The sequence below is a fragment of the Phacochoerus africanus genome, chromosome 14, assembly GCF_016906955.1.
Source record: "Phacochoerus africanus isolate WHEZ1 chromosome 14, ROS_Pafr_v1, whole genome shotgun sequence".
NCBI classification, from domain to species: domain Eukaryota; kingdom Metazoa; phylum Chordata; class Mammalia; order Artiodactyla; family Suidae; genus Phacochoerus; species Phacochoerus africanus.
The window spans coordinates 1,392,364-1,526,963 of record NC_062557.1 but is presented as its reverse complement, the minus strand read 5'-3'; the positions used below and the strand labels follow the sequence as shown (position 1 = coordinate 1,526,963).

Sequence of the window (134,600 nt, the reverse complement as noted above, 5' to 3'; positions counted from 1 at the left end):
ACAGGGAGGTTCCCAGGCTAGGGGTCCAATCGGAGCTACGGTCGCCCGCCTACACCACAGCCACAGCCACGCGGGATCCAGGCTGAGTCTTCGACCCACGTGACAGCTCACGGCAGTGGCGGATCCTTAACCCACTGAGTCGGGCCAGGGATTGAACCCGTGTCCTCATGGATACTGAGCTACAGTGGGAACTCCCAGAAGATGTTTTGAGGAAACAAGAAAATATCAACATGACGCCACTTCTGGGCGCACAAGGAGATGGCTGGGCTCAAGGCAAATGCCTGTTATCTGACCTTCGGGTCAAGGGTTCGTGAGGGCCCTCAAATGTAAATATTTCATGACCTGTGACGCATCTGTGTGGCCAAAGCCACCAAATCACACACTTCAGACAGGCACCGTTTAGGAGTTCCCGCTGTGGTGCAACAGGACTGACAGCGCCCCTGCAGCACCAAGACTTGGGTTTGATTCCCCGACCCAGCACAGTGGGTTGGGGATCTGGCGTTGCCACAGCTGTGGTGTGGGTCACAACTGCGGCTTGGATCTGATCCTTGGCTTGGGAACTCCATATGCCTCGGAGCGGCCACAAAAGAAAAAAAAAAAAAAGCAGTTTAGTCTATTTCTGCTGCACCTGCGGCACATGGAGGTTCCCAGGCTCGGGGTCCAATCGGAGCTACAGCCGCCGGCCTACACCACAGCCACAGCCACGCCAGATCCGAGCCACGTCTTCAACCTACACCATAGCTCGTGGCAATGCTGGATCCTTAACCCACGGAGCAAGGCCGGGATCGAACCCGAAACCTCATGATTCCCAGTCGGATTCGTTTCCGCTGCGCCACGCCAGGAACTCCCAGTTTAGCCTGTTTCTATTATACCTTAGTAAGGTTGAAAACAAGAGGCAGGACGTAAAGCTGTTTATAAATCCTAATCACAACCATGTCCCAAAAAACCCCAACCTGGAAGAAACGACCTCAAAAACGCGGACGGTGGTTGTGGCGGGTGGGAGAATCCTGCGCGGGTCATGCCTTCCCGTTGTCTGCGGTTTCCCTCTTCCTACAGTTAAGTGTGCCCTCCGTCTAGAACCAGACGTGTACATTCTATTTAATTATCACCCACACCTAATCCTGGGACTCCCATCTCTTTTTTTTTTTTTTTGTCTTTTTGCCATTTTCTTGGGCCGCTCCTGCAGCATATGGAGGTTCCCAGGCTCGGGGTCGAATCGGAGCTGTAGCCGCCAGCCTCCACCACAGCCACAGCAATGCGGGATCCTTAACCCACTGAGCGAGGCCAGGGATCGAACTCGCAACCTCATGGTTCCCAGTCGGATTCGTTCACCACGGAGCCACGACGGGAACTTCGGGACTCCCAAAGACCCCCATGGCTTCACTGTGCACAGAATAGAGCCCAGACCCGGCCCTGGCGTCCCCGGTTCTGGCCTCCCTCTCTGCCGCCCCCCCCACCCCAACTCAAACCCTCTCCCCACCTCCAGCCCTGCCCAGGCCACTGGGCTCCATCCCACAGCCCGGGCCCTGCCCCACCTCCTCGGGGTCTGTGGCTTCCAGCGGGTTCCTCGATAGGCCTGAAGCCATCTTCTAAAAGCACCACCCACGAGCGCCCTCCCAGCCTGCCCCCTGCCCCCTGCCCTCCTGCCACCTGCTGGCCCTTCTCCCACCGTGCCTTTCTCCTCACTGTCCCCTCAGCCTGGCCAGGTCCCAAGGTCCCCAGGGATGAGACACAGGGCGCTCAGGAAGCGCTTCCAAGCAGCTCTCCAGCCTGAGTGTGGCATACAGCCTGGCCAATGTGCCCGACACCCCTGAACCCTACACCTAAAGTGGTTACTTTCATGCTGTGAGATTTTCTCCTCAATTTTTGTTTTATTTATTTAGTTTAAGGGCCGCACCCGTGGCACATGGAGGTTCCCAGGCTGAGAGTCACATCGGAGCTACGGCTGCCTGTCTACAGCACAGCCACAGCAACGCAGGATCCGAGCCCTGCCTGCGACCTACACCACAGCTCACGGCGAGGCCGGGTCCTTAACCCACTGAGCAAGGCCAGGGATCGAACCCGCAACCTCATGGCTCCCAGTCGGATTCGTTCACCACTGCGCCACGACGGGAACTCCCCACCTCAATTTTTAAAACATGAAGTGAGGGCGGGGGTCGAGACTGAGTCGGGTGTGCCAACGCTGCCTGGCCCCCACGGGTGGCCACCCCCAGTGTCCCCCTGGCTGGCTTGCTGCTTTCCCCCCCAGAGCCCCTTTTCTGCACCAGATGCATAGCCTGGCTCCTCACCCACCCCCTCGGGGAGCTGCCCACACCCCTGGGACAGAGGCCCCGTCCACAACAGCCAGGACGCCCACATCACAGCCGGACACCGCAGGGAGCTCACTCCTCCACCGGCATCCCCGCCAGGGGCCGTGGGCCCTGGACACCACCCCAGCCACCATCACACAGGAGAGCCAGGCCGGTCCCGACGGGGGCCCAGCCACGCCCGGCCTGGCACTGGAAACTCACTGGACATCGGAGGTGGAGAGGGTTCCATCCCTGCTACTCAGGACAACACACAGGCCGGGACCCTGTGCACTCAGCACCCGTGCCCACCAGCCACCAGAGCCACCCCCATCCTGGCCCCTGACTCGTCTCCCTGCCCCTGCAGGAAGGAGGCCTCGGATCCCCGGATGGGGTCATCTGCTCCCACTACAGCTGAGCCCGCAGTCCTGGGTGTCCAGCCCCCACCCGTCTGCCCCACCTAGGAAGGCTCCGAGCCCAGCGGGCCCTCAGGAGCTGCTCCTGGGCTTCATACGAGCCCACGCGCCACGGACCACAGAGGACACTGAACCCCCCTGCAGCCCCACTGGCCAGCGGCTCCACTGAGACCCCCAGGTACCCCGGCCCCCCTGCCCGGTGCCCGCAGAGCCCACGGGGGCTCAGACTTGAGCTCATCAGCAGGCCTGGGGCGGGGCCGTGGCTGGGCATCTGAGGACAGACATCCTGGCACCAGTGCTGCTGCCCCCGAGCTCGCCCAGTGATGCAAACGGGATCTTGAGCAGGAAGGAGCTGTGTGAGCCTGGAGAGGGCGCCTCTGAGCGACACGGCCAGCAGGCAGGGGAGGGTCCACGTGCCCAGGCCGCCAGGGGCCCGTCGTCTGTCCCTGACACCCCACCTTCCGGCCCCCCGCTGAAGCAAGCAGCCGTCCGAGGGCAGGTCCAGAGCTGAGGGGCCCGTGGGCATTTTCTTGGCAGAGGTGTGCCCAAGGGCCCAGGCTGAGAGGAAAGGAACCCTCCTGCGGGGGTGGCAGCCCTCTGGCCAGCGGAGGAGGGGAAGCCTCCCAGACGGAGGGAGGCCCCGCGCATCTGTCTGCTCACTCGTCCCCAGATGCAAGGACCCCTGGCGACTGAAATCTGGCCTCGCTGCTCAGATGCTGTCCCCCCACCTCCCCTGGGAGGGCGAAGGTCACATCTGTGGGACGCCCCACCCCACGAGCTGGCCCTGCGTGGGGCAGTCACGGATGGCCCCCAGTCTCTGCTGACCCCCCACCAGGCTCGCCTCTGGCCCTGACCACAGCCAAGCAGGAAACCGAGGCCCACCCTCCCCCCCAGAAAGCGGCTCTGGGAAGGGGTGCAGCCAGACCCCAGCTCCGCAGCTGCCCAGGCTCCACCCCCCGCGGGTGAGAGGGGCCCAAGGGGCATCTGGGTTCCAAAGCTCCCCCGCCCCCCGAAGACTGGAGGTCCCAACACACAGAGACAGGTGCGGCGCCACCTGCCGCGCGGAGAGCGTGGGGTGGGTGGGGCCAGCAGGGCATCGGGACAGCACACCCCAAGGACTGAGGGGCTGGAAGGGGAAGGGGGCTGCCTCCTCCGTGGGAGAGAAGTTCAAGTGCCCGACGCTCGGGGGCTGCAGCCATTCTGCGCCCTTAAGTGTCAACCCGAGGTGACAGACCAGACCAGGCGGAGTGTCCGCCAGGCGTTCGAACAAGCAGCCGGGAGGCACCAGCCCCACGGCCCCCGGAACATCAGGAACGGCAGGTCATCCAGAGCCGAAGAGGGCAGCCCACAGGCAGACGGGGGCCGGGGCCCGGACACCCCCTGACCCCCGCTAAGGGCAGGGAGGGAGGACACTCCCCCCACCACATCCTCACACGGGCTGCCCCCTCCCGCACACGCACCCCTCCTCCCTCCACACCTGCACTCAGACCCCTGCACCCGCACTCACACACGCAGACACAACCACACTCTCGCCGCACCCACTCACGTGCCCCTCTCTCACCAGGAGACGTGCTGTCTGTCACATGCGCCCCGAAGCCCACGCTGGCAGTTTGGGGCATGGACCCCCAGCCCAGTCCCCCTCGTCCCAGGGCCAGCGCTGGATGTAAACACACCCGCCGTGCAGCACAGCAATAAAAGGAAGTGCCATGGGGGAGTTCCCGTCGTGGCGCAGTGGAACCGAATCTGACTCGCATCCATGAGGACACCGGTTCGATCCCTGGCCTCGCTCAGTGGGTTATGGATCCGGTGTTGCCGCGAGCTGTGATGTAGGCCGGCAGCTGCAGCTCCGACTCGACCCCCAGCCTGGGAACTTCCCCATGCCACAGTGCGGCCCTAAAAAGACCAAAAAAGGAAAGGAAGTGCCACAGCCTCGTCACCAACAAGTGACGTTCCCTCCACTGGCAGGTGACAAAGCCGGCCTGGTCACCACCACCACCAGTGGCTCCTTGACTCTCTCCTGAGCACCCCGGGACCCACCCCCATGGCAGCCCTGGTGCAGGGCAGGGTGGGTACCCAAGTTGTCCTCAGCCCCGACTCCAGCACCAGCTGCTAAGGTGGGAGGGTGGCTCAAGCCCAGAACTTCCTGCCACTGTGGCCTCCCCATGTCTGCCTGGACCCCACTGGGGGGAGAGCCGGGAGGTGAGGTGAGCTGGGCAGCGGGGCAGCAGGGCAGGCCTGGGCCGGGAACAGCTTCTGCCGTGGGCAGGCATGTGTAAGCCCTGGCCCTGCCCATCCCAAGCAGGCCCCACCCGGGGGCTCCTCCAGGGCTGGGTGGCCCCAAGAGGGCGTGGGGCCGGCCCTGTGGGTCATCCATCCCCAGGGGCCAGAAGCTGCCCCTTGGGGCTGCCTGCCTTATGCCAAAAGGATCCCAGGCGGCCTCCTGGGAGCAGTGAGAGGCCCTACCCCCCCGCGTGCTGGCGAGTGCTTGCCAACTGGCTCTGGAAAAAGCAAAGGAGGGGTTTCCACGTGGAGCCTTTCCCGGCTCCGGGGGGCAACGTCTCCCACCGCATCCACCTCCAGCTACCAGCCCGACACCACCGAGCATGAGGGCAGGAAAGACTCACCCCAGCGGCGCCCGCACACCCTGAACAGTGAGCCCCAAGCACGCCTCTGACCAAGGGTGGCCCCTGCTAACACGTTCCACTGCTCCAGAACGAATGGGTGTCACGCGCGGCAGGCCAGGGCCTGGCGCCCAGGGACGACCCCAGAAGACGGCTCCAAGCGGCCAACCAGCCCCAGACAGGTACCCGCCGTCCCAGGCCCATCAGGCTGCCCCGCGGCGCTCCCAGGACGGCTACAGGGAGCCGGGTAGGATGCTGAGTGCTGGGCAGGGGCCGCGGCCTCCACGAAAGCAGCCCCAACCCAGGCCCATTCGCGGCGTGCCCACAGCGGAAACCCAACAGCCTTGCAGACAGAGGTAGGGGACCTCTGCAGACGGGACGCAGACCAGGGCTGCCGGCGGGGGGGCTTTCGCAGAGTGGTCGGAAGTGTTCTGGAATAGACTGGCGATGCTTCCGCGCGGGCGCTAAAGCCACTGATTGTGCCCGAAAGTGGACGGGTCATGTGGCCCATGAATCACATCTCAATAGAGCCGTTAGGACGAGTGGGAGAGGTGGTGTCCCAACGCCTGGGGCAGAAGGTCGGGCCGTCGAGCCCACGGGGCGAGGTGGAACGTGTCAGCAGGAGCCACCTCGGACGCAGGCGAGACCAGCCTGACGCGAGTCCTGCGTGTGTGCAGAGCCCCGTGTGTGTGCAGAGCCCCGTAAAAGCGCGACTCCTTCTTCCCAGGGAGGCGTGAGTCCAGGGCGGGCCTCACAGCCCGCGGACCCCAGGCAGCTCCACACAGACGGGAGCCAGTCACCGCATCCTTCTACACGTGCCTGCCCCCCTGGCGCCCTCCCAGCCGGACCCAAGGCTGGACACGCAGCCCCAGGGGGACCAGCGGCAGATCTGCGGGGCCCAGGGCAAGATGGAAGCGTGAGGCCCTGGTCAAAGCATTAAGAACCTTAAGTCGGTGGGACCCTCCTCGAGCCCACGCCCTCCCCAGGAGGACCCCCATGTCACCAGCACCACCCTGCTGTCCATCCCCCGGGCACCTCGGCATGGGGGTGACCTTAGGCTGCGGACAGACAGGCTGTGTGCGAAGACCATCTGGTCAGGGCTGCCTGATGCCACGTGCCCAGGCCAGTGGGTGGGTGGGAGCTGCAGTGACCTCCCTCAGGGGGCACGGGAAGACACCAGGGCCCCACCTCCCCTGCCAGGACTGAGCGAGGCCAGGCCCGGCCACATGCCACCAGCTGCCTCACCTCACACCCCCCAGGCTGACAGACAGGTGAGTCCCAGGTTGCCCCAGCCCACTGGAGGCATGGGGCCCGCCCATCCTGTGCCCCGCATCCCCTGGCAGAGCCAGAGCAGGGGCCTCACCAGGGAAAGACCCTGGCCACCCACCCCCAGCCCCAGGGCTGGCAGAGGGAGCCCCCGTCCTCCCAGAAATCCCCGCATACCCAGCTCTGAGTGCCGTTCCCGCGTGGCCCCGACTGCGGGTCCAACCCCAGAGTCACGCTTAGCAGACCTCTGACCCTGGGGCACCCAAGCCTGGCAGAGGAAGGCAGGGGCCCGGCGTGGACACCTCCCTCCTGTGTCGGCCCAGACAGGCCGCCCGGGAGCTGGCTCCTGCCCGGCATCGGCTGCCCTCATTTCCTCGGCCTGCTTCCTCTGCGGAGGCGGGAGGCCGCGGGCCTCGGGCCTGCTGGTGCAGGTTCCTCCGCGGGCGCCGGGGAGCGAGGCCCGGGAGCCTCCATCACTGCGTCCAGTGCGCTCGCGTGTCCCCAGGTGTCTGCACATGTGCTGCTCGCTCTCCTCCGGGCGCACCTCTGGGGGGGCAGGGGTGCCCGTTTGCACAGCAGAGATGGGAGGCTCTTGTGAGGGCAGAGGCAGGCTCGGCCCCAGACAAGTCCCCTGCGGGGCTCGGAGCCACCCTGCAGGAGCGTCCTGAGGCTGCCACAGACTGGGGGCTTAACGCGCGGGGGTGTCCGACGTCCTGGGGGGCCTCGCTCCCTCCGGTCCACGGCCCTTCTTGCCTCTCCCAGCTTTGAGAGGCCCCAGGCCCTCCTCAGCTTGTGGCCCCATTACCCCAGCTCGGACCCCATCATCACGTCCACGGGAACCCCTCCTCTCTCCCGGATCTCCCTGCTCCCCCGAGGACCTTAGCCATGGAATTAGGCGGCCCTAAGCCACGATGACCTCATCTGATCTCAGCGCCAAACACCTGCCTCCGGACAAGGTCCCATCCTGAGGCTCCAGGCAGGCACCTGTCTGGGGGATGCGACTCCACCCGGGAGCCCTGGAGCTGGGGAGGGGGCGCGGGGGTGCCCGTCTCCCGATGGAGAATGGGCGGACAAGCTCAGGGCAGTGACTGCGGGTGGATGGGCCAGGAGCAGCCCACCCTTGGGAAAAGGTGGCCGGGTGACAGTGGGGCAGGCTTTCAGGGCCAGCTTCCAGAAGGGACGGCTCCAGGCTCCCCAGGTCTCAGGGCACCATGACTCCATGACTCAGCCCCCCCACTGAAATGAGGTCGGGGCGAGGCCGAAGGTCACACGGAGGTGGGGGACGCCAGCCAGGAGATCACAGCACCTACGGCCCAGCCCAGGCTGCTGTGCGCGTCGTTACACACCGGTGAGGGCGTCTGTGAGCATGCGTGCTTGTGTGTGTTCACGTGTGTGGGAGCCTGTGTGCGTGTGTGTGTAAAGGTGTGTGTGGGAGAAACAGCTCATCTGAGAGAAGGGCACAGCCTAACTTCCTGGAGAATGTGCCAGAATGCAAAGAAATCGGCCAGGACGGGCAGTGACCTTCCTCCTGCCTGAGCTGGCCCGTGCCCTCCAGACCCACCAGCAGCCCAGCAGCTTCCCCCGGGGCTAATCTCCCTTGGGCTAAGGCTGGGGAGGGGACACTGGGCAGAAGGCTGGCTCTTGAGCCCCTGGAGCCTGAGCCAGTCTGGGAGGGCCTGGTCCAAGAGCTTGGGGAGCATCTGTCTTCAGCCAGGCCCTGTGGGCAGCAGAGCAAGCGGGGCGGGCACCACTGCCAGGGCACATCCATCAGCCAGGGTGCGGGACCCCAGGGCCACACGAGCCCATTCCTGGGTCCCTCCAGCCCTCAGGTGCCTGAATGCACCCGTCCACGCAGCCCAGACCATGCCCAGCCAGACGCCCTCCTGTGCTCTGTCCCTACCACAACCTGCGACCTTCCACCCACGGTCCTGGTGTGCCCAGCCCCGAGCCAGTGCCAGTGCGCCCACTCACAGCCGGGGCCAGACACAGGGCCAGGACGTGCCTGAGAGGCTGGGGCCCTGGTGGGGGCCGCCTTGTCTCCCACAAGCCTACCCAGCTTCCAGGTCCCTCCAGCTGGTCCGCAGTGACCCCACCCCCGAGTCAGCCTCAACGGCACTGCCTGGGGACCAGCTGCAGCCAGCGCTCCAGTAACCTGCCTGTGACCCTCAGGGTGGGCCCACAGTGATTCCCACCTACAGACCGAGAAACCGAGTCCCAGAGAGGGTCACGGGACTGAGGGGGGGCTGGCCCACTCTGCCCCAGGCGTCCTCACCAGCTCCCTGCCCCTGGGCTCTGACTGAGGCCTGCGCCTGTTGGCACCGGCTGAGGTCCTGGGCCACAGCCGGCCGCCCGAAGCTGGAGAGGGTGAGAAATAAGAGCGGCCCCCAGCCTCAGAGCACTGCCCTTGAGGCCACACCTCCCCACTCCCCTGCCCAGCCAGCTGCTCCTGATTCCCACGTGGCATGTGCACTGTCCCCCACCCACCACCGTCACTCCTCAGTTACTGGCTTCCATGCCCGGCCCCCCGTCTCTCGTCACTCCAGAGCAAAGTTTCACCTACAAAGGGCTGAGTCTCAGAGAGGCTGAGTGACTGGCCCAAGGCCACCCAGCGCTGAGGTCACAGGGCCGTGACTGCCCAGAAATCCCCCACGGTCTCCCCCATCCCAGGGAAGAGCTGGAGCGGCCCTTCCAAATGCCGGCAGACATCAGCCGTGGCGCCTACAGCGCACACTCAGGCCTGGCCCTTGCCAGGGGCCTGCCCTGCCCGTATCTGATGGGTGGTGGGTGACCCAGGCAGCCAGCACTGGGTTGAAACGAGGCCCCCCGGCTGCAACCACGCCCAGAGCAGGCCCGTCTGTCCGCCTGTCGGTGCTGAATGACCACAGAAACGAACTCCCAGTGAGCCAAGAACACAAGCGCATCCTCCTCTGAGTTTGGGGGACCCCAAGCGGGGTCCCTCCCAGACAGACGCCAACCTCAAAAAGAACCGCCTCTCCCCATTTGGGGAGGTAGGAGTCACTACCCCATTTTACGGATGAGAAAACTGAGGATCTGGGAGGCAAGGTTGGACAAGGGGTCTCCAAGGGGTGGGAGCCGGGCTCGGGAGGCTGTGCATTTAGCAGGAGGGCAGAGGACCCCAACGCTCCTCCGCCACCGCAATGCCCACGCGGGGGCCGACAGCCCAACCGGCCCAGGAGGGCCGCTCCCACACGGGGCACACCTCTCCCCTTCACTCCGCCCGCAAAGGGGAGACCCCCCCGCCCTGCCCCACCCCCTCCCTCGATGTCTTCCGCCCTCATGAGTCCTTAAACGGACGCGTTATAATCACACGGATCACAGCTGTTTACCAAACGCTGGCAAGAGGCGCAGATCCCAGCTGCTCCTCTGAGACAGGGCAAGGGTCTCGGTCGGGCAGGGGCACAGGGGGGGTGTGAGGGTACATGAACCCACACAGCATGACTCTGGGCCGCACGGCGAGTGCAGGGGGGAGGGCATGGGGGAGGGCGTCCCCGGTCCCTGGGTCTGTCCTGGCACACACTCCATCACGCCAGCAGTGCCAAGGCTGGACCCTGGCCCCCCAGCAGCCATGAGGCCTGGAAAACCAGCCCAAAGCTACATGGACACCCAGCGCTAAAGATTACCCAGGCCTGGGACTGCTCAGCAGGGAACCTTCACCCACTCCACCTGCAACCACCACCCTCAGGGCCCAGTCAGGGTTGTCACTGCCAGATTCCGGGCCGTCCACTGGTGACACCATGTTCTCCAAGCCCTGGGAGTCGCCTTGGGAAGTCATTTCTGAATGAGTGACACCCATACCCCAAGCCCAGCAGACACACCTGCTGTCAGCTCCCCTCCCCCAGGAGCAAATGCCTTCAGATGGGGCTGTGCCCGGGGGGGACCTGTGCATCACTGCACGAGCCGTGCCCTGCTCCAGGGAGGGGACCCAGGAGAGCCCGTCACGTGCTCGCTCGGCTTTGTTGTGGCTGCACTGCCCTGTGCCAGAGCCCAGTGACATGTGGGTGGGACTCTGGGAACTCTGGGCCCTACGGTGGCTCCAGCAGGGGTGTCTCTCCCATTCAGGCCCAGGAGGGGGCGGTAGGGGGCTGGTGAAGGCAGAGGGAGGAAAGCCTACCACCTCCAGGGGACAGATGCAGGCTCCAGCTGCCCCAGGCCCCTCCTGCCCACCCCGCTGCCCACTACTGCGAGGAGATCAGGCAGCCTTGGGAAGCAGGCTGCCAGGGCCACCAGCTTGGCAGGGTAAGAGGCCTGCCCCCAGGTCCCCTGCAGCCAGCTTGACAGCGCCACCTTGGCATCCCCTGCCGTCCAGGGGGGGCCTGGGAACCCACCGAGACCTATCCCTTCTGAGTCTCTGCCCAGTAGGCTCTGTCTGTGGACCGACCACTGCTCCCACCACCCCAAGCAGGAGGCTGGGTGGCCTGGCAGGGCTCCCCAGAGCCAGCTCCCAGCCTGGGAAGGAGCCTCCCAGGCTAAGACAGTGGCCCAGCAAGGGGCCATGGTGGCCTGGGCCTGGGGCGGGGGACACTCCCACACCTCCCTGGGGCCCTTAGTCTTGGCCACCTCCTCCCTGGGGCCAGCGCAGGTCCTCCTGCTCCAGTTACCTGAGCCAGAAGCTTCCACAGAGGCACCGGCAGCGCCTCCACTGCCCACCCCCACTGCTGGAGGCCTCAGGGTGCAGGTGCCAGCCCCAAGGCCTGCCCACCTCCACGGATCTGGGCCTCTAGGGGGTCCTGCTGGAAAGCCGTTCCTTCTGCGGCTCCGTTCAGAGGGGGGAAAGGGTTAATTTTCATGCAAAATGGGAAAGCGGCGCCTGGGGAAGCATCGTGTCCGCAGTCGGGCAGGTTAGGGGCAGCCGCAGCGGGCAGAGGGCTGGCAAGGGGCGCGGCCAGGGGACTCACCCGGGTCGAAGTGCGAGCTGAAGGCGAAGCTGGGGTTGAAGAAGGACGACGACATGGCCAGGGCCAGCAGCGCGGCTTGGCATCCCCGGCAGGCGCTGCGCTCAGGACGCCCGCGGCCCCGGCCCGCGCCGCGCCATCACCCGAGCGGCCGCCGCAGGTGCGAACGCGCCTTGGCCGCCGCGCCCGCCGAGCGCCCACAGCTGCAGCCGCGGGGCCGGCGGGGTGCGGGTGCGGGTGCGGGTGCGGGCGGCGGCGACGGGCGAGGCGCCTCCCCCGGCCGGCCGCGGCGCCGCGGGGCTCCCGGGCTGGTGCAGTCCGAAAACACCGGCGGGAGCGCGCGCGGGGGGGGGGGTGCTCTCTGCCCAGCTTGGGGGGGGGGCACGGAGACGCGCGGAGGGGGGACCCGCAGGCTGGGGCGACTCGGAGACGTGGGGGGCACGAAGGCAAAGGGGGACACAGACGCAGCAGGATGGGAGATCCAGAGACGCGGGGGTGGCAGGGAAGGGGGGCACGGAGACTGGGGGGGGGCGCTGGGAGGCGGAAGGTGCTGGGAGACGCAGGGAGGGGGATACTGAGGCGCGGGTGGGGGCAAAGGGACGCAGGACAGGGGAGCAGAGGGCTGGGAGCACGGAGGATGGGGGAGGGGAGCTCGGAGGCGAAAGGTGCACGGGGCGGGGGCACGGAGACTTGGCGAAGGGGCACCTGGAGGCGCGGGGGTGGGCAGAGAGGCGTGGGGGGAGGAGCGGGAAGGCGGGGGCACGGGCGGCGCGCGCGGGGTGGGCACGGTGGCACGCAGGAGCAATACGAAAGCGCGGGCGGGGTGGCCGGGAAGCTCGGGCCCCGGCGCACTGGGGTCGGGCCCGGCACGCGGCCTGCACACGCCGGCTTCCAAGGCAGCTTGGGTCCAGCCCCGCGCCCTCTGGGCGGCGCCGGCGCAGCCTGGGGTGGGGGGGGTGCTATTTTTGCACAAACCGCCCGCGCCTGTGCCACGCTGCGACAACCGTGGAGAAGGAGCGGCCGCCCCCGCCCGGGAGGGAACAGCGCTGGGCGTTTAGGGCGGGCGCGGCGGCGCCGGGCACCGAGGGACCGTCCCCTCCCCGCCGGCCGTGCGCCCTGCCGCGCCATCTTGCACGGACACGGCGGCTGCAGGAGGGCAGGAGGGCAGGCATCGGCCAGGGTGCTGGGGTCCGGGGACCCGCCCCTTCGCACCCCCTGGGAGCCGAGAGAGCGCCACCGTGTAGCCGGGATTTGAGTTTTATGTAACTTGGGTCGCTCACTCTACATGCATCCATTCATTCTCCAGCCAGATGAGCAAAGCGGCTGCGCTGACCCAGCTGGAGGGCAGAGGGTTGTGGAGGCAGAAGGAGAGGCGGGAAAGACTTAGGGGAGAGCAAGGGTCACCTGCAGAGGGCGAGAGATCCCGTGCGGCCCAGCGGGTTAAGAATCCCACTGCAGCGTCTTGGGTCGCTCCGGAGGTTTGGTTAGATCCCCAGCCCTGCGCGGTGGATGAAAAGATCCCGCCTTGCGGCAGCTGCCCTATAGGACACAGCTGTGGCTCGGATGCAGTCCTTGGCTGGGGAACTTCCCCATGCCCTGGATGCGGCCATAAACTTAAAAAAGAAAAAGAAATGTAGAGGGGTGGGCAGAGACAGAAAGTCTGGTGAGGCCCCGGGGGGGGTGCCAGGACACAGCTTTCTTTTTTTGTTGTTTTTCTTTGTTTGTTTTTTGCTTTTTAGGGCCTCACCTGCGGCATATGGAGGTTCCCAGGCTAGGGGTTGAATCAGAGCCGCAGCTGCCGGCCTACACCACAGCCACAGCAACGCCAGATCCAAACCACATCTGTGACCTACGCCACAGCCACAGCAACGCCGGATCCTTAACCCACTGAGCGAGTCCAGGGATCGAACCCCCAACCTCATGGTTCCTAGTCGGATTTGTTTCTGCTGCGCCACAATGGGTACCCCGTGGACACATCTTTCTTTCTTTTTTCTTTTCTTTTTTTTCCTTTTCTAGTGTGGCTCCCGCGGCATATGGAGGTTCCCAGGCTAGGGGTCGAATCGGAGCCGTAGCCACCAGCCTATGCCAGAGCCACAGCAACGCGGGATCCGAGCCGAATCTGCAACCTACACCACAGCTCACGGCAACGCCAGATCCTCAACCCACTGAGCGAGGCCAGGGATCGAACCTGCAACCTCATGGTTCCCAGTCGGATTCGTTAACCACTGCGCCACGACGGGAACTCCGTGGACACACCTTTCTTAATCTAGGGTCACCCTCTGTGTAGAAAGTCCCCCAAGGGCAAAGGAAGGGGCCTCTTCCCTGTCAGACCTTCGAGGTCCCCTGCTGTGGGCAGCCCCAACCACCTCAGGCCTGTGCAGGAGCAGGCGGCATCCAGAACCTTCCTACTGGCTCTGATGGTGTGGCCTCTAAGCAGCTTTGCCCCACGGGCTACACTGTTGGAGGTGGGAGCGAGGGGGGCGTGGCCAGCAGAGGGCCTGGCCTGTGGGAGGGGCTTGGATTCCGGAGCCTAGGGGGCAGCGGCAGACACCAGCCGCAAGCGTGGCACCAGCATGAGGGGGCTGGATCCACAGTGGAGTCTCTCCTCCCCAGGGAGGAGGAGAGCCCAGCCTTGCTGCCCCCATACCGCGGGGCCTGCCCACCAAGAAGGTGTCCAGACACCTGGACAGCGATGCAGCGGGGGACCTCCCTGGGGACAAGGGGGCGGAAATGACCAGTGGCCCAGAGTTGTCCCCGTCCAGACTCTGCGCCACTGTGGCTGGCCTCAGGGATCAAGATCAGAAGGCCCAGGGGGAAGACCTTTGTGACACGAGTTTGCCTAGGGACACACAGGTGTGTGCACACACTAGCACCCAGCAGGCCAGGCCTCGGGCACATTAGGGTGGCAGCTCTTACCCACGGTCCAGGTAGGGCAGGAGAAGCCCACCCAGGCCTCCACATCCAGCACTGTCACTCCACGTGACCTTGGTGATGCCATCCCTGTGCCCTGGAGTGGAGCGCTGCTGTCCCCACAGGGTGACCCTTGAACTGGAGGTGCCCGAGCCCCTCACGCATCCGTTCCTCTGGCCAGCGCTTCCCAGCTCTCACGGCCGTGGGGCGGGGGGGCAGTGGGGGGCAGGAGGGCCGGCGCTGGGGTCGAGGGGGCAGGTCTGTCCAAGACCTCCAGGCCAACCAAATGGACCAGACAGAGTGCTGGGCCCTGGGAAGGGCAGAGCTGAGAGGCTCCGTGTCTGGGACCCTCGCCTCAGCCTCAGGACCCACGCACGCACACACACACACACACACACCCCTTCTGCAAAAAGACAGGGAAGGTAGAAAGCTGAGCCGGGCAAAGCCTCAACCACGTGACTTGTCCGCGCCTGGGCTGTGTGCAGGGGTGAAGGTAGGCACGGGGGACCAGTGGGCAGCCTGCCCCATGCTTCCTGGGGGGGGGGGGCTGCTGCCCATCCCAGACTAGCAAGAGGCCCCAAGAGATATGCCCCCTGCAGGGCAGCCTGGGGGCAGGCAGGATGCCCAGAGCCCTCCACAGGCCATGCTGGGGCCAGGCCTGATGGTGGTGGGGGCTGGGGCACCCCACCTCGAGTGACCACTGCCCCGGGTGCGCCTCTGCCCTCAGAGGCCAGGCCCGCGGGGCTGCCGCTCCGCTGCTTCTCTGCTGTGACCGGGAGCACGCCCCCGGGTGATGGAGCCCGAGGCCGCGGGCAGGAGCCTCCAGCGGCCGGAGAGGTCCAGGAGAGTCGAGCCGGAGCAGTAGGGGTGGGCACCTCCCCTAGAAGCAGCTGACCCCGGAGGGGGCCGGGCCTAGAGGGAGAGGGTGGGGGCCAGACCAGGGCTCATGTGAGGTGAGGGAGGCACCACGGGGCACCAGACACAGAGCAGTGACACCTGCCGACACGACAGTGGGTCCACAAAGTGGGCTGTGAAGCACTGACTCGCCCCGCAGGGTGGGTGACCTCGGGACCAGCGCTTGGAGAGGAGCGGAAGGGCGAGCCCGAGGGTGTCACTTACCAGGACGCAGACTGTTCAAATCCACGGGCGCAGAAGGTAGCTTGGCCGCTGTCAGAGGCCCGGAGGAGGGCAAAGGGGACACAGAGCCTCTTTAGGGGATGACGAAAATGTTCTGGAATTTTATAGAGGTGACGGTTGCCCAACCCCGTGAAGAGACTGTGCACACGCCAAAGTGAGCTCCGCAGCCTATGGGCTGCATCTGAATGAAGCTGTCCAGGAGCTCCCTCGCGGTGCACTGGGGTTAAGGATCCGCCTTTGTCACTGCTGCGGCTCTGGTTACTGCTGTGGCCAGGGTTTGACCCCTGGCCCAGGAATTTCCACAAGCCTCAGGCAAGACCAAAAAACCAAAACCCAAACCAAAAAAACCCCCGGTCGGGGTTCCCGTCCTGGCGCAGTGGAAACAAATCGGACTGGGAACCACGAAGTTGTGGGTTCCATCCCTGGCCTCACTCAGTGGGTTGAGGATCCGGCGTTGCCGTGAGCTGTGGTGTAGGTCGCAGACGAGGCTCGGATCCCGCGTTGCTGTGGCTCTGGCGGAGGCTGGTGGCTACGGCTCCAATTCGACCCCTAGCTCAGGAACCTCCATATGCTGCAGGTGTGGCCCTAAAAAAGAAAAGAACAGGAGAAACAAAGACAAAAAAACCCAACCCTGTTGAATAATAACTTTGGTGATCAAAGTAACTATTTTAATGCCATGTCCTAAAGAATCAAAACTAATGAGCAAAATGCGTGATCAGCAACAGATGATTTTGAATCAAGGCAGGAGCAGAAACTGTGCTGAGCCCCCCAGAGCCTGAGGCCGTGGGAGCTCAGGGCTGCTCACCCCTTAAATCCCCAGCCCCAGGGGACCCCTGGCCCACCTGGAGGGCGCAGCCCCTGGGAACCCCTCCAGGAACTTCCAGGCCCCCAGGGAGTGAGGCGGGAAGCCGGGGGCGTGAGAGTGTCCTGGGGCGGCCGTGACAAATGACCGCAAAAACGGGGCTTCAAGCAGAAACAGGTTCTCCCCAGTCTGGAGCCGGACGTCCCAGCTGAAAGCCAGGGGGCCAGGCTCCTCCAAAGGTCAGAGGAGCCCCTTCCTACCCCCTCTGGCTCCTGGAGGCCCAGGTGCTTCTTGGCCCCTGGCGGCATCACTCAGCCTCTGCCTCTGTCCCTCCGTCTCCTGTGGCCTTTCTCTTGTCTCTGCGTCCCTCTTATAAGGAACCAGTCACTGGTTAGGGCCTGTCCCGATCTGGGGGGGCCTGGTCTTCAGGGCCACGTCGGTGACGATGCTGTTCCCATCAAGGTACCGGGACCAAGACCTTTTGTGGTAAAGGACACAGGGGCAGGGCCAGGGCGACGGCCAGCTCCTAGAGTCCCTCCTCTGAGAAGAACCCGCCTCAGCAGGTCTGCCCGAAAGGCCGCCCTGGATTCGGCCCACAGACCCAGTGTTGGGGACCCCAGAGCCCTGGCCCCAGGGACACCCCGCCTGCCGGGGCCTCACCCCCAGCGGCTTCCCCTGCCCACCTCTTCCTGCTGCAGAGGGGATGGTCCCGGCCTGGGGGGAAGGGGAACAGGCGCCCCTTGTGATCGCTTTACCCCCCCCACGGGGGGTGTGGGAGGGGGCCGTCGCCAAGGGGAAAGGCGGGCCCCACCCGCACTTGCCCAGAGACAGCCCCCCACCCCAGAGGAACCTATCTCCCGCAAGCCGCCCGCGTGGCTGTGCTCTGCGAGGTGGGGGTGGGTGGGAGGGGTCCCGGCCTTTGCCCAGGGACCTGGGGAGGCAGGTGCGGCTGCGCTGGTACCTGGCCCCCTGGAGATGCCGCCTGGTCCAGTCAGGGGGACACACCAGCGTCTGAGGAGGCTGCGGCTTGAGGAGCTTGGTCCTCGTAAAACGGCTCCCTGGCAAAGGAGGCTGGCTCCTCTTCTGTGTTCAGGACGCGCGTGGGGCAGGGCTGGCTTCCAGCAGGAGGGGCCGAGAGCAGCCCCCGTGCCCCCCGCCGAAGCTGTTCCAGGCGGGCCGGGGAGGGGAGGCAGTGCCTGTCCCACCCAGGGCCCGGGAGACCCAAGGGGCAGCGCCTGCCGGGCCTGGGCACAGGGCTGTGAGCTGATCCCCCTGGCTCCGTGAGGCCTCCTCAGCCCAGAGCAGGGCCGGTAAGCCGGGTCAGGGCTTCAGGAGAGGAGGGGCAGCCGGACAGAAACGAAGCGGGAGGGGCTGCCCGGGGGACTGGCCATCTGTCAGCTCCGGGCAGGTGCCAGCCCAGGGACCCGCCCACCCGCTCCTCATCGTCGTCTCACGTCCTGGGCAGGGTGGGCACGGACAGCGCCTTCCGGAAGACGGCGGCAGCACCCCACCGGAGGCCGGGCGGAGGGGGTGCTCAGATAACGTAAGAGAAACCATTTTCCGTGAACAATTCAGCAGCGCTTGGTGCATTCACCATGGAGCGCAACCATCACCTTTATCTGGTTCCAGAACGCTCTAAAGGCAAACCCCGCGCCCACTGGGAACCGCCCATTGCCCCCAGCCCCCACCGATCTGCTTTCTGTCTCCACGGACTGGACTCGGCTGGACACTTTCTGCAAATGGCATCACAGACCCTGCGGTCGGCTGGGATCGGCTCTTTTCACGCCGCGTGGGGCTGTCAGGGCTCATCTGCGCTGTAGCGACCTGGCGCCTCCTTCCTTTCAGGCGGATTGCATCCGCTGGGCGGACAGACCCGGGGGCCGACGTCCGTGCTGCCCGCTGGGGCCCGTGGGGCACCTGGCGGGAGGCTTTAGGGTAACCCTCTCGGAGGAGAACGTGGCAGGACCGGGGACCCCCCCCCCCGTCCCCCCACTCGGGTCTCCCACAACATCTCTCGTGACAAAAGCACAGCTCCGGGTCCAGCAGCAGGTGGCTAGCCAAGGAAGTTACTAGAACAACCTCGGCTCATGGGCCTCACACCGAGCTGTTTAACGTCACAGCCATGCAGGGTCTCAGCAACATGTGACAAGACTTCTCGCAGGGAAAGCAGATGTCCGAGCCACATGAGCGTCACAGGAAGTGACAGGGGCAGAAACCCCGGGGGACGGCGCTGGTGGAGGGCTGGGAAGGGCCGAACCTCTGCGCATGAAACACGGAGGCTTGGAAAGCGAATGGCCGGTGGCGGGGCCGCGGCCGGGAGAGGCTCTCGGAGATGTGTCCCTCTCTGGTCCCCACTGTCACCCTGGTGACTGCCTCGTGAGGGCCCTACCCAGGGAGAGAGGCCAGCCCTGCCCAGGGTCCCTGCCCCCCGACCCGCAGGAGCCACCCTGCCTGACAGAGGCCTCCCTCTCCTCCCCTCGCCCTGAAGACCCGTCCCCAGGTGGCTCCCGCCCCCCCCCCCCCGGCAGCGGCCCAGGGACAGAGGCCAGCTGCCCAGCCTGGCTGCTCACCCAAGGAGACCCAATCGTCCAGAGTCTTCCGTTGCCGCCTCGGACACACGCGCCGTCTCGGGTTGGGGGACGGCCACCCCACCTCAGCCCCGTGAAGTCAGCAGGCAGGGTGGGACCTCCTGTGACAGAGAGAAGGTCCCCACTCACTCCCCAATGCCATCACACTCCCAACCCCACCCCCCGGGCCCAGGCGGCCCGGCGCTGCTGCTGGTCGCTCTGCCCGGCCCGGTGTGGACACGCCAAGAGCCATCGAGCCGCTGGGGATGGCCAGTGCCAGGCTGGAGTGGCCAGGAGGGACAGGGGCACAGGGCACAGCTGCAGCCCCAAGCTGTAAACAGGCTGAGCGGCTGCAGGTATAAAAGCTGGAGCCCTGGCAGGCTCTCAGTGCCCCCAGCCTGGCTGCCTCCCCAGAGCCCTCGAGGGGAGCCAAGAGGTGAGCCCCGCTAGGGAGGGTGGTGTGGGTGCCCAACTGGGCTGGAGCAGCCAGAGCTGCGTGGTCGGAGTTTGGGGCCCCGTCTTCCAGGGGATGAGGGGAGGCCCTGGGTGCGGGGGACCCCTGGGAGGTCTGGGGGAGGCAGAAAAGGAGCAAAGGAGAGGGGCCCCCCCCCGGCGGCTGGTCTGCACATGGGCACGTGGGCATGAGGGGCCTGCGTGGCCCTCAGCACAGCTGTGAGCTGGGGTCGGAGAGGGACTGAGACCCACTCCTGACCCCAGGACTCCCGGAGCGGAGGGGGGGCGCAGGGTGGGAGGGCCTGGCAGAACAGAAGCCCCAGGGCCCTCAGATCCCCGAACCTGACAGGCGCGCCCAGCCAGGTCTGGCCCCGCTGCCGACGGGCCCCCTCCCCATGGCCTCGTTGCCCCTTCCCACCTCCCTCCAGCCACGAAGCCTCTGAATTGAAGACCCTCCGGCAGGTGCTAGAAGCAGACCACAGCCCCCAGGAGGGCCGCGCGGGCAGTCCAGAGTGGTCTGGGGTCCAGGAAGTTCCCAGCACTACTGAGGATATGCGGGGGGGTTCTCACCAGCTCTGGCTGTGGAGGCCAGTAAGGTAGGAGGGGCGAGGGCCTTTTCAGGGGGAAGGACCGAGGGGACAGGGCCCTCCCAGGCGCTGGGAACACCCGAGGGCGCTGGGCCGGGGGTTCTGTGCGGTGCCTTGCAGCCCCTTCCCCACCAGCCTCCCCGGTTCCCGCCCTGGCCGGCACCCCAGGCCCTGGATCAGGTGTTATAAATACAGCCACCGTGGCGGCGGGAGGCTAGGACCCTGACTCCCCGCTGTCTCCTCTGGTCTCCGGCTCCCCTTCCTTGGTTGGGGTTGGGGGGACCTCCAAGAGCAGCAGAGTGGGAGAAGAACAGCCCAGCCCACGCCGCCCGCAGCGCTCTGCAGTCAGCACGTCAACCCCAGGCTGGGCCAGAACCTCCTCCACAAAAGGGGTGACGCCGGCCCCCGCAGGGCCCCGTGTGGCAGGCGAGGCCTCCCTTCCCTCCAGAGCAGCGCCTGAGACTCCAGGTGGGGAGGTGAACCAGGGTCTCAGCTCCGGACGCGGGGTTGGGGGTGGTCTGCGCTCTGGGCCTCTGAGGCCTTTGGTCCCAGCAGACCCCCCCACCCCACCGCCCGGGCTGGCTGCAGGAGCCGCCTTCACAGCGACACCAGGAGGACCCAGCTCCAGGCCCACACAGGCTCCAAGGACCCTTCCCCACCTTCTCCTTCCGTCTGGGCTCCTTGCATAAGCCTTCCGGGACAGGGGGACAGGGGGCAGGCGTGCCCCCCCTTCCCCCGGCAGATCCATCCCCTCCACACACCCCACCCCCACAGGCTGGAGTTGCACCTTTGACCCGAGGCGTCTCTCCTGGGAGGAAAGCAGGGGCTTCCTCCAGCCGCTGCCAGGCCGCCTGGCGCCCTGTAGGCCAATGGGCTGCCTCTCCTGGCGGCGGGAGCAGGTTCCAGAAGGCTCTGCCGCCACGTGAACTTCGGAGAGGGCCAAGGAGCCTTTGAAATAGCTGCTCTGCCACCAGCCCCAGAACCCAACCTGCCCTGGGGACGGCAACCCGAGAGCTCCGGGGTCACAAGGGGCTGCCCTGGGGCACAGGACAGCCCGGCCCTGCCCTGGCCCCTCGGCCTGCGCCCCGACCTCATCTACCCAGCAGAAATTTACTCTTTCAGGGCCTGTCTCTGCTGGGAAGTGGGTAGCCCCTCAAGGTGGAAGAGACGGGGCTCGGACGCCTCTTGGGATCTGGCGCTGCGCGGCGTCCAGGCAGGGTGCCATCTTCCGCCCAGCATCCCGCCGATGGCTCCCCGTGCCCGCAGGGCCAGGATGGACGACAATTTCTCCTCCCAGGTGAAGGAGATGGCGTTGGCCGTGGGCGCGTCCCTGTCGGACGAGGACACAGACCTGCTGCCCGCCGATGCGAGGCACCACGGTACCGCCAGGCCGCCCACTGTGGACGAGACCCGTGCACGCACGAGCCCCCCGGGCTGGGGAAGGGCACGGGGCCCGGCAGCCCCCCGCCCCGGGACAGGAGTCTCCCTCTGGGCCCAGGCCCCGCCGGCCAGGCTGCCCGGCCCGAGCACGGAGGCCTGGGTGACACGGCCGGTCCCCCCCAGGCTCCCTCCACTGTGTCAAGTTCTTGGAGTACATGCAGCAGTGCCGGGCCTCGGGGCAGCTGGAGAGCGTCATCCGGAAGGCGTTCCAGACGCTGGACAAGGACAAGAGCGGCTTCATCGAGTGGCGCGAGATCAAGTAACGGCAGCAGCCGGGGAGGGGGGTCCTGGGTTCTGGGCATCCTCACCGGCCTCCAACGGGCCAGGCCGGAAAGGGGGCCGCGCCCGGCTCCGTTTCCCCAACTGTCACGTGGGGAGCAAGCACCTCGTAAGCGGTCGGGTGCCGGCCAGGTGCTCCCCCAGCTCTGATCCGAGCCCACCCCTGGCCCCAGGTACGCCCTGTCTGCCATCCCCAGTGCCGGGTCCATTGCCCCCCTGACGGACGAGGAGGCTGAGGCCGTCACCCAGGTGGCCGACACGGACGGGGACGGGAGAATCGACTTCGAAGGTGGGGCAGCCCTGATGCGAGGGGCCGGGGGGCCCCTCCGGACCTTCCTGCCCCTCCCTGTCCCTCGTCCTCAGGCAGTTTGCACCCCGGCCAGCGCCTGTCTCGGGGTGGGGCTGACCAGGCTCCCCACAGCCAGGCGTGGACCCCCTCCCCCTAAACTCACAGCCCCCTCTGGGTGCCATCATCCCACCCCCCCATGAGGAGGCGGAGCCTTGGGGATGCTGAGCGGGGTGGGGTGTTTCACTGGACCTAGGGAGCTGCTGGAGGTTTCTGAGCAGAGGAGGCGCCCAAGCCAGCTTTGGGGGAGCACATTAGATGGGGGGGTTCCAAAACGGGGCCAGAGGGAGGTTTGAGGCAGGGACCAGGGCCTGAGGAGCTGCAGAGAGGGCCCAGGAAGGAAGGAGTTGGGGTGGGCGGAGAGATGCGATCCCGGGGAACGGGTGTGAGTTGAGCAGGGGGCAGGGGCAGGGCAGGCGTTGCCCAGGAGGGGTTGCCCTGCGTTTGCAGGGTGGTAGCCCCTCCCTGAGGCTCCCCATGGCTGCCTGATCACCATCCTGCTGCCCAGCCACCCCAGCTGCTGACCCCAAGCCTGGAGGGTGGCCCTAGGAACAGGAGAGCAGGGCTCAGAGCCCCAGACCAACTGGCCTGCTGACACCCCTGCCAGCTGGGGGCCGTCCTCACCCTCCACTTCCTGCCTGCAAATACCAGGAAAGCTTGCCTTGCAGGTGGACTCAAGACTTCCCACGGGGGCAGCTGGGCCAGGGAGGCCATTTAGGACGCAGCCTCTCAGCGCCTCAGTTTCCCCACTGGAGGTGGGGCGATCACAGGAGAACCAGCTCTGAGACTCTGAGGGGAGCCCCTGGGGGTTCATCATGAGACCCACAGTAGGCACAGGCGCAGGCACAGGACAGTTCGAGCAGCCAAGCTCTGGTGTTTCCTGCCGCCCTGCCTGCACCGCTCAGGAGGGCGGAATGCAGGGCCCCCGGTACTGTGGGGTCTCCCATTGTAAGGGAGGCTCCCCTGCAAGGCTGCGGGCCAAAGGCCAGGGGGGTTACTTACTAGAAATCTGTCTCCTGCTCTAGAATTTTCCGAATTGATCAAAAAGGAGAAAATTCCAAAGAAGAAGTAGCACCACGCCCAGCCCCAGCCAATGAGCGTCCCCCAAGGGGCGCCACGGGATACGCGCATGCCGCGCATGCCGCGTGGAGAAGGCCATGGGGTGGACGCAGCTTGTGCCAGGAAAATGGAAGAAAAACAGCATTAAATGACCCGCAGCCCAAGTGTCTGTCAGGGGTGTGCCGCCTCAGCCGGGATGCGGGCAGGATCGTGGGTCTCTGGGGGACAGCTGGGGGGCAGGGCGACATGGGGGCGGTGGGGGGGGGAATGGGAGGGGGGGCGCTGGGTACATCCAGCCTCTACCCCTCCCGTTCCTCCCTCACTGGGGGCCCCCTCGGAGGGCAGTCCCCCTCCAGTCCTGCCCCTCCCAGCCCGGAGCTCTCTGGGCCCAGACCAGCCCCCTCCCCAGCCTCCCGTGGGTTCTGCCCCAAGCTCCTTGCCAGGCCGGGTCTGAGGCTCCTCGCCAGGCTGGGTCCAAGGCCACCGGAGTCCAGGGCAGCTGTGCAAGCACAGCACAGGGTCAGCTGTGGCTCCCGGATGCCGCCCGGTGGGGAGTGGCCTGGTTGGGCCCTGCGCCCTGCACTCCTCTCTCTCTCTCTGAAGCCCCTCCCCTTCTTCCCAGGCTCTTCCTGCGGATGCCCTCCCACCCCACCTGGCCCGCAGCCTCGGCTCCACCCACACTGGCCCACCTGGTGGGCTCCCTGCACACAGTTTCAGCACCTGCTCCCAGCCAGACCTCTCTCCCCCACTCCAGAACCCTAAACCCCAGGCCCTGTTTCACGGGACAGTCTTCCCCCTCCGACCACCCATCCCTAAGAGCGGCGTTGTTCCTGCTGCTCTGGTGGGAGCCCTGTGCTTACCATTAGGGGGTGTGGGTGTGCTCCCCCCTCGGGACTCGTTGCCGGCTGAGCACTGGCCCCATCCCCGCTCATGCGCCCACGTGGGCAGGAAGGTTCCCTCCTGCAGCTGCCCTGGGACTGCAGGCCCCAGGGGAGGGAGGGCCAAAGGTGGACGGATCACCCCAGGGTGAAGGCAGCACCCCCAGGAGCCCTGCCCTGGGCCGTGGCAGGAGTTGGGAGTGAACTGCTATAGCGTCTGCTTGTAGCAGCAGCTGAGGGGAGCCCAGCTCGCAGGTCCCCTCGGCCCCTCCCTTTCACAGCCACCTGCAAGGTAGTGCATCCAGGGCCCACTTCCCTCGCGGTCCAGGCCACCACCAGCCCTTGCCTCGTGACTGCCTCGGTTCCCAGACAGGCCTCCCTGCCTGTACCTCCAACAGTGGGCTCTCGGCAGAGCAGCCAGAGAAAGAGGCCCTTTTAAAACAGAGGTCAGAGGGAGTTCCCACGGTGGCCTGGGGGTTAAGAACCTGACTAGTATCCACAAGCGTGCGGGTTCAATCCCTGGTCTCGCTCAGTGGGTTAAGGATCTGGCGCTGCCCCAGCGTTGCCGCAAGCTGAGGCAGATGCGGCTTGGATCCCGCGTTGCTGTGGCTGTGGTGCGGTCTGGTGGCTGCAGCTCGGATTCAACCCCTACATCGGGAACCTCCATAGGCTGCAGGTATGGCCCTAAAAAAGAAAAACGAAATAAACCAAATTTTAAAATAATAGTAAAATAAAATAGAAGGCAGACCCGTCACCTCACTTGGAAGTTTCCAGAAGCTCCGCTCTTGTGCAAAGTCGAGACAAGGCCTTGGGGCGGCCACACGCTCTCTGACCTCAGACCCTGGAGCTACAGTCGCCTCCCTACTGCTCCCCAGCGGGGAGCCCCCTGCCCCAGGGCCTTTGCACGGCTGTCCCCGGGCCTGGTAAGCTGTCTACCCGCATGACTGACTCCCTCATCCATTCTGTTTTCCTCAATGTTACATCCCAAGAGCCCAACCCTTGCCCTGTGCCCCATCCCGCTCTGCCTTGCCCAGCAGTCGGCGTTCTTCTTGGGCTCCCTCTTCTCCAGAGCACACGCCGACACTATTTATTATGTCTGTATGAGTGAGCAAACACCAAGCTTCTGAGGTCCTGGAAAGGAAAGCGCCAGGGTGAGCCTGAAGTTGGCACAGGGCCTATGCTAGGGTTTGCCACTGGGTGGCAAGAGGCTGAGCGACTGAGAGGCCACCTGGCAGGCTCCTGGGTGTTTGGTACCTGCCAGAGAGGCGGGTCTTTTCTTGTGGGTCCTACGGGCTGAGAGTGTGGACAGGAGTCCAGAGACCAGAGCCCGGCCTTAGCCAGCCCAGCTCCTGCCCCAACTGCCGCCGCCAGAGTAAAAGCAATCCCGCTGGACGGGGAGCCAAATTCAGTTCAGTGCAGACCACAGCTGGCCATGCCCATTCATCTGCATATGGTCTGCGGCTGGTTTCGTGCTTTGCTGAACCAGAAGGCCACAGAAAGACTGAAAGTCAAAGAGTCACAAAGATACACCACGCCAACGCTACGCAGAGAAAGCTGGCACGGCTGCTACAGTGGATGAAGGAGGCTTTAAGGCAAGAAGCAAAGCTGGAGTTCTCATCACGACACAGCAGAAACAAACCCAACTAGAAATCATGAGGTTGCGGGTTCCATCCCTGGCCTCGCTCAGTGGGTTAAGTATCCAGTATTACCATGAGCTGTGGTGTAGGTCGCAGATGCAGCTTGGATCCTGCATTGCTGTGACTGCAGGCCGGCAGCTGTAGCTCTGATTAGACCCCTAGCCTGGGAACCTCCATGTACCTCGGGTGCAGCCTTAAAAAAAGCCAAAAAAAAAAAAAAAGAAGCAATGGTAGGCAAAGAGGACAGTTTGTAAAAATAATAGGTTGACTCACCAGGAAAACACACAGCTCTAAATGTGTCTGTACCCACCAACACAGCCTTAGAATCCATGAAGCAAAAGCAAGCCACTAAAATGAAAAAGAGATGGTGGGAGGTTGTAGCATTCCTCTCTTGGGAACTGACGGAGTGAGCAGGAAAGAAATCAGTAAGGAAATAGAAGAATTAAAAAAAATGATGAATTAGCCAGAGGGGCTAGAAGGCTGGGGAGACCTTCCTTGGGAGGCTGGGGCCTAACAGAGCCCCACCGCCACCAAAGGGCACGGTGCTGCCCGGCCCACTCTCCCCACCCTGGGGAATGAGAACGGCATCTCAGTTCCCCTTCTTTGGGGCACAGATGTGCAGGTCCCCCACCCCACCTCCACACTTCTAGCCTCTCAGCAACACATCTTCACCAGCTGGGACATGTGAGATGTCACCACAAGGCCTATGGGCGGGTGATGGGCAGGACAGAGACCCAGGATGACACAAGCCCCAAAGCACTTAGTGTCAGGGACAAATCATTACCTGTGACAAGAAAAGCTTGAGTGAAAGTAAAGCAAAGGGCTCAGATTCTCGCAGAGGTGAGGGAGTGTGTAGCATACAGAGACGGCACAGAGAGGGCACCCGACCTGTCCTCGTGAACACACGATGGATGGACAGATGGACAGATGGACGATGGATGGATGGATGATGGATGGATGGAAAGATGGAAGGATGGACAGATGGACAGATGAATGGAAAGCTGCAAATCAGGAGCCATCTCCCTGACTGAGAAGTCACCACTGTCCATTTTTCTGCTGCTTCTGTCAAGAGCCGTCTGCACCCCCTTTCATCTCACTCTGAGAGTCCCCCCAAGTGTCTGTCTTCCCATCTGCTAAAACCTTAGCTGCAAAAATACCACGGTTTAGTCATTTACAGCCATTCCCCCCCAGCAACTCCTAACAACAGCTCAAACGAAACTGCACCGGGGTGGTGGGGAGAGTCAGGGAGTCCAAAGGCCCCGACAGCCTGCTCCTCCCCCATTTCACCCCTGCCCGGTGTCTGGAGCCCTGGCCTGATCTGCAGCAGCTCAGGAAGGGGGAGGCAGGCCCAGCGTCCGACAGCCACTGAGCTGCTGACCCACTGCCCCTCCCCTGGCAGAGCCCACTCTATGTCCTTATTCCTGGGGCCCAGCCCCTCTGCACCTCTTTTCTGGGACTTGGGAGGAAGGGCTCAAGTGGCAGCCTGGCTCTTTGAAAAGCAGCAGAGGGCTGGGGGAAGGGCTCCGGGCAGAGCCGTCCTAAGGAGGTGGGGGCAGGAATGCTGTGGGTGACGGAGCCAGCCCCCTCCTCACCCTAAGCCCCGTCAGAGCCAGAGGGGCTTCAAGGCCTAGTCTCTGCCCTGTCATCTCAAGGGAGGGACGTGGACTGGGGACCAGGCCGGGCACTCCACCCAGGAGCAGTCGGGCCCAGGGCGGCCCTGCTCGCACCACAGCCCGTCCAGCTCTCCAGAAGGAAGGAAGCAGCCATCCTGTGTAGATGCGGAACCTCAGGCCCCGGGGCGCCATGCCAGGGAACAGGGCATCGGGAGAGCCCGAAGGTCAGGGATCCCGTGAGCTGCTTCAGGCCCACGCGGGCCCTCCCCTGCCCTTGCCGTTGCTGGCACTGAGAGGGGCCGCGGGCGGGGTTCGCAGCAGTCAGAGTCCAAGTCCCAAGTCCAAGTCCCGCCTCTGGAGGGCACAGGAGGGGCTCCCCCTCCATTGGGCCAGCCCTGGGCATCCCCACAGCAGGGTGGCACCCGGGCCAGCGGCCACTCCCCCAGTGGCCTCCCAGAATCTGGGCCAGGGCAGCAGCAGTGAAAGAGGGCCAGCAGGAGGGCGAAGGAGCCATGTCCCCCCACTGCCCTCTCGCCCCCCGACCTTGGAGGATGGGCCTCCACCCTCCTCGTGGGCAGAGCCTGTCCAGTACCCTTTTCTCAAGGGTTCCAGGCTGTCACCTCTCCAGAGGGTGTCCTGAGAGGGCCTCAGGGAGGCTGGCCGGTTCTCTAGCCAGGGAGGGGACAGGGACACCCAGCAGCCTGGGCAGGCAGCAGGGGCTGTGGCAGTGGGTGAGGGTGGAGGGGGCGGCGGGCACAAGTGTCACGGGGCTCATCCGGGCCCAGATGGAAAGAGGGCTGTTCTTTCTGCTCGGGGGCTGGACCTGAGCTGGGGAACCACAGGGACAGGCCAGAACATGGGGACTGGCCAAGAGCAGAGCTGGGTCCAGACACACCACCCCCTGGCGAGGGGGCCCCCCCCCCCCGAGCAGCCTCCACCCCTGCCACCCCCGACCCAGCCCAGGAGAGACCAGGCAGCGTCACGCCACGTAGTAAAAGACACGCTTTACTGCTAGGACGCAGCCTCGGTGCTCCACCTGCGGCGGGGAGTCCTTCACGCCAGGCGCCCTCAGCCCGCTGCTGTCGGTCTGTCCGTTGCCCACAGGCAGGAGGTCACTTGGTGCTTGGGGACGGCCGCCTGCGCTGCCCCAGCAGCTCCTCCAGGTGGTCGGCCCGCTTCAGCGCGGCCTGCAACACGCCGTCCGTCCTGGTCAGGCCCGAGCCGCCCCCGCCCCCCAGGCTGGCCGGCCCCGGGGAGACCCACCTCGTGCTGCTTCCGAAGGCTGCTCACGGCCTCCTCCTTCTTCGCCAGGGCCGTCTTCACCCTGCAGGGGAGCGCAAGGCCAGCCTGCAGCTCTGTGTGTGGCAGGGAAGCGAGTGGGGGACCCCCATCCCCCCGAAAGGCAGCAGGGCTGCTCTCTTGCCCACCCTATCCCAGCCCTGCTGACCGTGGGCCCTGGGCCGCCTGGAGGAGCTGATGACAGGACCTGTGACCCCACAGCTGACCCCATGTGAATCCACACCCCTCAGGAAGGGGCCCACTGAGAGGAGGGCGAGACCCCACCGTGCACCTGCCTCGCAGAGCGCCCGCCAAGGGCAGGCAGGCAGGGACCTGGGAGGGACTAAGGGGCCCCCGGGGGATGGGCTGTTCACTGTTCACCTCGGGGGGCCTCCATCTTTCTGCACAGCACGTGCGCCACCCAGGCCCAGGGGGCCGAGGGCCGGGGAGCCTCTTGACACCCACACGGAAGCACCAGCCCTGGCTCGGGATGGCTGGGCTTCTTCCTGAACCCTGGGCCAAGCACCAAACTTGGGAACAGCTGAGCCTCAAACATGGAGCCCACAGCAAATGGGCCCGGTTCTGCATCAGCAGAAAGGAAGAAGCTGGAAGGAGGGCATTTGGCCAGCACCCTCCTCGGCCCAGCGTCCGGCCCACTGGCTGGTCTGGGCACCCCGAGGGCGCAGTCAACCCTGCAGCCCACCTCCCGTGCACCTCCTCCAGCTCCGCCTGCTTCTCCCACGTGAGCTGCTCCAGCTCCAGCCGCTGGCGGGCCCGCAGCTCGGCCAGCTCAGCCTTGACCTGCCGATTCTCCTCCTCCGAGGCCGCCAGCCGGTCAGCGAACTCCTGGCGAAGGACCTGGGCCAGGTTGCTGCGCTCGCCGACCAGCTGCTCATTCACCTGGGGACGCAGGGACGACAGGGACCACCGTGTGAGCGGCAGCGGGGGCTGGGGGCTGGGGCCGGCCCCCTGTCCCGCGGGCTCACCGCCTTCACGTCGGCCAGCTCCTTCTCCTTCTGCCGCACCAGGGCCTGCAGACGCACGTTCTCCCCCTCGGCTTCCCCGAGGCGCCCCTTCAGCTCCGTGCACCGTTCCTGGAGCTTCCGCTCTGACTGCTCCAGCTCTGAGAGTTCCGCCTCGTACTTGTCCCGGACGCGCCTGACCCTGGCGGCCAGAGGGACAGGGTCAGGGGCAGCCCCGGGGCCGGCCTCCGCCGGGCTCTGGGGACTCGGGCCTCACCGGCTCTCGGCGGCCCTCTCGCTCTCCTCCCTGGCCAGGGTCATGTCGGCCTCCAGCCGGTGGATGACCAGCTCAATCTCCTTGTCCCGGTCTCTCCGAATCTCTTCCTTCAGCTCCCGTTCGCGGTTCAGCAGCCACGCTTCCTGGAGGGGAAGCGTGGGGGGCTCGGTGGGGCTGGCTGAGGGATGCCGCCGGCCAGGACGGCCATGTGGGCTCCCAGACGCCCCGACGGCGGAGAGGGAAGGGCCTCGCCCTGCCCCAGGCCCCACCTGTCCTCAGGACCCAGCGTGGGGCACAGCAGGGGCTGGAGAGGGATCTGGGAGCCCAGCCTGGGGCTTCTCCCACACTCAGGACCCAGGATCCAGAGCAGGAGAGGCCGAATCTGCGGCCAGACAGACCCTGATAAAAGGGACTTCATCCCCTCGCTGAGGGTGGGGCCGGCGCCCCTACCTCGGGGGAGAGCAGCCTGGGAGGTAAACCTGGAGACGTCCATCAGGCTTGACACGGCCGCCCTTGGCCTGCGCAATCCGCACCTGGGGACGTACTTATCCCGCGGGTACAGCGACCCCGCCCTGCGAAGCCAGCTTTGAAGGAGGGAGGGCGGGAGGGATGAAAGCCCCCCCACCCCACACCGGTGGCCCCGGCGGCGTCCCACCTCCTTCTTGGCGGAGTTGGCCTCCCACATCTGACGCTCCACCTCCAGCTGGTCCTTCAGGGCCTTCAGCTCCGTCTAGTGGGAGGTGAGGGTGGGGGCGGGCCTCACAAGCCGCTCCCCGCCCAGGTGTCTGCGGGGCCTGGATGCGGCCCCGCGGTCAAGGTGAGGGTCTGCGGGGAGCGCTGCGGAGCCCAGCTGTGTGGGAACCCGGACTCCGCCCAGCGCTCCTAGCAGCTGCCACCCTGGCAGGAGGGCGCTGGTCCGGGTGGGGGCCCCCCTCGCCCCCGGTGGGCGCTCCCCGGCTGGGCTGGGGGTGGGTGGGGTGGGCGGGGCTGGGGGTGGGTGGGGTGGGCGGGGCTGGGGGCGGGGCTGACCTGGTGCCGGCGTTCCAGCTCCTCCCTCCCCTTCTCAAACTCCGCCCTCAGGGCCCGGCCCCCCGCCGAGCTGCTCTCCTCCAGCTGCAGCCTCAGCTCCTCCAGCTCCGCCCGCTGCCTGCAGGTAAGCAGGGGTCAGTCCCGCAGGGCTGGGCAGGGCGGGGCGGCGGGCCGGGCCCCTCCCCGCGGCACCTGGCGGCCTGCTGGCCCAGCCGCTCCTTCTCCTCGGCCACCTCGTTGTAGAGCCGTCGCCGCTGCTGCTGCAGGGCCCGCTGCTCCTGCTCCAGGTGCTGCTCGAAGCTGCGGACGGAGACCCGCTCAGGGGCAGCCCGGATGGAGAGGACGTCACGCCCGCCGCAGGGGCGCGGGGCAGGCGCCGGCAGGACAGCCACCAGCAGCCCCCGCCCCGTCCATCCCAGCCACCGCGGGGTGGTCCCTCCCCGCCCTCTGTGCCCCCCAGCCCGGGAGGCCGCGCTGGGCGGGTGCTGTTCACCCTGGGGGTCGGGGCACGCCCCGGGCCTCGCCCCCACCCCCGCGTACGGGGGAGGCCCACCAGGGCCGGGACCCCCACCGCTGCTGGGCGCGCTCCCACTCCTGGCGGCCCAGCGCCTCCTTCTCCCGCTCCAAGTGCTCCCGCAGCTCCTCCGCCTGGCGTGAGTAGCGCTGGGCCGCGTGCTCCTCCGCCTGCAGCAGCTCCGTCGCGTGCAGGCTCTTGAGCTTCTTCACCTCCTGCTTGTGCTTGGCGATCAGCTTCTGGATCTCGGGCTCCAGCCCTGGGGGCGGTGCGGGGCATCGGGCTGCAGGGACGCTCGGCCGCCTCCGCAGGAGCCCTGCCCCTCGTCCCTCTGTGCTATGGGGGACCCCTGACCTCTGGCCACCATGACACTGGGGCTCCGGCCAGAAGCACAGCTGGGTCCACCAGGGCCCCAGCGCCCCCTCCCTGCCCACCGCACCATGGCTCCCGCTTGGGGCTCTGGCCGGAGGGTCTCCCCCTGGAGGAGGGGGCCACACTAGAGGGGAGGGTGTCCTGGGGCAGGAGGGCCAGGCGTGGGCAGACACAGCCGGGGCTGCCCCATCAGCCCTCAGAGCCCCCACCCCCAGCCCCCTCCCCCTCCCCCCAGCAGGAAGCCTCTCCATCACACACGCAACTGACCTCCTGATGTGCCCCTGCCCCGTGGCAGCCCCACCTTTGACCGTGATCTCCTTGATCTTCCGGGTTTTCTCGTTGATCCACTTCTCCCGGCGGACTTTTTCGGTGGCGCTCATTAGTTCTCTGAGTTTCTTAATCTCCTACCAGCAAGGACATAGGAGTCCCCAGAGGAGCCGATGCAAAAGGGAAGATGCAGATGCCACTCCTCTTCCTGGCCACCCCTGGGTTCTAGGAGGCAGCCTTTCAACAGCGCCCACGGGCAAAGCAGGAGGGGTCCCTCTGCCCAGGAAGCAGAGCTAGGTCTGGTCCTCTCCTCTGAGCCCCACCTCCTCGTCTGTGACGGTGAGGGGTCACAGGAGCCCCTCAGCTCCCACCCCAGGGTCTGGCACCCACTAGCCTCCTCGAGAGGAGGCTCCAGGCATGGGGTGTGAGCCCAGGCTTCTCCACGCAGGCTCCACGGTGGGTCCAGGGATCTTTGCTCCTGAGCCTTGTGGCTGTGAAGCCCTGAGGCCCGCCTGTCCTGGGGTCCCCTCGACAGGGCCCGTGGGCACACCAGGTCTGAGGTCAGGTGGTGGGAGGGTGATGGCTCACCAGCTCATGCTGCTCCTGCATCTGGGCCTCCCTGTCCTTGCGCCTCTGGTCCCCCTGCTTCAGCTCAGCCACCAGGGCCTCACACTTCTCGCCCAGAACCTTCTTATCTTCGATCAGCTGCAACCAGGGCCAGAGAGGTGAGACCGCTACCCTTTGAGGCCAGGAGACCCCCCCTCCCCTCGCACCAGGCCAGGGCACCAAATCCTGAGCCCCCTCCTTCCCTGGTCTGTGGGGGACCCAGGGTGTGGGAGGACACGCACGTGTGGACAGGGGGCTGCAGCTGCCCCTGGCCCTCACCCCCTGGGGGGGCCCAGCTGGTGTCAGCCGAGCCCAGGGGCGCTTGGCAGCTTGGCTTAGAGACCTCACTACAGCCACGTCAGGAGCCTCCTGAGATGGGGGTCATTGTACCCACCCTGACACCTGGCCTGCAGAAAAGGGCCTGCCCATCACCTGCCAAGGGGTCTCTGTGAAGCCCCAGGACTGCTCCCAGCCTCACCGAAGGCTCCAGGCAGACCCCTGGTTGGGACACACCTATGACTGCCAAGCAAAGTGTCACTAACGGTCACTTGAAGCCACTGGGTTACTTGGACTTCTTCTCTTCACAGACCCCCCCCCCCCATCTAGAGTTTTCCTCAGAAAAGGACCTGACGGGGACTCGGCTGAGCACAGTGTGGGCTTGAAGCTTCTGCTGCCCTCTGTCAAGGGAGCTCTGGCTGCCCCACCAGCCCCAGCAGAGGGGGGGCCCCCCAGGATACGGGCAGTCCCGGGACACATGGGAAAGTTCAGGGTGTGTGTCTGCAGAACGCCTCCCCCTGGCCCCCCGAGGACCACTGGGTCCTGAGTGACCCCACACGGCCTGACCACCAAGGGTGTGCTCTTTCTCCCATGCCCCCAGCATGCTGGGCCAGGAGCACCCCGGGGGTTGGGGGAGGGCTATGGTCGTGGGGGAGCATCTCTGAGGGCTGGTGTGTGTCGGACGTGAAGGGGTCGACACCAGGTCCCCACAAGGGAAGACGCCGCCCGCCTCTACAGAGGAGGAGGAGGCCCTGCATCCGGCCGTCTCAGGGAGGCCTGCGCTGCTGCCCTCGCGCCTTGCTTCCAGCGCAGCGCCACCTGGTCAATGAAGGACAGGTGTCGCTGTATGGTGGCCTCGTAGTGCTCCCTCTGCTGCCGCAGCTGCCGGCCCAGCTCCTTCTCCGTCTCCTTGACCCGCCGGACGGTGAGGTCTCGCTGCTGCGCCTGCGGGGTTGCGGGAGGACCGCGGGAGAGGAGGTCGGGCCAGGGGCGGGCCGAGGGTGGGCCTAGAAGGGCTGGGGGCGGGTCCAGCTGGGATGGGGCGGGTCCAGGAGGCCTGGGGGCGGGTCCAGACGGGCTGGGGGCCGCTCCGCTGGGATCCGGGCGGGCCGGGGGTGGGCGGGGAGGGGGACCGAGGACCAAAGAGGCTGGACCCGGACGGTGCTGGGCGGGAACTGGGGGCTGGCTGGGGGCGAGCCGGGGGCAGTGCTCTGCCCGGGTGGGGCAGAGGGGCGGCGGTGGCGTTACCAGCGCCCTCTGCAGCAGCACCATGGCCTGTTTCTTCTCCTCCACCTCCAGCCGCAGCCGCATCACCGACGTGCTGGCCTCGGCCGCGGGCTCCAGGCGCCCCTGCCCCTCCGCCGGCACAGGCCCCTGGGGACGCAGCCGCTCAGGCAGGCCCCGGTCGCTGGGTGATGACCTGCCAGGCCCTCCCTCCCTGGAGACCCCGCCACACCTGGGGGGCCGAGGCCGGCCGGCCCTGCTCGGACCTCTCCATCTCATCCAGGAAGCTCATGATGCTCTGCAGCTTGGCCTCTGAAAGCAGGGTCCCGTCCTCAGGGGGGCTGGCGGCTGCGCTGAGCTTCCCAAATCTCTCCAGGTTGTCCGCTGTCAGGGAGCTGGCATCGTCCTCCTGTGGGAGGGGGCGCAGTTTTGGGGATTCTGGGCCGGCCTCCCAGGAGCTGCTCAGGGGCCCGCGGGGCAGGGAGGGCTGGTCTGGAGGGAGGACCAAAGGCTGCCCAGACCCTGGCAGAGAGGCAGTGCCCACACCCACTCTCACCCCTGGGTTATTTGTTTTTTTCTTTTTACAGCCGCACGTGCAGCATGTGGAAGTTCTTGGGCTAGGGTTCGAATTGGAGCTGCAGCTGCCGGTCTATGCCACAGCCACACTGGATCCTTAACCCACTGAGAGAGGCCAGGGATCAAACCCGCATCCTCACAGACATTATGTTGGGTTCTTAGCCTGCTGAGCCACCACGGGAACTCCCCCCTGGGTTACTCTGCAGGTGTTAAACTTCAGTGGCCCTGGTTAGGGTCCTGACGGGTCAGGGTCCTGACGGGTCAGGGTCTTGACTAGAGCCGGGAGGAGCCAGGTGGGCTTCCTTTTTGGCTCTGCAGCCCCATGACCTGAGTGGACATGGCTGGGGCCCACGGTCACCTCGTCTATCCAGGTGTATTTGTCCTTGTGGTAGGCCCGGGGGTGGGGCAGGGGCTCAGGCTCCTGCTCCAGCAGCTTCAATGTGTCCAGCAGCTCATCCAGGGTGGCCCTGGACTTGGCCTTGCCTCTGGCGGGGTCCAGCGCCTCCAGGCCTTTGCCGGCTGTGTCCTGGGAGCTGGCATCCTGCAGTGGGCAGACCGTTAGAGGAGGAGACCACCAGAGCAGGGCGGGCTTGAGGCCGAGGCTCGGCTTCCTCCACACAGGCCCCTGCCCGCTCAGCCAGGGGACGGGGCTCGCCCTGACCCCCCTCCAGGGAAATGAAAAGGGGTGCAATGGGTCTGGGCCCGGCCTCCTCACTCCTCAGGCTGGAGACCTTGGCCCAACCTGACCTCTGAGCTTCTAGCCCTCTTCCGTGGGCCCACGTGGGCCCTACCCCGGCTTCCGTGAAAACCCACGGGATTCCAGAGCAGCTGGGAGACCCCAGCCCTCCAGTGGAGTGGCAAGACCCATCCTGGGTGGCCTTTCCTGGCGTGAGTGACCCCACGGCAGTGGAGGGGCAGGGAGGGCCGTGCCAGGACCTGAGGCGTGTTCTCTGCAAGCTGCCGGGGTTCCGGGGACAAGGCGCAGGCAGGCGGGCACGGGTCCTCCAGGCCTGTGGTGTGGATGCTGGCCCCTGCACAACAGAACGAGTGCGGGGAGCCCTTAGGAAGGGGCCAGGCACAGAGCAGGGGGGCTGGGACAGCATGTGCAAAGGAGACCCCACAGGGCAGCGGGGGTGCTGGGGCCCTGACCCTCTGGGTCCTTCTGCTCTGTAGGCTCCCACTCCAGAGTAAGCAGGCAGGAGGGGACGGGCAGGGCCTGGGGTCTGCTAAGAGCCAGCCCCCCCCCTCCGCCCCACAGGTAGAGACCACCAACCGAGCACCGGCACTGGGGGCCAGGGGACATCGGCAGAGGTCACACCTCCTTCTCAGCCAAGGGCCTCCCTGGCAGGGGGAGTGGGGGGGTCTTGGCACCAGGGTGTCCGCCCTCAGGGGTGGCTGCACCTGGGGTCACCATAGCCAGGATGTCTGCGCACAGAGCGGAGGCAGAGGGGGTCGGGTGGGAGGATGGCCGGGGGCCCTCAGCCGTGCTCACCAGCATTATTGGCCTTGTGGGTCCGCTGGGCAGCGCTCCCCGGCCTCAGGGGCGGCTCCTGGGTGGGCCGGGGCTTCCCTGTCTTCTGGGTGCCCTTTGGCCGCCCAAGGTCAGCATCGACTGACTTCTGGGCTCGCTTCTGTTGCAGTTCCTGGCATCAGGGGACACCTGTGAGCAGTGCCCCCGCCGGGGAGGGGGGGTCCCACGTCCAGAGGCTCAAGGAAGGGGGCGAATGGAGCTCCCAGCACACAGGGTCCTGCCTGGGCACCGAGCCCCCCACGTGGCGCAGGTTGCCCCTCACCTGAATAGCTGCCCTCCGGGCCTGGCGCGCCCTCTCCTCCCGGGCCTTCCTCCTGGCCGCCTCCTTCTGTTGGTGCTGGTCCAGGAGGGTCCCCTCTCCCAGCCGCTGCCGCTGCCCCTGCAAAGCCGAGCCGTAGTAGTTTGGACTGCAAGGCGGGGGTGACCCACGAGGCTCCCCACTTCTCCCCTCACCATTTCTCTGTCCCACAGAGGTCCAGCCCCATCTCAGGCGTCCTGTGGCTCCTACAGGTGGGAGATGGCATCTCATCACAGCCAGAAACCTGCCCGGCCTTTTAGCAGGTGCCACCCAGCACCTGGGCCCTACCAGCCAAGCGACTCGGCGGGAGGAAGCTGGGCCCCCAGATGGGGGCCCCCCAGGGCAACTCTAGGCTCAGTCCCCTGGGGCCCAGAAACCCTGGGATTCTCACCTGTCCCTCAGGGTGTGGCTCACACCCACACTGACCTCTCGCTTGGATGCCAGCAGGTGCTCCAGGTGGGCAGCTCCCACTTGGCGCCGCTGCACCTGGTGTCGGTACCAGCGCTGGATGGTGACAGCGGCCTGGCTCACCTGGTGGATAAACCTGTCGGAGAGCAGTCGGGGCTCAGGACGGAGGCGGCAGAGTAGGGCCCCTGTCCTGGGTCCCCCAAAGGCCCGGCTGGGCGAAGGAGCCGGGGCACGGGCACACAGCACTTCTTAGGAGCCAGTGCCACAGGGAAATGGGAACACATCTGCACAGAAGCTACGTGGTGGCCAGAAACTGGAAGTAACTCAAGGCCCCCCCCAGCACCTCTCCCCCCACAGAGGGCCAGAGGCCAGGGACTCGTTGGGGCCTGCAGGGGACAGGCCGCTGTGGCCGGGGTCTCGGCCAGGAGGGGTGGGTGAAAGGCGGGCAAGGGGGTCCAGAGTTGGGGTGGGATGGGTGAGGACATTCTGTCTGCAGACACGACTGCACATTGTCAAGTTCAGAGCCCCGCGCCCTGAGGGGGCGGGTCTTGTACGTCAGTTACAGGCAGCAGGAGGTTAACCCCAAAGCCTTCGCCTTGGCTCTCAGGACCCCGTGTCGATTCATCTGGCAAAGGTGCTAAGGGACCGTCCAGGATGTGACCAGTCACCAGCTGTGGGACATGGACACAGAGGGACGGCCCGGCTCGCCCCACCCGCCCACTTCCAGGGCCGGGTCCTGAGCTCTATGGGGACAGCAGTGGTGACCGCCCAGCCAGGCAAGGCTCTCGAAGCCCAGCCTCTGACGGCGAAGTGGCTCCTGACCAGGGCCGATGTCACAGGCCTGGGGCCGCCCTGGACAGCCCACCCTTCTCGCTCCCCTGGGCCAAGACGCTAGGGGCAGCCCCATTAGTTGTTTCCGAGTTTTTCAGTATTGTGTCTCTTTTATACTTAATGTGTTTTGATTTAGGGTTTGTCTTTTAGGGCCGCACCAGTGGCATATGGAGGTTCCCAGGCTAGGGGTCTAATATCGGAGCTGCAGCCACCGGCCTACACCACAGTCACAGCAACTCAGGGTCTGAGCCAAGTCTTGGACCTACACCACAGCTCACGGCAACGCCGGATCCTTAACCCACTGAGCGAGGCCTGGGATCGAACCCGTGTCCTCATGGATACTAGTCGGGTTTCTAACTGCTGAGCCACAAGGGAAACTCCCTTAATTTTAATTTTAATTAACAGTTTTACTAAGGTATGCTGTACATATTAGTAAAATTCACCCATTTTGAGTATGAGTCAATGATTTTTTTTTTTTTTTGCTTTTTAAAATAAATTTTTTTTAACTTTGTTTTAATTTGGGGTGTACGCTTTTTAAGGGTTCTTGCTATATTTATTATTATACTGCTTTCTTTTTTTTTTTTTTTTGTCTTTCTAGGGCCACACCCAAGGCATACGGAGGTTCCCAGGCTAGGGGTACAATCTGAGCTAGCGTTGCCGGCCTACGCCACAGCCACAGCAAAGCCAGATCCGAGCTATGTCTGCGACATACACCACAGCTCACAGCAACGCTGGATCCTTAACCCACTGAGCGAGGCCAGGGATCGAACCTGCATCCTCATGGATGCTAGTCAGATTCATTTCTGCTGAGCCACAATGGGAACACCTCAAAATTTTTAAAATTAAAAAAAAAATTTATTTTATTTTTTAGCTTTTGAGGGTCACACCTATGGCATGCGGAGGTTCCCAGGCTAGGGGTTGAATTGGAGCTACAGCTGCCAGCCTCCACCACAGTCACAGCATCTTCAGATCTGAGCCGTGTCTGCGACCTACACCACAGCTCATGACAAAGCAGGATCCTTAACCCACTGAGCAAGGCCAGGGATAGAACCCGCATCCTCATGGATGCTAGTCGGGTTTGCTAACTGCTGAGCCACAACGGGAACTCCCAATTTAATGATTTTTAGTCAGTCTAGGGAGCTGTATGAGCACCAGCATGATCTGGTTTTAGAATGTTTCTGAAAGACCCCCTTCTGCACTCCCCTGACCCCAGGCGGCCATCTCTCTTTCTGACTGTAGATTTGCCTTTTTTTCTTTTCTTTTTTTTTTTTGGCCGCCCTGTAGCAAATGGAGTTCCTGGGCCAGGGGTCAGATCTGAGCTGCATCTGAGACCTAAGCCACAGCTGTGGCAATGCAGGGTCCTTAACCCCCTGTGCTGGGCCAGGGATCAAACCCCTGTCCCAGCTCTCCAGAGACACCGCTGATCCCACTGCACCCCAGTAGGAACTCCACCGATTTGCCTTTCCTGACGTTTTGTATAAACAGAGTCATACAGGAGTTCCCATCGTGGCTCAGTGGTTAATGAATCTGACTAGGAACCATGAGGTTTCAGGTTCGACCTCTGGCCTCGCTCAGTGGGTTAAGGATCCAGCCTTGCCATGAGCTGTGGTGCAGGTCGCAGACGTGGCTCGGATCCCCCTGTTGCTGTGGCTCTGGTGTAGGCCAGTGGCTACAGCTCCGATTAGGCTCCTGGCCTGGGAACGTCCATATGCTGTGGGTACGGTCCTAAAAAAAGGACAAAAAATTAAAAAAAAAATAAATAAATAGTCATACAATGTGTGGTCTTTTCAGCCTGCACATTTCGGGGTAGGGGCTTCACCCACAGCCTGTGGAAGTCCCCGTGGCAGGACTGGAACTTGAGCCACTGTAGTGATGATGCCAGATCTTTAACCACTAGGCCACCAGGGAACTCCTAGCTGCACATTTTAAAACAATTCTTGGAGTTCCTGCTGTGGTTCAGTGGTTAATGAATCTGACTAGGAACCATGAGGTTGTGGGTTCGATCCCTGGCCTCGCTCAGTGGGCTAAGGATCCGGCATTGCCGTGAGCTGTGGTGTAGGTCACAGACGTGGCTCAGATCCCACGTTGCTCTGGTGTAGGCCGGCAGCTGTAGTTCCAATTAGACCCCTAGCCTGGGAAACTCCATATGCCGCAGGTGCGGCCCTAGAAAAAGACAAAAAGACAAAAAAATTTTTTTAAATTAAAAAAAAAAAACTATTCTTGGAGTTCCTTCGTGAGGTACTGGGTTAAGGATCCAGTGTTATCACTGAAAGCAGCCTGGGTTGCTGTCCTGGTGCAGGTTTGATCCCTGACCTAGGAATTTCCACATGCTGTGTGCATGGCCAAAAAAAAAAAGCAATTCTTCAATGGACACCCCCACCCCCGGTCCCCGCCAGTCACCTCTCAGCCTCCTCCTCGGTCACCTCCTTCCATCCGAGCAGACCTGCGGCGCTGCCCGAGTTGTTCTGGACGGCGTGGTTGCTGCGGGCCACGTTCTTCTGTGGCTTCCCGAGGTGGCTGCTCTCACCCTCGTCTGTGGCTGCCTTGAGGATGTTGCTGACAGAAGGACAGAGACAGGCTGGCGGCCCCCTGCCCTCTCCGGCCCCTGGGCACGGCTCTGTCTGGGCCGTGGGCCTGAGGGAGGCACCTGCAGCCCACCAGGAACAGGTGCGGTCCTGCTCCCTGTCTGACTTGCTGGTCGTCCCTGGGGCCACCTACTCCCCCCAGGGCCCGTCTGGTGGCACCCAGGGCTCATGGGCTCTACATTTAAAACAGCAAAGTGGCCTCCAACGTCCCAGGACCCCAGAGCTGGACGGTGACTCAAGATACCCCTGGGCCACCCTGACCTGATCGCCGTGGAGTGACACCAGGGGCCGCTCTGCTCAGCTAAGCCCCGCTCGAGACACCCTCCCTCTGGCTTTGGACTCAGCCGGGGACCCAAGACTCGGGCTGGCTGCAGCTTCCTCAGCGGGATCCCAGTTCAGGGCGAGCCCAGCTGACCGGAGCCAGAGCCTTACTTGAGGGGGGGCGCCGTGCGGTTGGAGCTCTTGGGGGGTGGCGTCCTCTCCGGGGGGGTGTAGTGGTTGTGTACCATGCCCGTGACGCAGTTGCCCACGGCGCCCTTGTTGCTCCTGCCGAGAGAGACAGCGGCGGCGTCAGGCTTTGGGAAGGACCCCCGACCACGCCCTCGGTGTCACTGGTCCCTGGGGCATCGTCCCCGGGTCCCTGCGGGGTCTCCTCCAGGTCCCTTCTCTGGACCTGGGAAGCTCCACCCAGGGCGCTGGGCCAGCAGGACGTGAGGCGTGAGGGGTGAAGATCGCGTCCCTGGGCTTGGGACGTGCCTGTGCTGCGGGGGACAGTCACAGTCAAGAGAGAAAGGACCTGTCCCACCAGTTCCACGTGACGGAGGCGGGGGTGCACACCATTCCCCCTCTTCCCCCTCAAACCCGCAGGGAGGAACAAAGGAGTAAAGACACACAAGCATACGAAGGGGAGACGGCGGCAGAGAGATGTTCCCCAAGTTTTAGAGGGTGACAAGCAGGAGGGTGGGGGTTGACTGATACGCAAAGTGAGCGAGGGGAAACCTGGGTGCCCTGGGGGCTGCGAGGCCGCTGGTCTGCACCCCACCATCCAGAGAGGTACAGGAAGCAAAGGCACCCCGCTCTTCCAAAGCAGGGGCACCCAGACCCCCTTCCCCACCCCCCAGCCTCAGGCACCACGCCCACCCCACCCCACAGAAGACGAGAGGCTGGGTTTCCAGGTGACGCCGAGTCTGAGTCCTGGACCAGGACACCCCCATCCCTGTCCAGCCCCCCGTAGCTCGGGTGCCAGGAAGCTACCCTAGGGTGGAGACGGGAGGCTCTCTCCCTGGAGAGACCGAGCCGCCCCAGAGAAAAGTCCCGAACACTGATGGCTGCGGACTCCTGGCACAGCAGCCTGGTCCCTGCACCATCTCCCCAAAGTGAGGTTTCCAGGCAACTTTCAAGGCCTCCCTCTTAAATTCCAACAGGGTCAATATTCCAGACATTTGGGGAAAGACCCACAGGTGAAAGGTTAACCGAGTATGATGGAAATGAAGCCAAGTGGAGCACAAGATGTTTCAGTAAGGCTGTGCTGAGAAATCTTTAGGCGCCAGGTCTCTAGAAGGAAACGCTTTGATCTGCAGTGTCTGCCCATCTCAGTGCTAAGAGTCCCAGCGGGCATCCCCAGACACCCCAGAATGCAGAGCTGGGCCGGGGAGGTTGCTGGCTTCAGGGGCTGTCAACGGCGGCTCCAGCTGCCCTGCGTGGGATCCCCAAAGAACTGAACCAGGAACAGGATGCTACGAAATGGGAAGCATGGAGAGACCGGGAGCAAGAGGAGCTTTTGAAACCGAGAGCTAAGGGAGGAGAATGGACAGGAGAGGAAGGTCGAACGATACATTTCAGCGCTTCCATCGGAAAGCAGCTCCCAAAGCTGGAGAAGGAAAGAGAAAATGCCAACTCTGCAGAATCAATCCAGGAGGCAGTCCTAGAACGAACGGGAAAACGTCAGGGAAGAAATGGCAGGAGGGGAATCCCCTAAGACCCCAACCAGTATCCATGAGGAAGTGGGTTCGATCCCTGGCCTCACTCAGGGGGTTAAGGATCCGGCGTTGCTGAAGCCGTGGTGGGTGTAGGTCACAGAGGCCACTAGGACCCGGCACGGCTGTGGCTGTGAGGTGGGCTGGGAGCTGCAGCTCCGATTGGACCTCTAGCCAGGAACTTTCACATGCCACTGGTGCAGCCCTGAAAAGACAAAAAAAAAAAAAAAAAAAAAGACAGGAGAGCAGAGCAAGGAAGGCCGGTGTGGAAGCCTGGCCCCAGGACCTTCCGCCGCAGGGAAATGCAGAGATGACGCAATTGCTTCTGCGGGAGGAAAACTGCCCCGTGAAAGGACCGGGCATCAGGAGGCGGAGAGGTCTCCCGGCTCTCCATGGAAACCGGGCGGTGGCCGCAAGACGTCGGGGACGCTTTCCAACCCAGAACTCAGGTGGCCAGGCTCAGCCGTGTGCGGTCAGGGCGGGAGCAGGCGCACACACTCTCAAACGCTCCCCCCCGCCCCGCACGCCCTCCTGAGAAACCTACAGGTCAAGGACCGCGCCCCCCAGGAAACAGAGGGCCCACCCGGAGGGATGATGAGGATGAGAGAGAGAGGCTGCCCGGCCCGGTGCGAGAAGAGAGGCTCTGAGGGGCTTCTCCCCTGGGAGGTGGGCGGGCAGGGCTCCCGCTGGGCTGACGGTACAGAGGGGTGTTTGGAGTCGGCTTTCAAGTCTGTGAGGACTGACTGTGCGCAGACAACCAGCCGAGCACGGAGAGAAAAGAGACCGTTTTTAACTCAGGGAGACAGAAGTGTGTCCCAAACACCGGCGTCTCCCGAGCAGGTTCTGCTCCTCAAGGTCATTACCTTGGACCCTGTAATGCTCGCGACTCTCCGGGGCGATCCCAGCCTCTGTCCCCTTTGGTGGAACGAGGACCCTGGGGCCCGGGGGCGGGGGGTGGGTGGGTGGTCAAGCAACCTGCCCCACATCCCACAGCAAACAGAAGGCAGAATCAGGACTTGCCGTCATGGCGCAGCGGAAACGAATCCGACTCGGAACCATGAGGTTGTGGGTTCGGTCCCTGCCCTTGCTCAGTGGGTTAAGGATCCGGCGTTGCCGTGAGCTGTGGTGTGGGTTGCAGACGCGGCTCGGATCCCGCGTTGCTGTGGCTCTGGCGTAGGCCGGCGGCTACAGCTCCGATTCAACCCCTAGCCTGGGAACCTCCATATGCCGCGGGAGCGGCCCAAGAAATGGCAGAAAGACAAAAAAAAAAAAAGAAAAAAAAGAAATTAAAATTCAGTTTTAACTTAAACTCTTGCGTTAAAAGCAAGACTCCTTCCTGTCCCGATTCTGGTGAAGACTCACCTCAAAGCTGTTCCTTTGGGAGTTCCTGCCATGGCTCAGCGGTTACGAATAAGACTAGTATCCGTGAGGATGTGGGTTCGATCCCTGGCTTCGCTCAGTGGGCTAAGGATCCGGCGTTGCCATGAGCTGCAGTGTAGGTTGCACACGCACCCCGGGTCTGGCATTGATGTGGCTGTGACGCTGGTGTAGCCTCAACCACTAGCCTGAGAACTTCCATGTGCCATGGGTGGGGGCCCAAAGAAAAATAAAAAACTGTTCCTTCGATAAACGGTTCCAAACCTTAGGAAGTCCTCCTTGTGCGGAAGCAAACATGTCTTCTGCCCCTCTGCCCACGGGTCCCCACGGAGGCCGAAAGCAGGATGGGCAGCTTTCCCGTGGTGGGGGCGCCACCCCGAGCCCTTCTCCCCAGGCGCCCCCATCCTGACAATCTCTGGCCACCAGCCCTGAGGGGCCAGAGGCCGAGGCCACAGCCTGCCCGGCCCGGGCAGACCCCGCTGTTCCGGGTGTGCTTTGTTCCAACGCGCTGAGGGCGGCAGGCCTGAGAAGTGACCAGCGCGGCCCGGAGGCTGACCTGCTCTCGCAGACACCCCTGTTCCCTCCAGAGAGACAGCGGCTCTTGATGGCTGAGCCTTAAAGTTGCCTGCGGCCCCGAGTAAGCCTTGCCCGGGCCTGACCTCTTTAAGAGCGAAGCTGGGCATCTCAGGCCCTCGGGGGCGAGCTGCCCCATGGAGGGTGGGCACTGCAGGCCGAAGGGCAGGGCCCCATCTGAGCCCCTGTGTGCAAGACCCCACGCTGCAGCCTCCCCACCAGGCCGTCCATTCGTTCACGCCCTCACGCCTTCACTCATTCCAAACCACAGACAGGACAGAGCAGCCGCCTGGGCAGCTCCAGTGGGGCAGGGCTGTGCGGCCCCTGCAGCTGGCGCACCTGTTGTTGGCCGTGAAGTTGGGTGCCAGGGGCACCGTGCACTCCCTCCTCCGCGGGCACACTGGCACGTCGAGGGTCCCGGGACTCTGGGTGTCGCACAGCAAGGTGAGGGCCCTGGGCCGGTCGTCCTGTGGGTCACACACACCTCTGCTCGGGACCCCGCTGCTCACGCCCGCACACGGGGAGCCGTGGCGGGGCTCTGCTCCTCCTCACGCTGCGAAGCTGCTAACCAGCACTGATGCCCACAGCCCCACCCTGCAGGGGCGGCGAGAACCAAGTGAACCAACAGACACGGGCTGCCTGCCGTCCTGTCGGCTCGCGCAGCCACCGGCCTCACCAGGGCGTTCCACGTGGCTCCCTTCTCGCTGGGAGCTTTGCTCAGACTGGCCGGCCTCTTCCTCCCAGCGGGGCTGCCCTCACAGAGCGTCATGACGTCGGGGGGCTCCGCCGGTCTGCGGCAGAGAGGGGGTGGCAGGCAGGGACAGGCACTGGGCCTCGGGAGCCCGACTCCAGGGACCCAGACGAGAGAGCAGGGCAGGCCAGGTCACATGGGGCTTCTGCCCCTGGGCCTGCACCCTGATCCGACAGCCACGCCTGGACGAGGCGTTCACACCCTGGCCCAGGGCCCCTGTGATGCCCACAGGGAAAGCACAGTGAGGACAGAGGGACAGGAGCAGGCAAGGGACGTCGGCCCTGAGGCCTGCTTCTCTGCGCACAGAGACGATGGGTCCAGACCTGTCCCACCTGCCCGTCCACCGCCCTGCCAGTGCTCGCGCTGCGGCGGGTGGGAAAGCGGCTGAGCGAGGGCCCGAAGCAAGCAGTCCGCGGTTACCTGAGGGGCCCGGCCCACGCCTGCTTGGCCTGTGGCTGGTTGACCTGAGTGGTGCTGCTGGACCTGCGAAGGTTGTTGATGGCCGGGGAGCCTGCTGGCCCTGGGGCCTCCTACAGAAACGAGACAACCGACCCCACGGCAGTTTCAGACCCTGGCCAGGCCGCTCAGCAGTCACACGGCCCTGGCCAGGCCGTGTCTCTGCAGTCACACGTGGGTCTCCAAGGCCACGCGTGGCCGGGGGGAGCCGCGTGGGGGTCTCGGACATGGCCTGCTGGGCTGGGGCAGGTCCTTGGCCCTGGACAGCCCGAGACCTGATGCCCCAGCTCTAACCCTCACCAGAGTCTTCCTTCTTGGCTCGCTGCCGGTGACCATGGAGATGGAGCGGGTGATGGGCTTGGCAGCAGAGGCGCTGTTGGGGCGCCGGGACACGGGCGGAGGAAGACCCGTCAGGCTCAGGTCCACGCCTTCTGGGCTGCCCTCGGGGGGGCCGGAGGGGCCGCTGACGGCCTTGGAGCCTCTCATGGTGGACGGAAGGCCCTGAGCAGGGAAGAAGAGACACGAGGAGGTGAGGCACGGGTTCTGCACACATCACCTCCAGCCAGGCTGCAGGGGCCCTGGGCACCCGGGTCCGCCCGCCACCTGCCTCGCAGAGCGCATGGCAGAGCAGGACCCTGAGCACCAACGGCCAAGGTCGTGGGTGTGAGCCCCCACTTGTGACAGGTGCTGCACCAGCCTGAGCCCCGCCATCCTCACCTACATGGCGGGCACCTCCGAGGGCCCCTCACGGGATCACGAGGCTCAGACAGGCGGCTGGCTGTGAGGCTGGCGAGGCTTCTCACCAGGACTTGTTAGGGCTCCCCAGACTCATGTGGCCACGGAACCCCTCCGTTTCCTCTGAACCACCAGGACGTCCACCGGCTTCTGGGCTGCAGCATCTGCCCGGACGTCTGGTGTCCCCTCCCCCGCTCCTAGAGCCCCCTCCACAGCATCCCTTGCCGGCCCTTCCTCTTGCGACCGTTCAGCCCTGGGTCTGTGCCCTCCATCCTGGGTGCCACCTCTGGCCTCCTGCCTTTAAACACTGCCCCCGGGCTGATGATTCCCAGAGGTACACCTTCTGGCCCGGCCTCCCATCCTGCTAATCCCGACTTGGCTGAGTCTGGGGTACCAGGCACCTTGGACCCAAACAGACTCCTGACTGCACCTCCAGCAGGCCCTCCCCAGTGGGCATTTTCTGCAACCAGCTCAGGCCGAAGACCCAGGTCTCATCCTGACATCTGCGCCCTCCCAGTCACTCCCTTCACCCCACAACTCTCTTCCTTGCCTCCAACCTCAAACCTGAACAAGCACAGCAGCCCCTCCTCCAGCCCTGGCTGGCCCAGCCTCCCACTTCTGAACCAAGTCTCAGAACAGGCTGGGACCCGCCCCCAAAAGCCTCCAGCTCTCAGGCAGGGAGAAGGAAGTCCACTCACCTGAAGGCCTCAGAGCTGACCGCAAACTCCATGCCCCCCCCCCCCCCCCCCGCTTGAGACCCTTCCGGGGTGTTCCAAGGTCCCCTTCACTCAGAGGGCTGCCCGTCCCTGTCACTCTCCACCCCCTCATCTGGCTTCCCTTTTCTCCACCTGCTCACCTGCCCACCCAGGGTGGTCTCCGCGCCACTCAGGGCAGGGACCGTGCTGCCCTGGCACCTGGTACTGGCAAGTGCTCAGTGGATAAGCTGGCACCAGGAGTGACCGGAGAGGAAGAGGGATGAGGCCAGCCCTCTGGGCCACCAAGGCACACACCACTGTCACCCCAAGTTCAGCATCACAGCCTCTTTCAGCCCCAAAGCCCCCAGCAGAGCCCTTGGCCGCTCCTCTCCAGAGCGAGGGCCAAGGCTGTCCCTGCCACTCACCAGGCCACTGTCCTGGGTCATGCCTTTCCGGTTCTGTGGGTGAAATTTAACACCCTCCTCCCCTGGGACACTGGCTGGACCGAGGCTGGCCCATGCGAGGCATGCGCGGGGCTCTCAGATGGTAAAAGAGCCTCTCCACGGAAACCTCCAGGCCAGACCTCACCTTGCACACAGGACCTGAAGACTGCTGTCCAGAGCCTCTGCCTGGACCTCTCAGGATGGGCTCACCCAGGACCCCAGGCAGCTCCTCCGCCAGGCAGCTCTCCATCTGCCTGGGCTTTGGCTCAAGGGGGTGAGCCCAGCAAGACACTGCTGACTGGACCCCCGCAGCATGCTCCTGGGAAAGCAGGGGCTCACCCGCCCCCGGGGGCAGGAGCCCTTCCCCTCCTGTGGGGCGGTGGAGGAGCCCTCACCTGCACCTTCCCTCTCATCAGCTGGGACCCCCTCACCTGCATAGACCTGGCCACAGGCACGAGGCCCCACCTGCTTGCACGTTCCACCTCACCTGCGCAGCCCGAGGCCTCCCCCACTGCGCGGGCCAGGGACCCCCCTCCCAGGCGCAGGCCACCCATCTGCACCGGCCCGGGGCCTCCCTCACTTGCGGGGGCCACCCCACCTGCGCAGAGACACCCTCACCTGCGTGAGGCGGGCCTGGGACTCGGGGCCTGCGGGATGGAGTAGCGAGGGGTGCGCTGGGCCTTCCAAGGTGGGACGCGTGGGGTCCAGGCTTCGGGTCTAAGTTCTCGTGCCTGCGGCCGGGGCCCTGACTCCGAGGCCCGGTGACAATGAAGCGGCTGGGTGGCCGGGCGAGCGGCGGCAGCTAGCAACCAGCAAACAGCCTGGCACCTCCTCCCCGTCTGTCACGGAGGCCCGCCTTTCCTGCCCTCGCCTCTTCTGGATTGGCCCTCCGGCCACCCGCTCCGGACATCCCGGGAGTTCATTGGGCCACTCGGCTGTCCTTCGAAGTCCAAGCGTGGGCGGGGCGGCGGAGAGCTGGAGGCCGTGGCGGCCACTGGCTGCCGATTGGACGTGGCTGCAGAAGGCGGGGTCTCAGCTAAAATGGGGCGGTCCTGGGCGGAGCCTCTGGAGGAGGGATGGGGAGGAGAAAGGGGCGGGGCGCGAGCGGGGGTTTGGCGCTTTTCCTCCCCCGCCCCCGGCCTAGGGTTGGGCACCCACGCGGTTCCCCGGCTCCCGCCCCATCCCCAGCTCTCTCCTTGCCAAGACCCATCTGGACACTTGGGTCCCGCCACCCCCTGAGAGCTCCGTTTTGGAGGCTCGCCCTGGGGAAGACGCGAAGCTGTCAATGGCATTGGCGGGTGGGGGCTTCCTAGGAGACCCCACACCCAGTGTCCGCAACCCTCCTCACACCCAAGACCCCGCGGTGGGTGGCTCTGTCCTTTTTTTTTTTTTTCTCTATCTTGACAATGCTTTTTTTTTTTTTTTTTCTTCTCCTTTTCCAAAGTTTTAACCCCCCCTACCCTGAGCGCCACGCCTGGAGGTCGTTGTCTACTGTACCCCATGTCCAGACCACAGGCCCCACTGACAGGGCCTCCCCTCCTTGGCGTCCCCCGTGCCCCACGACCAGCTGCACGTCCTTCCCAGCGCGCAGGCGGATCTGGCGCGCGGGGCGCCGCGCTCCCCAGCCGATTCCGCGGTCTCTGTTGCCTTCATGGAAAGTCCTGCTCCTCCAGAAAGGCTCTGGTCTCTCCAAAGAGTTTTTTTTTTTTTTTTTTTTTTAGGGCCCCACCCGCAGCACATGGAGGTTCCCAGGCCAGGGGTCGAATCCGAGCTGTAGCCGCTGGCCTACATCACAGCCACAGCAACACCAGATCCGAGCCGCGTCTGTGACCTACACCACAGTTCACGGCAACACCGAATCCTTAACCCACTGAGCGAGGCCAGGGACTGAACCCACAACCTCGTGGTTCCTAGTCAGATTCGTTTCCACTTTGCCAGGACAGGACCTCCCCAAGTCATCTTTCCCTTCAAAATAACAGCACATTGCTGGTCTTCGCCCTACTTTTAAAAATAAAATACTTTTTTAATTTAAAAATTTAGTTAGGAAAAAAAAGGGGGGGGAGTTCCCATCATGGCTTAGTGGTTAATGAATCTGACTGGGAACCATCAGGTTGCAGGTTTGATCCCTGGCCTCTCTCAGTGGGTTAAGGATCCGGCATTGCCATGAGCTGTGGTGTAGGCCACAGATGCGGCTTGGATCTGGTGTTGCTACAGCTCTGGCGTAGGCCAGAGGCCACAGCTCTGATTAGACACCTGGCCTGGGAACCTCCATATGCTGCAGGTGCGGCCCTAAAAAGAAAAAAAAAAATAGGGGACTGCCGAATCATATGTGAGGAACAGGCTTAACTTTCCGAGAGATGGCCAACATTTCCAAAGGAGGGTCACCTTTTCACCTTCCCACCAGTAGTGTCGCCCTGACACCTGGTATCACGGGGTTTTTAAAGTATGACTTTTCAGTAATTCTCACAGGCGTGAGCCGGTGTCCCGCGTGGTCTTCAGTGGCATTTCCCCAGTGATGCTGAGACTGTCCGTGGGCTCTGTCCCACTCATACGCCTCCTTCCTTCAGTGAAATCCGTCCAAAATTTGTGCCCACTTGGTACACGGGGGGGTTTGTTCTATTGTTGAGGTTTGAATGTGCCTTGCATGTTCTCGATCTGAGTCCGTCCGGAGAGCTGTGATTGGCAAGCATCTCCCAGGCTGTGGCTTGTCTTTCTGTTCTCTTCACTGCGTCATTCAAAGGGAAGTTCCTAAACTTTGAGGATGCCTGTGTTTCTTGCACTACGGTTTTGCGCCTCTTTTGTCTCATAGAAGGAGCCATTGCCCAATCCAAGGACAGACTATTTTCTGGTCGGTTTTCTTCTGTAAATTTTACACTTAGGTCTATGTCTCACTTTAAATTTTCTGTGAGATGGGATGTAGGAGCCAAGGCTCATTCCTTTTTTTTTTTTGCTTTTGCTTTTTAGGGCTGCACCCTCGGCATATGGAGGTTCCTAGGCTAGGGGTCGAATCAGAGCTGTAGCTGCTGGCCACAGCCACAGGTGTCACAGCAATGCAAGATCCGAGCTGCGTCTGCAACCTACGCCACAGCTCACGGCAGTGCCGGATCCTTAACCCACTGAGCCAGGCCAGGGATGGAACCTGCGTCCTCACGGATGCTAGTCAGATGCATTAACCACTGAGCCACGATGGGAACTCCCAGACTCATTTTCCTCCAGTTGTTTAAGCAGTGACTGCTGAGAGTCTGTCCTTTCTCCGCTGAATTATCTTGACGCCCGTGGAAACCAACTGACCACATCTGTGTGGACCTGCTTCTGAACTTGTGCTGGTCCGCTGCCCTGTCTGACTTTATACCCATCCCACACTGCACTGACGAGCGCTGCCCGGAAGTCTTTGAATTAGGTACTGGGAGCCCTCAGTGTTCTTTTTCTTAAAAAAATTGTTTTGGGGGGACCACACCTGTGGCATATGGAGGTTCGCAGGCTAGGGGTTGAATTGGAGCTACAGCTGCCAGCCTACACCACAGCCATAGCCACACGGGATCCAAGCCATGTCTGCAACCCACACCACAGCTCATGGCAACACCAGATCCTTCAGCCAGTGAGTGAGGCCGGGGATCGAACCCACATCCTCATGGATCCTAGGCAGGTTCATCGACCGCTGAGCCACGACGGGAGCTTCTCAGTCTTCTTATTCAAGATCACGTTATTCTAATTCCTTTGCGTTTTGCTGTAGCTTTTAGGATCCAGTTGACACACACACACACACACACACACAAATCCAGCTGGGATTTTGGAGATTTTCTTCAATCTGTAGACCAGCTTGAGAATTAGCATCTTAACAATAGCATTTTCCGATCCAAGAACACAGAGCACCTCTCCATTTGTTCAGGTCTCCATTGATTTTTTTTCATCAGTCTTTTGTATTTCTCAGCATACAGACCCTACTTTTTTTTTTTTTTTTTAGATTTATACCTAAATTCATTCATTTTGAGGGCACTCTAATAACAGAGTTTTTTTTGTTTTGTCTTTTTAGGACCTCGACTGCGGCATGTGGAGGTTCGCAGGCTAGGGGTCCAACTGGAGCTGTCGCTGCTGGCTACACCACAGCCACAGCAAGGCCAGATCTGAGCCACATCTGTGACCTACACCACAGCTCACACCAATGCCGGCTCCTTAACCCACTGAGCGAGGCCAGGGGTTGAATCTGCTTTCTCATGGATTCTAATTGGGTTCATTAACCCCTGAGCCATGACGGGAACACCCAATAATGGCAACTTTTAATTATTTTGTTATTATTGCTTTTTAGAGCCACAAGTGCAGCATATGGAAGTTCCCGGGCTAGGGGTCGAATCGGAGCTACAGCTGCTGGCCTACACCACAGCCACAGCAAGGCAGGCTCCTTAACCCACTGAGCAAGACCAGGGATCGAACCCGCATCCTTGTGGACACTATGTCAGGTTCTTAACCAGCTGAATCGCAGTGGGAACTCCTCAATTTCCAATTGTTGGTTGCCAGTATACAATACGACTCATAATGCCATTTACTTTAGAGCCCACGTCTTTGCTAAACTCACTTATTAGTCTCAGAATACTTCTGTAGATTATCTGGGATTTCACACAGACTAGCATGCCATCTGCAAATAGTAACCGTTTAACTTCCTCCTTTCCCATTTTTTTTCCTTTGTATCTTGTCTTGATTTATGGAAGTGGCTCGGCATCCAGGACAACGCCAACCAGAAGTGGTGAGCGTGGACCTCCCGGCCTTGTACCCGATCTGGGGGGGCCAGTCAGTCCATCGCATGAAGTGGGGTGTGAGCTGGGGGACTTACCACTTACCAGGCGAAGGAAAGTGTTCTATTTCTGGTTTGCCGAGTTTCTGTAAAAATCGTGAATGAGGAGTTCTGACTGCGACTCTGGAGCTGGGACATGGGTTCCATCCCCAGCTCAGCACAGTGGGCTAAGGATCCAGCAATTGGGCAGCTGCGGCTCAGGTCACAGCCGCAGCTGGAATCTGATCCCTGGCCCGGGAACGCCACGTCACGGAGCAGCCAAAACACTCTCACATAAAAAAATCGTACGTTCTTTTTTCTGTGTGCAATGATAATGCGATTCTTCTGTGGTGTGTTAATGTAGTGAATTGCACTGATTTTCAGATGTCCAACACGCCTTCCCTCTGGAAAAACTCCACTTACTGTGGTGTATTACCCTTTTTGTATATTGCTGGATTTGTTTTGCTAATATGTACATGTATTTTTTCCCTTTTTGGCTGCCCTGCGGCACTTGGAGATCCTGGGCCAAGGATCAGATCCGAGCCGCAGCTGCAGCAATGCTGGACCCTTACCCCGCTGTGCTGGGCCAGGGATCGAACCTGCACCCCAGCAGCTGCCAAGACGCCGCAGACCCCTTTGCACCACAGCGGAGCTCCTGCTTTACCATCTCTTGTTGAGGATTGTTTTTCCATCTGTGTCCATGAGGGGACTGGTCTCTAGTTCTCTAGGCCAAGTGCACGCTGAACATGGACCGTGACAGACTGTATGCTGGGCCGTAAAATTAACGTCGACAAGTTTGAAATCTTTAACAACTGAAGTCATACCAAATGTGAGTATCAGAATTAAAGTAATAATAACAGAAAAACCCATATTATTATTTTTTGTCTTTTTGCTATTTCTTGGGCCGCTCCCACGGCATATGGAGGTTCCCAGGCTAGGGGTCGATTCGGAGCTGTAGCTGCCGGCCTGCACCACAGCCACAGCAACGCGGGATCCCAGCCACGGCTGGGACCTACACCACAGCTCACGGCAACGCTGGATCCTTAACCCACTGAGCAAGGCCAGGGATAGAACCCGCGACCTCAAGGTTCCTACTCAGATTCGTTAACCACTGAGCCGCAAGGGGAACTCCAGAAAAACAGATTTAAAAATAACCCATCAAGAAGCACTGAGATGCTGCTGTATAGCCCAGGGATATCTAATCACTTGTGATGGAACATGATGGAAGATAATGTTGAGAAAAAGTGTGTATATATATATATACACACACACACGGATGAGGATGACTGGGTCACTTTACTGTAAAGCAGATATTGACAGAACAGTGTAAGTCAACTATAATAGAAAAATAAAAATCCTACAAAAAATGAAAATCCATCAAATAAAAAGTCTTCAAGGAAATTAGAAAATATTTTGAAATGAAAATAAAAAGAGGGAGTTCCCTTAATGGCTCAGCAGTTAGTCAACTCAATTAGGATCCATGAGGACGCGGGTTTGACCCCTGGCTTCACTCAGTGTTTGGGGATCCAGTGTTGCTGTGGCTGTGGTGTAGGCTGGCTGCTGTAGCTCTGATGCGACCCCTAGATTGGGAACCTCCATACGCCACAGGTGCGGCCCTAAAGAGCAAAGTAAGTATTTTTTTTTTTTAAAGAAAAAATATATAAAAATTCATGGGAGGCAGCTAAAGCAGTGGTTGAAAGAAAATGCATCGCATTAAAATTGTTTACAACAGAAAAGAATCAAGGTCTCACATCAATAATCTAAGCTTCCACCTTTAAAAAACTAGGAAACCCAAAGCAGAAGGAATGAAATAAAAAAGCACAGAAACCAACAAGAAAACATAAAACCAGTAGAAAAAATAAATGAATACATCTCTGAAAAGCTCAATAATATTAATAAACTTCTATCAGACTAACCCGGAAAGGGGACGGATGCTCCGTATCAGCAACGACAGCTGTGACTCTCAGACATAAGACAGTAATAAAGGTCGGCCCGGAAGACTCGATGGCCACGTTGAAACAGGCCAATTCCAACGCGCATTACTCAGTCATGAAGAAACAGATACCACAAATCATCCTAAATCTACTGAAGACCTTGAATTTATAGTTAAAAACCTTGCCATTAAGAACATTTGGAGTTCCCTGGTGGCCTAGTGGGTGAAGGATCCAGCATTGTCACTGCTGTGGCTTGGGTTACAGCTGTGGCACAGGTTCCATCCCCAGTCATGGTGGGCACAGCCGAGAAAAAAAGAAAAAAACAAAGGAACGAAGGACATTAGAGGACGGGATGGGTCCACTGGGGAGTCCCGCCACACACTTAAGCAGCGGTGGCTGCCCTGATTTAGGAGTTTTCTTAGTGCCGTTCCCACTAAAACACACACAAGAAAAAGCAAACGGTGCAACTTGGTGTGAACAGCAGTGTTTATGCAGGTGTGAGCCCAGGCCGCCCCAGTTCTTCCAAGAGGGACCACAGCCCTCACTCCAAGGTGGCCGTGCAGTCTGCAGGTGGTGGTCGTGGCAGGAGGAGCGGACAAGGGGGTCACACAGGGACCCGATGCTGGGAGGAGCCCCATCCTGACTGAGGAGGAGCCAGGATGCCAGGACCACCCCCTGCCCCCAGAGGGAACTGAGCTCAAAACCACAGACAGACCCAAGCAGTGGTTCTAAACCCACCCCAAAACCTTGTTTCTGCGGGCAAGGCAGGCAGGGGTTTTCTCGGGGGTCCCGTGCCCACTGCTGTAGGAATTTGGGTCCACATAGCCTGCCTCTGGCCAAGGGGCGGGGGACAACGACTGAGGTGGCCCCATCTCCCCCGGTGCCCTCCTGTGTGCCCGTGAGGACCCTGGGGACTGGGGACAGTGTCGGGCCTCCCCGCCTGGCTCCCATGCCCTCCAGGCAGGCTGTGCCGCCCTCTGCCACAGTGCCCTCCCTCGTGAGCCCTCCAGCAAGCGGGAAAAACGGATGGTGCGCTTGTCCTGCCACAGCAGATGGCCTTGAGGCGGGGGACACGGCAGCCAAGGGCCACTCCTCGTCCTGCCCCCTCCGCAATCCCGCAGGCTGCTGGGGGCTGCTCCCGGGCCATCAGACCCACAGGGCGGGCCGCGGGGGTCCTGTCCTCCCTGAAGAAACACGGGGAACCCACCTGGGGGCAAGGCTGGGGGGGCGGCCCCCGTGGGCAGGGACCACCGCTCCCCATGGTGCCAGCCTGGCTCTGGCTGGTTCGCCGACTCCTGAGGCATCGCCTGGGTTCTACCGGTGGCCCTCCTCGTCACTGGCTGGGCAGGGCCACACCACGGCCTCAGTGGGAGACGGCAAGAGGCCAGGCTGACTGCAGACACCTGACGGGGCCCACGCTTCAGTGGGACACGGGGTACAACACGGAGTCATGGGCTGGGCGACACGAGGCAACACGTGGCCCAGGTGACAAGGTCACACGTTTAAGAACGCGAAAGCCGATGGCTCAGAGCCAGAAGGCTCTTGGGCTGCCGGCCTCTGTGATGCCGTCCAAGGGGCCGGGAGGGGCTCCTCTTCAGCAGTTCCAGCCCCCACCAGGCGGGGACATGCTACCAGCTCCATGCCAGCAAACAAGGAGTCGTGGCCGAACCTGGGGCCCGGGCCAAGCTTTGGCGCTCCCGTCGGGGTGTCCAGGCCTGACGGGTCCCACTCAGACCCGGACCCCTGTTCTCTGGAGGCAGCCAACCTGGCCTCGGCCTCCCTGGCATCCCCAGGGGTTGGTGGGGAGCAGCCGTCCAGGGCCGTGGCGGGCACAGCAGTGCCCCGGGAGGAGAACAGAGCTGAGCTCAGGGGCTGCAGGAAGGCCTGGCCCCCGGCCAGAGGCAGGGCATCGGTCAGCAGGTCTGACGGGCCCCCACGAGCGGCTGCAGGGCCAGGCTCGGCCAGGGGCCTCCGGGCAGGGGGCCACTGTCGGCAGGAAGCTTCAAAGTGTCTCAGGATCTGGACACAAGAAGAAGGGGTGTCGGTGAGGGTTCCTGCGCTCCTCCAGGGTCCCCGGCGCACTCGGCCGTCCTCAAAGCTGCCGCCCCCACCCACTGTCACTCAAACGGACACTTTCCCATCGCTGAGCTGCCACCAGACCCGCCAGCTGGGAGAGGCACCCCTGGTCGGGGGCTGCGGGAGACCCTCCTCGCACGCGGAGGGGATGGCGTGTCTAACCCTGCGTCCTCCCCGGGTTTTAGAAGCACCACCGTGACATGCCCACGACGCATTTCCTGCGTGGCAGGGTCACGCGCCCCCTGATGAAGGAGGGTTGAGGGACAAGGGACTAAGGATCTGAATTTTCAGCTGCCACGAAAGTTGCAGGAAGCCGGGGGGGACGCCAAGAGCCCTCAGAGGTATTGCCCAGAGGCCCCCCGAGAAGATTCCGGGGGCCTCCCCACAGTAGTCAGGGAAGAGAACTGAGATGAACGGAACTCCCTCAGCTCTGGGAGAGCTGAGGTCTGGGAGCAGAGCTCACGCCCGTGAGCTGTGACAACACAGTGAAGAAGAGACAGATCCACTTGAGCAATCCGGGAGGGCTTCCCGCAAGAAGCCGAGTGAGATGAGCCATGAGAGAGAGGGAGTCACCCAAAGGGTAGAGCTGCCAGGTGGGAAAGCGTGGCGGGTCCCAGTGATGGCCAGAGGCCAGGCCGCCCGACTACTGCTCTAAGGGCACCACTGGTCCCCACAGCTGGGTAGCGGGAGGAGCTGGTCTGGGTCTAGGCAAGACAGCGGGGGGGGGGGGGGGGGGGGGGGGGGGGCGGGGGGGGGGGACTGCCCGCGAGTCCTGTGCCCGCTCCTCTGGGCGGCGCCCACCTTGGTGGCCTTGTTGGTCACAGGTCCGGGGCTGCCCGCGCTGAGCTCCTGCAGCCGCGGCCGAGCAAGAAGCAGGACGCGCTCCTGGGCCAGCAGGTCAGTGCATCCGAGGGAGGCGATGGCACCCAGGGCTCTCTGCGAGCGGGCCGGGGTCAGCAGGGTCCACCCCCAGGCCCGGCTCCCATTCCCCACCCGCGGAGGCGGGGGCACCCTCACCATCTGCACCCGCTCGCTGGTCCCGCCCAGGTGGCGGAGGAGCAGCTCCAGCACAGCTTCGCAGTTGAGGACTCCACACCTGCACGAAGGGGCTGGGCGTTGGGGCGAGGGGCGGGGCCGGCGGGGCGTGGGGGCGGGGCCGGAGGGCGGGGCGAGGGGCGGGGCGAGGGGGCGGGAGGGCACCGGGCTCACTCTTTGACAAAGTGCTGCACCTCCTCTCGGCTCAAGAAGGTCCGTAGCCCCCGGGTCACGGCCTGGACCAGGCTCAGCTCCTGCTGACAGTCACTCAGGGTCACGGCCTCGACCCTGTGGGGGACACTGGTCAGGACAGAGGGTGGGCTCCGCCCTCCCTGGTCAGGACCCCCCCTTTGGGGTGGGACCCTGGAGCAGGGCAGGGAGGGGCACCGGCTCACCTTTCGGCCAGGTCGCTGGGCGCCCTGCTGGCCCCCGAGGGGCTGTCGCTGCCTGACTGGCTGCCCGAGTCCGAGGCCTTGCCCAGGTCACTGCTCTCCTGGGAAGAGTTCTGGGAGCTGGGGCTGCTGTCCGGCTCGTCCCAGCCGCCTCCGGCCTGCCCGGGCTGGTGTCTCACTGCTGGAGGAAGTGACCCTTGGGGGCCTCAGACTACCCTCTGTCCACTTCCCCGGAGCTCCAGACAGGGAGACTCAGGGAAGGGGCTGGGGGCTGGGTCCCGAGACAGGGACAGAGCTACTGCCTGGGCTCCAGCTCAGGCAACAACAGGGGAAGGAGATGGGACAGGACAGGGCACACCCTGCACCCAGGGAAGCGCCTGGCCTGGAAAATGCAGGAGGCAGTGCCAGGCGGGAGGCAGGACCCGCCTTCCTTTCCCACAGCGCGCCTCCAGGACGCACATGCGGCGGAGCCTGGCCCTTGCTTCCCTGACCGGCTGCCCGGCCGCGCCAACATGCCCCACCAACAGCCAGGGACTGGGCTCCTCCCCCAGCTCCAGTCCTGCTTCTACGTCGGAGCAGCTGGGACCCTGAGCGGACCCCACCCCTTGAACAGAGAGGCTGGCAGGACAGGGTCGGTCTGTGTGCAGCCACCGCCGGGAACTCGAGTCTCGTGGGTGGCTGGCGCTGCAGGTTTCCCACGTGGCCGAGGGAGTGCGGGTGTGGGCTCCGAGAGGTGGCTCCGAGAGGAGCCAGATCCCCAGGGAAGGGCCGTGCTGGGTACCTCGGGCAGCTGGGCCGGCTGTGGGGAGCGGGTCCCCAGGGGTGGGGGGGCCGAGGCCGGCGGAAGGTGTCACGGCCGGCCGGTAGGCGTCACCCTGCGGCAGGGGCCTCTGGGTGCCGGGGCTCTCGGGCCCAGGACGCACAGCGCTGGCCATGACCTCTGCGGCCTTCTGGATGGTGGACAGGAAGGCTTCGCCCGCAGAGCCTGCCCAGAGGGAGGGGAGAACACAGCCCCTCAGCCCCGGCCCTGCGCGTGCCCAGGTCTCGGACGTGGGGGCAGGCTGCAGTCTGAGCAGAGGCCACGTGGAGGAACCAGGGCCTTCCGGAAGCTTCTGCAGTGAATTCACTTCAGCACTTTGGGGCCATGGTGCCTGGACGCTCGGCAGCTCACAGCACAGCTGTGCCCCTGGGCCCCTTGGCTCCCACCTCTGGGCTTGTCCTGAGAATCCGCGGCCACGTAAGGCACAGTCACGGCCAAGCCCAGGGCCAGGGGCCCTCCTATGTGGGCACCCCACAGAGGGCCAGCCAGTTGTCACCCCCAAACCAACAGGCCGGAGCCACCAAGGCAGACCCACTTTAGGACGCAGAGCGTCAGAAGGGCCGCGGGACCAAGGGCCTCAATGGGGACAGTCAGCACAACAGCCGACACGGCCCAGAGCCCACGGGCCGGTCCCAGGCCCCTGCTGCGGGCCTTGGGCACTCTCAGCAAACAGGACCACCCCCACGCCCCCTCTAAGTCACCTGTGTCGCAGCCAGGACCGCCCCTGTCTCTGGCCCCTTGAAGGAGCCAGGGCTGGGGGCCCACGTGCAGGGCTGACCCTCAGCCAGGCCCTCTGACCTGTCGGTTAAGCAGAACCAGCGGCTCCCTGGACAAAGACGCAGCCCCCGCCCCCGCCCCCGCAGTGCTCACCTGTGTGGCGCTCATCTTTGCTGTAGCCGAAGCCCTGCAGAGCGCTCTGGGGCCGGGACTGGGAGCCCATGCCTGCGGGGAGGCCCGCGTGAGCAGGGACCCCCGCTCTCGGCGTCCCCCGCTCTCGGCGCCCCCCCCTCCAGATACCGGGCGGGGGGCTCGAGGCGGGGAGGCTGTGAGCCCAGCCCACCCAGAGTAGAATCCAGCGATGGTGACGGGGCGGGGTCACGTACCTGCTGGAGGTGGGGCCCTGGGAGGCTGGGAGGGAGGCGGGGGTGACAAGGCATCTGAGAACAAGGCAGCCCCCAGGTCCTAGATGGAGATGGAGGGCTCTGAGCATGGCCGCCTGCCCGCCGCACCCCCTCCTCTGAGGGCCACGCATGGGCTCCGGTCCCGCCGCAGGAGCAGAGCCGGGGTCCGGGCAGGGAGAGTGGGGAGCAGTCTGGTCCTGGGCTCACCTGGGCAGCCGCCCGCACCTTCTGGTACAAGCTGTTCCCGTGCAGAGGATCCGGGGGCCCCGCGAAAACTGCAGGACGGAGGCAGGGCTGAGCCGGGCAGGGCGGACTCCCCGGCCCGAGGGGCCCAGCCTCAAAGCCCAGCCTTCCCCACGGCACCCCACGGCCCGGGCTTCTGCAGCCAGAACCCGCAGAGGGGTCTCGTCCAGTTCACAGCCCCGCAGAGTCTCCCAGCAGCTCTGCGATGGAACCAGTTCCTTATCACAGCCTCGAGGGCCTCCCCCTGGTCCGGCCTCGGCTGCGGCAGACCTGGTCTGTCTCCTGGAGGCCTCCCCATCGCCCATGCACCTCATGCCCTCGCCCTCTGGGGGCTCAGAGCAAGAACGGGCCCCCCCCCACCCCGTTTCCTCCGTCCAGACGCACCCCACTTTTCACCCCGTGGGGGGGGGGCAGCCCAACCCCGCTGTTCCTGGCCTCCCGCCAGGGCAGGGGGGGTGGGGGGGGAGGACTGTCCTCTCCGTGTGCCCCTCCTCCCTGGCCCTGGGGGCAGCGCTCGGAGCTGGACTTGGGTGCCAACAGAGAGCCACCGTGTGCGGCCCCTGCTGCTGCTTCACCTGCCCTCTTCCGGGACCGGGACACAGCGGCCCAGCCGCAGCCACGCGGGCTGCCCCCTAGGATGGGCCCGGTCTGACCCACCGCTGGAGAGAACGAGACAGCCCCTCGCTGTGCTGCCTCTGGGCACAAGTTCTGGGGGCTGGGCGGGGATGAGTGTGCCCCCAGCCCCCTGCACACCTGGGGTCACGGTAGGCCCGCTGCAAGGCCGCTCTGTCTCCCAGACTCGGGCACGGGGGGCCCGGAGGCCAGCGGACTCGGGGTGGGGGTGAGTCCCGGCACCGGGCAGGCAGGACACTGCCGAACACCTCCTGCAAGCAGGTGGGGCCAGCGGACTCGGCCCTCCCTGTGGCACTGCCCTCCAGGGACAGCGTGGCGGGGTGGCTTCTCGCCTGAAGGCCAAGGCCTTCCCGTTCAGTTCGTCCACCCTCAGGCCTGGGGGGCGGGTGAGGGATGGGGCCCCTCCCCAGACCCACCTGTCGTCTGATCAGAGCCCCACCTCTCCCGATGGCCTCGCTGGTCCCGCCCGCCCCCAGCCCTGCTGGGAGTGGATGGCCCACGGGAGGAGCGCGCGGTCCCGCCCGTGCCGCGAGGCTCTGGCCTGGCCGGGGGCGGGGCAGGGAGGACGGCGGGGACGGGCCCGGAGTGGGCGGCGGGGTTGGAGGCCAGGCGAGGGGATCGGGGACCTGCCTTGGCCGCCCCCTCCCTGGGCCTCCCGCGGGCCCTACCTGCAGCCTCCTGGATGAAGGCGGGGTTGCGCCTGAGGATGAGCAGGGAGGCCGCGGAGCCGTGGCCGCACAGGTGGAGCAAGATCTTCAGCACCTGGGGACAGGCACACGGGGCAGCGCGGGCCCAGGGGCAGCGCCCTCCCCCCCCCGCCTCCCAGCCCACCGGGAGGGGAGGGCCCGGGTGGGGGGGAGGGGGGCGCAGGGACTCACCTTGAGCTTCACGCGGCCAGAGCCGCTGTGCAGACGGCTCAGCAGGTACTCCAGGAGGCACTGGCTGCTGCCCAAGGACTCATGGGAGATCTCTGGGAGGCACTCGTTAGGGAATGGGCCGCATGGGCCGCCATCAGCTGGGCAGGTGCCCCCCGGGCAGGCACCCACCCCACACCCTGCTTTCAGGAGCCCGCCCGCAGGCAGCTGGTTCCCACCGTAAAGGGGCCGCGGCCGTCAGGGCGGAGGCGCAGGAGCCTGCTGGGGCCCCGCACGTGGCCGCAAAGGATACTGGCGATCTCCTCGAACAGGAAGCCCGGACACGGGGTGTCGTCATCCGACGTGCCCTTCAGGAGAAGCGGGAGCTGGAAGGGAGAGGGCGCCCGCCCCGGTCAGTGCCACGTCCACAGGGCCCGCGGCCCCGAGGGCTCCCAGAAACCGGTTTCCACACAGCTCCTTGTTGACAGGCCACCCGGTGAGGGGACCAGAGAGGCCAGCTACGGTCCCACTGCCCAGGGAGCCCGCAGGAGGCTCCCTCCCGGGGGCCGGGCCCTCTGCCCAGCCCGTCTCCAGCGGGGCGCTCGGGCCCCTCTGCTGACAGCCGCACAGCAACGTCGAGGCGCCTTGGACACACCTACTGACTCACGGGCAGAAAGAAAAAGCCAAGGGCTCACCCCCTTCCCATATGGGGCACCGCGAGTTTCCATTTTTCGGGAGCACAGATCAGCAACGTGACACAAGCATTCAGCCTGACCGGCCCACAGCTCCCCTTCCGGGGAGGGACCCCAGGGAAACAACCCAGGGCAAGAACGGCCGGCTCGGAGTTCCCATCATGGCTCCATGGTTAAGGAATCCGCCTAGGAACCGTGAGGTTGCAGGTTCGATCCCTGGCCTTGCTCAGCGGGTTAAGGATCCGGCGTTGCCATGAGCTGTGGTGTAGGTTGCAGACACAGCTCGGATCCCGTGTGGCTGTGGCTACCATTAGACCCCGAGCCTGGGAACCTCCATGTGCCACGGGTGTGGCCTTAGAGAAAGGCAAAAAAAAAAAAAAAAAAAAAAGAACGGCCGGCTGAGGTGTCACATGTATCTGTTAGCACAAACACATCTATGTTAAGAGCTGACTCAGCACAAAACGTTCCGTTTACAGACACAAAAACCAGAAATGGGGGTTCCTACATCATTGCCCACCTGGGGGCACAGGCCTCGGTACACACAGGCCCGAAAACCTCAAGTGCACTCTGTGAGGTTCTGGCCACAGTTTACGTGAACCTCGTGTGAAGCTGTGTGCACACACTGTCATGCGATTTGTCCACTAAGACCCGAAGCGGAGCTGGCAACGGCTGCAGACCCGCAGAACTTTCGGCACGTAGGGAAACCTCTGCTCGAAGATAACGGAGCAGGTTTCCAGCACCAGGAGGGTGAACTCAGGCCCCCCTACCCTGCCACCTGCCTGAGAAAACTCAAGGAGCCAGAATTTACCCTCCGTTCTGGCTCACAGCTGGTGACAGGCCCCAACCTCCCTTTCGTGAAGCATTTCCTAAAAAGGAACTCAACTGTGAACCAAGGGCCTCCTACGACTCCAGGGTGTCTTTCTCAAGGACCTAAAGGCCATTCCTTGAAATGTAACCACCGGGAAATCCCAGTCCCTACGGGACCTAACCTCTAGGACCACCAGCTATCAGACGCGGCTGCGGCAACCCATGGACACTGCCCAGCTCCTTGCGATTTCTGACTCGAGCCGCACCCTTCTGTCCTGAAAATGCCCAGTCCTCAGTGGCTCTAAGGGCTCCCCGCCTCCCCCGTCAGTGACGCAGGCGTCTGGTACACCTAAGGGACACGCTACGTTCCTTATGTTTCGTTTAGAAACAAACAGCTTAGAAATAAGCAGTTTGAAACCGAAGAGCTTGGAGGCTTTCCTTGTGCGTCTCCCTGCCTTGACTGCGCCCTAAACACAATCACCTGCGAACTAAAGATGAGGCGCCCTGAGCACAGCTGCCTGGGGATTAAAGAGCAGCACCTGCTGTTCTTCAGGAACTTTCCTAATTCGTTCTAACCGCTCATCAGGATACCCCTTTCTCAAGTATTGTTATTCCAGGAAAAGTCAAGATTCATAACCCGGAAAACCACCGCCTGGATCATACTGAGCTCTCCGGCACCAGCTTAGGTGACTAAGAATCCCTGAAAGAAAGAAGAATGCGTGTTTGCCCCAACCCTGATTCTTATCTGAAACCCTGTTTTTCTCCTTTTAGACCATAAAACTCCCTGCAACTCTTCCCCAAGAAACGGCCCGGTCTTTAGGGCGTTAGCCTGCTGTCACCTCCTTGGCCTGGCAGAGCAATAAAAGCTATTTTTTTCTCCTTCACCCCAATCTGACGCCTGCCACTGAGTGAAACGGTCGTCCTGCTTTCCAGGCTAGTGTCTGGCCCTGTAATTTACCTTCGACAGAGCTCAGGGGTCACTGCGTCTCTTTTTCTCGAAAGCTCTCAAGTTGGGTAAGAAAGCACTAACTTGGGGCCCCCGGCTCTCTTCCCCAATTTGGATTCGGGTCAAGGCGTCTCACTGTCCCCAGGACCTGACACAGGGCTGGCTGACCTGCCTCCTCCACGCACGTGCGGCGAGGTCCCCCAGCCTCGGAGGGGTCCAAGGGTAGGAGGGAGAGGAGGGGAGCCGGGGGTGTCGGAGGCGGGGCTGGGGAGAAGAGGCGAGAGGAGAGGTGGGGGGGGCCCGCAGAGCTGTGACCCCGCGGGGGCCGAGCGGGGCCACGGAGGCGGCCAACTCGGCCGGGAGGCTGCGCGCGGCGGGGCCGGGCCGCCCGCACTCACCCGGTGCAGGAAGCTCAGCCGGTCCCGCAGCTGCGGCGTGGCCGCCATGGATGCCGGTCACCTTCCGGCCCCGCCCAGCTTCCGCCAAGCCCTGACCCCGTCCAGTCACTCAGCGGGCCTGGCCCCGCTGGCCAATCGTTCGCGTGGGGCGGGCCCTGAGGCCGTCCTCGGTAAACAATTTGCACTTGAACCAATCCAAAGTCTAAGGTCAAAGACGGACGAAATCACGAGCCAATTACAGGGCTCTGCTCCCAGAGCGTAGTTCCGGAGGCGAGGCAGAGGCGTGGCTGAAGCCTGGCCAATTACAAAGCGCAGAACAGGTTGTGGGCGGAAGCGCCGGCCAATCAAGCTGTTGGGCGCGGGAAGAGGCCGGACCTAAGATGGCGGCGCCCACGGGTGCCAGGAAGAGCCGCTCATGTCGGGTAACGGAGCGGTGTGGGGTCGAGTGCGAAGCCGACTCCGCGCCTTCCCCGAGCGCCTGGCGGCCTGTGGGACCGAGGTGCGGAGCCGTCGGCGAGGCGGGAAGGGCTGTACGGGGCGGGGCGGGGCGGTTACCGGGGAGCGGCGGCGGGGTCTACCGGCTGACCGGCGGGCGCAAGGGCCGCCGCGATCCTCGCCCGTCCCCGTCCTGTCCCCAGGCCGCGGCCTACGGCAGGTGCGTGCAGGCATCCACCGCCCCGGGCGGCCGCCTGACCAAGGACCTTTGCGCGCAAGAGTTCGAAGCCCTGCGGCGCTGCTTCGCCGCCGCGGTAAGTGGGCGCCGGCCCCGCCCGGGGCGGGGGGCACCCTGGTTTCGGTGTTGGGCGCCGGCAGGTGCTTCGGCCACGGCACACCCGCCCACCAGCCAGCGCGACCCCCGCCGCCACGGCGTCCTGTGCCCGTGTCCATCGCGGGGAGGGGAACAGCACCCTCACCGTGTTACTGCGGTGCCTTGTAACCCTACCTGGGCCTGTCGCCGAGGCGGGGTAACGCCAAAAGGGACCCCACGTGTGTGCGGCGCGTGGGCGGTTACAGCCAGGCCCCTGGTCTCCCCCTGCTCGACTGCGCGTTTCTCAGAGGGTGAAGGGACAATCAGCAGGGCCGCAGCGGCTGCGAAGTCCTCCACCAGCCGCGCTGACGGGTGCCAAGGGCGCAGAAGCGGCTGCGCTGACGCGGTCTGTTGGTTCCCTTGGCTCTGGGTTCAGTTCTGCCTCCAACCACTCAGTAGCAGGTGTCTTCTGTTTCCGAGCTGTGGCATTTTCTGATCCTCACTGATCAAACCCTGTGCTGGAGAAATCCTTACGCACTATGCACACGTAAAGAACTACGGTGTCCAGTTTGTGTTTTCAAGAAAGACGAGGAAGAAGTAGAATTGGAGGCAACTCTCTGGGCAACTGAGATGGGCGTCCCAGACATCTCAAGGGCAGGCAGCGGAGACTGCGCTGAGGCTTCCACACGGGGGCTTGAGCTGGTGCCCGAGGTGTCCGGACTCCGGGGTCTGGGTTGGGCTGTGATGCCAGGGATCAGCTCTGTTCACCAGACGCAGATCCTGAGAACCGGACCCCAGAGGGGGCAGCATCATTCCAGGAATCTGAGGCCATTTCCTGACGTTCCGGGATGGCTCTCCTGCCTTTTCTGGGCCGCTCAGGCCCTCCTCGCACTTCCCTTGCCATGACCGTGGCTGGGATGCGCAGTCTCAGCCTTGTCACCAACCTCTGATCCAACGCGGACATGTCCTTGGGACTTGCTTCCTGCCTCCTGGCAGATCCCCCGGGAGGGGACAGGCCTCGGTCCCACGGTCACCGGTTGCGAGGTGAAGACCCCGTGCTCCCAGCACCAGGCTCTGCTCTGGCACCTGTGGGCACGTGGTCACCTGCACAGGTGTCTGGTCGTCTGAGACTCTTTATGCTCCTTTGCCTCCATCGTGCTGTCCTGTCCCCAAAAGGCTGGCCCTTGTGCCTTTTTCCGCTGATGGGGACCTAACTGCAGGCCCTGGGCCCTGGGAACTCAGGAGGGGGAACGAGGACTTTCTCACCTGAGGACATGAGGGGATGACCCCATCTGCCATCCGCTCCGAGGAGGCGCTCCCTGGGAGAGCTGGCTCTGTCCCTGGGAGAGCTGGCTCTGGGGAAGGGGCTCCTGCCACCTGGTGAGGACGACACGCGGCTCCGTGGCCCTGCAGTGTCTGGCACAGGTGGGCGTGGCTTGGAGGTCTCTGTTCAGTGGCCCCGAGCAGGTGAGCTCTGTGGCCTGTGGGGACCAGGCTCTCGGAAGTTATTTGCCAGAAGATGGTGTTTTGTGGTGGTTTTCTGAGTTTGGAGCCACAGCCCATTCACACAAAATACTTTTTCTTCCAGGCCAAGAAGACCTGACAGGAGGCCAGTAGGAGGGGTCCACAGGCTCCACCGCATGCCCTCCCCACCCCAGTGATGGCCCCCAAGGGCAAACGTCTAAAGCCTCCAAGGCAGAAAGGACGGGAAATGCACCAGGGAAGGGTTGGCAGCCTCGCGCGTGTAAGGATCTGGGGTAGTGACGGCGAACCCACAATAAAGACCGGTGGGAGCTCAAAGAGCTGTTTTGCTGTCTGGGCGCCAACGTGCGGGCACGTGGCCGGGGACACGCCACCTCCCAGCCTCACTCTTTAAACACTTCTCACCAGAGACACATCGTCTGCATCTGGGGATGCCTGTAACCAGTGACCAAGTGGCACTGTGGGGGAGGTCCTGCCGTCGGATCCAACCCAGACGGGGGTTTGGGATCCGCAGGGAGAAAGGGGGGGCCCTTCCAGGACCGAGAGGCGCGCAGAGGAGGGCCCAGGTGAGGAACCCGGCTGTGGTGAGACCACGAGGCTGCAGGCTCCCCTCTGCGGTGGGCATGCCCACCCGCCTCTCCGCAGCCTCTGGAGTCGGAGCCCAGGCCCACCTCACCCAGGCGCCTGCCCACTCTGCTCCCAGCCCTGGTCCTGAGAAGAAGCTGGGGCTGCACAGGGGCCTCCCAACCAACAGGCAGGACGCCCAGGGCTGCAGCCCGGAGATCCCGAGGTCCTGAGTGCTGCCTGTTGGGCGCCTGGGGACAGGCCTCTGGCACCACTCAGCTGCCCCCACTGCCCCATCCCCCAGCCCTGCCCAGAGCTGTTTCCTCTCTCTTTTTTATTATTGTTATTTTGGGGGGTTTTTTTAGGGCCACCCCCGCAGCACATGTTAGTTCCCAAGGCTAGGGGTCAAAACGGAGCTGTAGCTCCTGGCCTACGCCACAGCCACCTGCACCACAGCTCACAGCAATGCCGGATCCTTAACCCACTGAGCGAGGCCGAGGATCGAACCTGTGTCCTCATGGATGCTGATCAGATGCATTTCCACTGAGCCACGACAGGAACGCCCAGAGCTGTTTGCTCATCTCTGAGACCTCTGTCCTGTGAGACGTGGTTCCCAGAGGAGCCACACGCTGTTCAAGAGCGTCGGGACACCTCTGGGCAGTGACAGTTCACAGTAAACACTAGAATGCAGGACCAGAAACGGATGGCACAACCGCGTCCCCAGGGTGGCTGAAGGAGGAGGGGCGAAGGAAGCAGACCTGCCGAGCACCGTCCCAGCGCCCCGTCTGCCTGGCCCGGCCTCCCCGCCAGCAGGTGCCTCCAGCCCAAGGATGGCCTTCCCTTCCTGACCTGTCACTCTCTCGGCACCCTGACCTTGGATGGCCCGCTGGCGAGAGCTCCTGGCCCCGTCTCGACCCTCCCGGCCGGCGCCAGCACCTGCCATCCCTCCAGACTCCAGCGACGTCTCACGCCTGCCCAGGGCTGCAGACTTGGGCCACTGATCAGGCCTAGCCGCTCCAAACTCAGCTCGAGGGCCTCCGGGGGTCCCTCCCCACACTTGCTTCAGGACTGCACGTACTGAGGGGAGCTCCGCAAGCCTGTGAAGGGGCGGCAAAGATGGTTTCAGCTGCTTCTGTAGCTGTGTCGCCATGGGTCACCTTGAGCTGCTCGGCACCATCCGCCTGTCTTGGTCTTGGGCCCAGGGCTCAGCCCCACACCGGACCGGGCCGGGCCGGGCGGCCCCGCTCTGGGACGGGTACAGGCAGGGTCCTGTTCCAGTCACCCAGGCCCGCCTGGCCCATCTGCCGAGTGCAGCTGCCAGCAAAAGTGTGCTGCTCTGGCGGGGACCACTGGCACTGCTGCCAGCCGTGGGACCAAGGAGGAGGGCACCTCAGTCAGGGAGGGCCGCCTCCCTGCCCCCCGCAGAGGTCTGCCCAGGCCGCAGGGGAGGGCTGCTGGCTGGGAGGGGAGCAGAGCTGAGCGCCAGGAGGAGGGGACAGGTGGTGACCGGGACAGAGGACTCCGTGCATCTGGGGCTGCGGGGCTGCCGGCAACTGCAGAGGCCCCGCACTGGCGCTGGGCTCGGGCTGCTCTGCTGGGGAAGTTACCTTGGTGGGAAGAGCAGGAGGGTGCTGGGACGGCCAGGTAAGACCTCGGGGAAACAGGGCCGCAAACAAGACCCCCCCAAACCTCGGCGGGTGGAGCTCCACCCCGAGGAACCTGCCCAGTCTGTCTGGGGCTGTTTGGTTTAGAATGGGGGGCGCCTGGCCCCAGCCCCGCTCAGCGCCCAGGGTCTGGGGGAGTCAGCTTGGCCTTGGTCTTCAGGAGACAGAAATTAGAATTTAAAAATCTGGATCCCACGTGGCTGTGGCTGGGGTGGAGGCCGGCAGCCGTAGCTCTGATTCGACCCCTAGCCTGGGCACTTCCATGTGCCATGGGTGCAGCCCTAAAAAGCAAAAAAAAAAAAGAATTTAAAAAACCATTTCAGAAGGTGTGGAGGGGAGAGTGGAGCTGCTGGGGTCCTTCCACGCCCCCAGGGCAGCGTCTGGAGCATGCCTCCACCCCAGTGGGGAGCGGGGCACACAGCACAAAGCGGCTGAAGGCCCCGGGCTCGCAGGGGGACAGCCCCGGCACCTGCCAGGGCACCTGTCAACCAGCCTCGGGGACCGCGGTGACCATCAGCCTTTCTGCTCCTTGAAAACAAAATGCAGCACAGAACACATCCACCCCCAAGAGATGAGCAGGTCCCGGGGGAGCAGCCTTGTGCAGAGGCAGACCCTGGGGTGCAGACCCTGGGAAGAAGCTGCTCCCCACGGCCCCTCCCCAGGGCTCTAAGTGGCATCACGTGGGGCTTGGCAGTCACGGCTCCCGTGGGACAGGGTCCTGGACCAAAGGCCTCCTCTGTGTGACTCACCAACCAGCCCGGGGGCGACTTCCGCTCCTGAAGTCTGACCACACCTGATGGGGAGGCCGGAGTGCAGAGCCTGGACCCCAGGCTCCCCCGAGCCCCTCGGGTGCAAAGCAGCACTTGCAGAGGCAGAGTGAGAGCACAAGTGTTTATTCGGGTTTCACGGACACTCAGAAGACACAGAGAAAGCGCTCAAGTTTGGAGAAGGACGCCTGCGGCCTCTCAGGGCAGCAGGGCCCTGCGGTCAGCTCCTGGAGCCCTGGCCGCTTCTGCCACCGCCGCCGCCTGGGGGGGCCTGGGCCTCGGCAGGCATGAGGGCCGGAGAACCGCCAGCCTCCACCCTGCGCCTGGCTTCCACGACTCGGCCCCACTAGGGTTCAGGTTCACCGGTGGCCCGGCAGCGCCGTGGCCTGAGTCGGGCTCAGGGTTCCTCCAGGGCCCCGGGCAGCTGCTTGATCTGGCGGCCCTGGACCACCCGCAGGGCACCCCCCGCGGCCTGGTGCAGCTGGCTCTCCAGGGCGCTGCGGAGGTCGCTGACCTGCACGCCGGGCAGCGGGTGGAAGCTGATAATCACCCCCTCCTTTGGGGCCGGCGCCCGCTCTGTGCCAGGAGCCACGTCCCGCCGTCTCCTCCGAAGGTCAGAGCCGGCCTGGACTTTCAGGTCCCGGTTGGGTTTGGCATTGTCCAGCTTCTGAGCCCCGGGCACAGCCGGTTGGTGCCCAAGCTCAGGGTCCGGCCTCTGCTCAGCAGGCTCTGGGCCGGCAGCGTCCTTGCCAGGGACAGGCACGTGGTCTCTGCCACCCTGCTGGCCTGCCTCGCCCCCCGCGGCTGCTCCCCCTGACCTGCTGGACAGGCCTGCAGGCACCCGGTCACGGCTCACTGGCTGGGGCTTGGCCTGAGGCTCCCCGGCCGCTGCCCCCGCCCCCGGAGCGGCTGCCCCTGCAGCTGGCGCCTCCTTTCCGGACTTATTCCTTTCGAGGGCGCCTCCATCAAAAACGTCCTGGCTCTGCCCAGGGCTGTCCCCAGCACCGTGCTTCTCTGGGCTCCCGGGCACCCGGGCGGGGTCCGGCACAGGGACACGCTCTGGCACGTGGGCACCCTCGGCCTCGGGCACGGCGCCCCGCTGGCCTTCCCTGGGCTCGGCCTGTGCTGCCTGGGGCTCTGGGTCAGCGCCCCCAGCAGGTGCGACTGGGACTCTGCCTGCGGCCCCCTCGGGCTCCTCCTTGGAGTGCTGACTGTGCCCCTGGGGCAGGGCGGGGGGCTGCCCGGGAGCGCCGGGCACAGCTTCCAAAGGCTGCGGAGGGAGACGCTCCACCATCCCTGCGACGTGGGCCTCCTGCTCCTTACCTCTGGGTGCGGCCACCCCCGGCTCGGCCTGCACGTCCGCTGCAAATGAAGCCAGTCCCCAGTTTAGCCACAGAACCCAGCACTAGCTACCGAGCAGAGCTTAAAGAACTGAGCTTGAGGAGTTCCCGTCATGGCTCAGTGGGTTAAGAACCCGGCGAGCATCCACGAGGAGGCGGGTTTGATCCCTGGCCTTGCTCAGGGGATTAAGGATCCTGCGTTGCTCTGGCTATGGTGTCGGCCGGCAGCTGCAGCTCCAATTCAACCCCTAGCCTGGGAACCTCCATGTGCCGCTGGTGCGACCCTAACAAGCAAAAAAGAAAAGAAAAAAAGGCGCTTGCCTGCAGTTAAGGAACATGAACCACGGCCTCCACGGCCAGCAGGCCCCTAGGCCACAAAGCAACTGTCCCCCACCCAGCCCCTGGCACCCCCGCCCGGACTTGCCATCCTCAGCATCCAGGCCGTCCTGCCTCTGCTGGTGGATCTCCTTATGCTGCTCTTCAATCACTGCGAGCAGCTTCTCCTGCTGGTCCAAGAGGCGCTTCTGCTGCACCTGCTGTTCCTTTATCACCTGCAGCAGCACGGCGTGGTCCAGCATCTCCACCCGGCCAGCTTCTGGGTTCAGAAAACAGGCGGTGAGGGCCCACGGCTGCAAAGGCACTGTGCTGGGCACAGGCGGCACGACGCGCTCAGAGGCGAAGGTGGCCTGGGGACTCTCCCTGTGCCCCCCCACCCCCCCGGGTGCTCCTCTCCTCCCACTGGCTCAGCCCACGCCCAGGCCACAGCCATGGGCTCTCTGGTGACCAGACACGCTTCCAGCTGGTTTGCTCTCACCCTGGCTTGGGGTTATGAGAGCCGAGGGTGAGGCCACATGCCACAACAGCAATGACGGTGATCTGAGCTGGGGGACCTCAGGGTGAACTATTCTAAAAAGGATATTGGTAGAGTTCCCACTGCGGCGGGTCAAGGATCCTGTGCTGCCTCTGCGGTGGCGCGGGTTCGATCCCAGCCTGGCACGGTGGGTGGAGGATCCAGCTGTGACATAGGTCATAGCTGTACCTCAGGTTCAATGCCTGGCCTGGAAATTCCATGTGCCGGGGGTATGGCCAAAAATAAATAAAAATTTAAAAAATACAAGGAACGCCGGTGCTCTTAAGAAAGCTTCCTCTGAGACGGGAGTTTTAAAACCAAACAGCCATTCTCCTGGGCAGAGATCAAAGCCGGGACCTCAGCGAGACCGAGCCCATCACACCGCTCCCCCCGGCCCCCAGCTTCCGGGGAGCTGGCGGCTGGTGGCCCAGGCGGAGGGCCAGGCCCGCTGCAGCAGGTGCGCGCGCACCAACAGGCGGCCCCGAGCGCGGACCCCTCGGGTGCAGGAGATGACACTGCACCGCCAACCATCCGCACTGGGTCAGCTGTGCACAGCCAGCAGTCTGGGTCTCGGTCACTTTCGCCGCACGGATGTCTCTAAACAGGAAGCTTTGGAAGGGGATCTGACTTGGAGTTCCCGTCGTGGCGCAGTGGTTAACGAATCCGACTGGGAACCATGAGGTGGCGGGTTCGGTCCCTGCCCTCGCTCAGTGGGTTAACGATCCGGCGTTGCCGTGAGCTGTGGTGTAGGTTGCAGACGCGGCTTGGATCCCGCGTTGCTGTGGCTCTGGCGTAGGCCGGTGGCTGCAGCTCCGATTCAACCCCTAGCCTGGGAACCTCCATATGCCGCGGGAGCGGCCCAAGAAATAGCAACAACAACAACAACAACAAAAAGACAAAAAAAATAAAAATAAATAAAAAAATAAAAATGAAAGAGGATCTGACTGGACGGGCTGGCAGGTATAAAAGCTCAAATCGCAAGACAGTTTGTGCGTGGTGCGAGCTAACACCCCGGTGAGGGCCCTGCATGCCTGGCACAAGCAGACGTGCTGGCCTGTTCTCCCCGACACTGACCTGTGACCTGCCAGAACAGGGCGGGGTCGGCCTTCTCCCAGGGACCGCGAGGGCCAGGCCGCGCGGGCAGGCCCAGGAGGAACACGGGGCCCCTGGGCCAACCCTGCTCCCCCCAGGCCACGCATCCAGACACCCTAAGGTGACCGAGATGCCTGCTGAGAGAGCCCGTGTCCAGGGGCCGGCTCGGGCTCTGCGCACCCTTTTTAGACGAGGGACGTGCAGGGGGCCAGCGCCCCGGCCAAGGCCAGGCTGTCCCTGCGTGGCCGTGGCTCACAACCACGTACTGGTTGATGGTAAGAGGATGACGCCACGTGCTGCCAACACCACCTGCCCCCAGGGAGGGTGCCTGACTCACTGGCCCCTCGGAGGAGCAGCCCCGCACCGGGGCTGGAGAGGAAGCCCACCACGTCCAGCCAGAAGCCACATGGGACAGACGCGAGCAGAGTGGACGTGACGACCTGAGCCCCTGGCCGTGCCCCACGTGCAGCTCTGGGCTCCTGCCTGGCCACCAGGCCCCCGGGGACCAGGTGGATGGAGGGGATGCAGCTCAGGGAGGCACGTCCATGCAGTGACACTGACACTAGGCCATGCACGTGGCGCATGGCACATGCAGGCCCCACCCGGCCTGGGCTCACAGCCTGCACCCGGCTGTCCTCTGCTCCCAGGGGAGCCCCTGAGGAGCTAAGAAGGTCAGGGCATCTGTGCAAGGCAGGCATCCGGAGGCCCGGGGTGGGGGGGCTGTGGCCGAGCCGGGGCGGGGGCAGAGCACGTGGGGCTCCTGGGCGCTGCCGGCACAGCGGCCGCCCGTCTGTGCTTTAACCCCCGCAAAGGCCTGCGCCGCGACACCCCTCCGGCTCCTACCTGCCACCATCTTTCTGATCTCAGCTGCACGTCCCATTGAGAGGCGTCGGGAGAGAGGCGGGAGAGGAAAGCGTGAAGGTTCGGTTCAGAAAGGAGAAGTCACACTCAGACAGGCTTAGGTAACAGGCCGTGAGGACCAGTGACACAGAGACTAAAACCAGAGACGGGAGCGTTCGGAATCCCCACGGCAGCTGGGCCGCAGGGGACCCCGGCACCTCGGCCCTGCCCGGCGCCCCCAACCGGCTGTCCCAGGGCTGCTGGGCTGTCTGGGAGGCGGCGAGCCTCAAGCGGCCCGCGAGCCCACCCGCCTGCCGCGAGCCCACGCACGGACCCCACCTCCCGGAGCACGAGGGACGGGCCCAGGAGCCGCTCCTCGGACCCTGCGGCCAAATCTGATGACAGGGGAATGAGACTGGGTGAGGACCAAAGAGACCAGGCCAGACGGTCACTGGCCGCAGCGGCGGCTGCCACCTCTCGCACGAGGACGGCACTCGGCCCTGGGCGCCAGAGAGGAGGGGGCGCAAAAGCCGAGAGCTGGGAGCAGCTCAGGGCAGCACGAGGGGCTGGAGAAGGACGTGGGGGAAGCTCTGCTCGCTCGGGGGGAACAGGCGGGACGAGCTTCCACGCCGGGACAGGTGCAGGCTGCTCACTACAGGGACACCAATGTCCCTGCCAGAGCCAGGACAAGGGGACGGCAGCAAGCGGCCCACCCTCCCGCCCTCCCCGACGCCCTCCCCCCGCCTGCCTGCTGGCAGTGTTAACGCACCTGCTCCGAAACAAAATACAGACGGTAACAGAAAGTCACCCCACACCAACAGTGGGTTTTTTTTTTAAGCAGGAGAAAAGAAAATAGAAAATGTATTCCCGAGGAGGTGACACGGGACGAGAAAGGGCTGCTGGTGGGAAGGGAGCTATTTAGGGTTCCTCCTCAGCAGGCAGCTGGCATGTGCAGAGGCCGCGCCCTGGCGAGGCGGCGCCTGCCAGCCATGGCTCTGGGAGGAGGGGCGGGGGGCTCAGGGTGGGCGCCGGGAGAAAGCAAAGGTCTTACCCTCCAACTTGCTGCCCGCGGGGTCCCCGGCCTGTCCCTCCACATTCCTCTGCTCTCGAGGCGCTGCCCCCGGGGCCGGCTGCTCCTCAGGGAGGGGGGCCTCCCCACCTGCGCACACACACGGCCGAGACTCAGGGGCTTCGCAGAAAACGCGGGGCGGAGGAGGCGGCCGTCCTGAACCCTCCCCGTGCCCGCCCAGCCCAGCCTGCCCTGGGCCGGACGGGCACCCCGGAGGGAACGAACGCAGTAACCGTCTCCCAGGCTGGTGGCCGGGAGCCAGCGGGAGCCGCCCTCCCCACCGACGCGCGGGCCTGTCCTCAGCGGCCCCGAGACACACTCGGCCGCGCACCACCTGCCAGGCCCGTGTCACCCCTGGCTGTGCCCAGACGCGCAGCAGCAGCGCGGCACCTGACGCTCGGTGGTCTGGCCCACAGCCGGGGGACGGGGTCACAGCAGCTGCCAGGCCCCTGGCAGCGGGGCAAGGGCCGCTGTACGCGTGCTCTTCTTGCGAGGAGAGGAGGGTCAGCACCTCCAGCCCCCCGCCAGCCTCCCCGGGGCCCCCTGCCAAAGGAGCCAGCACCCACCGGCCTCGCTCTCCTGCGCTGCCGGCTTGCCCACGGCCCCCACGGCGTGGTCGGGCAGCAGGGCGCCGTCTGCGCGGGCCCCTGCACCTGCCGCCAGGACGTCCTGCCCCTCGGGGGGCACCGCCTGGGGCCCTGGACGCACAGCCTGGTCGCCCGGCCCCAGCTCCTCCTTGACGGGCTCAATGGCCGGCGGAGCGTTTTCTTCTGGAACCTTCTGGGGATCTTCAGGAAGACCACCCACTGCCTCCAAAGCCTGGTCCTGCCCGGGTCTCTCTCGTTCGGAATCCAGCAAGGGTGGTGCCACCTGACCCTTGCCCTCCAGCGCCATCTCATCCACGCGTCTGGACGGACGCTCGTTTCCTGCTCCTTCTCTGTCCTGACCCTCGTCCACCACCACCTCGTCGTGAGGAACCGGGGGTTCGTGGCGGTGGGCCTCACCCAGAGGTACTGCCACGCCTGGAAGGAGACAGACCGCGGGGGGGAGTGGGCGGGGGTGGGGGCGCGGGGGCCGGTGGCTGGGTCTCCCCTTGGGGCCTGCGCCCGGAGCCCTGGGCCGGCCCTGGGGACACTCCCGCCCCTCCCTCCCCGCGAGTGGTCACGGCACCTTGACCTGGGCGATCCAGCTGCGCCACCTCCTGCTTCTCCTTGGCGTCCTCCCTTGGGGGCACGTTCACAGGGCCCTTAATCTGGGCCCGCTCCACCTCATCCTTCTCATCGGGCAGCTTCGGCTCGCCTCGGCCGTCCTCGGCCACGTCCACAATTGGGTTCTGACCTGTAGGCACGGCCCAGAGACCTGAGTGGCATGTCCGCACGGCTACACCCCCAGTCAGCACGGCGACTGGGCGGTGTTCCCTGGACTGTGGCCGCATTTCCCAGTCGGGTGGCAGAGCCTAAGCAGTTTCTTTTTTTCCTGTTTGACCACTAACAGCTGAGGAGTCCAGAGAACCGTCAGCTTTCAGATGCATCCATGACAAAAATACGGCGAGATGCAATTTACACCCCGCGTGAGCTGGGCTGTCACCACCAGGTGGCAGCACGAACCCACCCTCCGAGGCCTGGGGACGGCGAGCGCCCAACCCCTCACTGCAGGCGGAGGAGGGGGCGGGAGAGTTGCTGCAGGAAAATGAGGAAACCGCCCGAGGGAGGCGGATTTGCAGCCCTGTCAACTTCTTGCTGCTGCTGAAGGGAGAGTTCCCAGCAAAAGGAAGCTGACAAAGCAGCAGAGCCGGGTCCCCCGCCCCCCACACGGCCACCCTCATCCTCCAGCAGGTCACCCACTCGGTCACCCCGGTCCTTGGCGGGGGGGGGGGGGGGGGTGTGAAGACGGCCGGCAGAACTGGGCCTAAATGGAGCCTGTTAGGCAACGCGTTAACAAAACCTCTTTCTATGTGCGCTGGGCCAATGCAGCAGAAACCCAAGAATTTCCTGGGGAAGAAACCACTTTTACAAAGAGTTATTTCAAGGAGTTCCTGTTGTGGCTCGGGGGTAACACACCCGACGAGGAGCCATAAGGACGCAGGTTCGATCCCTGGCCTCGCTCGGTGGGTTGAGGATCGGGTGTTGCCGTGAGCTGCGGTGGAGCTCACAGGAGTGGCTCAGATCTGCACTGCTGTGGCTGTGCCGGCAGCTGCCGCGCTGATTCAAGCCGTCAACCTGGGAACTTCCATACGCGTGGGTGCGGCCCCAAAAAGGAAAAAAAAATCATTTCATCCTTGAGGCCCAAAGCCACTGCTCTCCTCCTCTCAGGGCACAGCTGCCTGTAAGGGGCAGGCAGAATGTGATGCAGTGGCGGCGGGCAAGGCTGGGAGGGAGGGGGGTCCCAGGGGCTCTGGAGGCTTCACCACCGTCCGCTTTGGCTGGGCCTGCCCCTCCGCCCCAGGGGAGGGGACCTGGGCCGACCTGCCGGGCTGGCGGGGCACCTGCAGCAGCTGGACCCCAGACCTGGTTTCGTCACTCGGCTGATTCAAACAAGCACGGCCGTCTTGGCCACACCACAGTTAATGCCCCATCCACCCAAAAGTCATGCCGCGTCTGTCCAGGGGGTTACAAAGCGAAGCGGGGGACGGAGAGGAAGGACAAACACAGGGAAACAAAGAAAATCTCCCTTCCGATGCAGGATGCAGGACCTCGGCGTTTTCTCAGCAGGGGCAGAGCGACCTTGGGAGGGGCTCCAAGCGCACAGGGGCCACTGCGCCCGCAGCACCGGCCCTCTGGCACTTCTCAGCTGTCCCCGGGCATCGGAACCGAGCTCCTCGTGGGGACGGTCTGCTTGCCATGCCTTCTGGCCGCCGTAAAACTAACATAAGACCTCAGCACTCCTCCCAGACGGAGGATCCCTCGGGGGTGGAGACAGGACTGCTCGTGGGGTCGCTCCAGCAGGACGAAAGCTGGCAAGGGCAACAGTCCGACAAGCTGCAGGGCCAGGGGCTGGCGGCAGCGGGTCGGCAGGAAGCGGCCGGCAGAGGGCGCCTGGGCCCCAAAGGTCCTCTCCTGGGGCTCGAGGTCGAGGCCTCCGCTGCCCCACATCCGCCTCGGCCACAGGGCGGTGATGCATCCTCGCTCAGCCTCTCCTGACGAGGCCTTGGGCCTGAGCGCGAGAGCCACGCGTGCTGGCGGACAGTCACCCATCCGCTTGGCTTCTGCGTCCAGTGCAGGCACTGGGTGACTTTTGACTGCAAAGGTTCTGAAGTCCGGGGGTGCACTGGTTCCACCTTGGAAGACGGGGGGGTCAGAGCCAGGGGCTCCTCCTGGGGCTTCCCCTGCAGCCCCTGTCCTGAGTCGGGGGGCGCCTCTGCCTTGCGATGGGTACAGAGGAAAAGCAGCACAGCCCCGCGCACGGGGCCTTGTTGACTGGAGGAGACTCCGGGGATGTACAGAGCACAGGAGCAGCTTGGAAAGGCCAGGCCCTGCCTGCCTCTAATTTCCCGGTGCCTGGCAAGGTGCCCACCCGGCTGCCGTGGGAGGAGGTCTGTGGTCAAGGCCGCTCCTCTTGGCGTGGGTGGCCGGGGTGCGCCCGCTGTTACACTCGGGTCCCCTGAACATGCGGGAACCCTGGACCCCAGTGTCCGCCGGGTGGGGCCGCTGCAGCACCTGCTCTCCTCACGGTTCAGCAAGTAAGCAAGTGGCCCTGGGCCCGCGTGGGACAGACGGGGTGGGAGGCTGAGACCTCCTGAATTTGGCCTCTCAGCATGAGGAAGATGAGCTCACAGCCAGGTCCTGACCCAGGGGCAGGAAAGGCGAACAGAAATCACACAGCCCAGGGGAGCCAACAGCTCCTTCTCTGCGGGGGACAGAGGGAAGGCCGGCGAGGAGCGGGGCCTCCCCACAGGCACGCTGGCATCTGTCGCAGGGGTTCCGACACCGGCCCATGGGTAGCTGGCAGCAGAAGGGATGGCGCCTCAGGCGAGCGACTAGGACGGAGTTCGGGGTAGGGTTGGGGTGGAACTGGCTCCTGCTCGGGCCTGGCGTCACCCTCTGCCACCTGTGTCCCTACACGGATGCACGGCTGCCCAAAGGCCCCTTCCTGGCCTTCCTCTTCTTTCCCATCCGGCAGAAGCAGGGCTGGGTGCCTGCTGGGGAGGGGGGCCCAGGCGGCCCCCAACACAAGAAGGGAAGGGAGGGAGGGGCGCAGCCGAGTTCCAAGAAGGAGCTGTGAGTACCACAGAGCCCAGCGCCCTGCAGACCCTCGAGGGGAAGGGGGACCGTCAGCCTTTCCGACGGGGCTCAGCCACCTCCTCTGTCGACACCAGGTGCGTCCTGGCCTCTGCACCTGCCGAGCACGCGAGGGCGGGGTGGGGGTGGGGGACAGGCCGGCACGTGCCCAGGGGGCGTGGCTCCCGGCAGTCCCAAGGCCAGCTCAGGCCCGAAGGAAAGCTGGTACTGGTTTGGCCTCTGCAACATCCAAGAGCCCACGAGGGCCGCCTCACGCGCTGACGGGCCGAAGGCTGCTGGGGCGCACGGCCGGGCCCCACGGGCCCCGCTCACCCCGCCTCCGCAAGGCAGCTTGTCTGGGCTGGGGAGGCTGGGGGCGAGCAGAGCGGAGACCGCATTCAACAAACGGCACGCGGTTCCGAAAGAGGCCGTGTGTTTTGTTACAGACTCGGGGAAGAAATGGAAACCAGATGTGGCCGCGGTGGGCTCAGGTGAGCGGGGCCAGCCTCCACGACAGGACACAGCTGCTCGTGCCGGCCGTGGGCCAGAGGCCACATGGCACCTTGGGGACAGGCGGCCAGGGGCCGCCTATGCCAACAAATGCCGAGGAGCCCACACGCAGGCAGGCCCCAGCCGGCTGCGACGGGAAACCGGTGTCCGAGGGCTGTTCTGCTGCAGGTGTCCCCTGGCGGGTGAGGGGTCTGGCGGGGCGGCCGCCCCCGCCCTCTTCCAGTGGGCTTTGTGACCGTCCAGGCCACCGAATCCACACAACAGGCTGTCAGATGCCCAGGCAGCTTCTGCCCACTCCGTCCCTGGCTCTGCTGAGCCCCTACTCCCTGTGTCCTCTCGGCAGGTGACCCCAAAGAGGGAGTCTGCCCTTTGGCCCTCGCTGGCCCAGCGCCCCCCCGGCTCGGTGCTCCCTGAAAGAGCCCCAGAGAGGCTGTCCTCAGGCTGAAGGCTGGTGTGGGCGCCAGCATGGGAGGGGCGTTCTGAGACGGGGGTGAGGCCAGAGCACAGGGGGTGAGGCCGGCACACTGGCTCCCTGCACGGCCCTTGGGACGGCTTCTCCTGTCAGTCACAGCAGTGGGAGACCGGGCTCCGGGCAGCTCCTTAGCCATCACCGCCCAAGGGGCCTGGACTCACCCCCAGGCAGGCGGCCAGGGCACTCTCGCAGGGGAGGTGGGCGGACACGCATCCACCACTCATGTGAATACACAAAACCCAGCCACTGTCGGGACCAGAACCCAGAAGGAACATTCCTGCAGCCAGCACTCCCCACCAGTGCCTGGGCCTCAGGCCGCTCGGAGCTGCTGGTGGATGGAGGGAGCCCTCCCCGCACCCGCCCGCCCACGCCTGGCGAGGCCACGGGCTCCACGACGTTCTCCTGCCACACCCTGGAGGGCCGCGCTCGGAAACCACCCTGCCCCCGAGGGCACGGCCACAGAGGGGGTGACGGGGCCCCCCACGCGGGGGATCTTCAGAGCCGGGCCTGCAGCTCACGAGGCACGATGGCTCTGTCAGCAGGTGGGTCGACGAGTAATAAAATCAAACAGGAAACAAAGCCGAGGGACATCGGTGACTTTGTCCAAGAAAACCTGGCGCCAAATGCACATCCTCAAACCTCAACGAGCAACGGCGAGCAACCCCCGCAAGTCTCCTCACCTGCTGGCACTCTGAACGGGGCATCGCGGCCTCGGCCCCGCTCTCTGCCCTCCACCATCCGTGCCCTGCACGCAAGGGGCTGTGCCCGCCAGCCCCAGAAGCTCCCACCCCCTCAGTCACCCAAAGAGGACGGAGGCACCTGGGCAGGGAAGACAGCCCACAAGTGCCACCTTTGTCCCCACGACCCCAGGGCGACGCGGCTGGGATGCCCCCGAGAAAGCTGCGAGCCTGTGTGCGTACCTGGGAGCCGCGTACCTGGGAGCCGCACCGCCTCTGCCTGGACGGCGCCCTCGGCCTCTCCGAGCTTGCCGCCGGGGGCTTCCTTGGCCAAGTCCACAGGGCTCTCCTTGCTCACGGACAGGGTGCTGTGCGTGCTGATCACCAGGACACCCAGGCCGACCCAGAGCACCACCTGTGGACGAGACAAAGACCCCGAGAGCTGCAGGCCCTCCGCCCCTGCGCCCCTGCCCTCCCTGGGCGGGGGGTGGCGGTGAGCAGCACTCGGCCCCAGCCACACGGCCCGCCAGGTGGTGCTCACCAAGCCACCGAGGTAACCGAGCGCGGGCCACGCCTGCGGAGCCGCCCTGGCCATGGGGCCGAGACTTTGAGGGGATGCTAGAGGCGGCGCGTGTGACACGGAGGGGCCTGCTGGCTGGAAAGACCCCAGCGCACTGGGCAGGCCTCCTGGAGAGCCCAGCGGCCAGGCCTGTCCACACCTAGGGCTGCAGAGATCAGGCCCCTTGAGGGCTCTGGCCAGACAATCTCAGGCATCTGCCAAAGTTGGAGCGGCCCACGCTTATCCTCCCCAACCGGGAGCCACATAGAAAACCCAGGCCTCCAGGTGCCTGGCCCCAGACAGCCTGCCCCCACCCTCACCCATTAGGCTGGGCACGCCCGCAGCCGCAGGCACAGACAGAGACACCGTGGAGGAGGCACTGCTGCCCGGCTCCCACCTCATCCCTCCTGTGATGGCCCGAGGCTGCTCAGCAATGCCACCCTCAGGGACTCAGGACACAGCCCGATTCCGGGGTGGTCGGCTGAGTCCGGCTCTCACCGCAGTCCCCGTGAGTATTGGGCCGCTGCCGTCTGTGTCACTTCAGCTGCCACAGCCGCAGACGCCACCCAGCCCGGCCAGCCCGCCGGCCCGGCTCCCTCAGGGTGGGGATGCAGGGGATGCCCCCTGGTTCCGCAGAGAGGCGCCGCGAGGCGGCCTGCCTGGGGAGCCAGAACCCAAACCTTTTCTGGAAAGCATGCCGACTCTAAAAAACATGGGTTCAAATGACCCAGTGAGGCGTTCCCAGACCCAACACGATTAGCGAGGAGAGACCTGCACCGCAGGAAAGGGCCTGCACCCCGCAGGCGGGCGCCAACCCGCAAGAGGCGCCTCGGGGGGGGATCTGCTCCCACCGAGACACTTCACGGGGCCTGGCCAGTGCCTGCGCTCCGGGGCCCCTCCGGCCCTGCCCAGCCGCTGGCCTCAGTCAGGGACACGAGGGGGTGCCGCCAGATGGAGCCCCTGGGTCTGAGCCGAGTCGGAAACTGTACGATGAACAGCTTGGCATGCTGAACCCCGCACCCGACCCCTGCCCTCGACCCCAAGCTATTTTCTCCCAGATGTGCGGACGGACGGCTGCAGCCGCGTGCTCAGAGGTCAGCGCACTACGCCTGCTCCAGCAAACAGAGCTTCATGGTGTCCAGAGGTGACCAGAGTGGTTTTACAAAGTTTAAAAAGAAACTTTAGGAGTTCCCATTGTGGCAAAGTGGAAATGAATCCGACTAGGAACCCTGAGGCTGTGGGTTCAATCCCCGGCCTTGCTCAGTGGGCTAAGGATCCCACGTTGCTGTGCCTGCGGTGTAGGTCGCAGACACAGCTCGGATCTGGCGTTGCTGTGGCTGTGGCGTAGGCCGGTGGCTGCAGCTCCGATTAGACCCCTATCCCGGGTACCTCCATATGCTGCAGGTGCGGCCCTGAAAAAAAAAAAGAAAAGAAATTTTATTCCTCCAGCTGATGGCTGAGAAACAACAGAAAGAACTTCACGTCCCGGCTGGGACCCCGCAGTCCCAGACGCACGAGGACAAGACCGGTGAGCGCCCTGAAACACACCCGTCGGGGAGGGAGCTCAGGCGCCGGCCCAGGAGAGCACCAGGCCCCACGAGCTTGGGCGTCACCAGCCAGCAAACCCCCTCCCCTCCAGCCCTGCGACGGTTGGGACAGAGGACGACCTCTGGCTGGTCGCTTTCCGGGTCATTTTACAGGGGACGTCGCCAAATGTCCCACGGGAGACCGACAAGCCAAAGGCGGCGCCTCATCCACGCTCCTGAGTGGTTCATTTCAACCCCTGGCTTTCTGGCCTCAAAGAAACACATCACACACATGATAAATACTAACTCTATTAAGGCAGCAAGGTCCTGAAAAAGGCCAAGGACACGCCAAACCTCCGTCAACTCACAACGCAGAGCCCGTGGGGAGCCCGACGTCCTCCTGGCACCGCGCACTACACACCCGCCCCGGCCCGCGGCCCGGGCCCACCTGCCCCCCCACCCCCCGTCCGTGAAGACCCCCGCCCATGCCCCCGCCCGGCAGCAGCCTCCACCCCTCCCATCCCCAGGACCCTACCTGCCTCCCGACACCCCAGCGTACAAGCCACCCCCGGGCTCTGCAGGGCCATTGCCAGCTGACCGCCGTCTGGGTGCGAGCAGCTCACGGACCCAGCCAGGGCCTCTGTGAGTGGCCACACATCCCAAATGGCCACCCTTTCCTGAGAAGAAAGGGCACAGGCTCAGGAAAACCCCCCCAGCAGGGAAGCCAGAGCCACCCCAGCTTGAGGGGAACCAGGCAGGTGTCTGTGAGGTCATGGGAGGGCCAGGCCTGTCACTGTGGACCTAGGTCCAGGGTGATGCTGCCACAGTGACCAGGTCACGTCCTGCAAGCAGGCAGGTGTTGGGAAGCGAGAGTCCAACAGAGCCAGGGTGGGCACACGGCCCACGGCAGCACCAGCTCCAGGTGGGCCGGGCTTTGGAAAGGGCACGGGTATTGGCCAAGTCCACAGGGCAGCCCGACAAGTCCACACCGACCTCCCCCAGCTCCAGGACGGCGCTCCAGCAGTGACCCTCTGCCTCCCGATCGGCTGGGGCCCCAAGCTCCACGCCAGAGAGCAGCACGGGGCCCCCGAGAGGACGCCTCTGCCCACTGCGCACACGGAACACACACGGCCAACAAAGCCCCACCTCGACCCCACACCCAGCCCCGCAGGGGTCTCCACATCACTGTGACCAGGGGTGGCAGGTGCTCCGTGGACCCCAGCCCTGGGCCGGGTGCCACGTGCTGGGTGGGCAGCTCCTTTCGCTGCGTCCCCAGGGCACCCCCACCGCCTGTTCCAGGGGCACAGGATGCAGGGGAAGCTCGCACTCAGGGCTCCCCGCTGCCCGGGCCTTTGCGGGTGCCAAGAAGTCCCGCGGCCCGCAATTCCGGGTGGCAGTTCCTCCACCCGAGCCAGCACCGGGAAGAGCCTCGCGGTCTGGGGGTTGAAGGTAAAAGCACAGGCTGCTGACAGCAGGCAAAGTTTTTTCCCGACGCTCCGAGGGCCAGGTGGGCGCTCACGGTTCCTGCTCAGCCCCAGAGGATGGCTCTCGGGACTTCCGTGCCTCCTCCCGCACAGACGAGGCCGCGCCCCGCTCCCCGGCTCCTTCCCAGGCCCCGGAACCAGGACCAGGCATCTCTGGGCCGGAGCGCTCGGTGGCTGTGCCTCCCGTGGGAATCACAGTGGGGCACCCGGGCAGGAGGGACGCCTGCCAGGCAGGTGCCGCTTGGCATCTTCCCCAAAAGACAAAAGCTCCGTGTTCGGAGGTGAAACGGCAGCAGCACGCGCCCAAACACTCGGCCCGGGTGAGCCAGTCGCTCAAGGCCTGTCGCGCAGTGGCCCCCCGGACACAGGGTCGGAGGAAGCAACGCCTCGGCGGATGGTAGTTAACATGATTCAACGTGCTTTCCTGATCCAAGAGCCCATCGTGGGAGTTCCCGTCGTGGCGCGGTGGTTGGTGAATCCGACAAGGAACCATGAGGTTGCGGGTTCGATCCCTGGCCTTGCTCGGTGGGTGAAGGATCCGGCGTTGCCGTGGGCTGTGGTGTAGGCTGGCAGCTACAGCTCCGATTAGACCCCTAGCCTGGGACCCTCCACATGCTGCGGGAGCAGCCCCAGAAAAGGCAAAAAGACAAAAAATAAAATAAATAAATAAAAGCCCACAGTAAAACACTCGCAAGAGAGGCTTCTTTAGCAAGATCCCACGTGTTCCCGTCTATAGACACATGGGGACGTACGAGTGCGTGAGTCATTTCTACACATGAAGCCAAAGCCAGCGCCACGCTCGACAGGTGGGCCCTGGAGGCTGGCCCGGCCGAGTCGGGGAGACGGTGCAGAGGAGAGGCACGCAGCTAGAGAGGGGCTGAAACGCCCAAGAGACGCTGGCGGTCAGCGGGCAAAAAACCAGTGTGGGCACCTAGAGCCTCCCCACACGGCCAGGAGAGGCAGAGGGGGGCAAGGGCCTCGCACCACGGCCAAGAGCCGCCGAGGGGCCTGGTCCGCGGGGGAGACGGGAAGGAGCGGTCCTTCAAAGGACAACTTTTTTCTCCCCAAAAAGAATCTGATGGACTAAACACTGGGACTTGACCAACTGGGAGGAAGCGACACTTGCAACCTGGCGGGCAAGGGGCTAGTTTCCTACTATAACGAGGCCCCCACACTCACCAAAACCCCCCCTGAAGACACTGGCGAGTGACCTCAGCAGCTGCGACCTGAGGGGTGAGACCCCAGAGGACCGACCCAAGCACCAAAGGGCCTCCCAGTCAGCGGTGCCAACACGGACAGCAGAGCAGCGGCCTGGAGCCTGCAGACGCAGAGGCGTCAGGGGTGCGGCCCCCCGGCAGCCAGAACCAGGGGCGCTACAACCCTGGGGAAGAGCAGACCTCAGAGGACGCAGCCACGTTCCGGGCACAGCTCTCCCGCGGGGCACGTGCCAGCCACCAGCTGCGCGGAGACAGGCCGAGAGCAGGTGCCAAGAGGATGAACGCTAAGCAGAGCCTTGAGTGATCCGTGGGCAGCCACATTTCGTGGAGATCCAGGGAGGGCTACCCCCAGGACTGAGGGCAAGCCTGAAACAGACTGGCCGCTCATGGACACAGGCCTTCTGCCCGCCCTCTGGCTGCTGGACAGGGGACATGTCACCCAGAGCCTCTACAACTGCTCACACCCCCCGAGGCACCAAGCAGGCCAGGGGCAGGGCCAGGCCACAGAGAACCAGAGGGTGCAAAGGGCCACGTCGGCTAACACCACTCATCTGAACTGTGAGAGTGACGTCTTGCGGTGGTTAATATAGACAAAAACTATGGAGCTCCCCTTGTGGCTCAGCGGTAATGAGCCCAACCAGTATCCGTGAGGATGCGGATTAGATCCCTGGCCCTGCTCGGTGGGTTAAGGCTCTGGCGTGGCTGTGGCTGTGGTGTAGGCTGGCAGCTGCAGCTCCGATTCGACCCCCAGCCTGGGAACGTCCATCTGCCACAGGTGTGGCCATAAAAACAATAAATAAATAAATAAACAAAATACACGTAAAATTAAAATACACAAAAGCAACAGCACCAGAGGCCAGAGGGGAGTAAATGAAGTTAAAATATCACTAGATACTTGCCTCATCTGGGACATGGTTAAAAACAAAAGCAAAAAGACTAATTTATAGTCAAGCCCAGGGAGCCAAGGATTCATATTAAACCGTCTTATTTAACCACTAGTAGAACAGAAATGTATAAACCAGCTAAGAAAAGACAATAAATACTTAAAGCGCTTGATTTATCCAAAAGGTGGTAAGAAAGAAACAGAAAACAGAAAAAAAACGAGACAAATAAAAAACAAAAAGATGGAAGCTTTAATCCCCCAATCAATAATTTCATTACCTGTAAATACTCTGAAACACCCCTGCTAACAGACTAAGTCAAAACAAAAGCCAACTCTCTGCTCCTACTTAAGACACACCTTAGGGAGCTCCCCGTCGTGGCGCAGTGGTTAACGAATCCGACTGGGAACCATAAGAACACGAGTTCAATCCCTGGCCTTGCTCCGTGGGTGAAGGATCCGGCGTTGCCGTGAGCTGTGGTGTAGGCTGCAGATGCGGCTCGGATCTGGCGTGGCTGTGGCTGTGGCGGAGGCCGGCGGCTACGGCTCCAATTAGACTCCTAGCCTGGGAAGCTCCATGTGCCGCGGGAGCGGCCCAAGAAATAGCAAAAAGATGAAAAACAAACAAACAAACAAACAAAAAAATATATATATAAAGACAGAAAGAGCTCGAAAGAGAAAGGATGACAAAAACCCGGTGGAGACACAAACCCCAAACACAGCTAACGCGGCGGGGTTAGCGAGACCACGTCAGACACGCCGACTCTAAGGAGGGAAGCGTCGCAAAAGGTGGAAGAGACAGTTTCACAGGAAGTGAGCACCTTGTTTATTTACTTTTTTACATATTTATTCTGGCTGCACCTGTGGCATGTGGAAGGTCCTGGGCCAGGTATCGGACCCGTGCCACAGCAGGGACCCTCCTCCTTAACCCAATGTGCCAGGAGGGAACTCTGAAGAAGGGTCCTTTTAATCACAGAAAATCGCCTTAGAACTGCATGCTCCTAACAACACAGCTCAAGGACACAAAGCAAACACTGACAGAACGGAAGGGCAAACGAGCAAACCTATAATTACAGTGGGAACTGTCACACCTTTCTCATAACTGATACACAGGAAGATTAAAAAAAATCAGTGAAAATGTGGAAAACCCAAAAATCAGGAAGTCCGCTTGTGGCACAGCGGTGAACGATCGGGCGCTGCCACGGCTGCAACGTGCGTTAGATCCCTGGCCCAGAACGTCCATGTGCCACGCTTGTGGCCCAGTGAGATAAAACAGAATATACTAAAATCAGCCAGTAACTCGATCTAACTCATCTGACAACTGCAGACCAGGTGGCCCACTCAACAGCTGTGGGCACAGGCTGGGCGGCAAAGCCAGTGCCAGGGAGCGTCAGGCTCAAGTCCTTCAGCCCGTCTTGTCCAATCAGTAAAACGCATCACTCGAAAACCCCCCAAGGTTTGGAAATCTAAAGAAGCCGCTGGTGAAAGAAGAGGGAGGGAAGGAAATTAGGGAAAAGGCTGCGAATGGAACAAGGTCAAGTCTGCGATCTACAGCGGGCTGCAGCCCCGGCCGACGGCCAGCAGCCTGGTCTGGGGGAAGCTGAGAAGCCAGCTCTAACGCTGAGCTGGAGATGCCAAGAGCCGACAGGCGAGTCCCGTCCTGAGGAGACCACGGCGCTGGCCTCGAGACGCGCCACGAAGCCTCAGCAACCACACGGGGAAGCCGTGCTGCCGGAGACACCCACAGACCGGGGCAGGGTGCCCAGCCTCGCACGTGCGCGGGACACCAACGACCACGGGCCGTGGCCACGCTGGGACGAGGGGGGTGCTGCTGAGCTGGAGAGCCACAGGGACACAAACCCTGATCCCTGCCCCACACCAAGCATCCCAGACGGGGCCCAGATCTAAACGAGAGAGTGAAACTAAAGAGGCGTCTACAAAAGGACAGGCGAGACTGACTAAAGACCCTCAAGGAGCAATGTTTTCTTACATGGTACTTAAAAAGCACACTGCAAAAAAAAGACTCAAAAGCTGAACCACGTTTAAAAAACTACAAACATCTGTCGATCAAAAGGTATTGTTAAGAAAGTGAAAAGCAGCCAAGAGTGAAAAAAAACATTTGTACTATATATTTCTGAAAAAAGTCTTTTTCTTTTTTTGGTCTCCGTAGGGCTGCACCTGCAGCATATGGAAGTTCCCAGGCCAGGGGTCGAATCAGAGCTGCAGCTGCCAGCCTCCACCACAGCCACACCCATGCCAGTTCTGAGCCACATCTGCGACCTACACCACAGCTCACAGCAACGCCAGAGCCTTAACCCACTGAGCGAGGCCAGGGATCGAACCTGTGTCCTCATGGACACTAGTTGGGTTTGTTACCGCTGAGCCACAGTGGGAACTCCTTGAAAAAAGTCTTATACAGTTTTTAAAAAAACCTCAACAAGGAGTCCTCCTGTGGTGCAGGGGCTTAAGGATCCAGGGTTGCTACTGCAGCAGTTTGGGATTCTGCTGTGGTATGGCTTCAATAACTGGCTCAGGAACTTACGCATGCTGCAGGCATGGCAAAAAAAAACAAAAAAACCCTCCATAAATCGGTAACACAAAAACAAATAACACGATGGATTTAAAAAATTGGCGGAGTTCCCGTTGTGGCACTGCAGAAAGGATTCCAGCTAGTGTCGATGAGGCTGCAGGTTCAACCTCTGGCCTCGTTCAGAGGGCTGAGGATCTGGCATTGCCGTGGGCTGTGGAACAGGTTGAAGATGCGGCTCGGATCCGATGCTGCTGCAGCTGTGACTGTGGCGTAGGCCAGCAGCTGTAGTTCCGATTGGACCCCTAGCCTGGGCGTCTCCACACGATGCAGGTATGGCCCTAAAAAGCAAACAAAAAAAGGCAAAAACTGAAAGGTATCCGCAAAAGACGACAGCCACGGGGCTACTGAGTGTGTGAAAATGTGTTCAGCATCATTAGCCACGTGGGGGCTGCGGATTAAAACCCAAAGGAGGTGCCGCTGAGCATCCATCGGAAAGGCTAGAAGCTGAACCACGGACGAGAGACGCCGCAGCACCTGGCGCTCCGGGGTGGAGCCTGAGGACCACTCTGCAAAGCCAGAGAGAGTCTGGCCAAGTGCGCTGACACCAGACAGACCTAACCCCCGGGCCACCACGTCCGCACCGAAGTGAACCACCAACAAAAGTGCAGGCACCCGGTGCAGCGGCAGGCAGCCCGGCCAGCCGCGGGGCTCCGGCGACGGCAGTTCACAGGGCGGGGTGTCCCAGGGCAGGGCCCCCGGCAGCGGCAGCGGCAGCGACGCGGGGATCTCGGGCGGGACGCAGAGTAAGGAGGCCAGATACCCGCCCGCCCGCACCAACCGTGGGCCTCCGCTTATGCCGACGTGAAAGGCAGACAAACTTACTCCAAAACGTCACAAGACACCAAGCAGCAACCCTCGTGGAGGAAAGACGGCGGGGCGCCAGCACCAGGGGCGGGCGCTGGGATGTTCCAGCCCGGCCCTGGCTCTGCTCACTTCGCAAACACAACAGAGCCGCACGTGCGAGCGACGCGCTTTGCCGCATGCACCCCAGACTCCTAACCTGTCCCCGGAACCTCAGAAAATACCCGACAACCGAGAGCACAGCCAGTGCACGGAAGGAGAGATGCCAGCACCCGCGGGCGGACGGAGGGGCGAGGCCGAGCTGGGCTGTGGAGCCACGGCGCCGACCTGCCCGCCGGCTCCGGGGAGAAGGCCCCCCGCTTCGACACAGGCACCCCATCCCCAGATCCTACAGACACCTTCTCAAACGCGGACGAGCTGCTGGTTCTGCTCTAACAGGGGAGGACGGGCGAGGTGAGGCCCACAAGGCAGCCCGGAGTGAGGCGGGGGCGCGGGGTGGGGGGCGACCTCGGGAGGATGGAGACGAGGCCGGGGCGGAGACCGGTCGCCGTGAGGACCGCAGGGAGAAGCGCTTCAGTGCTGGACACGCAGATGCGGGGCTCGGCGGCCCCGGGACGCTGGCTGCTCCCCCGGCTCACACCCACATTCCCAGCCCCACGGGCCACCTCCTCGGCACTGAGAGAGAGCGACCACGGCCTCCTCCCCCCCCCCCTCCCGAGGGGGCCGAGCACCACGCGGACGCACCTGGGAGGGCAGCGCGTTCTTGTGGATCTTCTTGTAGATCAGAGCCGGGCAGATGAAGCAGATGAGGCTTCCCATCGTGGCGCCCGTGAGGCCCAGGACCGTCTCCACTGCAGACAAGAGTGGCGGGGCCGGTGAGCTTCCTGCGAGCGGGGCCTGGAGCCGCCGCACCCAGGCACCTCCAGGCCCCCTGGGACAGCCGCGGGGAGCAGGGACACCCAGGGGGTCCAAGCTAACGGTGCGACGGAGAACAGCGAGGGGCCAGGAGCCCGGCTTCCCCGCCGGCGGGGAGCCCGCCCCTGCAGGAGCCGCCTGGTAAGCCCTCACCCCGCACCGGGCCTGTGTCCCCACCCGAGCCTGCGGCCCTCGAGCCGGCATCTGCTCCCAAGCCTCTCCCGGGGCCTCAAAGGAAAAAGCCCTGGGAGTCTGGAGACGTTTTCAGGCCAGAGAGGATGGCGGCAGCGAGGCTCTGGACGTCCCAGGAGACGGCTGAGACCTGGGTGGGGCCGGGCAGCCGCAGGCCGGCGGGGGGGGGGGGGGGGGGGGCGGCAGGAGGCCAGGCTGGGGCAGCCCACGTACCGTCTGGAATCAGGACTCCACCGACCGCGGTTCCGAACACAACTGAGAGGGTGAGGGCCTTGAACCGCAGGGGCGGCATGTAGCCCCCAGCAGCGAAGGTTCCGTCTTTTTGCTGCAGGAAGGAAAATAAAAACAAGAGGGTTTGGAGTCCCCACCATGGCACCGCGGAAACGAATCCAACCAGGAACCACGAGGACGCCGGTTCGACCTCTGGCCTCGCTCAGTGGGTTAAGGATCCAGTATTGCCATGAGCTGTGGTGGAGGTCGCAGGTGCAGCTGCAGATGCAGCCCGGATCTGGCGTGGCTGCGGCTGTGGTGGAGGCCGGCAGCTGCAGTGCTGCTTCGACCCCTAGCCTAGGAACCTCCATATGCCACGGGTGCGGCCCTCAAAGACACACACACAAAAAAAGGTTCTGAAACGCCCAATTTCCTCTCCACTCTTCTGTGAGGCGAATCCTTTCCTAAAGGGCTCCACCAACAGCCAGGCGGGCCCGCCCGGGAGGAGGCGGGCCTGCAGATGTGAACCTGCGACCAGAACTGAGGGAGCCACAAGCCGCGCCCAGAGCGGCCACCAGTGCGAACTGCTGCTTGGCGCTAAGACGTGGCAGCAAGCCCTTCCGCCTTCCTTCTAGACCAACGCCACGAGAGAGGCTTTTCAAAGCGCCGCAGAGGCGTTCCTGTCGGGGCTCAGCAGAAGCGACTCTGACTAGGAACCACGAGGACACAGACTCAGTCCCTGGCCTTGCTCAGGGGGTTAAGGATCCCGCGTGGCTGTGGCTGTGGTGGAGGCCGGCGGCTGCAGCTCCGATTCAACCCCTAGCCTGGGAGCCTCCACAGGCCGTAGGCGTGGCTCTAAAAAGACCAGAAAGAACCAAAAAGCTCTGCCGACTACGGCTCAGGAAAACGGGGAACCAGCAAAGGCTGCCAGAGCAGAGCGCACCTGGGGCCCGGGCGCGTCCCTTACCTGCTGCTCAAAGAGCAGCGTGTTCAAGGCCTGTCTGCAGGGCAGGATCATCATGGGGAAGCCCACGGCCACGGACATCACGAAGCCCACGCGCATCATCTCCGTCACCAGGTTGGACGGGAAGTGCGTGAGCACGTTGCCCTCGGTGGCCTCGGCGAAGCTCACGTAGCCGAAGAAGCCCACCTGCGGGAGGGCGGCAGTGGCGGCGGCGGCGAGGGGCAGCGGCGGCCAGCGCCCGGGGCAGGGGTGCGGGACGCCCCACGCGCCTCGCCGAGGGGCTGGTCCTGACCTGGCTGGAAACCCAACCCGGGGAGCCACGGGTACGCTGTGCTCCCCTCGGGCGGAGGCCCGGCGGCCCAACTGCGCGAGCCAACGAGAATGGGGAACAACCAGGTTCAGGGAGACGAGCCCGACGTCGCAGCTCTACGTGCGACGTGAGAAAACCACCCACGGGAGAAGGAGGACCAGAGGGGGCATCCCCTGTGGGCTTTGGCCCCGTGCCCTCTCTCCACCCTCCCGGCGGGTCAGCGCAGGCCCGGGACGCCACCACCTCCGAACAGTTCGCAGGCCCAGGAGCCGCGCGGGGGCTCGGGGAGGAGGGGCCGGGCCGGGCGCGAGGAGGGCACGAGGGGGCTCCTACCGTGACATAGAAGGTGGTGACCACGTTGAGGGAGGAGGCGAAGATGGAGCTCATGGTTTTCACCGACGGCTCGTCCAGGCTGTCGTAGGTGGGCAGGACCTGGCTGCAGAAGACCCAGCGCCTTCGGGGAGCTGATCCAGAGGACACGCCTCGCCAGGTCCCCGGACACCCGCCTCCCCACCCCACTGGCCACGCAGAGCCGGGCTGAGCCCTGGCTGTGCCAGAGACGGCGCTCGGCGCCCTCCGCCGCACTCCCTGAGAACGCTTCACGAGTGCCAGCGGATGAAAGGCCGCTTGTTCCACCGCAGCAGGAGTGTACCCGCTCCGGGGGCCGGGCTGGGCTGAAGCAGCCCGTGTTTACAGGGGAGGCAGGAAGCGGTTCAGAGCATTGCTGTCAAAAGAATGAAAGTTAAACAAACAAGCCGGGCCGCCTGCCCATCCCAGCGCCTCAGCAAGGGGCTCAGAACAGGCGTGGACCCAGCTGGGCGTCGGGAGGAGCGGCCTCAGTCCCACGGCCCAGGGCCAGCAGGGCAGTGCTGCTGGGTGTGCAAGGGAGGCGTCCCCCGGCTCTCTGCCAATGGCACGCAGGCAGGCAGGCACCGGTCACCTGGCAGAGGTGCAGCCCTGAGGGGAGGAAGCAGGGTGACGCTGTGCCAAGAGTGAGGGACAGCCGGAGCCCGGGCCAGTGGCCACGCCACGCGGGAGGCCGGGAGGGGGCGCATCGGGACAGAAATGAAAAGCACAAGAGTCGGCAGAGCCAAAGCCCAAAACCACCTGAAAAAGTGAAAGGAGAACAGAGAGGACCCACTAAGGCTGCTCACACTGCATGACAGGGCTGGCACTGTCCCTGGCCCCACACACTGTGCCAGCAGCCATTCCAGGAGGCAGAAGTCACCACGGACACGGCCTCGGCCTCGGCCTCGGCTTGGTGGAGGGCACCAGGTGGCTGCCGCCAGGTCCCTGCAGCCCCAGGAGGAGGCAGAGGACCTGCAGAGGAACCAGCACCAGCATCCAGGCGCTGACCTGCTCCCCAGGTCGGAGCAAGGTCCACTCCAGGAGCCCCAACACCAGATCCCAAGGCAGGGGCACTCTCCTCGGCCCCAGAAGTCCCTGCCGGGAGCTGCTGACACCGCGAGGAGGGGCTGTGCTCAGCGCGTGGGAAAGACAGGCGTGGAAAGCCCTCCTCCAATCCTGCCGGCACCCCAGGGACCCCTGATGGCAGGAGCCAGACCCCACGGTGGTCCACCCCAGCACCGCAGGGCACTGGCAGCCCGCCCACCTGGCTGAGCGGCCCCGTGACTCAGTTTACCTGAGTGCCCCCCGCACAGCCCGGGCTCCACATGCTCAGCGCTCTCGGCGCCTCCCTGGGCCGCAGGGCAAGGAGCCCAGCCGTGCGGGCAGGACCCCCAGCCCGCACAGTCCTGGGCAGACACGCAGGGGAAAGAGCCGCTTCTGCCCTTGGAGATGCCCAGCTCTGGACCCCCTCGGCACCGCTCCCCAAGGGGGAAGCGGGCAGATCTGCAGCCCCCTCGCCCCTGTGAGCAGCGGGATGGGCGCTCGCGACGCCCTAGGAAGCTGTAATCGAGCTGAGAGCCAAACCCAGGGCACGCGCCTGACTGCAGAGCGGCCACTGCTGAAAAGCCCGAGCGGGGTTGCCTTCTGCAAAAGCAAACTCGCGGACACAAAGGACAGCCGGTAACTAGGTACATGGCAAAACGGTGCAACTCTGTCACCGACTGTAACGCGGACGTTAACAGCAAGAGGGGAGCACGGTCTGGCGGAGACGCAGCTGCCAGGAGAGACGGTGGGGGGACGGCGATTGGATCCTCGCGTGGGTGTAAACACAACAGTCTGAACAAATTTCATCTGTCACGTAGTTTGCGACTGGCACAGCTCATGCCCGCTGGAGCCTCGGGGGCTGCTCCACCAGCGCCCTGCCCAGGGGCCTTTCCCACCCCCCCTCCACCGGACCGAAGTCTCTTGGGAGGGGTTCCCGTCTAACCAGGCGACAATCACAGACTCCTGTCCCTTGCAGAAGGTAAGGCTGCTGGAATCATGGAAACAGCCTGGTCAGCATTTAGAGCCTGCGAGCACGCAGCTCATGCACACGCGCGCACGTGCGCACACGGTCCTCCGAGAGCAGCCCAGCAACCGTCTGGAGTCAACGTTTGTGCAATTTCCTCCTAACTGTTCTCACACGAACCGCTAAATTCTGGCAAACCGCTCGGGACTCTGTGATCAGACGGCTGGGGCTGCCCCGCCTCCCCCAGCGCCGCCCGTGGGGGCCTGGCAAGCCGGGCGCTCTCGCCGAGAGAGAGTGCTGGGAACAGAGCGGATTTCTCTCTCGGTGAACATCTAACCCCCACCCTGAAGCCAGAGCGGGAGAGGCCAAGGGGTCGGTCCAGCACGCGGCCTGGACCGTTCGGCAAAGGAAACGGTGCTCCCCTCCCACACCGCAGCCCCCGCCCCCACCCCTGTATAGGCGGCACTTACGACTGGCAGGCAAAGGACATGCCAAAGATGGGGATGCAGCGGAAGACGCCCTCCCAGCGGACGTAGCTGACCCGCCGCAGCCACTGCCCGACGAAGAGGCCGTGCTTGAGGGAGGAGAGCACGATCTGGGGGGGTGGGGGGGGGCTCAGCATCAGGCAGTGGACACATCGGCCCGGGCCCTCGCTGCCTGCATGGCTGGGGGGGTGTGCAGCATGGGGCCCCCCACGGCACAGCCTGTCCACCAGCTGCAGGGGCCGGGGGTCCCACGCGGTCCCAGGTTCGCCGGCCTCTGCGGTGGCACTTGGGGACACCTGCCCATCCAGGGGCCCTCGGCAGTGAGGCCCACCAGCCGTGCCCTCCCAGCTGCCTCAGGGACCAGAGGCCCCAAGCTGGCAAGTCCTCGGCAGTCTTGCACAGACATGATTTCAAAGACAAACCCACGGACAGCAGGGCTGCCTGGAGAGGAGGGGACGTCGCCCTGTGCATGGCCTCCTAGGGACAGCCCAGCACGGATGCTCAGGCTCTGCTCCCGCAGGAGTGACCCCGTCTGACCTTCCCTGGGAAGGGGCGCTCGGGAGCAGGGGCGCTCGCGGCCTCAACTCCACGCCGCAGCCCCCGTCCAGCCGGTGGTAAACACTCACTCGAAAGTAATGGCTCACCCCCGGTGACAAAAGGCTGGTGGCGGACTCCCGGCCACAAACCCCCCAGAAGAGGCCTTGCTGTGAAACGGGGAGCTCCCCGTCCCTCCCCCCGTCCCGCCCCCTCATCCCGCCCCCGTCCCGCCCCCCCCCCCGGTCCCTCCCCCGTCCCTCTCCCGCAGCGCCGCTCACCACGAACATGAACACGGTGTAGAAGATGAGGGCCATGGCGCTGAAGGACTGGACGGAGGCCAGCACGTTCCTCTGCAGGCTGAGCGGGAGCACGACGCACAGGGACACGGCGAAGAGCAGGAGCACGCGGAAGGTGCCTGTCACCTGGAGGGAGGGCCAGGCGTCGCCCCCTGGGCACAGGCCCGCCCCCGCCCCCCACTCCCCCGCTCCCGCCCGAGAGGGTGGCCTCGCAGCGGCCACGGGCCGCCCTGCCAGCAGCCACGGGCCTTCGCAGCACCAGCCCCTGCGCACGGTCTTACCTGAAAGCCGAAGAGCCGCGCGAAGAAGTTGGCCCCCAGGTCACCGATCACGACGTAGAAGGCGACGCAGGTCCCCAGCATGAGCCCGATCATGCTGCGAGGAAGCGCGCGGGCGCGTCTGCACGGGGAGCCCACCCCGGGGCCACCCGGACGCGCCCCAGCCCCGCTGGGTGGCCGCCGACACGCAGCGACCCGCGGAAGGGCTGCGCGGGGATGACGCCGCACAGCTTCCAGGACTCGGGCGTGTTCTGCGGCGTTTGCTATGCTACTCGGGATGCATCCTGAACAACTCGGAACTCTCATCTACAAGCTGCTACAGCTTCCCCTCCACGCGAGCGCCTCAACGTCCTCTCAGGGGCTACGAAAACGCTCGGGTGTGCGGCACGTTAAAAGAACGATCCGCTGCTTCAGAAAGGGGTTTGGCCCGCTGCAATTCCCTAACTTGGCAGCCCAGAAGTGCAATTTCCCAGCCGTTTTTTTTTCATCTCATAAAATTTTACCCAAAGCGAGGACAGGATGTTTCCAGTCTAATGCCACCTTTATGCGACAGCGTTCCGGGCAGGGGCGGGGCAGGGGGCTGGCCCACAGGTTTCAGGACCAGAACCCAGGGGCGAAGTACAGCTGGGGGAGCCCCCCACTGTGTCCCCAGGGCTTTGCGTTCCTACACTTTTCTTAGACTTAACCAAGGCCTTCAGCCTTGACACGAGTCATTCTAAGGGCACAACGAACTCAACTTTCGACGACTTAGTAAGTAACGCGTCACGTTATACACCGATCCCCAGCCGAAACGGGGGTCCCTGCCGCCATCCCCGCGCCCGCCTCTGGCCGCGGGCCAGGCACAGGGACCCCGCCGAGCCGAGGCCCACACCTACCTGGTCTCCACCAGCATCTTCCCGGCTTTTCCGTAGGCGTGCAGCGCTGGTGCGAAAGACAGACAAGGCACAGGCACGCCCAGTCAGACGGTGCCGCCGAGACGCCACCACGGACAAGCGTTACAAGGCAGGTGACAGAAACGCGGCGGTGTGCGGGTCCACGGGTGTGAGGGACTGTGCTTTTCTCAGATCCACCTTCCACAAGCACAAACCTCAGAAAACAAGGACCCCGCCAGGGAAAAACCAGGTAGTTGGTTTTTCATGCACACACACACACACACACACACACACACGAAAGAGGAAAGGAGAGAAGAGAGGAAAGGAAAGGAAAGCCGCCGCCGAGCAAAGCAGAGGCTGCCCTCCGGGCCAGCGGGACGCCAGCGCATCCAGGCCTGGCAGCCACACCAATGGGACCTGGCTACGGGTTTTCATGCTGGCGTCACACGTGGTGCCTGCGAGGGGACGGGGCAGGTGCTCTCGGGCCTGTGCCCTCATCCCCTGCGAACAGAGCCTCCCCAGTGGGGAGGCGCCCCTGGGCCCTGCCTTCCTGACAGGGGCTGCTTCTAGCAGAGGACACGTCTACACCCAGCAGCGGCCCAGCACCCCTGCGGCCCACCCCACGGTCCAGCAGGACGAGGACTCCCCTCCTCGCACGGCGCCAGGGCTGGGCAGGGAGCTGGAGGGCGGGAACATGCCGGCCACCGGACGTGGATAAGTCTGAAAATGCTTCCAAACCACTCAGGAAGTGGCAGGGCACTGCCCAAAGCAGGGATAGCGGCCTGCACGGGGCCACTGTGTGGGGGAGTCCCTCTGGCCCCCTGGCTTGCAGACTACTGAATGCCCCTCGCATTTCAGGGACATCTAAGCCACAAGAGCCAATGGCCGATGTGGCTGCGGCCCAGCCGCCCCCCCTTCCTTCTCCAAAGGCAGCCGAGTGTGGAGGCTGGGGAGCCCCAGGTGCCGGCAAGCCTGGGTTTACGACCCACATTTCTCAAGGCACAGGCGCAGGTCATACAACCGCGGACAGGCAGGCTGGGGCGGGCCCACGAGTGGGCGGCAGGCTGGCCAGGGCCACAGAAACCTGGGCGGGCGGGTGACGGGACCGCCAATGCGGAGCTGAAGCAGCCCGCACAGTGGAAGCTCTGCGGCGAGGCCCGGCCACACTCTCGGCGGGCAGGGCCCGGGTCACAGCAGCCTGGCCGGCGCCGTGACTTCGAGGGGTAGGCGACTCTCTGGCACAGCTGTGTATCTTCTGAAACAGGGGCTGGAAAAGTCACACGAGAGCAGGTCAAGCCGGGCAAGGGAGCAGCAGGTAAAGGGAATCAAATCACACAACCAGCCCCAAAGCAACAGACCAAACACCCTGAAACACACATATGAAGCAACAGCAAAGACGCCACCAGGACTGGGATTCCTGGAGGAGCACAGTCCATCCTCCAGCGATGCCTACACATGGCCAGGGCAGAGGGCACAGCACTGTGGCCTCCTCCAGGGACGAACTACACCGAGAAGCTGCCGCAAACACAAACACACGGCTGGGCGGCAGATCAGAGAAAACCGCCACCCTCTCCTCGGAGCAATAGCAGTTTAAAGAGGCTGTGTGTTCAAGCTGCACCTGCCATGCCAGGAATTTCCGCAGCTCCCCCCCGCACCGTGCCCAGGGCTGGACAGAGGCCCTCGGTCCTGCTCCTTGACCCAGCAGACCACGTGTGTCGGGGGCTCGGCTGACGGAGGCCCTGTGCTCTCCTCCTGGGCCCCCTCCCTGGCCGCAGGGCAAGCTCCTGGCCAGGGGAAGACGGAGAAGGGAGAGAGGCTCACAAGCAGGGGGACGTGGCCCAGGAGGAGAGGGAGAGCTGCCCGCGATTCTCCTCTCTTCCTGTCTTGGGCTCCTTTCCAAGCAGTGGGGTCTCTCCAGCTCGGAGATGGTGCCAAGACCGAGCTAGGACGAGGGGCCCGGGGGCTGCTGACTGGGCCTGGGGGACTGTGGGAGTTCCCACAACTGAGCCATCTCATTTGGTCCCAAAGGCACAACCAGGGACCACTGGTGGTTTCGGATCTTCTTTGCTCCTGGCAGGGAGAAGCGGGCTGCAGTCACTGCGAGCAGTTCAAGGCAGGCGCTCCAGCCAGCCCTGCAGAAGGGTGGCCATGGGGCAGTGTCCCTCAATCTTTCACCCCCAACCAACCAGTGCGCCTTCCAGGGACTTTCCAGGCATAATCAGACAGACAGCGGTCAAGAGCCCTGCTCCCCAGCCCGGGGTCACTCGTCCTCCTTGAGGACACTGCCAAGCCCTTCAACGTCAGCTACAGGAACCCCGCTGCACAGAGACGCTCAGCGGGCGAAAGGGTCGCCCTGGAGGCGCAGCCCCGCTGCACACGGCATCCAGGCAGAGTCTGGTCTCCCAGGGGTGGGCGGCGGGGGGGCTGGTACATTTCACCTCCCCAAGTGACTCTGACAACAGAGTCTGACAGCACTGTGCTCATCGGAACAGAGACGGGGGAAGCGCCCCTTCGGCCCGAGGTCAGAAGCAACGCTAGCGGCTCGGTGCCGATGCAGAGCAGGCAGGCTGGAAGGAAAGCGAGGTCATGCTGCCAAAAGCCCACGCGTGGGGCCCGCAGACATTTGCGTTTTCTTTGGCCCCTGGAACTGGGCACGCCACTTCCTCATGCCGCCCCCTCGCCACCGTGAGAGCCTCGGGCTGGGGGCCGAGCCAGGCCCTCCGCGAGCGGCCCCAGCAGCCCGGTCCCACCTGAGCTGGGGGGGGGGGGGGGGGCTGGGGCTTCAGCTGGAGGACAGGAACCTTCCCCAGACGCACACAGGGCCCGCGCCCGAGAACACGGTGCTGGTATGTCAGGACCCACGACACATGTCCCCAGAAGAGAGGGCAGCGCGGGAAGCTCCGAGGCGGCGGAGAGAAAGCAGCCTGCACACATGGCCCGCGGGGCGGGGGTGGGAGGGACCCTGCGCTCAGAGCTGAGCTGCCAGGAACCGCTCCGAACCGAAGGGAAGCAGAGAGCAGCCCGTCTGCCTCAGCTGAGACCAAAGGAGGACAGAAGAACGGAAGGAAACAAAACCGTAGCCGGCAGCCTCGAGACACCAGGACATCGGGGACTCGCCCCCAGCCACCCTAACCCTCCTGCAGACAGAGCGGCTCATGAAGCAAGACCCCCGGACGTGGGAGAGCAGACAAGACCCAGGTCCACAGAGGCGCAGAGGCTGCCGGGGCCGCCTGAAGGACGAGGGGGCTCTGGGTGGGCGCGTGCTTAAGCGGGAGCCAGGAAGACGAGCATCCCTCAATGCTGAAGCCCGTGTTCACATTAACGGTTTTTTTAAAAATTGCATTAAATTTCAAAATACGAAAAGGCACTGCTGTTCAAGGAACCCTTTAAGAATGAGGTGGAAGAAAAGAAAAGAAAGGGATGAGCCCCAGGGCCCCAGGGCCCTTTGCAGCCCTTCTTCAGGAGGGCAGAGAAGGGTCCAGCCCCCGGCCCCCAGGAGGCGAGGTCCTCACCCAGGCCGGCGTAGGTCCTCCGTTTGCTCAGGCTGGCGGCTTTCACCAGGAACATGCAGGACTGGTGCGTCATCCAAGAGCAGAAGACCAGGAGCAGGGCGCCCAGGACGATGCCGCACTGAAGGGTTGGAACAAAAAGAGACGTCATCAGAGTAAAACCGCCGGAGTCTCCACCTGACACGCGGACAGGCAGGTGCGGCCCCAGCTCAGCTCTGGTTCATCCCCTGCCTACAGCTTCCTGGGCCTGGCAGCTGCACGCGCTGTCCAGGGACACCAAGCCTGTGCGTGAGCCAGAGAGAGCGCCTGGGACACCGTTTCCTCCCCGGCCCCTCCCAGAGTCTCAGGGAATCGAGGGGCTGCCAGTCTCCCCAGCTCCCTGCAGACCCCCTCCAGCGAACCACCTTCCAGCCACTTGGATCAACAGCTCTGAGCGATAAACACATTCTGGAAGGAAGAGATTAAAAATGACATTTACGCCTTTCTTGTAAGTTAAGCAGACACTCACCATCTGACCAGCAATTGCACTCCTAGGTGTTTACCCAAAAGAAATGAAAACATGTGTTCCTGCACAAGCCTGTACGCCAATGTTTACAGCAGGTTTATCTGCGATCCAAAAGCTGAAGAGACAACCAACTCTCCCCCCAGCATCTGCCAGAGCGCAAGGCGCACACAGCCCGCGACCCGGCCGCCCGCGCGCAGGTCGGCAGCCTGCGGGACGCGTCCCCAGCGCCAAAGCCTGTGCACGGGCTCCAAACAGGCCGCACCGTCCTGCCCACAAAAGTTAAAGAACAAACACGTGGAGGAGCGCTTGCCAGACCCCGAAGCGCATCTAGGACACGATCCACTCACGGGACGGTCGCACCCGGCAACACTGACGGTGGCGCTGGAGGTGGCAGGGGGACCTTCAGTGGGGAGGCAGGGTGGGGGGTGCTCGCTGTGTGTGCTCCTTAATCTCGGGGCTGGCTATCTGTTTTCGTTAACTACTTTACGAAAAGTCATCCAGAGTGTACCCAAAATGCACTCGCTTTTCTGGATGCATGTTACACACGCTTCAGTAAAATGTTAATTCTTTTGGACAAGTACTCAAATTGCTACAACCAACCAAATAAACCAAAAAACAACACGACCCCCAAGTTTTTTTTTAATGACCTGGCTGCCAGATGAAAAACACACATCCCCAAACTGCCCACTGGCCTCACACCGTGTTCTGGTGTTCTGGCCGAGGAGTTTCCTGCGGAGAAGATGCTGAGTCCAACTGAGAGCAGCTCCTAATTCGGCCAGGCCCTCAGGGCGAGGCAAACCCCTGCCAGGTCTCCAGCCCCCACCTCTAAGCTCCACCCCCCCCCCCCCCCCCCCCCCCCCCGCCCCCAGCAAGTCAGCCGGGCCCGTGCTTAAACGCTCCGGCAGCAGGCTCGTGCCCAGCCCACGGCAGACACTCAAATCTGAATCCCCAGAGCCCTGCCGCGGTGGCACGTGGCAGACAGGCGTGAAGGATGGCAGTACAGGTACAGACGCAGGACAAGCCAACTACACATCCCAGGATGCAGTTCTGTGCCAGGCGCGTCGCAGTGCGCGCTGGGATACGTAGTCCCTCCAGAAACACCCAGAGGTGGCCGGCCCACACTGCGACTCCCGTGCCAAGACACAGATGTTGCCTTGGAGGTTCCAGAAGCCGCCAGCATGGCCTTCCACGTCAGCCCGCCGTCTCCATCCCCCCAGCAACACGGTCGCCAAGCAAGTCAGAGCAACCGCTCACACGGAACCCGAAACGCATTTTCTTCTGCTTGCTATTTACAGCAAAGCATCCTAAATATGACAAATGCAAAGCTTGAATCTAAGATGAAGCAACTGGAGCCCACGTCAAGGCCAAAATATCATCTTATGCGCATTTTTCCACGTAAGGCTGGTCTTTGAGGGCCTGCTGGCCACTTGTCCTCCCCTGGTGTCCCACTGGTCCTCCTCCAGCCTCAAGAAAGTCGGCTCTCCCTCGTGGCCAGCTCCTGCCCGAGGCGGCCGGGGGAGCGGCACCTCCAGTGTGGCACACAGGAAGCTGAGAGGTTCGTTTTTAGTTAAGAAGTTACCCAATTTGATAACTCTGTCAACCTCCCTCTTCTAAAGGACCAAAAGCCTCTTTATTTGTGGATTAAACAGAAGCCAAATAAACCCATACCTCAAAAAAGGCTGTTTCTCTCCTGCAGTATTTAACGTCGGAATGACACCAATTTTTTAATACTTCAGACGTTTTCCATTAAGGTAAGGTTAGCCCACAGTGAAACACAAAGCTCTGACGTGTCCAATCTGGTGAATTTAGCCACCCCCTCAGAACCCACACCCCAATCTAGTTCCAAGGCCTGGGGTTGACCTGTGCGCTCCTGGAAAGGAGTGCAGTGGGATCAGAGTTGCGAGAAACGCCAAGAAAGGACGCGAACACGGAATCCTGCGGTCACTCTCCCTCCAGTTTTGGAAGATCGCCTCGCTACACGTCGCACCTCGGTCTGAAGTTACCAACGGTGCGTAAGCTGTTCGCGGAGGGCTTTCCCTCGGCTTCTGCGGCGGCGCCGGGGCGGGTGGGCTGCCGGGTCCCCTCCTCCCGCCGCGCCGGCTCCCGTGACGGGCTGAGCCCGGGGCGGCCGGGGCGGCGACCACCGCCCGCTCGACTCACCTGTTTGAAGCAGAAGGGCATCGTGAGGACACTGACCCCTACTATGCTGTTCACTATGTTCGTGATAAGCCCCCAGTTGGAGGCCGCGGCCGCGGTCATGGCGCGAGGCCTGGGGCCCCGGAGCCCCCGGTCCAAGGCGCCGGGACGACGGTGGGGCGCGAGACCCCGAGGGGGACGCTGCCTGGAGGAGGCGGTCTCGCGGGAAGGCGGCGGCAGCAGTCAACCGCCAAACCCCGCCAGGCCCCGCGGCCGCCTCATAGCTTCGTCCCCCGCTGGCTCCCGCGGGCCACCGCAGTGTCCCCGAGCCTAGACCGGGAAAAGCCGCGGGGAGCCGGGGAGAAACACCCCGGTGCTGCTCGGCGGCCGCCTGGGCACGCACACTTCCGCCTTCCGCGAGCTCCTCCGCCCGGAAGTGACGACGAGGGGCGGAGCTCGGGGCAGGGCGCTCACCAATGAAAGGCGGACCTCGGCGCCTGCAGGGGCGGGGCTTGGATGGACGCACACGGAGGGGGGTGGGGGCGGGGTCTATGGGGCACCCCTGTCCCTACACCCGGCAGATCCTCCCTGTGGAGCCGGCGTCCTGCGCCGTGTCTTGCATGGTCTGGAGCACAAGAGCTCGCCCCGTGTGGCCCCCATCCGGAAGGGCAGTGGAGGGCAGGAGGGAAAGGGCCACGTCACGCCTTCTGGAGAGGAGCAGGACTTTAAGCCTTCATTTTCAACAATTACCCTCTAGACCGATTGGGAGAAGTGTGCTAGATGCGCGGGTCTCCGGGGCTGCACCTTCGTGTCAGCGTTGATAACGGATTCCAGGGGTTAGCGCCCACGTTTTAGGAGTGGGACGCTGAGCACAGAGAGGCTGCGTTCCTCAGCAAGCGTACACACTTCTGAAGAGTGGGCATGGAGGAGTTCGCGTTGCGGCTCATCAAGTTAAGGACCAGTCTCCGTGAAGATGTGTGTTTGACCCCTGGCCTGCCTAAGTGGGTTAAGGATCCAGCGATGCCACAGGCTGCAGCACAGGTCGCAGATGTGGCTCAGATTCGGTGTTGCCATAGTGTAGACCCCTGCTGCAGCTCCCATTCGACCCCTGGCCCAGGAACTTCCATATGCCACGATGCAGCCACAATTAAAAAAAAAAAAAAATTGGAGTTCCTGCTGTGGCACAACAGGTTAAGGATCCAGTATTGCAGCAGCTGTGGTGTAGGTCACAGCTGGGTCTGGGATAGGATCCCTGTCCTGGCAACTTCCATATGCCGTGGATGCGGTGGAAAAACATTTTTTTAAATAAGCAATAATAAAATAGCCCGGAATATATATATCCATTCTCCTGCTGAGGGCCACCGAGTTGCTTCCAATTATTTGCCATTATAAACAGTGATGCAGTGAACATCACGGCCCTTGTCTTCTCGGGTGTTGGGGGGGCTCCAGGGTAAACCCGTAGAAGCAGAACTGCCGGTTCATGTGCAGGCACACCTTCATTTTACCAGGTATTGCCCAATCGCTCTTCAAGTAGTTATGAGAGTTCTTGCTAGTTTACATCAGAGGCTGGACAATTTTTTTGTTGGTTGTCTTTTCTAGGGCTGCACCGCGGCATATGGAGGGTCCCAGGCTAGGGGTCTAATCGGAGCTATAGCCGCCAGCCTACACAACAGCCACAGCAACATAGGATCCGAGCCCCATCTGCAACCTACACCACAGCTCATGGCAATGCCGGATCCTTGACCCACTGAGCGAGGCCAGGGATGGAACCTGCAACCTCATGGTTCCTAGTCGGATTTGTTAGCCACCGAGACACGACGGGAACACCAGAGGCTGGTCAATTTTTCCTGGGAAGAGCCAGGTAGCAAATATTTTCTGTTTCAAAAGCCACATAGTGGAGTTCCCATTGTGGCTCAGTGGAACCAAGCCTGACTAGCATCCATGAGGACACAGGTTCGAGCCCTGGCCTGGCTCAGTGGGTTAAGGATCTGGCATTGCTGTGGCTGTGGTGTAGGCTGATAGCTCTGATTCAGCCCCTAGCCTGGGAAACTTCATGTGCCATGGGTGTGGCCCTAAAAAGACAAAAAAAAAAAAAAAAAACATAGTCTCTGCCATGACTATTTGAAAGCAGCCCTAGACAACACATAAACAAATAAGTGTGACTGTGTTCTAGCAAAACTCTATTTACAAAAGCATGGCTGCCCCATTTTGGCCAAGGGGCCATAGATCTTGGGCTCTGGCTGCACCCTGCCACAAACATTCATTTGGTAGTATCCTTTTGGCCAGTCTGGTGAGCAAAATGCAATCTCATTGTAGTCTTTAATCTGTTCTCCCTAATTACAAATGAGGTTAATCATCTACTCATATTTTTATTGTCCATTCATATCTCTTTTTTTTTTGTAAGGGCCATACCCACAGCCATATGGAAGTTCCCAGGCTAGGGGTTGAACGGGAGCTGCAGCCGCTGGCCCACACCACAGCCACAACCACACAAGATGTGAAGTGCAGCTGTGACCTATGCAGCAGTTTGCAGCAATGCCAGATCCTTAATCCACTGAGCGAGGCCCGGGATCAAATCTGAGTCCTCATGGATACTAGCTGGGTTCTTAACCCACTGAGCCACAATGGGAACTCCTGTTTTGTATTTCTTGAAATGCTTGCTCATTTCTGGCCGCTTTTCTAATGAGCTATTTGTCTTTGATTTTACAAATTCTGAGTTCGTTCAACGTGCCTGTGTCCCTGAATTGGGGTTTGTCTGTCTCCTCGTTGTGTTAGTTTTCTGTTGTTGTTGTTGTTGTCGTAACGAATCTGCTGACCAGCACCATCAGTTCTTATGGTTCTGTGGGTCAGAGGTTCAGAATGGAGCTCCCCAGACTGAAATCAGGTGTCAGCAGGTCGTCCCCTTCCTGGGAGCTCTCGGGGACCCTCCATTTCCTGCTCATTGGATCGATGGCAAAATTCAGGTCCCTTGGGTGGCAGGACCACAGCCACCCATTTCCTACCAACTGAAAACTAGGGTCCGTTCCCAGTTTCTAGAGGCCACATTCCCTGGCTTGTGGCCCCCGTTCTCCAACTTCAAAGCCGGTGGCAGGGGAGGGGTCAACTTTGTCTCTCTCCGACCCAGGCAGGAAAAGTTTTCAATTTTAAGGATTCGTGTGATTAAACCCAGCCCATCCGGATAATCCAGGATAATCCCCCGTCTCAAGGTCTGTAACCTCAATCACAGCTGCAAAGTCCCTTTGCCACGTGAGGTAACACACTCACAGGTTCCTGGGATGAAGGGGTGCACGCCTTTGGGGGGCGTCGGTCTTCTGCCTCCCACACGCATGAGGAAACTCCAGTTGGGTCTTTGGCAGCAACATCACGGATGTGCTGCCGTGTTTCCACAGGGTCCCAGCAGGGGGTTTGTCCCATGACTGGTGATGGTCTTTTTGTGTTTTTGTGTTTTTCTGTGTGGTTTTTTTTTTTTTTTTGGTCGTTGTTTGTTTTTGTTTTTGGGGGGCTACACTCTCAGCACATGGAGGTTCCCAGGCTAAGGGTCACATCCGAGCTACAGCGGCCAGCCTACACCACAGCCACAGCCACGCCAGATCCCCAACTCACCGATCGAGGCCAGGAATCGAACCCGAGTCCTCAGAGATTCTAGTCAGATTCATTTCCATTGCACACTAACGGGGACTCCCCGGTAATGGTCTCTTTGCTCATTCGATTAGGTACCTGAAAGTTCTATCTTTCCCCTTAGCGATTCCGGAGTGGTCTGTGGGAGGTCCTTTGAAACTAAATGTTCTGGTCCTTGTCAGACTTCCACCGGGAACTCCAGGGGGCTGTTGAATTCGGTGGGTTGTCACCCATCTCCAGCACTCCTTTCTCTCAGGACCGAAGTTTAAAGCAGGGAAGGGCAGCACCGTGGCCATTTCCCGGCCAGCAGCCCTCCTTCTCACCACCCACACGTGAATTCACTTAGCAGAGCCCAAGGGGCACCGCCGTCCCACAGGAGCCGTCTGTGGCTTCTGGAAGACAAAGGCTGTGTGACACTGGTACACCAATGAACCTCTCTGAGCCTGCGCTGGGCACCCATCCCTGAAGTGGCAGCAGCTTTCCATTCGGCTGATGGAGCCACAGGCACCATCTACGGAAGGGGGGAAGGGACCGGATGAGGGTCCCGCCTCTGGCTGCTGGCAGTTTAGGTCTTCAAACTGGGGGATGCTGACCCCACCTGGCACGTGTGCCGGGAGGTGAAGGATCCGGGTCTCCCACACTAGGCAGGCTGGGGGGCCTGCTTTACTAAGGGTGAAGCCCGCCACCACCCGCTTCTCCCTCCCGTCCGTCTCCCCCACCTCGGTCCTCACCACAGACATGCAGGGACCTGGCCTGGGTTAAATCCACGTGGGAGCAGAGCTGCTTCAGCAACGGGCACCCGGAGAAGAGGCCCTGGGCCGCAGGAGCCAGCGGCGGCGGGCAGACCCTGGGCGGTGGAGCAGGCCGTGCCCTGGCTGCCAGGACACTGGGTCAACCCTCGGTGTCTTCAGGTGTAACATGGGGCTGAGGAGCATGCTCCGGGGTTCTCCCTGGGGTCACAGGTACGAGTCCAGGTGAGGGCTGGTCCCTTCTCTCCCGGAGAGAAGGCAATCCTGGTTTTTCATCTGCGTCTCCAGCTTCCAAACTAGAGGCGTGATGGGGGGGGGGCAGCATGGTCTGTAGGAAACGAATCCTGGGGCGCAGGGGGTGGGGGTGGGGTGATGTGAGCATCAGGGAGCCTCGCGGGGGGGGGGGGGTGGTCTGGGCTTTCCTCACCCTGGGCAAGCAGGGGTTAAACGGGCCGAACTGTCCAGACACCCAGTCCCATCCCCCTCTCTGGTGGGGTTCTCCCCCTTTCAGACCGTCTGCGTCAGCCTGGAGGCCGCCCCGAGCCCAGGGAGGTGGCCGAGGGGAGGGGGGAGCCCAGGCCTGGTGGCCCCCGGCCCCGACTCCCCGCACGCCCCTCCCGCTGTTTATATAACCCCAGAGCCATAAAACTGACGACAGGTCCGAGAGCCGCCAACGAATCTCATTGAGCATCCGCTGGGCGGGGCCGTGGGATCACGTGCGGCGGGGACGCCTCCGAGCCCCTCCCACGGCCCGGCCTCCCGGCGGAGGGGGGGGGGGGCAGCGCCGGAAGCCCGGGGAGCGACCCGCTTCCCGCGAGCCTCAGGGCTGCATCCCGCCCCCGCCCGCCCGGCCCTGGCTGCCCCTGGTTTTCCCGGTGGGGGGCATCGGTGGGGGCGGTCAGGCCTTAATGAGACGGGAGAGAGATGGCATGGGCTTTACCCTCAGTTCATTTCGCAGCCCCTCTGGGGAGGGGGGGGGCTGGTCCCAGGTGGCCTGGAGGGCGATTAGGTCCCCTCCTCTGCCGGGACCCCCCCATTGGAGACGTCTGCAGGGGAGCTTCTCCGGGGCTGACGAGGGGGACCTGGGTAGGCCGCCCTGAGCCGGTGGCTAAAGTGGGCTCAGCTTTGAGAGTCCACCCTCTGCCCTAGCCTCTCAAGCCGCTGATCAAGGGTGTTCCCCAGAGCTCAGCTGTGGTGACTTTGGGGGCCTGGGATCCTGGAGTAGGGCTGGGGGCCGCGCCTGGGAGAGGACGGCAGGAGAGCAGTGTTTCTGGGCGCCTGGGCTGGGTGGGCCTGGGAGAGCTGGGGTGTCTGGCAGTGTCTTTCAGGGGTCTTGACACTGGGTCCCTCTGCCTCCAGGGGCCTCTCTCTGAAGCAGGGGCAGCCAGGAGACCCTCTGTTGGAAAAACCCCAGATGAACCATCCAGCTCTCCGGCGCCCCTGACCCACACCAGAATCCTAGGAGCCTGGGAAGGCAGTACCTACCTGTTATGCTTTTTTGGGGGTGGGGTCTTTTCGCCTTTTTAGGGCCGCACTCTCGGCATATGGAGGTTCCCAGGCTAGGGGTCGAATCGGAGCTGTAGCGTCTGGCCTCCAGCACAGCCACAGCAACTCGGGATCCAAGCGGCATTTGCAACCTACACCGCAGCTCACGGCTACGCCAGATCCTAAGCCCACTGAGTGAGGCCAGGGATTGAACCTGCATCCTCATGGCTCCTAGTCAGGTTTGCTTCTGCTGCACCACAGTGGGCGCTCCATACCCCTCTCCTTTTACAGGTGGGGAAACTGAGGCTCAGAGAGGTGAGGCGATTTCCTCAAGACCACACAGCTCCTAAGTGGGGGGCCCAGACCTGCACTCAGGGGTTGTGGCACCACAGTTCCTGCACCTTGGGGCCACTAGGCTGTGCCGCCTGAGCTGACCGGAGGGAGGCAGCGTCCTCTAGCTGCCGCTGGAGTCCAGGGCCGGGCCTGCAGGACGAACTCCTGGGGATGCTTCAGGCCACGCTAGAGGAAAGGGGACGTCGGAAAGAGCACTCCAGACCGGCCCCGGGCTCCCCTGCACACAGGCTTTGGGGCCACCTGTGGCCTCTGTCGATGTGGTCCCCACCGGAGCCTCCCCTTTCACTGGGCTGAGAGGGGAGCCTGGGCCAGGTCCCATCCAGCGACCGGGAACGGGGAGCGTCCCCAGCCCCATCGGGGAAGGCCTTCTGTGACCCAGTGTCAAGACCCCTGTGTGACCTCTGTGATGTCCCTGGGCTCAGACAAAAGCTGCAGATGGTATCCTTGGCCACCAGGAGAAACCCCCTCCCCGAGTCCCATTACCGCCTTGTAGTTAGAGGGGTGGTTGAGAATTCAACAAGATGGAAAATCTGCTTTCATCTACCTTTTTTTTTTTTTTTTTTCCTTTTCTGAAAATTCCAGACACGAGGAGAGAGCTGCCTGGACACATAGGTGCAGAGTCGCACGTCCAGACACACAAACTGGCGGGCACAGGCCCCAGGCACCCTCCCGGCAGCCCCTGCGAGCACGGGTCCCCCACCGTTGGCAGGTGGTTTCCTGCCCTTCTTGTTGGGGCTGGAGGCAGACCTGGGGGCAGGAAAGGCAGGGCCCTCTCTCGTGACACACCGAGCATGTTGAGAGCTGGCACCTGACCCCAGTGGCACCTGAGCCCTCACCAGAGGCCATGTACTCCCCCGACTGCTCCATCTGCCCTGAGCTGGGATGCCAGGCCGTCCCAGGGCCACTTTCCGCTGAGCCTCAGGCTGGCAGATGGGACCCCAACATGCACTCAGCCCGTCCTCCACCCGGCCGCACGGACCGAGCAGGCCCGCCAGGGACCCAGGCTGCATCTCAAGAGTGAGGACAGAGTGGGGGTGTTCTGGCTGCAGATGTGAGCTCCCCAGGCCTCCTGGCCAGTCAGATGCCTCAAGGCTTTGTGAGACAGCAAGAAATGGCCATTTCACCTTCCAGGAGGGACCGGCCAGCCTTGGTGGCCCGAGCGTGGCAGATGTGCCCTGCCAGGGGCGGGGACGGGCCTGGGGGACCTGCCTTCCTTTCTCTTCATCCCCTTCTGCCTCTGGTCCTGACACGTCACAGCACTGGGGAGACTGCCCCAGCACTGGCCCCCCTCCAGGGCAAGTGGCCCCAGGATCAGAGGTGTCTGTCACTTGTCTCCCCTAAAAAGTGTGTCCCAAACAGGGCTTGCCGGGTCTCCCAGGGCCCATGGGCCCTGCTGAGGCTCCAGGGAAGGCTGTGACCCGCAGGGCAGGAGACGACACTGCAAAGTCAGATGGTTCCTTTCGTGTGGGGGAGCCTTTCTCTCTCGCGCTCCTGGACACTCAGCTCCTCCAGGCAGCCCCAGCGGCCCAGAAAAATCCATATCTGACTTTGCTGGGTTGGGGGACAGGACTGCAGCAGGTGGTGGAGACACAGCTGGGCGTCCCGGGGCACAGTTGGGCCGCATCCAGGCTCCCCATCCAGCAGCTGCGGCCCCGGGCAGGACAGCAGGCTGAGGGGCGGTGTGCAGGAATGCAACATGCCCGGGCGGGTGAGGGGCACAGCTTCTGAGAGCTCCCCAGCTGCGCAGAGGCCCAGGCAGATGGAGCCTTGGTAATTAGAGCCGGGGACAGCCCAGGGCTGACGAGACAGGGAGCGCAGGTGGGGACCATGGGAGGGCTCTCTCTGGGGACCCAGGCCCCTCCGCTCCCCAGGCAGAGGCTAGGGCGGGGCAGGGGGAAGGAGGCCTTCACCGAGGCAGGGGTCCCCGGCAGGGAAGCCATGGAGGCCCGAGGGCAAGGCCAGGGGCAGTGGGCCTGGCCGCCCTCCGACCCACGCCAGGCTGTGTCTAATGCCCCGGCTCCTCCCATGGGAGGAAGCAGAATCCCCTCTGACACCTGCTGGAGGACCCCTCTGCCGCACCCCCCCCCCAGAGGGCAGCCTCAGCTCCATGTCCCCTTCAGAGGGGCTGAGAGGGCTGCGGGCTCTGGGCGAACATCCGATGTCTCCCCACCTTCTGACCAACAGGCTGGATGAGCATCCGTCCAGACCTGGGTTTTCGCACATGAAATACAGCGCCAGCCACACCCCTCCCACAGCCCTGACAGCAAATGAAGTACACAGCAGGTGCCTAATCAGTGAGGAGCCCCCTCCCTCTCCCAGCACGGCCCACCCCTTCTTCTGCAGCTCAGGGCCCCTGTGCCCAGGGAGGGAGAGGCTGCTGCTGACCGCACTTACCTGGAGGAGAAGCCGCGGGAATGCATGCGACGGGCCCGTCACTGCCAGCCGGGGTTGTGACTGTCGTTTGGGTGTCTGAACACAGACCAAGGTTTTGGATAACCTAGGAGAGCTAATGATAGTCCAGGCTAGTGGGGTGCTGAGCCCCAAGCCAGACACCCCCTGCACGTCCAGGGCCCATCAGGGGCTGGGGCTGATGGCAAGGGCCACCAGACTCGGTCCTCACCCAGGCTCCTCCAGAGGTCCCCACGCCACCTGCGCTGTGGCCGCCTCCCAACCTACTCTCCGGCCTCCTGGAGCCGCCCACCTTTCCTGGCCACTGCCCCGCAGGCCCTCCCCCGGCCCCTCTTGGAGCCCCGCTGGCTCCTCCTGCTGAAAGCCTCCCTGGGCCTCTCCCTGTCCCAACTGGGTTTTACCTGCCCGGCTCATGTGTCCAAATTCCACCAGACAGGGACTAACACAAGGCCTCCTGGGCGGCTGGAGTATTATCCGTACTTTCGCAGGCAGGGGGTTTGCTGGAGGGGGGTGGGGGGAGATAAAGGATGGCTGAGCGGATGTGTGGACACGTGGCTGGGTGACTGGGCGGGTGCACGGGGCAAATGATTGATGGGGAGTTGGATGGGCCAGTGGATGAAGGGGCAGCTGGTGGATGGGCGGGTGGGTGACAGACACGTGAGTCAGTGATGCTGTATGGATGGGTGGGTGGGTGGGTGGAGGGGTTGATGGATGGAGAAATGGGTGGGCTGGTGGGTGTGGCCTGGACCACAGCCCTCTCCAAGTGGAACCGCAGGTCCCAACCCTGTGAGTTTCATCTTGGTGAGTCTTTTTTTTTTTCTTTTTTTTTTTTCAGGGCCACACTCTCAGCATATGGAGATTCCCAGGCTAGGGTTGAATTGGAGCTGTAGCCGCCAGCCTACGCTCCAGTCAAAGCAATACCGGATTTGAGCTGCGTCTGTGACTTACACCACAGCTCATGGCAACGCTGGATCCTTAACCCACTGAGCAAGGCCAGGGATCGAACCTGCGTCCTCGTGGTTACTAATCAGATGCATTTCCACTGAGCCACAATGAGAACGCCCCATTTTGGTGAGTCTTAAATCAGCCAAATGCGTTCAGTTTGGGGAGACAAAACCCGGCATTGTTCTCACCATCAAACAGGCTAAGCATGGAAGGCTCACGGGATCTCACAGCTGACACAGGTGGCTGAAAAGCTGGGCTGGGAAACAGGGCTCCCGGGGAGGCGGGAAGCAGGAAGAGCACCACCCATCTTTGGGCAGAGCCGCGACAGCTGGTTGGCCACACCAGCGGACTCGCCCATCCCTGCCCCTGGTGACTTGATCCGGGGTCACCCACTGTCCAGAACCAGGGGGAGTCTGCCGGCCAAAGTCTGGGTCACACACCGATGTCTGGGTCCCTGGCTGCCAGGGAGGTTGTGCCCAGTGTCTGGCTTCCTATGGGGCAGAGACCACGAGGCAAGGGGGGGGTCCCTCCCTCAGCAAGAATCAGGTTTGGCCCTGCTAGTCTCAGGACTGGGTTCTTCCGGGGGGAGGCCCCTGCCCAGCCAGCCCCCCAGGATGCCGTGTTTGCATGTCCCCACCTCGGGGAGCCAGAGGGTGAGGGCAGGACCCAGAGTCTTCCTGGGGACTCCCGCACAGGCCCTGGGCTGAGGATCTTGAAATCCTTACCTGTCTGACCACCTGTCGAGTGGCTGTCTCGTCCTGGGCCTCTGAACGCCAGGAGACAGCGTCTTGGGGACAGGCTGCAAGCATTGGTGGAGACGGGCATTGGGGGGCATCCAGACCACTGGCAGTGGTCACCTTGCTTAGTGCCCTGAGTACCTGACAAAACCACAGGGAGCCTTGGGTGTGCCCAGGAAGCCCCCACAGCCCCGGGTTCCCAGAATCCTCTCCGGGGGGCGGGGCCTGGCAGAGGTGGGGGCGGGGCCGGAGCCCTTTGGTGCTGAGCTGTGTCCCCCTGGAGTGTCCGCCAAAGGTTTTCTAAATGTTCCCCGTGCCGCTTTATAGAAGCCTGATGGAGCTCGCCGATTGCACACAAGGGGTTTTCATTATTTCAGAAGGCTGCCTCCCCAGAGGAGGCCAGGGGACAGGCCCTTGTCCCCTGGTGTGCTAGGACACCGGGAAGAGCTCTGTTTGAGAAACAAAAGTCGGATTCATGTGCAGAGACCACCACGACCCCAGCCTCCTTCCCTTCCACACTGGGGATCGCTGCCCCCCCTCCTTCACCAGAAGCCCCTGGACACACCCCTCCCACGTGCGGGTGGCAGGAGGATGTGGCTGGCAGCCCCACTGCCAGGTCACTCAAACCGCCCTGGAGCACCCCACTTCCCGAGAAACGCGGCTGGGGGTGTCAGAGGGAGCTCAGGCGCGGCCCGGGCAGCCCCGGCCCCTGGAAGGCGCCCAGGTGGGGGTCCCTGGGGAGGAGGCCTGCGGCCGCAGCCTGAGTGATGGGCAGCCCTGCAGAGCGCGGGCCCAGCAGGCTTGTGAACAAAGACCAGGTGAGGACATAAATCAACCTCTGGCTCACAGTTCCTGCTCTGAAAGGCCCTGTAAAACACGGGAGAAAAGTGACCTGTCAGGGGGACAGATGGCAGCTCCCACCAGGGGCTGGGTGCCAGTGGCCCAGGCAGTCCTGGAGCAGAAGCCAGGCAGGGGGAGAGAAGGAGCACCTAGCAGACCTCCCTGGAGCGGGGGGAGTCTGGCTTCTGAGCACCCCCGACACACACGCTCACACACGCACGCACGCACGCGCGCGCACACACACACCCTGACAGCCGCGGCCCAGCTGCCTGAGCCATCAGGCTGTAAAACGGATGGAGACCAGGGATGGTGTCAGCAGACAGCTGGAGCACCTTTTAAAAAATGTAATCTCTGTTTATTTCCCTCCCGGCCCTCCTCCCTCCACCCCGTAACCTCCCCGTCACCCCTCTCCCTTCCCTCCAGCGGGCTGACAGTGACCTTGGTACCCAGACCTTAGCCTGGGGCGGCTGGAGGGCTCAAGGACGCCCTCCTCACCTCCAGCCGCTGGGGGTGGGGAGAGCGTGGCCAGCGAGCCAGCGCATGGGGTGGGGGACAGACAGAGCCCCCTCTGCAGACTGTGGCCCACAGCCAGGCTCCAAGGTGCCCTCGGCACCTGACACTCCGCAGCCCTGGGCTGACGCGGGACCTGGCCCCGTGGCTGCCGGCTGGAGGAAACGGGCAGGAGGCGTCTGGGGTCCTGGGCACCACGCGGGGGCACCCTCGCCTGCCACACCCACCCCGTGGCCACTGGGCTCAGGCAGCCCTCCTGTGTCTCCTGGGGACAGCGCTCACCAGCCTTGGGCCACCCATCTGGCCTGGAGGGGTCATCAGCTTGAGGTGTCTGGGGCAGGAGGGAAGCCAGGAGAAACTAAGGGAGGGGTCTCACCCCGAGGTCCCCTGCAGCTCCCACAGGGTGGGGAGGCGGGAGAGCCCACCCGTTCTCGTGCAACAGGGGCTGAAAGGGCCAAACATCCATCCTCCAGGGGCGGGGGGTCCAAAGGCACAAAGCTCGGGAGGTTTTCTGGACGGTGCCTGGGTGTGTGGGTCGGGGGCTGGCACTGAGGGCAGGGGGGCAGGTCAGGGCATGGGGGAGGGACAGGCCTGCGTCGGCTGGGCACACAGGCCCCACGGAAGACTGTCACCAAGGACTCGGACCTCTGGGCACTGCCTTCTGCCTGTCCCTCCAGCAGACGGACGCCCTGGAGGATGTGCCTGGGGGCCGGGCAGGAGGGGCGCAGAGGCGGAGAGATACACCGAGACAGGGAGACCGGAGGGCGAGACCCAGAGGCCCAGGCCGAGGCGGGCAGGGGGGAGGGCGGAGGCCGGATGTCTGTGCGCAGAGCAGGGCCGGGCAGAGAGCACCACAGCCCCATCCCGTTGGTCCTGGGCTGCCCTGGGCCCCTCAGCTGGACCCGAGGCTCCGGGGACCTGGGCCCTCAACTTGCCGTAGCAGCCAACTCCCTCCGGCTGAGATGGGGAGGAAGGGGCAGGGAAGAGGGGAGGGGACCCTGAATTCAGGCCTCATTCCAAGCACGGCCCCCAGGTCTCCACTGGGTGCCCAGGCACGGCTGGCCCAGACCCTGGGCTCTGACCCTGACAGACTGGCTGACAGCCGACGTGTCCCCTGCACTCCCCCAGACCCCCTCTGGAACAGTGGCTCTTCCAGCACAGGGGCAGGCCGAGCCGGGGGCCAGGGGGCCTGACGGTGGGCCGGCAGATGACCGAAGGCGCTGGCCTGTCCTGGGGGAGATGGGGTCCCCCCACTCCTTCGGCGCCCATGGCGTGGTGAGCATGAGGGCAGCTGGGGAGGGTGGGCTCAGCCACCCCCCCCATCGGGACTTGGGTGCTGAGCAGGTCCCCAAGGGTCAGGAGGGCTGGGGGCCCCAAGGGGCCTGGCACGGGGGGCAAAAAGGCACAAGGCGGGGAGCGCTGGGGAGGGCGGGGCCGTGGCTGGGGGCTCCCAGGGTCGCCACGCCCTCTTTGCAGGCCCTTCCAGGCCATCGCCCCTGCTCGCCTCCGCCCCAGCCTGTCTCCCCTTCCTGGTACCACGCCCCTTGCTGTGGCCCCAGCCGTTGCCCCCACTCTTCCGCGCTGGGGGTCTTTCCTGTTGCTGCTGAAGCCCAAGATCCCACCCTGTCTGAGGATGACAATCCACTTCCAGAAATCCACGCTGTTCACCCTCACGCACACTCACACACTCGCGTGCACACTCACACGCACACTCGCGTGCACACTCTCACTCGCGTGCGCACTCGCGCACACTAACACAGCACACACTCACGTGTACACACGCACACTCGCGTGCACACTCGCACACGCGCACACGAACACTCACGTGCACACTCACACACACATACATCCCAGCCTCTGGTGCCCGAGGGCCTGGGGGTGGGCAGTGGGAGTGGGTGTGGATCCCGGGACCCGCGAGCACCCATGCGTCCACGCGTGTGCACACGCTGGCACCCGGGCACAGGGTCCCTGCGCCCCCTCCCTGGCTGTCTCTTGCCACAGGCTCTCCACCCAGAGGGCGAAGGCCCCTCTTGCCGCTGCCCAGGCACAGCAGTTTGGGGCGCTCATGGGGCCAGGGCGGTTGTGAGAGCCTGAAGTTCCCGCGGGGGCCCCAGGGAACCCTGCGATGGAGGGGGGGCCCTGGCTCGTGCCTTCGGGTCATCCCAGCCCCACGGCTCAGCCCGAATCTCCGCTGTCCGCTTGCACACCCCGGGCTGGTTTTGCCTTCTCTGGCCAGCGGCCTGCCCCGTGAGGCAGGACGTCCTGCCCCGCAGCACCCCGTCTGACCCCCTCGGGCCCCGGCCCTGCCCCCTCCTCTTCCTCGTCTCTGCTTGGAATCTCCCGTAGCAAGCGCTGGGGCCTGGGCGGCCTGGGCGCAGGCTTATGTAGGACAGGCCTCAGGTCCCCGGGGGCAGCAGAGGCGGAAAACCAGGTTACAGCCAGCGAGCCTCGACGCCAGTACAGTCCTGACACCCGTCAGGAAACACAGGTGGGCCCTGCCGGGGCTGCAGGGGCTCCCTGGCTTCTCGGGGCAGCTGAAAGGTGGTGCTGAGCACACGGTTGCCACCGTCATCTGAGAGCCTTGCATGCAGGGGCTCTGGGTGCAGAGGCCTCCGTGAAGAGCTGGCATCAAACACATCCCAGGGTAGGACCTAAGTGTGCTGGTGTGGTTGCTTCTGAGACGCTCTGTTTTTCTGTTTCTTCAAAAAATTAAGGCTCCTGGAGTTCCCACAGTGGCTCAGCGGTTAACGAACCCTACTAGGATTCATGAGGATGCGGGTTCGATCCCTGGCCTCGCTCAGTGGGTTAGGGATCCTGCGTTGCTGTGGCTGTGGCGTAGGCTGGCAGCTGCAGCTCCGATACGACCCCTGGCCTGAGAACCTCCATATGCCCCAGGTGCAGCCCTAAAAAGCAAAAAAAAAAAAAAAAAAAAAAAATTAAGTTGCCTAACTCTAAGGAGACAAAGAGAAAACTCATGAAGCCAGCGGTGTTAGGAGCCCACATCTGGATTGGCAAGTTCTTGGCCACCCCCTAGGGGCGTCACAGAGCAGGAAAGCACACAGGATTAAGTAGTTGACAGCACAGGCACCTCAAGGCTGGGGACCCCGGCTGGTCCTGCTACATGGGTGGGGCCTGGGTTCATCTTCATTACCTCCCAGGGCTGGAGCCCCCTCCCCAGGACTCGGCTCGCCTACCGGGGTCCCTGCTGCCTGCTCGCGCCTGACCCCAAGCCCCCAAGGGGAGCCGGACAGGACCACGGCCCCCACACCCCCGCCCCCGGCCAAACACACCTCTCTCTCCCACAAAATAATTTAATGCAACTGAATGGCTTGAAGTCGATGTAAAAATTACAGGCGTGGGGGGTGGGGGGGGCGTGGGGGCCTGGTGAGAAATCCTTTTGAAAATATAATTGAGTTAATGGAGCCGTAACTGTGTCTCCTCTTGGGGGTACCTGGCCCGCTTTCTGTCACCCTGTCCGTTTACATGCTCCTGGCTTCGTTTAGCTATGGATTTTTTCTTTATAAAGTGGGCCACTTTACTGCAATTTTTAAAGCCCCAGTGATGAATAAAAACCTCATCTTGCTACTCATTAAGACACAGGAATTAGCCGGGCTCAGGGCCCCTGCAGTCAATCTGCGTGGCGTTTCTGGGCTGCTGCGCTTTGGTGGAGGCCCAGCGGCTGCTCGCTCGTGGCAGCAAGAGGGGCCACGTCTTCCCGGAGGCAGGTCCTGGGCGAGGGGCCCCCTTGGGCGGGTGTCCTAAGGGAGTGGAGGGCTGAAGGGGTCTCCCTGGCCCAGCACCTGCATCTTTGTGGCTCTAACTCAGAGGCCCCACCCACCTGCCTCTGCCCGCAGACCAAGGTCGCAAGCCCTGTAGGATCTTTTTAAATTGCAAAATCCTTACACACACGGAAGGAAGGAGTTCAAGGGCCGGCGCCTCAACCTGCAATGGCAACGTCTGGGGGCTGCCTGCCCCCCCCACACACCCGCCCCACCTCCGGCAACCAGGCTATTGTTTGATCTTACTCACTCTCAGATGCCTTGCTGGCATTTTTTTTTGTCTTTTTTTGCCATTTCTAGGGCCGTGCCCATGGCATATGTTGGTTCCCAGGCTAGGAGTCCAATTGGAGCTGTAGCCACCGGCCTACACCACAGCCACCGCAATGCAGGATCCAAGCCGCGTCTGCGACCTACACCACAGCTCATGGCAACGCTGGATCCTTAGCCCACTGAGCAAGGCCAGGGATCGAACCCACAACCTCATGGTTCCTAGTCAGATTCGTTAACCACTGCGCCACGAGGGGAACTCCCCGCCTGTCTTTTTTAATGACCTTGTAGTACTCCCTTGCCTGTCTCTTCCGTGGTGTGTCTGGGTTTGAGGAAACCTGGGATCCCGGGATGGGGGCTTTTCAGTACCAATGCCAGAAGTATCCCAGGGACACGGGGACAGATGGTCCTGATGGGTGAGCTTCCGTGCGTGCCCTCAGCCAGCGTGCTCCCGTTGGAAGTTTAGGTAGTTGCTAATTTCTCACCCTGACAAAGGCCGCGGCAGAGGGCACCTCTGGTGGCACAGCCTTTGTGCCTTATACATATGTGTCTGGAAGATAACATTTCTCCTAAGAGAAGCTGCTGGGTGCAAGGCGTGCCTATTGCCAATCTTGATTGCTACGGCCAAACTGCTTGGCGAAAGCGTGCCGATACCACCCCTTCTGAGTGCGAGGCTCCCGCTGTCATCTGATAGGTGACAGGGGGTGGCCAGTAGGGTTTTTTAAAATCAGTGTTGGGATATGACTTAGATACAATAGAAGCACCTGTTTGGAGTGTCCAGTTAGATGCGTTTGAACAAAGGAGGGCAGTCACATAGCCACTGCTCCGCTCAAGAAGCAGAACCCTCGAGGCAGCCCCGGGCCCGTCCCCATGTCCCGCTGGGTCCCAGCCCCGGCCGCCACGGCCCGCATTCTGCCCATGCAGAGTAGTTTTGCCTTTTCTAGAATTTCACGTAAATGGAACCACGCAACATGCGTTGGCTGCTTTGCTCAGCAAACGACTTGCTCAGTCATCCGGCCCCGGCCGTGTGCCATCCCTTCACTGCCGGGTAGGGTCCCTGATCCTGTGCCCGGCGGCACCTCCTCTTGAGCTCGGGCACCCGGGCCACCCCAGCTTGGGGCTGTTGATGGACAAGGCTGCCGTGAACATTCGAGTTCTAGGCTGTTGTGTGAACATGGGTTTCATCTCCCGGGCAGACCCCCGGCGGCAGAAGGGCTGGGTCGCAGGGCAGGGAGAGAAGAGCGTCTCCCGTTCCCTCTGGCAGAGCGAGAGGCCCAGCTCCGTTCCCCGTGTCCTCGCTGGCACCTGTACCATCTCAGGGGAGGCGCACCGCAGTGGCTCTTTGTGGCTGTAACTGGCATTTCCCGCGTCAGCCTGCTGTCTTTGACATTTGTTAATAACGACGTCTGTATTGTGCAGAAATTTCAATTTGTGTAATAAATTTCTCCTTCAACAGAGAAATTGTGGTTTGGGGGTTTCGTCACAGTTTCCTTTTACACCCCAATCGTGATGGGTCCAGTCTCCAGAAATGGCCCCTCAGGGGTTTCCAAAGCGATGGAAACTCACACCCGGGCCCCCTCCCCGGCCACGCGGCCACGCGGCCACGCGGCCGGTCGTCAGGGCCTTACGGGAAGGCCGTGTAGAGCCCCCTCGGGACCAGCACCCACGGGCCCCGGCCTGGCCACCCAGCCACACAGCTTTTCCTGTTTCTCCTCGGATCACGGGGCTCACCCCCCAGGGGACAGACACACCTGCAGGCACCCACGGGATCAGCCCCACGTGGGCAGCTGGGGCCCAGAGAGGTGGAGCTGGATGTGGGGGCTGAGGCTGTCCGGTGGGAGATGAGGTGAGGTCCAGATGGTGAGAGCCCCATCAGGGAGCCCCAACTGCCTGTTCCACCAGCCTCAGGGAGCCCCAAGTTCTGACACCCAATGCATTTCCTCGCGTCCCAAGTGGCCCCACTTGGCACAAGTCTCCTTGTGGACAAGGGCTGTGAGACCAAGTGACTGGAGAAGGGACCCCCAAGGGAGGTGGAGCCCACCCAGGATGGCTATTTGAGTGGCCGTTGGGGCCACGCCCTTGGGCTGGGTCAGCGGTCTAGAATCCACTCTTGGGCTGCCCCCCCTTCCCTGGGGACTCCCCTGTTCCCAGACCCTCCCTCTGCCCCTCCTCTGAAAGGGAACTTGCTTTTCTTTCCTTTTCTTCCTTTATTTTGTGGTCTTTTTAGGGCCACACCCATGGCATATGGAGGTTCCCAGGCTAGGGGTCCAATCAGACCTGCAGCGGCTGGCCTCCAGCACAACCACGGTAACGCCAGATCTTTAACCCACTGAGCAAGGCCAGGAATCGAACCTGTGTCCTCATGGATACTAGTCAGGTTCGACGGGGACTCCGGAACTTGCTTTTCTTTCTTTCTTTTTTTTTTTTTTTTTGTCTTTTTGCCATTTCTTGGGCCGCTCCCGCGGCATATGGAGGTTCCCAGGCTAGGGGTTGAATCGGAGCTGTAGCCACTGACCCACGCCAGAGCCACAGCAACGCGGGATCAGAGCCGCGTCTGCAACCTACACCACAGTTCACGTCAACGCCGGATCGTTAACCCACTGAGCAAGGGCAGGGACCGAACCCGCAACCTCATGGTTCCTAGTCGGATTCGTTAACCACTGTGCCACGACGGGAACTCCAGGAACTTGCTTTTCTGAGCCCTTCCTCAAGCTCAGGTCAGACATGGGGACGCAGTGCAGTGGGTGGAGTGCTGGGCCCCCCAGAGCCTCGGATTGTCACCTTCTTTGGATCGAGGGGCCTTTGCAGATATAATTAAGAGAAGGGTCCTGAGAGGAGGGAAGCGATGCCGGAGTCCTTACGCCTGGAAGGAAGAAGCCAGGGCACGCGGCGCAGGGAAAGGCCATGGGAAGCAGAGCCAGGGATCCGAGTGTCGCAGCCACGAGCCAAGAGGAGCCCCGAGGAGGCGGGGCAGGGCTCTCCTTCCACCCTCACAGGCAGCCAGCCCTGCTGACACCTGGGCTTTTTTTCTTTTTTCTTTTTTTTTTTCTTCTTCCTTTTTTTTTTTTTTTTTTTTTTTTGCCATTTCTTGGGCTGCTCTCGCAGCATATGGAGGTTCCCAGGTGAGGGGTCCAATCAGAGCTGCAGCCACCGGCCTACGCCAGAGCCACAGACATGTGGGATCTGAGCCACATCTGCGACCTACACCACAGCTCACGGCAACCCCGGATCCTTAACCCACTGAGCGAGGCCAGGGATTGAACCCGCAACCTCGTGGTTCCTAGTCGGATTCGTTAACCACTGAGCCATGATGGGAACTCTGACACCTGGGCTTTGACTCTGGCCTCCAGACCGTGACACCGCCAATGTCTGGGTGCGTGGCCTTGACCACGACAGCCCAGGACGCCAGCACTTTGCCCAAGGAATGCCTCCGCAGCCCCTAAAGCAGGTCTGAGTTAGAGCCACCATCCCCGGGAGGCAGCCCTGGGCCCAGGCCTGAGCCTGGAAGGCCACAGAGGCCAACCCCGACGTGCATGCAAGGGGTGGGTGCCTGGGGCTTTGATGCCCCAGCCACGAGCCTCAGAAATGCCCCTTGGCACCCGGGGCTGGGGACACCCAGGACACATGTTTGCAGGGCGCCCTGCCAGCCCCCAGCCCAGAGGAGAGATGAGTGCTCAGGAAGGTCCCTCGAGGTCTGCCGGGCTCCCCCGTGCCTGCCCGTGGACTGGGAGGGCCGACAGGCAAGGGCATCCTCTGCCTGTCCAGGAGCCGGGTCCCACGCTGTGCCCCCAGCGAGCCTGAGGCTGCGCGCAGCACCAGCAGGGCAGGTCCTGACAGGCTTTGTGGGAATCATCTGGCAGGTGCTGCTCCCCAAGGGGCCCCAAGTGTCCACCAGGACCGTCCAGGTCAGACCTGTTGGGGGGGCACCTGCCCCTCCCAGGGTCCTCGGGGCCTCTCCCCATGGCCTGTTTCCCAGGCACTCCCTTAGCTCTCAGCCCTCATAGCGGGGGCGGGGGGGGGGGCCCACATCCTCATGGCCCCTGAGAACACTGTACCCTCGTGGGCGTGGTTGGGGGCAGGGGGTCCTCTGTGAAACCTCAGCTCACAGGAAGGGCTGGTCTGGCCTCAAGCCCGGCTGATACGCAGAGTCCGGAGGCCACTTGACCTGGCGATTTTGCTGTGAACGCTCGAGTCCCCCTGGTTCTGTGACTTTCCCAAGAGCCATCAGAATGTCTGCAGGTCCCGCGTGGAGGTGGTGGCCGCTCTGGGGAAGCCGAGGCTTCGTGGGCTGTCCCACTTCTCCCCTACCTGGGATCGGGGTGAGGTCGGGGGTTGAATGTCAGGGGCCTAGACGGCACCGCAGGGTCACCCACTGCCTCCCCGGCTCCCCACGCCGCTTGTGCACAACCAAGGTCCCGTCTTCCCTATGCCCAGAGCAGCCCCAAACGGCCCTGTGCCCAGTCTGCTCCCTGTCATAAGGCGAGAGCCACTGGGACACACAAAGTGGCTGGAGTGGAGGCCAGGCAGAGAGACGGGGTCTGGGGACAGACCAGAGCGGGCTGACGTGGGCCAGGGAGCAGAAGTCCAGGAAAATCCCATCTGGAAAAATTTCCCTCAAGTGCTCAGGAAACATTAGAAACAAGGCAGCCCCAGGAGCGTGATTAGAATTAAACTGCAGGAGTTCCCATCGTGGCGCAGTGGTGAACGAATCCGACTAGGAACCATGAGGTGGCAGGTTCGATCCCTGGCCTCGCTCAGTGGGTTAAGGATCCGGCGTTGCTGTGAGCTATGGTGTAGGTCGCAGACGCGGCTCGGATCCCACGTTGCTGTGGCTCTGGCGCAGGCCGGTGGCTACAGCTCCGATTCAACCCCTAGCCTGGGAACCTCCATATGCCGCGGGAGCAGCCCAAGAAAAGGCAAAAAGACAAAAAAAAAAGAATTAAACTGGAAACCCAAGAGCACAGCGGTCCTGCTGCAGAAAGCAAGGCCTCCCCTTATTCGGTTCACTGCTGTGGGGGCGCCCGCGCCCCCATCTCAGCTCAGGCAGGTCAGGGAGGGGTGCCCCGGGACCCCAGGCAGGACTCCGGCAGCTGGAACACCCCATCTGCAGGATCACCCTTGTCTGAAGGAGGCTGAGAGGTGGGGCCCCGGGGCCACCTGCCCTGTACCCCCACCCCCACCCCAGGGCTGTCCCAGAATGCTCTGGGCCAGGGCTGTGGCTTTTCTAGAAGGCAGAGAGGCACCGCACGTGGGGTCCATACCCTCCCCCGGTCCCACAAGCCCCAGACTCAACGCCTCCTCTGCAGGCCCCTGCCCCACTAAGGGCCCTGCCCAGGCTGCTGCTGACTAGTGCAGTGGGGGTGGGACTCAGGTCTCACTCTGCCACCTGTGCTCGGGCCTTGTCACCTACCCCCTTCCGGAGCCTGGGCCTGGCCGCGGGGCTCCCTTGCAGCCCCTCCCTCCTCTCGCAGGATGGACGCTGGGCCCTGGGCCTTTCCCAAGGGGACGGGTCGGGGGCGCAGCCCCTCCAAGGGGAGATGTGGTGGCCTGGCCTCTTTGCCCATGGCGTGGTGCTGGGGGGGTGGGTAGGACACCAAACCCCAGCCAGTAGGTGGGCTGACCTGCCCTTCGCCGTCCCCTCCCACCTGAGGGTCCCTGGCTTGGGCTCTGCTCCTGGAGCATGCCGTCTGGGGTCGTGGCAGCTGGAGTCGGGGCGAATATGCTTCCTGGTCTCCCCCGCGGGGTAGGAACAGACACACGGTGCGAAGATACCACTGGGGGAGGGGGGCCTTCCAGCCTAAAATCCTCGTCTGGGCCCCCCAGGCCCCTTCCCCGCGTGCCTCGAGAAGTCACCCAAAAGCTGTTTTCTAGAACAACCAGAGGCGGTGGTCAGCAGAGGCCGGGGGGACAGCCCTCTGGGGTGAGGCTGGGAGGCCTGCCCCCCCCCGCCAGCAGGAGGGCCCCCTCCCCCTTGCCCTGTGCCCTGGGGCCCCAGGAAGGCGGGGGTGGCCCGGCCAGCCCGGGAGCCGCAAAGGGCACTGAGAGTGCAGCGCTGGGGCGAGCCGCCAGCAGGGCCAAGACAATGTGGTTTCAATCTAATTGTCCCAAAATATTGTTACAACACAAACCACGTGCCATCCACTCACCTGCAACTAATCAGCAGCAAAGCTACCGAATAAATCGGTTCCACACCCATAGGGCCGGGCAGCCCGGCGCGCGAACCCGAGTGCCCAGACCAAGGCCACGGCGGCCAGGGCCTGTTTCCTGTGAGGGGTAAGACTCCTCAGGGCGAGTAGGGGGCACCGCCAGGGCTCCTCCTCCCTCTGACCCCCACTTCACTCTGGAGGACAGAGCTGGAAGGGCCAGCCCTTCATATCACACCTGTCCAGGCCCCGGTGGGTCGCCAAGGAGCTGGGGCCAAACTGGGGCGACAGCCAGGTCAGCCAAGGGCTTCCTGGGGTCTGGGGGCCAGAGAGTCCCCAGCGTCCTCCCTCCGCCCTGACCTTCCCATTCCAAGACTGCGGCCCTGGGCACTGTACCCCTTTGGGAAACACCTGCATGCCCGTATGCGCTATTGACACAACTGCCTTTGAACGCACAGAGGCCTTCTGGTAAGAAGGATGGAGAGAGAGCCCGCCAGCACCCAAGTGCGCTAAGGGGGATCCCTCGTTGAGCCAGCGAGGAGACTGATGCTCAACAGAGGACCCCAGCTTCGCCAGCGCCCATTGCGGGTGGGCCGGGCCGGCCAGCCTCGGTCCCTCCCGAGGTGCGTGCTGCCCCGAATGCACCTGGAGCACTGCCAGCCAGCTGGGCCGCACACAGGCCCGCTGGGAAGGGCCAGCACCCCGAGCTCCAGGGGAGCAGACGAAGCAGAACCTGGGTGCTGGAGAAGCAGGATGCTCTGACCCCTTGCCGCGAGAGCCCGGGAAGCCTGGAGGTCCTCGGGCTCAGCCTTGAGGGCGAACGGGGGGTGCGTGGGTAGGAAAGACGGCTCCAGAGTGAGACCCACAAACCCGCCTTTGCGGGGTGTTTGGGGGGAGGTGTAGCAAAGACTTTCTTTCCAAATAAGGTCATAATCCTGGGCTCCAGGTGGACACGTCTCTTTTCTGGGGGTGGGGAGGTACCATTCAGCCCACAACTCGGCGACAGCCTTGCCCGCCACTACCCTGGAGATCGCCCTCTGTATCAGGTGCCACGCAAACCAGCCCTTTGCCCCAGCAGCGGTCATTTCTGGGATGCAGACCTTATTACGCTCCTTTGTAGCGAAGAAAAATGAGGCTCAGAGATGTTAAGGCGCTTCCCCAAAGCGGCACAGCTTGGAAGCGGCCTCCGAATATTCCGTCAGTGTCTTGGAACAGGCGGCCTGGAAAGGTTGCGGGTGTTCCCAACACAGCTGGCAGCAGCAGGGAGGCCAAGGTCAGCCCACAGCCAACCGGCAGCGGTGGGGGATGGGGGGGGACAAGAGCCAAAACCGGGCCGGAGGGTGGTGGCCGCAAGGTCGCCTCCAAGCAGCCACTCTTGCAAGGGGTGCGCGAAGGCGCGGACGTGAGAACCCCCCAACCTTATCTGTGCCCACGGCGTCAACTTCTTCCCCGTGTCCGTCTTTGAATAAGGAGCAAAGTGGACCAAATCGCTTTTCATCTCCTGTTGAGCAGGGCCTGCCTGGCAGGGAGGCAGCCACAGAGGTGGACCAAGCCCCTCCCAGGGAGGACAGGACAGGGACGAGGAGAGCCGAGCACCCCCCCCAACGTCTCTCCCTGGGCCCCTTCCTTTGAAAAAATCTTTTTATTGTGAAAAATTCATGTCACATAAAATTAGCCATTTAAAGTAAGTTTTTAAGCGTGCAATTCAGCGCCTTTCACTCCAGTCACTAAGTTATGCAACCATCACCTCTATCAATTTCCAAAATTTGCATCATCTGAAACAGAAACGTTACCCATTGAGCAATAACTCCCCCCACCCCACCCCCCGCCCCTGGTCACCTCTCATCCACTTCTGTCTCTAGGAATAGAATTTGCCCATTCGAAGGACCCGTGTAAGCAGAATCAAACCATATCTGTCCTTTTTGTCGGACTTCTTTCACAGAGCATATGATGTCTTCAAGTTCATCCATGTGTGTCAGAATTTCCTTTTTTTTTTTTTTTTGCTTAATTTTTAGGGCTGCACAGGCGCCATATGGAGGTTCCCAGGCTAGGGGTCGAATCGGAGCTGTAGCCACTGGCCTACGCCACAACCACAGCATTGTGGGATCCCAGCCGTTGTACTGTAGATCTGCGACCTGCCACACAGCTCCCGGCACCACCGGATCCTTAACCCAGTGAGCGAGGCCAGGGATCGAACCCGCACCCTCATGGTTCCTCGTCGGAGTCGTTAACCACTGCGCCACGACGGGAACTCCCAGAATGTCCTTCTTTTTAAGGCCAAATCGAATCCCAGCGGGTGGGCAGAGCACCTTCTGCTTATCCTCCATCCGACAGTGGACAGTGGGCCGTGTCCACCTTCTGGCTGCTGTGAACACAGGGAGCCGCTGCCCCCAGCTCTCCGGAAAAAATACCCGCACGTGACATGGCTGGGTTCCGTGCCGATTCTATGTTGAAGGGACCACGGGCACCCAGGCCTTTTTCAACCCAGATTTTGGTCTTTTACAGAAAGAAATTTTGTCTCCATTCTCTTCCCTGGGCCGGGGCGGGGGGGGGGGGGGCGGGGGTGGAGGGGATGCTGTGGGGGTGAGGAAGGCCCGGGGCGTTGCTGGAAGCAGGGAGGCCCCAGCGCCCATCCTGGAAGGCTGTCTCTTGGAGTCAGCTCCGTGCCTCCAGGGCAGCAGGGTCTGGGTGGTGTCCCTGTCGCTTGCGGCCTGGATTTCCTGCCTGTTGAGGGCAGACACAGCAGCACCCACGTCTTCGGGGGCTCTGGGCTCGGAGGAGGGAGGTACAGCGCAGAGACCGGCCTTGGTGTGACATGAGGGCTCCGTGAGGTCCCTCCCAAGGCCCCGGGCAGCGGCTGAGCTCACAGCCCCCAGGGAAAAAGACCCCCGGAGAGCAGAGAGGGCTCGGGCCTCCGACAGTGTCCCCGGCCTGCACCAGGGTCAAGGGCTGGGTCTGCCCGCTGTGCAGGTTCTCTCCAGTAGGGGGCGCCCTGTGGCTTCCTTCTTGCTCTTCCTGAGGGGCGGCAGTGACCCTTTCTGGATCCAGTGATGGACAGACTCCGTGGTGGGGGCAGTTCAAGGCTGGTCGCCCGGCCACATGGGGCTCTGCCTCCCCTGCAGGGGAGGGGGCCCCTGGACCGCAGGGCTTAGAGAGGAGAGGCGCGGCCCAGGGAGGCGGGGGGGGGGCTGGTGTGCAGTTGACCAGGAGCCTGCTCGGGGTGTACTGGCCTCACGCGCTGTCCCCAGGGCAGAGGGCACCCCAGGTTGCCTGGAGAAGCTGCTTCCGGGGTCCAGGCCTGCCTGAAGGTGGGACCGGGGTCTCTGGACTGGACTCAAGGCCACGGCCCCCAGGAAAAGCCCTCCCTGATCCTCTCGGCAGTAGCCGGAGCCCCTCCTGGCTCTGTGTTTCCAGAGCTGGCCTTCCGGGAGGCGACTGCCTGACTTGATCCACACAGGGTCCTCACAAACTCTTCATGTGTTATTTCTTTACTTACGTATTTTTTTTGCCACCTCAGCTTCATGCAAAACCTCCTGGGCGAGGGATCGAACCCGCGCCATTGCACTGCCAACACCAGATCCTGAACCCACCAGGCCACCTGGGACCTTCCCCCCACAAACTTTTTAACACGAGTGATTTCTCCCAGCGTCTGTGAGAAAAAACAAAACCAACAGATCAAGCCTGCGATTTCACAGATCTTAACGCCTGGGACAAGATCAGGGGAAAGGGAGCCGTGAAATTTCAGAACCCGGTTGAGTAAGAAACGGTGCAGGGTCCGCAGAAGTTCAGGCCAGGGCGGGAGGGAGGTGCCGGGCTGGGCGGGAGCCCGGGCCCTGCCTGCAGGGTCTCCCGTCTGGCAGCGGCCCTGGCAGGCAAGCTGGCAGGCTGGCAGGCTGGGTGGTGACGGTGACTCACAGCCGGCAGGGCCACTTGCCCAGCGCCCTGCCTCGGGTGAAGTGAGAAACCTGACCAGGCTCCAGCGGATGGGAGACCCCACCCCGGCCCGGGGGGCGGGGGGGGGGGGGGGGGAAACAGGTGTGGCTGGGCTGCGGCTCCATCCCACGCCCACACAGGCCTGGGGCCAGGGCGTCTGAGCCCAGTTTGTCACTGAGGCAGCAGCTGCCTCTCCCAGGCCGGAACCCGGGCTGTAGGCCATCCCCCCAGGCATGCAGCTCCGGGCTCTGCCCTGGGAGGGAGCACGGCTTGGATGGCAGGCAGGGCTGAGGAACGGCCCCCACACCTCCCCAGTTAGCTGTGAGGCCTCCAGCAAGTTGCTTCCACTCTTTGGGCCTCTGTGTGTGTCTCTGGTTGGGTCACCTCCTCAGCAAAGCCTTTACAGGTGTCCTCAAGGCTCCTGAGACCCCGCTCCCCAGCCCCGATCTGTCACTCTCACCTGGATTTCAGAGGCTGGGAGGGGCCAGTGGGGGGGGGGGTGGATCGGGGTGGTCAGAGTCACAGCTGCCCCACATCCTCCCTGGTGGAGGGGCCAGGACCACTCTGGAGTTCCTGAAGGAGCTCCCGTCGTGGCTCAGTGGTTATCGAACCATGAAGACATGGGTTCGATCCCTGGCCTCACTCCATGGGTTAAGGATCCGGCGTTGCCGTGAGCTGTGGTGTAGGTCACAGATGTGGCTCGGATCTCGAGCTGCTGTGGCTGTGGTGTCAGCTGGTGGCTGTAGTTCCCATCAGACCCCCAGCCTGGGAACCTCCATAGGCCGCGGGTGCGGCCCTAAAAAGACAAAAAAAAAAAATAAAAGAGTTCCTGGAGTGTTCTGCTCACCTGCCCACGGAGACCCTCCTTCGGGAGCTGCCTTGAGAGCCCCGAGCCCCTCCTTCCCGCCTGTCCTCTTTGCTCTCGGGTCCCACGCTGCCTCTGGGGCTCTGCGGGGAGGGGGAGGCTGGGGCAGCAGCACAGGAGGCCCAGGGCCTCTGTGGGGCCCGCTGAGGCCTCACAAGGAGGCGCTACTGGGGGACACGGAGCAGACTCCGGGCGGAGCAAAGGGCAAAGGATCCCAGGCAGGACCATGCTGGTGCGGGCGCAACTGAGAAGCGGGTCGTGGGGGCCGGTGTCGGGAACAGGGTGCCAAGCCCCCCGCCTGCCTCCTTCCCCAGCTGGGGGCCCCACTCCGGTTGGTTCTCTGGGCTGCTGGGGTGTGACCCAGTGTCAGCGGTCTCGAAGGGGAGGGAGACGGGACCCAGAAGTCGGGGGAAGGCTGGGGGTCCCCACGCCCAGGACCAAATGCTACAAAAGCCCTGACTCAGGGGTCCCACCTGGCAGGCGCAGGTGGGCATCTGAATTTGCAGCAAGTGTCCCAGGCCCCAGGCCCACCCATCACCTTCAGAGAACTGGGCTTCTCACCTTGAGCCCCCTGACTGCCACGGACACACAGATGCAGGGGCGCCTGCAGGCTCAGGGGGTGCCCGGGAGTGGACGTCAGGCGGGGGAGGAGAAGAGGGTGGTCCCAACCAGGAAGGGGCCAAGGGGGCGGTCAGTGGGGTCAGCCACAGCCACGTGTTCAGGTGGGCCTGGGGCAGCCAGCAGCCTAGAGCAGGCCAGGGGCTGGGATGTCTCCGTGCAGCCCTGGGGCGGCTGAGGGGGCTCTGCAGGCTGACTGGGAGCCCAAGGCGCAGAGGGGAGGCCCCAGGCTCCGACGAGCAAAGGCCACAGCCGGCTCACTGCTCCGTCCGCACAGGGAGTTTCCCAGATCCATCAGCCCGACAAGCCTGGTTCCTCCTCTGTGCTCTGTGCTCTGCCAGTGTGAGATGCCCTGTGCACATGGCAGTGACACACTGGACCTCGGCAGGGCCGACAGCAAGCCCCCCAAGGGCAGGCCCCTCCGGCTCCTCCTGCGGGAGTTCGTGCCCCTGCTCAGGGCTGGGCCTGTGGGCATCGACCCGTGGGCACCTTCCAGTGGGAGGCAGGAGCCTTTCTGTGTCTCAGGACACAAGGATGGGTGCCTGGGGAGACACGAGTACTCCCTCCGGGTGCATCTGAGCAACCAGACCCTGCCCCCAGCCGCCCAACCATGGGCACCACGGGCACCACGGGCAGTGCCAACACCAGCTGAAACACTGAGCTGCACGTGGCTCATGGCTCTGCAGAATGCCCTTCGATTCGAGTCTCCTTTATTCCTCCCTTGTGGCTGGACTCAGCTTAAGCGTCCTGGATGAGAGCATCGCAGAGGTGACACTGCGAGCCCCCTGGGGGAAACAGAGGCTCAGAGAGAGGGAGTGACACGGTCGCCACTGCTGGGCCTGGCTCCCACCCGCGGCTGCGGGGGCTTCGGTGGGTGCTGTCCGCCACCCGCAGGCCTGGGTGGCAGGGCTCCCACAGGGGGTTCCAGCCAGCCACTCATCGCTCTGTCCCTTTCGTGGACTCGGGGCTCCTTGAAGTGTCAGCTTTTGCTTCGTCTGTGCGCTGGCTCGGGAGCCAGCAGGGAGCAGAGGGCCTGGGCAGCTGGCAGGACAGAATGGGGCGCCCACGGAGCTCGTCAAGCTGCTCCCAAGGCCCTTGGTCCTCAGACAAAGTGGGGCTCAGGCCCGAGCTCCCGGAAGGGCTGGGGGTGGAGCAGCCAGAGAGTCCAGGCTGGAATCTGCACATCCTTTTCCTGGGAAGAGTCTCGAGATGGATGCAAGGGGTCCGGGCTGAGGCCCCTCTGGGTGTCCTCAAGGTGGAGCCTCCCACCTCCCCCACCCCCACGGCCCTGGCCGCCTCCAGGCGCCAGCGCTGTGTGCTGAGGCGTGAGCCCCTTGCCCTCAGAAGCTGCCTAGCCCGGGAAGCTGGGTCAGCTGTCTGGCTCGGGGCCATGGGCACAGTCTCAGGCGAGGGGGTGGGGTGGGGGGACCATCAGGTGTCCTGCTGGGATGACGACTTTAATTAATGTGCAATATGTCCTGTCTTGGACAAAGACGACCCAGCCAGACAGGTCTGGTTCACATTCTGCTGTGTGGCCTTGGGCAAGTGAGTGAACCTCTCTGTGCCTCTCGTCTTCATCTTTAACGTGCTAAGGCTGTAAGGGAGCAGAGGGTGCGGAACCAGCTTCTTTCTCTTCCTTCTCCTCTCTCTCCTTCCCCATGTCCTGTGTCCTTGGGACCCAGGAGTCTGGCAGTCCCCATAGGGCGCCAGGCCTGGCCTGAGGGCCAGCAGAAGCCCACTAAGCCCAAGGAGGGGTCTTCGCCACCCAGGTGGGCGGGGAGGCCCCATTCGGCTGGGGCAGCGGGCCACAGGTGGGTTCCATGGCGACAAGTGAGGCCTGTTCCCGTCCTCCTCTCCCCGCCCTCCTCTCCCCGCCCCTCCCCCAAGCACATCCCAGCCCCTCCGGCTTCATTCTGGCCTCGTTTCACCAGCACTGAGATGCTGGGGTGGGCGGTAGGTGGGGGGTGGACTGCGCTCCAGGGCCCCTCTATGCCCCTGCCTTTGTCAAGGAGAGGGGCGTCTTTCCTGTGTCCCTTGTGCGCTTGGTCACTGCAAGGAACAGGCCAGCGAGGCCTCCCCCACCTCCCCCCACCCCGTCCGTCTGCCTGGGGGTTTGCTCTGCTCTCTGATTCTCCAAAGAAAATTGACAGGTGGAGCCAGCAAGGTCAGCTCTGCCACCAACAGGTGTGTGGACCCTAAAAGGGCCACGGGCATCTTCTCTGTGCCCAGCGAGAGATCACCACCCGTCCGTCTGTCTGTCCAGCACTCAGTCAACGAAACGTTTCGCGCGTGAAGCGTGCAGCTCAGCTTTGCTCCCATCACTGACCCTGCAGCCTGTCCAGGTCCCCGGGGCCATCGCTGGACTGTGGGAGTCAGACCACCTGGGTACTTGCTGGTCATCTCCAGCACGGGGTGTCCACAGGGGCTCCTGGGGACATCCCACGCTGTGCTGAGCTGCTGCCGGGGACTCAGCCATCAGGTGCTTCAGCCTCGCTGCTCCTGGGGATGCAGGGGCTGTTGGCCTGAGGGTCCGCCCAGCCCCAACACGACAAGGCCGGAGCTCTAGATCCGTGGGCACAGTGCCCCTTCACGGGGGGGGGGGGGGCGCGTCCCGGGAGCAAAGTCCCCAAGCGCGAGGCACCCTCTGCCTTGGGTATCCTGGCCCATTGTCTCCTAAGAAGAGCTTCCAAGCAGGGGAGGGGGTCCTGGTCCCCCACTGGCCCCCATGGCCGCCCTCCTCTACCTCTCCTTCCAAGGCCCCCAAGGGCCACTTCCCGCCACAGGTCTCCAAGCATGAGGCCAGGACACCCCTTCCCTCACCTCTATTGTGTAAGGGACCCCAGCTGGAGGCGCCCCAGAGGATGCCGTGGGACCCAGCCACACCCCAAGAGACCTAGGTGGAGGGTGCAGGGGTGCTTCAGACCCTCCCAAAGCACCCCCCACCTGCCGTCTCTGCACCCAGCAGTGGGGAGCCAAACCCTTCAATTGTGTGAGGGACCCACAGCCCCGGCAGATGTGTTCATGCTGATGGTTTTCAGACCCCCCCCCTGCACCCAGGCCCCCTCTTCCCAGCTGGCAGGCATAGCCGTCATGTGCATGGCCGAGAAAATTATTAATTTCCATCCATCAAGTTCACTTCTGGGAAAGTTTGCCAATTAACTTGCAAGGTGCAAGAATGAAAGGGGGAGGTGCCCAGAGGGAGGCAGGGGCCTGGGACAGTCCTTGCGGGGGGTGGGGGGGCATCGGGTGTGGAGTCCATGCTCCTCAGGAGTTTGGGGGGCAAGGACAAGCCAGGGCTGCTCCCCAAACCCCACGTGCCTGTGGCAGCGAGAAGAGGGAGGGGCAAGGCTGCATGACGCGTGCATGCGTGTGTGTGCGTGTGTGTGTGTGTGTGCGTGCGTGTGTGTGCGTGCGTGTGTGTGTGTGTGTGTGTGTGTTATGGGGGGCAGGGGGCAGGCTGGGCAGGCAGCCCTGGCTCGGACAGTGTCCCCTAGTGGCCGACAAAGCTGGCGGTCTGGCGCTGAGTCTGAAAAGCAGGAGTGGGTGGCCAGGGCTACTGTGCCCGCCAGGCTTTCAGGTGCTCCAGTCCCAGCTCTGCTCCTTCAGGCACGTCCTTCCCCCTTTTCGGGGTGAAACCAGCCCCTCCACCTTCGAGGCTGGATTCCAAACTCTCCCGCAGGCGTGCCCACCCCTCCAGCGGCTGCGGCTGGGCTGGGAACGTGGCTGCCACCCTCAGGGCTCTCCAGGTGCCCGAGGTCTGCCTGTGGGCTGGGGGAGGGAGCGGGAGGAAACCAGAGAGACGCACCTGCAGGGGCTGTCTGGGCCCTCAGGCCTCGGCGGTGCATATGGTGCCCTGGCTTTGCACAGGGCGCGCTGGGACGGGACAGCTGGACCATCCAGAGGCTGCAGAACCGACATCTGATCCCCACACGAGGTTGGGAGGAGGCGGAGGGAGCCGCGGCCGGGCGCCTGATTCCAGGGGGTCTCCAAAGGCCACGGGCTGGATGCTGCTGGACCCGAGGAACCTGCCCGGCTGCACGCGAGGCGGGCTGGGGGCAGCGGCTGTGCCCAAGGTCCCAGGCTCCCAGGAGACAGTCCTGCCCGGCAGGCTTCCGGACGGCCGGCTCGGGAATGCTCTGGTCCCCTCTGCAGCCGCCGGGGACAGAAGGGCAAGGCCTCAGACTGACTTTTCACCGCTTTTTAAAAGGCAGCCAGCGCGTTCATCTCCTCCCAGCCTAGGCCACGGCCCACCCCCTCAGGTTTCTCTGCATGTCCTGCTGCTCAGGTCCCATTTCATCTCCGCCACTCCCCGCCCTCCCCATGGAGGGGCTGTGGCTCTAGCCCCGCTCCATGGTGCCCTGGCCGCCCCCCATCAAACCCCAGAAGTACTTAGAAACGTAAATTAAAATAAATTGCATTTTTAAATGGCAAAATGAGGGCCGTTGGGTCGTTTTTATTGCATAACC

At 63.3% G+C, this 134,600-nt stretch overlaps 5 protein-coding genes and 1 long non-coding RNA gene across 14 annotated transcripts; 2 read left to right on the top strand and 4 right to left on the bottom strand.

Moving 5' to 3' along the window:
- Window positions 1-17,906: 17,906 nt before the first annotated feature.
- On the bottom strand, window positions 17,907-19,760 carry LOC125115210 (uncharacterized). Its single transcript, XR_007132009.1, has 2 exons — window positions 18,921-19,760; window positions 17,907-18,267 (listed from the first exon to the last, which is right to left on the bottom strand). It is a non-coding gene; the product is annotated as an uncharacterized LOC125115210 (long non-coding RNA).
- A 1,405-nt stretch (window positions 19,761-21,165) lies between these two features.
- On the top strand, window positions 21,166-23,094 carry PVALEF (parvalbumin like EF-hand containing). The gene is made up of 4 exons (XM_047757817.1): window positions 21,166-21,336; window positions 21,521-21,656; window positions 21,850-21,965; window positions 23,048-23,094. Exons 1-4 carry the CDS (start codon window positions 21,204-21,206, stop codon window positions 23,092-23,094), a joined length of 432 nt encoding a protein of 143 aa, XP_047613773.1. The 5' UTR covers window positions 21,166-21,203.
- A 5,104-nt stretch (window positions 23,095-28,198) lies between these two features.
- CEP131 (centrosomal protein 131) lies at window positions 28,199-48,090 on the bottom strand. Of its 4 annotated transcripts, none has more exons than XM_047757683.1 (26): window positions 47,868-48,090; window positions 45,677-45,877; window positions 45,341-45,450; window positions 44,846-44,960; window positions 44,509-44,636; window positions 40,676-40,789; window positions 40,059-40,214; window positions 36,846-36,963; window positions 36,384-36,500; window positions 36,083-36,233; window positions 35,527-35,621; window positions 34,949-35,131; window positions 34,247-34,423; window positions 34,039-34,164; window positions 33,610-33,735; window positions 32,497-32,613; window positions 31,943-32,045; window positions 31,327-31,528; window positions 30,948-31,055; window positions 30,756-30,873; window positions 30,382-30,456; window positions 29,727-29,869; window positions 29,474-29,651; window positions 29,191-29,387; window positions 28,473-28,533; window positions 28,199-28,396 (listed from the first exon to the last, which is right to left on the bottom strand). In XM_047757683.1, exons 2-26 carry the CDS (start codon window positions 45,860-45,862, stop codon window positions 28,322-28,324), a joined length of 3,279 nt encoding a protein of 1,092 aa, XP_047613639.1. In that variant the 5' UTR covers window positions 45,863-45,877; window positions 47,868-48,090; the 3' UTR covers window positions 28,199-28,321. The 4 variants fall into 4 exon arrangements, with proteins under 4 accessions (XP_047613639.1, XP_047613638.1, XP_047613637.1 ...); XM_047757682.1 differs by having other exon boundaries at window positions 29,202-29,387; XM_047757681.1 differs by having other exon boundaries at window positions 31,327-32,045.
- A 6,329-nt stretch (window positions 48,091-54,419) lies between these two features.
- On the bottom strand, window positions 54,420-65,127 carry TEPSIN (TEPSIN adaptor related protein complex 4 accessory protein). Of its 3 annotated transcripts, none has more exons than XM_047757459.1 (13): window positions 64,912-65,127; window positions 61,439-61,511; window positions 61,150-61,239; window positions 60,940-61,033; window positions 59,603-59,670; window positions 59,378-59,456; window positions 59,145-59,216; window positions 58,236-58,439; window positions 57,458-57,635; window positions 57,237-57,362; window positions 57,045-57,123; window positions 56,829-56,963; window positions 54,420-55,970 (listed from the first exon to the last, which is right to left on the bottom strand). In XM_047757459.1, exons 2-13 carry the CDS (start codon window positions 61,481-61,483, stop codon window positions 55,446-55,448), a joined length of 1,695 nt encoding a protein of 564 aa, XP_047613415.1. In that variant the 5' UTR covers window positions 61,484-61,511; window positions 64,912-65,127; the 3' UTR covers window positions 54,420-55,445. The 3 variants fall into 3 exon arrangements, with proteins under 3 accessions (XP_047613415.1, XP_047613413.1, XP_047613414.1); XM_047757457.1 differs by lacking the exon at window positions 64,912-65,127 and adding an exon at window positions 63,969-64,108 and having other exon boundaries at window positions 61,150-61,241; XM_047757458.1 differs by lacking the exon at window positions 64,912-65,127 and adding an exon at window positions 63,969-64,095 and having other exon boundaries at window positions 57,237-57,350; window positions 61,150-61,241.
- NDUFAF8 (NADH:ubiquinone oxidoreductase complex assembly factor 8) lies at window positions 64,311-66,516 on the top strand. The gene is made up of 3 exons (XM_047757460.1): window positions 64,311-64,467; window positions 64,607-64,717; window positions 66,305-66,516. The coding sequence occupies exons 1-3, from the start codon at window positions 64,384-64,386 to the stop codon at window positions 66,317-66,319; spliced, it is 210 nt and encodes a 69-aa protein (XP_047613416.1). The 5' UTR covers window positions 64,311-64,383; the 3' UTR covers window positions 66,320-66,516.
- A 2,787-nt stretch (window positions 66,517-69,303) lies between these two features.
- Window positions 69,304-103,304, bottom strand: SLC38A10 (solute carrier family 38 member 10). 4 transcript variants are annotated; one of them, XM_047758991.1, is made up of 17 exons: window positions 102,907-103,304; window positions 100,245-100,362; window positions 96,736-96,781; window positions 95,864-95,957; window positions 95,565-95,708; window positions 94,735-94,859; window positions 92,242-92,344; window positions 91,602-91,784; window positions 90,638-90,749; window positions 90,062-90,168; window positions 80,504-80,675; window positions 75,555-75,722; window positions 74,951-75,406; window positions 74,367-74,474; window positions 73,319-73,342; window positions 70,958-71,128; window positions 69,304-70,555 (listed from the first exon to the last, which is right to left on the bottom strand). In XM_047758991.1, the coding sequence occupies exons 1-17, from the start codon at window positions 103,003-103,005 to the stop codon at window positions 69,591-69,593; spliced, it is 3,195 nt and encodes a 1,064-aa protein (XP_047614947.1). In that variant the 5' UTR covers window positions 103,006-103,304; the 3' UTR covers window positions 69,304-69,590. The 4 variants fall into 4 exon arrangements, with proteins under 4 accessions (XP_047614947.1, XP_047614948.1, XP_047614949.1 ...); XM_047758992.1 differs by having other exon boundaries at window positions 80,519-80,675; XM_047758993.1 differs by lacking the exon at window positions 73,319-73,342.
- Window positions 103,305-134,600: the final 31,296 nt, after the last annotated feature.

Excerpts from the sequence above, each read along its gene's own strand:
- TEPSIN (XM_047757457.1), bottom strand. The coding sequence starts at position 64,016 with ATGGCGGCCACGCCGCAGCTGCGGGACCGGCTGAGCTTCCTGCACCGG. Across the intron at positions 61,512-63,968 it reads GGCTGAGCTTCCTGCACCGG|CTCCCGCTTCTCCTGAAGGG; the intron begins GTGAGTGCGGGC and ends TCTCCCTTCCAG. Across the intron at positions 59,217-59,377 it reads CAGGGCCCCACCTCCAGCAG|GCATGGGCTCCCAGTCCCGG; the intron begins GTACGTGACCCC and ends GCCTCCCCGCAG.
- PVALEF (XM_047757817.1), top strand. The coding sequence starts at position 21,204 with ATGGCTCCCCGTGCCCGCAGGGCCAGGATGGACGACAATTTCTCCTCC. Across the intron at positions 21,337-21,520 it reads CGCCGATGCGAGGCACCACG|GCTCCCTCCACTGTGTCAAG; the intron begins GTACCGCCAGGC and ends GGTCCCCCCCAG. Across the intron at positions 21,657-21,849 it reads ATCGAGTGGCGCGAGATCAA|GTACGCCCTGTCTGCCATCC; the intron begins GTAACGGCAGCA and ends CCCTGGCCCCAG.
- SLC38A10 (XM_047758991.1), bottom strand. The coding sequence starts at position 103,005 with ATGACCGCGGCCGCGGCCTCCAACTGGGGGCTTATCACGAACATAGTG. Across the intron at positions 94,860-95,564 it reads ACACCGTGTTCATGTTCGTG|ATCGTGCTCTCCTCCCTCAA; the intron begins GTGAGCGGCGCT and ends CCACCCCCCCAG. Across the intron at positions 91,785-92,241 it reads TCACCACCTTCTATGTCACG|GTGGGCTTCTTCGGCTACGT; the intron begins GTAGGAGCCCCC and ends GCCCTCCCGCAG.
- CEP131 (XM_047757680.1), bottom strand. The coding sequence starts at position 45,862 with ATGAGAGGCTCCAAGGCCGTCAGCGGCCCCTCCGGCCCCCCCGAGGGC. Across the intron at positions 31,056-31,326 it reads TGGGAGCGCGCCCAGCAGCG|CTTCGAGCAGCACCTGGAGC; the intron begins GTGGGGGTCCCG and ends CTCCGTCCGCAG. Across the intron at positions 28,534-29,201 it reads AGCAGGCGGAGCTGGAGGAG|GGTGAAGACGGCCCTGGCGA; the intron begins GTGCACGGGAGG and ends GCTCCCCTGCAG.
- NDUFAF8 (XM_047757460.1), top strand. The coding sequence starts at position 64,384 with ATGTCGGGTAACGGAGCGGTGTGGGGTCGAGTGCGAAGCCGACTCCGC. Across the intron at positions 64,468-64,606 it reads TGGCGGCCTGTGGGACCGAG|GCCGCGGCCTACGGCAGGTG; the intron begins GTGCGGAGCCGT and ends TCCTGTCCCCAG.